General features: G+C 38.6%; 2 protein-coding genes and 2 long non-coding RNA genes across 7 annotated transcripts; 2 read left to right on the top strand and 2 right to left on the bottom strand.

Annotated features, from left to right (window-relative positions):
* Positions 1–28,947: 28,947 nt before the first annotated feature.
* LOC123645633 (cyclin-dependent kinase inhibitor 2A-like) lies at positions 28,948–35,583 on the bottom strand. Its single transcript, XM_045562088.1, has 3 exons — positions 35,394–35,583; positions 31,822–32,116; positions 28,948–29,084 (listed from the first exon to the last, which is right to left on the bottom strand). The coding sequence occupies exons 1-3, from the start codon at positions 35,517–35,519 to the stop codon at positions 29,059–29,061; spliced, it is 447 nt and encodes a 148-aa protein (XP_045418044.1). The 5' UTR covers positions 35,520–35,583; the 3' UTR covers positions 28,948–29,058.
* Positions 35,584–53,701: 18,118 nt separating this feature from the next.
* Positions 53,702–98,724, top strand: LOC123646045. Its single transcript, XR_006737772.1, has 5 exons — positions 53,702–53,994; positions 54,402–55,052; positions 84,007–84,060; positions 90,873–90,940; positions 98,584–98,724. It is a non-coding gene; the product is annotated as an uncharacterized LOC123646045 (long non-coding RNA).
* CDKN2B (cyclin dependent kinase inhibitor 2B) lies at positions 59,543–68,960 on the bottom strand. 4 transcript variants are annotated; one of them, XR_006737770.1, is made up of 4 exons: positions 68,454–68,960; positions 65,914–66,146; positions 65,442–65,840; positions 59,543–59,624 (listed from the first exon to the last, which is right to left on the bottom strand). XR_006737770.1 is itself a non-coding variant. In XM_045562666.1 (3 exons), the coding sequence occupies exons 1-3, from the start codon at positions 68,607–68,609 to the stop codon at positions 59,573–59,575; spliced, it is 441 nt and encodes a 146-aa protein (XP_045418622.1). In that variant the 5' UTR covers positions 68,610–68,960; the 3' UTR covers positions 59,554–59,572. The 4 variants fall into 4 exon arrangements, 3 of the variants coding, with proteins under 3 accessions (XP_045418622.1, XP_045418621.1, XP_045418623.1); XM_045562666.1 differs by lacking the exon at positions 65,442–65,840 and having other exon boundaries at positions 59,554–59,624; XM_045562665.1 differs by lacking the exon at positions 59,543–59,624 and having other exon boundaries at positions 64,523–65,840.
* On the top strand, positions 98,720–106,090 carry LOC123646046. The gene is made up of 3 exons (XR_006737773.1): positions 98,720–98,749; positions 99,237–99,367; positions 105,922–106,090. It is a non-coding gene; the product is annotated as an uncharacterized LOC123646046 (long non-coding RNA).
* Positions 106,091–144,179: the final 38,089 nt, after the last annotated feature.

Below are 144,179 nucleotides of genomic sequence, written 5' to 3'. Positions count from 1 at the left end.
TGGCTAACTAGAGACAGATCATCTCACTTTGCCCAGAAAGGCAGCAAGTAGAATGATAATAAAACTCCAGCTCTCTGTGACCAATTCTGAGCAAAATTACCAAGGGAAAATTTTCTTTTTTATTTTCTATCATATTTGTATTCCTCTTTCACCTTCTCTCTCTCTCTCTCTCTCTCTCTCTCTCTCTCTCTCCCCCTTTATCTATCTCTGTCTCTATCTCTATCTCTATCTCTGACTTCAGGCTTAATTATCTGGTCTCCCTTTCATGTCCCCACAAAGAATTACTCAAATTATGCCAAATTTTTCCAGTGTCCTAGTCTATGCCAAGATGTCCCAGCAAATCTCACAAAAGCAGGAAGTCAGCAAAGGAAAGGTCCGATGAAGGGTGAACTTCCTTAGGATGTTCCATGAGAGATTGTGTCTCCCTTCCAGAGAGCTTAAACCTTGGTCTAATTAAATTACCATGGTATAGGCATGATGACCAAAGCTAAGAACCAGTATGTGCCAAAAGAAAGGAAATACTTTATCTGAATGTACAAGCTCAACACATTTATAAAGTCGATGATATACACTGTTGGAAAGTGATTTGATGGAAGAATAAATCAGTAATCTTTAGAGGACAATTAACATCCCTTATCAAAATTTAAATGCATGTACCCTTTGACCCAGCAATTTTACTGGGTCACAGCCCAGTTAACACCTTGATTGCCGTCTGTGAGACTGAGAAGAAAACCCAGAAAAGCTGAGCCAGGATTCCTGATCCACAGACACTGTGAGATAATAAATATGAGTGGTTGTCTTAAGCTGCTACATTTGTGGTAGTTATACAGCATAGTGGTGATGGTTGAGTTGTATACAGAATTTGAGCAAACTAAATTAATAAATGATGTATTTCATGCTAAGTCATAGTCTGGGACATTACCAGAAATGATTCTTGTTAGGATTAATGTTATAATAGTGCAGATTACATTTGTGCCCAAAGAGCTCTTAGCTGAAAATTGACAAGGAGCAAAATTATCCTGATTATTTTTGTACCATATTTGTCCTAGATATGTTATTATTTGAAATTATTCTGGGAAAGAGATCCAAAGGCTGTCTTAGGTAAATTGTGAGCAGAAATGACCCCGTGTAGTTTTATCCTGAACCAGAGCTATATGTTATATATGTGTGTATATATACAGACACATATATTAAAATATATTTACATTTAAATTAGGCAATCATCCTGTAGGATAAATGAATACATTATATTTGTTTGTTTGTTTAATATAATAAGTGAAGCCCAAGAGGGGAAGATAATACTTAGAAGAAAACTTCTAGTGAAAAGTGAAGGGGTCTCAGGAGCAAGGCAAGGATGTTCCCTCCCACGACTCCTTTTGAACATCACACTGAAAGTCTTGGCTAATGCAATAATAAAGGAAAAAGAAATAAAAGGTATACAGATTGGAAAGGAAGAAATAAAGCTGTCTTTGTTTGCAGATGACATAACCATCTATGTAGAAAATTCGAAAGAGTGAACAAAAAATAATTATTGGAACTAATAAATGACAATAGCAAGGTTGCAGGACACAAGGTTAATATGCCAAGGTAATTACCAACAATTAACAAGTGGAATCTGAAATAAAAATACATTACCATTTACATTAGCACCCCTCAAAAAAATAAAATACTTATGTATAAATCTAACAAAATATGTACTAAGATCTATATAAGGTAAGCTACAAAACTCTGATGAAAGATATGAAAAGATAACCTCTTTAATGGAGAGATATTCTGTGTTCATGGATGGGAAGTCTCCATATGGTCAAGATGTTGGTTTTTCCCAGCTTGACCTATAGATTTAATGCAATCCCAATCAAAATCCCAGTGGGTTATTTTGTGATATTGACAAACTGATTCTAAAGTTTATGTGGAGAGACAAAAGACCCAGAATAGCCAACTCGATACTGAAAGAGAAGAACAAAGTTGGAGGACTGACATAATCCAACTTTAAGACTTACTGTAAAGCTGCAGTAATCAAGACAGTGATGTATTGGCAAAAGAATAGACAAATAGATCAATGGAATATAATAAAAGCCCAGAAATAGACCCACATAAACATGACCAACTGATCTCTGACAAAAGAACAATGACAATACAATGGAGCAAAGATAATCTTTTCAACAAAAGGTGCTGGAACAACTGGACATTCATGTACAAAAAAATTAAATCTAGACATAGACCTTATACCTTTCATAAAAATTAACTCAAAATGGATCATAAACCTAAATGTAAAACACAAAACTATTAAACTCCTGGAAAATCACATAGGAGAAAACCTAGATGACCTTAGGTAATGACTGTTTAGATGTAACACCAAAGGCACAATTCATGAAAGAAATAATTGACAACTTGGACTTGATTAAAATAAAAACTTAAGCCCTGCAAAAGTCACTATCAATAGAATAAGAAGACAAGCCACAGCCTGGGACAAAATACTGGAAAAAGATCTGATAAAGGACTGTTCTCTAAAGTATTCAAAGAACACTTAAAACTCAACAATAAGAAATGAACAACCTGATTAAAAAATGAACAAAAGGCCGGAATAGACACCTCCCCAAAGAAGATATACAGATTGGCAAGTAAGCATGTGAAAAGATGCTCAACATCATGTGCTATGAGAGAATTGCAAATTAAAACTATGAGATACCATTACACACCTAACAGGATTGCAAAAATCCAAAACAATTACAACACAAATGATAGTGAAGATGTGGAGGAACAGGAACTCTCACTCATTGCTGAACTGCATTTGAGCCTGGGCAACATAGTGAGAATCCATCTCTAAAAAAAAAGCCAAGGAAAGTCACTGTTTAAAAACAACTTTCATCTAGTTCTTACTAAAGGCCAGATACAAAAAGCATTAAATAATTTTATCATCTCATTACAAACATAATGTTGACTCTATCACTATCCTCAATTTTCAGATGAAGAAACAGAGCCTTAAAGAGATTGAGAGGCTTTCACGCAGCTGATCAGGTGGGGAAATAAGGAACTAAACCTATGTCTTAGGACGCCAAAGGCCAGATACTTTGTATCTATGTGCTTTCCATGTCTCACATCTATGCTTTTATTTTTAAGAAAGTAGGTTGAAGATACAGGAGAGAGGGGAGATAATTAGTGGAACACATTTTCAAAGTAATGGAAGAATCTAGCCTTGGGTAAGAAAAGGAGTTGGAAACATAGATTAAAAGATTAAAATAGCTCTATTAAATTATCAAGTCTAAAAAGAGACTTGGTACAATCTTTGGGAAATACAGCTAAGATAAAGAATACTAGAAAACTCCAATGCAGGGTAACTTCATAATATCTATGAAAATTACAAAAATATATATAGTTGATGTAATAATTCCACTTCTAGGACTTTATCCTATGGATAAAATTACATATATGCTAAAAGATACACCTATAATTTTTTCCATTTCACATTTCTATTAGAATGGAAACAAAATGTTCATCAATAGGGTATTTTATAATAAGTCATAATAAATTGAAAAATGGAATACTATGCAACTGTATAAAATAATGGCATGGAAAATTTTACTAGCAAAATTACTCAAAAGTTCAGAATGTTGCATATAGTTTTATAGATGCACATACATATATTTGTGAGAAAAGGAGGAATTAAAAATGTATATTAGAATGTACTTGTATATATATGAAATATATCTAAAGCATACAGTACAGGCTCAGAATTTGGTGGCAAGCCCTCTCTGAGCCAGCCAGTGTAAATAAACCTGTTTCTCTCCACAAAAATAAATAAATAAAGCATACAGTACAAACTATTGACTTCTAGTTTCCAGTCTGATATGAAAAAGGCTTGGACTTCATCAGACCCATACTCACAACAAGAAAAAAACTGAAAAAACTGAATATCAAAAATGCTTCTTCAATCCACCAGGGAACTGATGTCACAGAGGAAACTTCTTCCTTTAAAACTAGAGAGACAGGGCTAGGCGAGGTGGCTCATGCCTGTAATGCTAGCACTCTGGGAGGCCGAGGCAGGTGGATCGTTTGAGCTCAGGAGTTCAAGACCAACCTGAACAAGAGTGAGACCCTGTCTCCACTAAAAACATTGAAAGAAATTAGCTGAACAACTAAAAATATATAGAAAAAAGTTAGCTGGGCATGATGGTGCCACATGCCTGTGGTCCCAGCTACTTGGGAGGCTGAGGCAGTAGGATCGCTTGAGCCCAGGAGTTTGAGGTTGCTGTGAGCTAGGCTGATGCCATGGCACTCTAGCCTGGGTAACAGAGTGAGACTCTGTCTAAAAAAAAAAACAAAAAACTGGAGGGACAGATAGGCAGATACAGATAATCATAGTTTATCAGAAGCAGAAACCCCTAGCTTAAGCAAGTATAAGCAGAAACACTTTAAACTGCAATTGCGGAATTGCTGGGGACTCAGGGGAAACTATCATGAGAATTAAAATTTTCAAGGGGGTCCAGTCATGGGGGCCCACACTTTTGTGAGTTTTACCTCTGGGAGCCCTACAAAGTTCTCACTGTGAAAATTTGAGAAAACTCTCCTCATGTTTCTGAGACAGAGAACTGGCAGGCACTGCTTCAGGCATTGCTTAATTGTGCAGGCATCCCTTAACGGAGTCAGGAAGTCTCAAAACATGGTTTTGAACTACCCTGATCAAAACAGGATGGGACAAGACAATTTCCAACCACTTAGAACCAAGAAAGTGGGGGAATTGAACACTTCTTGGCCATGTGGCTTCATTTTACACCTCATTACCATAAACATTTCTAAGGGAACCTCCCACTCCCATCATGCACCTGATGCCATGACACTTCCTGAAGGAGGGGTGTCACTCTAATTCCAGGAAAATACTGCCCCTTTCTAAGAAATAATATGAATATTTCTCCCCTTGTTTAGCCTATAATTAAGCTGTTGCTTAAATAGAGGGGCCTAAGGAACCATGGGAACTGGTTCTACTCTCCAGGGAGAACTAGCCTTCACTCTGTCTGTGGAGTAGATTTTCTATACTTCTTGAATAAATCTCACTTTCACTTTCCACTGTTGGCTTGCTACTGAATTCTCACTTGCGTGAAGCCAAAGACCCACTTGGACTTCAAGTGATCCCCAGCATTGGGAGTTACTTTCCTGTGTCATGTTCATGGCAATCCAGATGGGACAAAGGGAGACCCCCACCTGGACCCCAAATTGAAACCACATGGCACTATTCAAAGCCTAAAGGATGGCTAAGTCTCCCTTTATCTAGTTTGCTTTCTTTTCGGTTTTCTTGTCTTCTAAAGTTCCATCTTCTCTTTCTGTTCCATCTCTCTTTCCAACTCTGTTCTGGAGATTTTCTTTCTGAATTAAAGGATATAAACTCACTCCATCCAACTAACTACGGCTCCCCCAGTAATGGGATGACAGCAGTTTTAATCTCTGTGTCATGTAGATTTAAGTAACTGACAGACATTGGGTGACCCTGGCCTTGGGAGTTGGTGGGGACTTGTTCCTTTACCAAGAAGGAGTCAAACAATTCATTGTCTCCTTTTGCCTTTCTTCTTCAATCTCTTCTGTGTTTTGGATGTCGCTCACTGACCTGTTTTAGTCTTAGTGCATAAATGAATGCCTGTCATTATTTCATAGCTGCATATATACATTTTGCTTTAGCTATTCGGGTGATTGTTTCCATTCTTTGTAAAGTAGATCATTTTCCCTGTCTATTTTGAATTTTTTTTTCTTTTGTTAAATAGAGATCTCTTATTATGGTGACTCTGGGATGCCAGGGCCACATTGTTTCAGTGACACCAAGTTAAAAGGCTGAAGTTGCTATACATCAACTGAAATAGGCCAGGGTGCTTTGGGGTTTTTGGCAATTGGGAAAGGCATTCTCTTTGTTTCAGATATTCCCAAATTAAAGGGCTGAAGTGGGCCCCTTGGGGACATTGAAAGGCTGAAATAGGCCATAAATCTTGGATTCAGGGCAGGTAATTGCATTAGCCACTGGTCCCAAATTTGTTTCATTTTTCCTGAAAACTGAACCACCTTGTGCCCTCTGCGAATGTTTTTTTCTACTGTCTTTGTCACACTTCTTAGTTCTGATAACCCGTCTTTGCTTGCCTTAAAACTAAGATACATCATTTTCCCAGCAGTTGGCTGACTGTTGCTTTGCCATTCTGAAGGATGCCATTGGGAAGAATGAGAGCAAAAGGATTTACTTTTACTATATTACCATCATTACATAGGTCAATGGCATACTTCCAAAACTCTTAAGTTCCAGCTTCATTGTTGGTATCTTAAACGAGTCACATTTATAATTCGTCTAGGCCACTTGAGATCTCAAAAACCTATTCTTCTGTCTGAAGTCTCTTCTTGCTGGCATTCAGGCAGCTACTCAAGCTGTCAACTTTCTTTCCTTTACCCAAACCTTAAGCAGATTTTCCAAGTCAGATTATAATTGTCCTTTTGGACCTCAGTGTTACATTTGTTTTCAAACTGAAGCCTGTTCTGGCTACCCTACTTTTACCCCTAGTTCTGTAATTTGTTTGTTGCAACATGTGTTTTATACTGAAGGACATAGCCCCCATTCTTCTGCACAGATCTACCTTGTATCCTCTAGCCTTCATGCTTTCTCAACTGTGCCAACCTTGACCTTGCAAGGTTTGGCCAGTATTGCCTTGTTCATTTTCTTAATTGAAACGGGGAGATGGGAATCTAAGAGACAAGACAATTGGTTCTTTGCCAGGCTTAGGGAAGCCCCTGTGTCTAACAGAAATCCTGTTCAGAAATGGAGGTGACAACAAGCTTCCCAAAGGATTCCCTGCTAGCACGCCTCCTCAACAACTGATAAATTTAAGTTAAAAGGACTAAAAATAAAGCAGCTTATTTTCTATTGCAACACTGCCTGGCCCCAATACCAACTTGGACACCAGAAAATTTGGCCTGAAAATGGTTCTTTGAACACAATTTTACAATTGGATTTATTCTGTAAAAAGGAATGAAGATGGGGAGAAACCCCTATGTACAGGCTTTATGGTCCTCTATCTTTTGTGGCCCTCTATCAAGATCCAAATTTAAGAAACAACTGTAGGATGTGTCTGGCTCATGTTACTCCCAGGCACCAAAAACTGTACTGGACATCCTACATAATCCCCCTTTAGCTCTGCCCACAGGAGGCCTGCACCCCACCCTGGAGCCCTCTCAGTCCCCTGACTCTGAGGGGGATTCCACCAGCTGTCCGGCACAGGGTTTCAGTCACCTTTTGCAAACTAGTGAGTTTATATTGTTATTGATAAAGTAAAAATAAAAATGTCTCACCTCTGTTAGATACTTTAAGGTGTCAGGATTTAACATAGGAGTTATAGAATTATGAACCAGCCAAAATCAAAGTGATCTGTGTTTGTGTGATTTTTGATAAGTAAGACCAATTTGGTATTGTTGGTTTGGTGAGAATAGCTGAATCTTCTGGGTTGTCAACCAAAGTGCCCATGTGTTTAAGTGTCTTACTACGGTGAATATCTAATATTCACAGGCTATAAAAATGGTTAACAGAAAATAATAACTAAGATCCAAGTAAACTGCTAAAATAATAAACTGGAGAAATATAAATAAAATAGATGCTTATAACAGATAATTGAAAATTTCCTACTTGTTAGGTTTTCACTAAAATATAAAGTTACTAAAAATAGGAATTTTGGTTGATACAGATGATTCTATATATGGGGTTACCAAGGAATAGGATGTATTGTGAAAGAGGCATAAAGTGTGTTCTTATTGAAAAAAATATATATATATAGAATTTTGTCTAATTCAGAGGTTATTTGGAGGTTGATTCAAAGTATGGATTTGGAAGGTAACTAGTAAGGTGGGAGAAAGAGATGCAGAAAGGTTACGAGCATGGAAATGTATTTTTGGTAAGAAAGATTGATCAGAGAGGGAATGGTTTTGTGTGGGAAAAGATCTTGTGTCATAAATTTTTATCTGGTATGGAATGGCTGGTTATTTGGGAAAGGGGAAAATTAGGACCATAAAGAAAAAGAAAGTCCAAGCATGTCGTAGATGGTCTATGTAGGTTGTGATGAGGTTATGGGGGGGAAAGTCATGAAAAACATTTTTGTTTTGAAAAAGTCTCACTCTGTCACACAGGCTAGAGTGCTGTGGCATCAACCTAGCTCACAGCAACCTCAAACTCCTGGGCTCAAGTGATCCTCCTGCCTCAGCCTCCAAGTAGCTGGGTCTGCAGGCATGCACCACCACACCTGGCTAATTTTTTTATTTTTAGTAGAGACGGGGTCTTGCTCTTGCTCAGGCTGGTCTTGAACTCCTGACCTGAAGCAATCCTCCTGCCTTAGCCTCCCAGAGTATAAGGATTACAGGCATGAGCCACCTTGCCCAGCCTTATGAAAAAATTTTGTATGTGGTTGAGTTGGCTATAATTAAAAGAGAAAAGTTTTGGTTAGAAATCACGAGGTTTTCTTAAAATATTGATTTGATCTTAATGAAACTGCAAAAAGCTTTGACTTTAATTCTATAATCAGCTTCCTGTGAAACTTCTTAGATTTATATCTCGAAAGTTCAACTTTTGCTATGTCTAGCTGCTTTTAGCTTTTTCTTCCCTTGAAAAGGCTGGAATGGTGACTCTCTCCTTCAACCTTTTTTGCCAGCTCCTGTAACTTTTCCCCCTCTGGTTCTAAGTCTGTTGTTATGGCCTCACAGTAAAATTCATCATAAAAGCAATGTTTTCCTCCAGTATAACTTAATTCTATTCTCAGCTTTTCTTGATATATCTGAGTTGTTTAATGTGGCCAGAATACTTCTCAGGCTGTTATTAAGAGTCATTTGCTCCCCTACTCAAGGTAGTAATTTTTCTTATTCATATTCCTCTATAATCTACTGTATACTCATGATCCTGGACACTCTTCCTGTGTCTGATTCAGCTGGGTACCCCTTTCATCAGGTTTGACTTCAAAGTTGTCTAACTGGGTTTCCCATAAGAAAAAAATCAGTCACACTACAGAAGGTTTTTCTTTACTTTTTGGTAGCTGGCCTAAGAAACAGATACTGTGTTTTATCAGGATAGTTCCTATGTTGTCTTTGTTAGGTTTTTTTTTGTTTTTATTTCAGCATATTATGGAGGTACATGGGGGCTGAACTTTGAAAGGTTGAGGTTTTTGCATGCATGTATCTTTATGTATTGCCTTTAAAGTCTTTTGATTATCACTCTTAGTTAAGTGAATTATTATTATTTTACAGTGATATGTGATTCTATTTTGATCAGGTGTTTTGGGCCTTTTGACATCTTTGATGGGCATCCTCAAATCAGTTCAAGGCTGTGTCAAATATTGTTGACTAACCCTTGTGCTGTTAAGTTACAGTGCCTCGACTCACGAGTATCTAATACCAAACCCCAGTTAACCAAAGTCCTGTTTTCAAACCTAGGAAAAGACAACAATCAAAATAAACTGCTTTTACGAAACAAAGAACTAGGCCTGTATTCAGAGAAATTAAAACTCATTTAATAATTTTGCTTGTATCTAAATTAATATAAATTTATTATTAGATAACTTAAACATTTAGCTAACCATAAGCTTCCTTTTCCTGTCATTATCAGAACTAGACATGATTTATAAGATTTTTGTTCAAAACATTGTTGATTCTTTGAAGAGACCACAGGAAACATTCTGACACAAAAGACTCTAAATCCTTAGGCTCAAATGGTTATGTTTTGTATAAGTTTCTCAATGCTTTATAGATAAGTTAATTTTGCAAACTTGGCTTTGGTATTTTTGTTTCTGTTCTTATGTTATCTAAAGGGTTTTAAGGGATTGATAGTGATTGAGGTTCCCATTTCACAAGACATGACATTCAGCAATGGGCAACAGAACAAAATATAGATTGGAGATTTCACCTGCATATAATACAACAGGGACAGGTCTAATAATAAATAAAAGTGTTGTGACCCCTACAGCTGTTAATTTATAAGGAATTGCTAGTTGGGAACATTTGCTTAGGATTAAATCTGTTCCTGACGAGCCCCCATAGGTTGGCACAAGGAGCTAGCGCACTCCTGTGAGCCCACAGAGGATCTCAAGTACCTGTACCAAAGGCTGCCTCCCAAAGACAGCAAGAAAGCTGACTAACACTCTCATTCAAATGACTAACACGAATGTGCTTACTTTTCTTTTCTTAATCTTTGTTGGCATTTTCCTAATAATCTACTGGTTATGGTTACTTTGCTTGCTTCCTAGTGGCTGGAATCAAGTCACTTGCTGAAGCATAGTTATTAATTAAACTTGCATTTAGCCTTACTTGTTCAGCATGTTTACATCATACTCCCTCCTCCCCCTGGAAAAGACCTTTTCTGTCCATCTTGGATCTAAGAGAATAACAATGTTGCATTTTAGCTAAAGACGGAAGGGTATGTGCTGTTGCAAACACATCTTGTTGCGTTTACATTAATGTTTCAGGGGAGGTATAGCAAAAGACAAACATCATCCTTCAACAGGCTACTTGGCCACATAACATCAATAACCCCACTGCCCAGATCATCTGGGATTCTATTAAGGGATATTTGTCCAGCATCATTTTGTCCTTTCCCTTCTTAGGGACCTTATTAGCTCCTCTTGTCTGATTGCTCTGGCTAGGATTTCTGGTATTATATTGAATAAAAGTGGGCATCCTTGTCTTGTTCCAGATCTTACAGGAAAGGCTTTCAATTGTTCCCTATTCAGTATGATGTTAGCTGTGGGTTTGTCATATATGGCCTTTATTTTTTTGAAATATGTTCCTTCTGCATCAATGTTGTTGAGTATTTTTTTTAATAGAGGGATGGTGAATTTTATCAAATGTTTTTTCAGTATCTACTGAAATGATCATATTGTTTTTGTCCTTGTTTTTATTTATGTGATGTACCATATTTATTGATTTGCATATGTTGAAACCACCCTTGAATCCCTGTGATGAATCCCACTTGATCATGGTAAATGCTTTTTTAAATTTGTTGAATTTTGTTTGGCAGGGTTTTTTTTTTTTTTTTTTTGAAGTCTTTTATAACAATGTTCATTGAGGATATTATCCTGAAGTTGTCTTTTTTTGTTGTGTCCTTGTGCAGTTTTTGTATCAAGATAATGCTGGCCTTATAGAATGAGTTTGGAAATATTCCCTCCTCTTCAATTTTTTTGAAGAGTTTGAGTAGAACTAGTATTAGTTCTTCTTTAAAAGTTTGGCAGAATTCAGCAGCAAAACCATCAGATCCTAGGCTTTTCTCTGATGGGACACTTTTTAGTACAGCTTCTATCTTATTACTGTTATTGGTTTGTTCAGGTTTTCTCTTTCTTCATGATTCAATTTTGGTAAGTTGTATGTGTCCAGGAATTTATCTATTTCTTACAGGTTTTCCAACTTGCTGGCATATTGTTGTTCGTAATGGTATCAAATGATTCTTTGTATTTCTGTGGTCTCAGTTGTTATGTCTCCTTTGTTTGTTTCTGATTTTATTTATTTGGATCTTCTCCCTTTCTTTCTTAGTCAGCTAAAGGTTTGGTGATTTGTTTTTCTTTTCAAAAAACAACTTTTTGTTTTGTTGATCATTTGTACTTTTTTCTATCTCAACTTCATTTATTTCTGTTCTGATCTTTATTATATCTTTTCTTCTACTAAATTTGGGTTTGGGTTGTTCTTGATTTTCTAGTTCCTTGAGGTGCATTGTTAGGTTGTTTATTTGAAGTCCAAAGATAATTGAGAATTAGACTGGCCATAATGGGGAAGTTTTAACCTAGACAAAGTTGTTCACTTATGAAGTGCATTGGAAAATAAGGGATTCTGAATGTCTCAGGAATAATGGAGTGGAGTTTTGATTGTCATGGAGAACCTTCTAAAAGACTGAATGAATCAAAACTTGCCTCTCTAAAAGACTTCTTACAAAAGGCAAATGAAATGCTTAAGCAACTGACTGATGATGAAACAAAAAAGTACATTGGCTGACCTAACTCCAGCTGCTCCTTTTCTATATCATTCTCTCTGTCCTCCTCTGCCTAATAACTCTATATCTACTAACCATTTCACTGAGAAACCTCCTACTCTGAAGACCAAAAACAAAAGTTAGGCAAATGCCTTATAAAGTCAGACCCTCAGATGAACTAGGCCTGCTTTCTTTAACTACTTTAATGTACTAGTCAAAAATCTAAGCTCAGAGGCCAGGCGCGGTGGCTCATGCCTGTAATCCTAGCACTCTGGGAGTCTGAGGCAGGAGGAACGCTCCAGGTCAGGAGTTTGAGACCAGCCTGAGCAAGAGCAAGACCCCACCTCTTCTAAAAATATAAAGAAATTAGCTGGACAACTAAAAAATATATAGATAACAATTAGCCGGGCATGGTGGTGCATGCCTGTAGTCCCAGCTACTCGGGAGGCTGAGGCAGAAAGATTGCTTAAGCCCAGGGGTTTGAGGTTGCTGTGAGCTAGCCTGACTGATGCCACTGCACTCTACCTGGAGCAACAGAGTGAGATTCTTTCTCAAAAAAAAAAAAAATCTAAACTCAGAAACAATAATAAAAGACTTCCCTAACCCTAAGGAAAACATTCACAAACCTGCTGAAGTTTTCCATGATGAGTCCAGGCATAGAAAATACTTTATCTGCCCTATTTATCCATGGACTCCATTCTGAACTCATTAATATAGTTTAAAAAAATAAACTGAAGGGGGAGCCACTGATCTAGCTCAATTAGTCCCCCAAATATGCCTATCTGGTCTAAGAATTATTTTGAGGTAGTTATTTTGATGCTTTTTTGTAAGAGAAATTTACATCTATAAAAGTCTGTATATGTAAGGGTGTCCTCCTCTCTACATTAGGAAGAAAAGGAGGACTAAATCACTAGAGACTCTTAATCAATGCAGAAGGTGTGGACTTCTGAAGGCATTGATGATCAATACTATAGATGTAAATTTGTCCCACATCACTGGGAAGGCTCATTCCTCAGCAATCTCATCCCACATCAAAGAGAAAGAAGAGAGGTACTATGGCTTAAGAACTTACTGAGGTCCAAAGGCTGAACTGATTGGTAACACAAGAGGACAGGCAACAGGATCTCAGTCAGGCCATCTACTGACAAAAGAGCAGTGGTATGCTGGATCATTTCTAAGCGTCTAGCGCTCATGATTTTAGTTTTCTGTTGCTAACTTTAGACATTTAGAAATACAAAGCATAATCAATTTAAGCATTAAAAATATGATACAAATAAAGACAATTATTAACAAACAATTTGAAATCCAGATTTGAAAAGTGTTCCTATTCTCAAAGATAACCCAAATAAATATTTCATCTACTTCTTGTCCTGTTCTAAAAAACAAGGTGTTGAAGACTTCTGGTGATGAAGATGTCCACTCAAACAGAGCTGCCTTTTTGAAATAAAAAAAGTGAATCCGTAGGTCACTGCTTTTGAGTTTATCTGCACAAGGACTGATTAACAATACCTGACATGGTCCCTTCCAAAGTGGTGACAGGAAGTTTTTTATTTGATGGCATTTCAAATAAACAAAATTTCCAAGTAGGAGGCCACAATCTTTGATGTCTTTGTGTCCTGAGAACTCACTGTTAAAGGAATGCCTATTAATTTAGAACTTTATTCTAGTTGGAATCATTTTTAATATTTGAATACAAAAAGTGAGCACTGGCCTTTTTTTTTTACACACACAGTTACTATCTAAAGTGTGCAGAGGAAATGAGCTCCTTCTCTGTCCTCCACAGTTCTCATCCTGTGGCTGAAGCTGCAGCCATCCACCTTCCTCATCAACATACATAGGGATTCATGGTGACCACTTTACACTATAGTTGTAATGCATTCTGTCTGTTTCATATTGTGTGCCTGTCCCTCCTGAACATCTCCATTCTTTCAAAAAATAACAATTCTGGAGTCATTCTAATTTTATTTTACCAACAATTTAAAAACTAGTTTTATTTACCAAAGATTAATAAAGTCATGTGAACTTGAAAAGCACTTGAGCTTATGAATTTATGAGCAGGAGCACGAGCCTGGTCAAGTTGGTACCATGTAGACAATACGCAAACACAGACATATACCCATGTATACAAAAAATACACATAGATAGAAATAAAAAATTTTATATCTTTGATTTTAAAATTTTAGCCATGAGAAAGGTAAAATTCACTAGCTTAAAAGGTCAATTGAATTAAACTGTGCCTCTGTAAAAAGAACAAGTTAAAATTTATCTGTCCTACATGGCCAAAGCCTTTACAGAGTTTTAAAGAAAACAGTGTGGCAAATTTACATCTTAAAGCACACAGAGAGAATTTAAAAATTTTCAAAAAGGAGTTTAGGTGTGTTAGAGGAAGATTAAAAATGGATGCCAAGGAAAGCCAAAGTCATAAAACTTCACCACAGGATTTTATAAGGAAACAAAGAGATGAGCCTAGAGAAAATTCAGAAACCTTTTCAAAATAACCAGCTGAATTCCAGAAAGTCCTATTTTGGAAACCAGTCCAGTTATATAGATGGCTTTTTAATTTATTAATAGTTTCCACCCATGTTCCCGGAATTTGTGATACAAAGAACAATGTATGGCCAATGAATTGCTTATGTTCAATTTAGGAATTGACCCTTCTTTTTTCCTTCTAAAAACCTGTGTATAACTGCTGCTAATTTAGACATATATTCAGGACAACTTGAATCTGTGTGTCCAGGGTTGCAGTTCTCAAATTTGGCCCAAATAAACTCTCTACTTATATTAATTTTGCCTCAGTTTCTTTTTTTAGGTCAACATATCTGGTACAAGTTAGCAGGATTCAGCATGATCTCCCCTTTAAAACTTTAATGTGCCAAAGTTTACCTTTTAACATCTGACACCAACTGGGTATTCAATAACTTAATTCATTTCTGACACTAATTGCTCAGAGCTAGCACAGACCTCCATGGGTCAAGGACTCAGTTTCACAAGACTTCCCCAACTTCAGATGGTCATGGATGGCTACTTATACTTCTGCCCAGCTGACTATAAATTTGAGGGCTCCTCCAACCCCTCCCTCGCTCAACAATTCACTAGGATGATTCACAGAACTCAGGAAAACCCTGTACTTATGTTTGCCAGGTTATTATAAAAGAAACAACTCAGGAACAGCCAAATGGAAGAGATTCATAGAGCAAAGCATGGGGGGTGGTGTGGAGCTTCCATGCCCTCTCCAGGTGCACCACCTTCCTAGCACCTCAATGTGTTCATAAATCCTGAAGTTCTCTGAACCCCAAAGTTGAGAGGTTTGTATGGATGTTTCATTACATGGGCATGATTGATTAAATCACTAGCCATTGGTGATTGAACCTTATTTCTACCTCCTACCCTCCATCCCCAGAGGTGAGGAGGGGAGCTGAAAGTTCCAACCCTCTTATGTTGGCTTTCTGGTGAGCCCCCAATTTTAATCTATCTAAGAGACCCTGCCATGAGTCATCTCATTAGCATACAAAAGATACTCTTATCATTCAGGAAATTCTAAGGGTTTTAGAAGCTCTGTACCAGGAAGCTGGCCAAAGACCAAATATATTTTTTATTAAACAAAAATCACCTATAGTAATATTTGATTTTCAAACCTTGCAAATATGATGGCTACTTAAAATTTAAATAAAATTTTAAAATGTACCAGTTATGTAGTCAAATTCTGACACTTTTCCTCTTATTTTTTCTGATATCTTAATCTATCATCATTTCTAAAATCCCTGTACAATGTCTACTATTGGTGCTCCAACTGGGAAGATACACATTTAAAGAAAAAAAATCCAAGAAGTATCTCACAGGTTGAGGTTCCCTTATATACACACTTATCACCAAGACATTATCTGCCCCATAGCTAGCCATAGTACACCCCTGACTAATTTCAAAATAGCACTAGCTATCTGTGGCTACCATTTGGAAAAAAGCAATAATTTCCTCTACTTGGGGCTAAAATTAATGGCAGGCTATCTGCAATGCTCTAAAATCAGACTAGAAAACAAACATGGTCAAAAGGTAGGAGTGTAGCCAACATGCCAGGGAATGGCTACAACAAATTAAAATCTGACAACTGCTGCCAAGACACCCATAAAAGTATCAGAGGCAACTTCTGCTAAAAGACCATAAAGATGATTCTGGAGACCACAGGTCTGTGGAATTCAATAAAATAATAGTCAAAGTGGACAAGATCAAGAAATACGACTCAGTAAGAAGCCAACTGTCATTTAGAATGCAATTATCTGATAATACAAAGCTCAGTGCCCTCCTATGCCTGACATTCATGTATATATTAAATATTATATGACTGATAAGATTTGGATTATTTGCCAAAGGTTATTTGTATTTCAAAAAGGAATTAACTTTCAAAACAATAGAAAGCTTTAATTCATCCAACAAATATTTGCTGAGCACCTACTCTGGGGACCTGATGGTACATAAAACAGAAACTTTTGCTGCTCTGATAGAATTTAGGGTCTAGAAGTGAGACCAAATGTTAATCAAACACCAACTAGCACTTGTGTAATTGCAAACTGAGGTAAGTGTGTGCTCCAGGAAAAAAAAAAAAGGAAAATAGTTCTGTGAGAGTTTATAATCAAAGATCCTGATCAAGGAAGTATCCATACGAAATAATCATTAAACTGAGATCTGAAGAAAGAGTTGGGTTGATTAACTGGAGCCTTAAAATGAAACCAGTTTTTTGCCAGAGGGTTGGTATGTATCACTTTGCCAGGGCTTCCATCAAAGTATCACAAACCGAGTGGCTTAAATAACAAAAATGTGCTGTCTCTAAGTTCTGGAAGCTAGACATCTGAGATAAAGATGTTGGTAAGGTTGTTTCCTTCTGAGAATGCTGAGGAAGAATCTGTTCCATGCCTCTCCACTAGATTCTGGTGGTTTGCTGGAAATCTTTGGTGTTCCTTGGCTTGTATAAATAGATTTCTGCCTTTGTTATGGACTGAATGTTAAGTCCCCCCAAGATTCATGCATTGAAGTCTTGCCCCCCAATGTGATGGTTTTGGAAGGTGGGGCTTTTGAGAAGTAATTATATTATGATAATGAAGCCCTCATAAGTGGGACTAGAGCTGTTATAAAAGAGACTCCAGAGAGCACTCTTGCCTCTTCTGTCATGTGAGGACACAGCAGTATAGGGGCCATCTATAAAGCAGGAAGTGAGCCCTCACTGTAGATACACTAAATCTGGCAGTGCCTTCATCTTGGACTTCCTAGCCTCCAGAACTGTGAGGACTAGTTTAACAAATTCTTTTAATACGGGATTTGTTCTGTGAAGTTTGGATTCAGTTGAGGGGCCATACTTGGGGATCTGGAGTGCCACATGTGGCCTTGAGACTGCAAGTTCCCCACCCTTGAATGATATTTTTGTTCTACCAGCCCAAACAGACTGAGACAATCTTCATCTTCATCTGGTGTTCTTCCTGTGTGTGTATCTGTGTCTAAATTTCCTCTTTATATAAGGACGCCACTCATATTTGATTAGGGGTCCACCCTATACCAGTATGACCTTATCTTAACCAATTGTGTTAGCAATAACCCTATTTCCCAACAAGATCACATTTTGAAGTACGGAAGGCTTGAACTTAAACTTATGTATTAAGTTTAACTTGAACTTATGTATTGTGTGGGGACACAGTTCAACCCATACCTGTTGGGGAAGAGACAATGGGAAATGGGGGCTGTGGGGGTGTCTCAAATTCACCTCTTGACCTTTAGCTGCGTTGGTCATGAGAGAGAATAATAAACTTCCCCTTGAGAGGGATGCAGGAAATTCAATGTCCTCAAAGGAGAGTTGGATTGTCTTTATATCAAGAAGAGGGCAGAAACTGAGAAGAGGTCGAGGCCATGGGGGCTTTAAGTGATTATGGAGTAGAAGTACCAGGGAGCACAGTGGAAAGTTTGGGAGGTGAGAGAGATTTGAGTTAAGAACAAGGAAGTATAGAGCATTATGGAGATGATGGAGAGGTATAGGAAATTGATCATGATAGCTTTAAGCTCAAATGTCTTCTTGAGAAAGGCCAAAGGATCTAGACCAGTCAGTCCAGAGCAATGCCAGGCCCAATGGGCATAGTCTGTATTCTCCTGACCAGAACTGAAATAAAATACTGGCTCCAACATTCACCAGTTGTATGTGTTTGGGCCAGTTATAGCACCTCCCTAAACCTCAGCTTCCTCATTTCTAAAATAGGTATAGTAATAGCCCTTAGTTAAGGAAGCTTGTGTAGATCTCAGTATCACTATTGAAGGCCTGGTAGGTTCTCATGCCCTCAATGAATTATGTGATCTCTCAGATATTCTATTTTCTGATTTTAAAACTGGCACAGTAATTTTGTAGGAGGTTATAGCAACAATTTATGAAGATCTTATTTATGAAAGCATTTGAGAAATAGAAAAGTGACACTAATTTTCTCTAGTTACGTTGAACCAAGATTTTGTTCTGTGACTGTGTGTGAATGTATCATGGGAGGATTCATGAGGAAGGCAGCCCCACTCCATTCTATCTCTCTCCTCTTCCCCAGAGTCAGTTCATCCTGTGTGCTGATTTATCTTTCTTAATCCACCTGGTCCTATTAAGAGGTCATTTCTGTTAGTATCCCCACCCCATTTTATGGAAGAGAAATCTTGTCTGGATTTTCCTAATGGCCACAAAAGTCAGATTCTTACCCTCTTTGGGTTTATGGAAAAATTCATATCCAGTTATGCGGCTCCAGTTTTATTGCTCAGAAATTACAGATGTTTTAGACTGATCTTTCAAGAGCTTTTATCTTTAGGGCAGATCTCTAGAAAATCAATCTCTGATCCTGTGTACCTTTTTTCCCCCTATATCCTAGAAGAAAAAGCAATGTATTAGGCAATGTAGTGGGTTTAATAGACTCTCTGACAAAGATATGTTCAATTCTTAACCCCGAGTATCTGTGAATATTGACAGTAAAATGATCAGTGGCGGCTAAAGGTTTGGGAGGAGGAGGGAAAGACTGAATAGGTGAAGCACTGGGCATACTTTAGAGCAGTAAAATTATTCTGTATACTGTAATTGTATGTACATGACACTATGCATTTTTCAAAGCCTATTGAAATTTACACTACAAAAGTGAACTTTAACGTATGCAAAATTTAGAAATCATTTAGGAGGTCAGGAAATTCCAGGATGAAGTGCAGAATGTGATAAGATATTCTAACTGTATTACAAATGTATGAGACAATCTCACCCTTGGTGGTGGCAGAAGTGCTGACCTCAGTAACTTCTGGAAATGAGTGGAGTCTGTAAGACTAAAGGAAAAGAAGCTGCTCATAAGCACCATACTCTAGTTTTTCATTGAGATGCAGATTAATATTTCTAATGCTTCTATAAAAGTATACTGAAATTGAGCAATGAAATAAATTATGGTAAATTGTGGATAGCAGGGGGCTGTTTCTCACTGTTGGAGTTTACAGCTAAGCAAGCAGAGGAGGCTAAAAAGACCCATGTGGTAATGGGTTACAGTTGGATACATTAATATTAAATCATGTTCAGCTTAACATAGCTACAGATGGCTACATGTAGAAAGATTTATAGATATATGCATATACACGGATGAGTATACATACATATTTTTCTTGAACTGACAGCTGAGAAGGCCTAGAAGCAGAAATATCCGTATAGTAACAAGCACATCTGGCAACCAGTTCTTGGTTTATAATACCATTCTCTAACAAACGGAAACAGGGCTTCTTAGAAAAATTGCTGGTTCTCAGATTGGGGCAGAAACTATACATGATGAGCCTGTAGTATCTTGTAGTGTTGAAAGTAAAGAAGTGGTGAAACAATAACAACAACAAATACATAAAGATGGGGCTATATCAAAGGGATGTACTGAAAGATCAAATTGAAAGGGCTCCTCATGGCCAAATCTGAAACAATTTGAGCAATAAAAGAAAACAGTATTGAATTATAACCCAAGATATAAAATAAACACCCACGAGTCCATATAGATACAAATAAATAATTGAATAAATAAATAAACTGGGGAGAAGAGACAATCTTCCATGCAGAAAAATTCCAATTAATTTATGTAGATACGCTACCTGAAAGGAGGTGAAGCGTAACTCCCCATTCTTTCAGTATGGGCCGTACAAAGCAACTTTCTTACAAAGAATACAGTATGGAAAGGGGAAAGAAAAGAGTAACTTATGATGGAAGAACCTGACAAGCACTATCTCAGCAAGGTGATCAAAGCCAACATCAACAGTAATAAGTCATGTTGATAGTATGTACTCTTAATATGATACAGTGAAAATGGCTTTTAATCTCTGTAGTACTCCTTCCAAAAACCCATTATCCCAGTCTAAAAATGAGAAAAACATTTGACTAATTCCAAAAGATTGACATTAACAAAAAACCTAACCCATTCTCCTTAAAGCTGTCAAGGTTACCGAAGCAAGAAAAAAACTAAAAACTGTCACAGCTAAGAAGGGCCTAAGGAAACATTATGACTAAATGTTATATGATATCCTACATGGGACCATGGTACACAAAAGGGAATTTATGTAAAAACTAAGGAAATTTGATTAAAGCAGGAACTTTAGATAATAATACAAATATCAGATTGGAAGAAAACATTTTTAATGTATATAACCAAGGATTAATAATTGCCTTGGAGGAAAAAAGAAAAAAAAAGAAATATTTGACTATATGAAAAGCATGTAGATGATATTATTTAGAGAATTTTATACTGCAAAAATTGAGAACAACTTAAATGTCCATCAACAGGGGAAAGACTAAATAAATGGAACATTGATTCATATAATAGGCTACCTGCACCAGTTTAAAAGATGAGGAAGAATTTTTCTGACTTGCAAAAATCTCTAAGACATATTGATGTTTTAGCCACTTACAAAACAATACATATTGTATGATGCTATTTAAGGGGAAACAACATGCACCAAAGCCATGAGTCATTAAGGACTCCCCCACTTTACTGATACCACCAGTTACCTCTGGGGAGAGGAGCAGCAGTGAAGAGAAACATTAATTTTATTCTGTATTGTTTGAATGTAAATACATTCATGTATAAACTGTATATTATTTTTTAAAACATCCGAGTTTTGTTTGCTCACCATTATATCCAATCATCCAGCATAGCACCTGACAGGTAATGTTTGCGTAGTAAATGAAGTTGAAGGGGATGGTCTTACTGTTAATGTTAAATCTTGTGCGGGTGAGACGATGCTCTGGTTATGCCTAAATTCTTCCTGCTTCAAGCCCAGCTTGGTTTGGGAATTGCTTGATGAAACTGGAAGGCTGAGCCAGAGGAGTGTGGAGAAGGAATGTATTAGTATGTAATGAATAACTACTGTGTGTCTGACAATGCAGTAATTTATATTTTTTATGTCTGGTCTAAACAAAAACTTTGCAAAGTAGTTACCCTTGTATCCATTTTACAAAGGAGGAAACTAAGGCGTAGATAAGGGACTGACTCACTTACCCTGGTGTGTTCTTTTTTCTTTTCCTGTTAGTGTAATTTGACAGTTGCACAAGTCTTACCAAACAGAAAGTAGTCAGTTCTAGAAAAACTTCCTTCTACCGGAGCTTCACTTACTTTATCATTTATTTTTATTAGATAATTCATATAGTTAATTTAAAAACTGGCAGCAAATTGTATTCAGTACAAAGTAAATCTTCCTTCACACACTCCCCTGAGGCAACAGTCAACAACTTCTTGTGTCTTTCCAGAAATATTTTATGTATATACAAGCACATATGCAAATATTTCTAAAATTTAATTTTAAGTATTTTGCACACATTGTCCTGTAGCTTTTTTATTCATGCAACAATATATATATCTTGGAAATCATTACCTATTTCCTAAATCTACCAAATTCTTTTCAATATTAATAGCTCTATATTATTAGTTGTAGGAAAGCCTCATAATTTATTTAAATCTCTCCTCATCTGTAGGCATTGAAATTATTTCATATTTTTGTTACTACAAAGCTACAGTGACTGTTTTATAAATGGGCCATTTTGTACATGTGCAAGTATATCTGTAGAATAAATTTCTAGAGGTGGAATTTCTGAATCAAAGGCATATCCCTTTACATTTTTCATAGATACTGGTAATTTTCATCCATAGATGTGATACAAATTTACTTCCCCTCAGCAATGTTTATCCACATCTTTTCAACACCATGAGAACAGTTTCTTAAACAAGAAGAAAAAAGAAAGAAAGAGAGAAAGAAAGATAATTTAATTTGCCTGTAAGCACCCAAAGGAAGTTCTTTTTTAGCCTTGCCCAGAAGTTCTGCAGCTCAATCACCCACCCAACCCCATTTACTTGAATACTAATTTCCAACTAAAACTATGAAATCTCTTTCTTTCTGTTTTACTTTATACATGACTGATCTACTTAATATAGGACTGGATATGGGAATTATTAATTCTGCTCTTCTATATAAAAGAAAAACCTGCCTTTGATCACATTGGCCGCTCACAACCCTGGATCACTTTCTCACCACACTTTCCTGAAATATCCATTTCTGGTGGGTGGTGGTATGCAGATAGGTTGACTACCTCACCTTCCTGAGAACTACTTACTTGAGGTACTTTTCCTAACAAAGAGAAACGCACTCAGTTCATTTTTGTCCTTGCTCCTTTCATCATTTGCATCCCAATGGTGACTAGGAAAACACTTAGATTATTATTTGGCTTTGTAAAAACTTATCTTCTCAGTTCCTCATTCTATAAAGTCCTTGAGTTCTAAGGCCAAATCTATTTTGACTTACTATTCATATCTATCTAAAACTTGAAAGTATGGCAATTAATAAAAACTTTTTACATGTTAAAATAGCTTTAAAACTGTACAGCAGTTAATCAGCCTTGGTGACTTAGAAGTTGACAGGTAGAAGGATCCTAAGACTGACTTCCTTGGTTGCTAACTTCAAATCTCATCTTTAACAAGTTTTCTCACCCGAGTCTTTAACAACAGTGAGTATCACTTTATTAAATAACTTATAATGAAGGGAGTACTACTCTCTCTCTCTCCCCACATCAATAAAGAAAAAATACTTAACACTAGGGTCCTCTGGGGAGAGCCATTTTTTTTTTCTCTCAATAGTTTGGGCAATGCTTATCCAATGAAGAAGGTTCACCTTAGTTACAGAGGAGGGAGGATTTAATTTGTTAATAAATTTTTCTCCATGCCATGGGGAAGACTCTCCCAGAAGGTAGCAGCTAGAACAAAACATTAAAAGATTTACGAACAACACCGCTATTTTCTACTTCTGTTTTTATATATCTCTCCTTTGAGATAGTTGGTGAGTCCTTTACTCTCATTGCCTGGTACACAGTAGGTGCTCAGTGACTATATCTTGAATGTCTTCAGGACTGAGAAGATTACTTACAGAGTTAGAACTCTTCACATTACTTCCCTCCAGATTTCACATATCTTTTTCTAATAATGAGTGCAAACAGGCTCTGGGGCAGCGACATTGTCCCTCTGAATGGAGACAGAGCTTATTTTCAGTTTGTTCAGAAATGCCTTAAAGATATTAACAGAGGCAATAACTTAAACAGTCTCAAATAGTAATCCATAGGCAGAAAATGTAAGCGCAATGTCCTCAGACTTGTTCTTTGGCTTCTATTCCACTAGAGAAACAATTTTCTAAAACCAAATAGTCTACAGATAGAACTGTGGCAACACTCAATTATGATGTTAGCTATTTGAGGAAGATACAGTTAAGAATTCAGAAAACTACTTAAGCGTTTTAAGACAATTCACGCAAAGTTCAAATAGAAAAAAAAAGGAAATAATAACGTATTCATTTAAAAATGCTTATTTGCTTATTACTTGAACTTGATTACTTGAACAAGGCATGCGAGAGCGAAAGGAAGGGAGGGGCGTGATGCGGGAGCCTCCCCGCCCGCCGCGCCCCGGGTCTGCGGCACCGGCGTGGGGACAACGGAGGGTCCCGGCTGGTCTTGGGGACGCGGGCGGGGAAGGGCTGCTCTCCGGCCCCGCAGGCTCCGCGGTCGCCGCCCCCGGGCGCGCCTGCGCCCCGCCGCCCTCCGGTGCTCACTCCCGCAGAAACTTGCAGACGTTTCAGTTGCAAGTTCGGAGGTTTCGTCCGTGACAGCAAAGCCCCCCCTCGGAACGGCAGTCCCGCCGCGCCTCCTCCAGCCTCAGGGCCCTGTGCAGCCGCGCTTGGAACCACGCCCCTTTTCTGTCCCTCTCCGCTTTTCTCTCCCTCTTTTTTTTTTTTTTTTTTTTTTACCCGTGAAAGCCGGCCATAGTTTCTCACCCCGTGTCCTGTGTCGGGTGTCCGGTGTCCGAGGGCTGCTGCGACCTGCTCCGCCAGCACTCCCGGGACCCGGGCCTAGTCCCGGTGTGGCCCTTGCAGGCCCGTCCCGCAGCCGCCTGGCGCAGCGTGCGTGTGCTCCGCGGGCTCCGCGGGCTCGGGAACGCAGGCGTGGGGCGCCGCACGCCGACCTCCAAGAAAGGGCCCCGGGGATAAGCTCTGCCTGGCCCCGCGGCCCAGTGGCCTTAAAGTAGGCGCCTGGACGCTCGCCGAGGTGCCCACACCAAGGCTGAGCCTGCTGGCCAGGGGGAGGGGAAAACCGGGAAGCCTCCGTCTCTCAAGCAGAAGTCCAGTGCGGGTGGCGTGGGGGCGGGGAGAGGGTGAGAACAGAGGAGAGTGGGCGTCCCGCAGCTGCGGGGTGGGGGTGAGGAGGAGAAAATTTGGAGGGAGACGGCTGAGGGCTCAGTGTTAGAGCTAGAGACGTTCAGAGAAATGGTGGGGGACAGATATCCAGAAAGTGAGAAGGCCAGGCACGGGAAATAAATGGAAGAAGGAACTTGGCACATCAGAGGCATTTGGTCATCCTGCTCTAAAACATAACAAACTAAACAAAAAACAGGTAACGTAAGAGAAAGTGGCAGAGTAGGTAGCTCCAAGGCCCCTCCCCTTCACAGGAACTTAGAAGAATAAGCAAAAACCATCGGAACTGACTTTTGGGAACTCTGAAAAACAGTCAAAAATTTACAGCAATCAAGCAAACGCTGAGTCAAGAAGAAGATGACTTTAAGATAAATTATTGGTGGTGGGGGGAGGAGGACGATGACTTCAATGCAGCATAATGAGGATATCATTAGCGATCTTACAGAAATTAAAAAGGATTATAAAATAATACAACGAACAATTACAATCCAAAAAATTAGATAACCTAGATGAAATGGACATATTTCTAGAAACACACAACTACAAAAACTGATAAGGAAAAATAGAAAATCTTAACAGACTTATAACAAAGAAATTGAATCAGTAGTCAAAAACCTCCCCAAGGAAAAGCCCAGGACCACTAGTGACTTATATCAAATGCTTAAAGAACAATTAACACCTGTCCTTCTCAAACTCCTCCAAAAAATAGAAGAGTAGGGAATACTTCCTAACTCATTTTGTGAGGCCACCATTACCTTGATAGCAAAATCAAAGACATTACTAGAAAAGGAAACTATAGATCAATATCCCTTATAAATATAGATGCAAAAATCCTCAACAAAATACTAGCAAACCAAATCCAGCAGCATATGGAAAAGATTACACACTGTGTTCAAGTGAGATTTATCTCAGGAATGCTAGGAGTTCAATATATGAAAATCAATCAGTGTAATACACATATTAATAAAATGAATGAAGAAACATATGATCATCTCAATTGATGCAGAAAAGAAATTTGACAAAATCTGGCACTCTTTCACTATAAAAACATTCAAGAAACTATAAGTAGAGGGGAACTTCCTCAGCCTAATTATGGGGATTAAAAATTACAGCCAACATCATACTCAATGGTAAAAGACTGAAAGATTTCTCCTAGGATCAGGAACAAGAAAAGGATGCCTGCTTTTGCTGCTTCTATTCAAAATTGTACAAGCAACATTGTACTGGAAGTTCTAACCAGAGCAATTAGGCAAGAATAAGCAAATAAGAGGGATCCAAGCAGGAAAAGAGCAAGTGATACTATCCCTCTTCACAGATGACATGATCTTATACATAGAAAATCTTAAAGAATACACACACACACACATACACAGGCTAATAAACAAAATCAGTGACTACATTTCAGAATAGAAGATCAACACATAAAAGTCAGTTGTATTTGTATACACTTGCAATGAACAATCCAAAAAGAAAATTATGAAAACAACTTCATTTACAATAGCATCAAAGAGAATATATTACTTGGGAGTAAATTTAATGAATTAGGTGTAATATTTTCACACTGAAAACTACAAAGCATTACTGGAATTAGAGAAGGTGTAAGTGAATAAAAAGACAACCTGTACTTGTGGATTGAAAGGCTTAATATTGTCAAGATGGCAATAGTGTCTAAAGCTATCTATGTACATGTTCAATGCAATCCTTATCAAAATCCCAATGGCCTTTAAAAAATAGATTGTAAAAGCTGACTCTAAAATTTATATGGAGTTGTAAGAGAGTCCAAATACAATCTTGAAAACAGATCAAAACTATCTTGAAAAAAAATTGAGGACTCATACTTCTCAATTTCAAAACATACTACAAAGATAGAGTAATGAAAACAGTGTGAAACTGACATAAAGATAGACATATTTCCCAGTGGAATAGAATTGAGAGTCCAGAAATAAGTTAATACGTCTATGATCAACTGATTTTTGACAAGGGTCTCAAGACCATTCAATTAGCAAAGAATACTCTCTTCAACAAATCATGCTGGGACAACTATCGATATGCAAAAGAATGAAGTTACACCCCTATCTTATGCTATATCCACAAAATAACTCAAAATAGATCAGCAATTTAAGTGCAAGAGCTCAAAGTGTAAAAATCATAGAAGAAAATAGGGGAAAATTGTTATGGCATTAGATTTGGCAATGGATTCTTAGATGAAAGAAAAACTAGATAAATTGGACTTTAAAATCTTTTATGCATCAAAAGATACTACGAAGGTGAAAAAACAACACACAGAATGAGAAAAAATATTTTGTAAATCATATAGCTGATAAGGGCCTAGCATCCAGAATATACAAATAACTCTTACAACTTAACAAAAAGAAAAACAAACTAATTTTAAACTGGGCAAAGGACTTGAATAGACATTTCTCCTAAAAACATATACAAATGGCCAGTAGACACATGAAAAGATACTTAATATCAGTAGAAAGATTTGAATCAAAACCACAGAGAGATAGAGCTTTATACCCACTAGGATGGCTTTAAACAGCAACAACAAAATAGCAAGTGTGAGAATGTAGAGGTATTGGAACCTTTGTGCATTGCTCTTGGGAATGTTTAATGATGTGGCTGCTGTGGAAAAAAGTTTGGTAGTTCCTCAAAAAGTTAAACATAGAATTATAATATTTTATAACCCAACAATTCTACTCATAACTCTATATAAAAATTAAAAACAGATATTCAAACAAATATTTGCCCATGAATGTTCATAACAGCACTATTCATAGTAGCCAAAGGTATAAACAATTCAATGTTCATCACCAAATGAATAACTTGCAGTATATGCATACAATGGAATATGATTCAGCAATAAAAAGGGATGAAGTATTGATATATGCTTCAACACAGAATAAGCCAGACATAAAAGGTCCTATATTGTATGATTCAATTTATAAGAAATATCCAGAATAAGTAGATCCATAGAGACAAACGGGGATTCGTAGCTGCCAGGAGGTAGGGGCAAGGAGGATTTGATAGATATGCTTAATGGGGCCTCCTTTGGAGTTGAAAATGTTTTGGATTAGTTAAGAGTGATGGTTGCACAACATTGTGAGTGTACTAAATGCCATTGCATTGCACATTTAAAAATTGGTAATTTTATGTTATGTGGATTGCATCTCCATAAAAAATAAATAATAAAGGCATGGTGTTCCAGCCTGTGATGAAGCAGCATGGATAGGAGAATCTCCCCACCCCAGCTGAAGTTTCAGCCACAGCCCTTGCAGCAATCCTATTCTGGCAGACAAGCGCAGTTACCTTTGGTTTGGGTGGTGGTCAGTGGCAACCTCACAACCCTCTGGAGCCCTCAGCCTGAGCGTGCCAGAGTGCAGAGGCCAGGATGGGGAGCCAGCCTATGCAAGGCCCACAGAGGGTTGCAGAGCCATACCCTGAGGCTGTGGGCCACGTTTGGTGTGTCTCCGACATCTACCAACTGTGGCACCATTGGCAAAATGCCCCCAACTCTCCGGGTTAGAGACCGGAGCCAGGTAATAAAGGAACGCCAGGTGTGTGAAAGAGGCCTTCAATCCGAGCTCTCCTTGGAGTTATTCATCGTTTTAACCGCATTTCATCGTTTTAACCGCCTGGCTTTTGATATTTTATCATCTTTGAGATTGGGATGTGTTTTACAATCCTGATGGTGTGTCATACTCCAACTGCAGCATTTTTCTCTCTAAGAGAGACATGAAACCACGGTGAGTCTTGGAAACAATGTTGTCTTCCAGTCAATGAAATTGGTGTTAATTATATGTTTTGTGTGATCATTAGTTGATATGATATCCTCTCTCTGGCCACCACACACACACTATACCCCTAGCACAGTGCCCTAACAGGTGCTCCAAAAATGTTGCCTGAATAAATGTGAGAATGAATGAAAACTATTTTTTCATTCCAGCCTTGGCTCTGCCATTTGCCAGCAGCTTGACTCAAGAAAAGCCAAGTAACTCCTCTGAGCTTTCCTAGTTCACAAAATGGCTGTAATAAGGCCTCAACAGCTCCGGGAGCGTGGGAGGCTCCCAAGAGGAAGTGTCCACATACATGTGGTTTAGGACGCGAGCACACACTCCCCAGAAATTCAGCCCAATGAAAGGTAGAAACAATGTTTTTTTTTCATCTTTTATAACAATGTATAAATGGAAATAGAAATAGGAATTTAGGGGAGGGGGAATGCAGGTAAATGTAAAAAAGCAGTTCAAAATTTTTAAAAAACATTTCTATTTTGTAATGTAAGTTGCAACTAAGAAAGCAGGGAAGAATCAGGTGGGCGCAGATCTTTTAAGTCGAGAGTCTGCAAGTGTCTCACGGTCTCAAAGATTCTTTAAGTCGGGGCTGTCTGCAGAGAGCAGAAAGAAAATAGACATTAGAAATCAGAAGCCAAAGGTCCATCCCCACCTTCCTGTTTTGCAGTTCCCGCTGCGTATTCAAGCGCTTATGGATAAAGTGCTTGCGATGGCTTCGCCCGCCTACGTAAATATCCATCAACCCTCGCTATACAGTCTGTTCATCGGCTCCAGAACCTGCCAGGCGCCACCGCATTCCCGAGCCTCGCTGATCCACGGCCTGCCAGGCTGCTCCCAGCCCACCCCGGCGAGCGCAGAGAGCGCGCGACTGCGTAACCCGCGGCGTTGCAAGAGCAAAACAGGTATTATATAACGAATGCCGGTGCTTGCCCGACACAATGCAGGCTCGAGGGCATGAAGATGTGTCCTCGCCCTTCCCGTGTCCCCAGGCATTTCTTGCACCTGGTGCGGAGTGAGCCAGCGAATTATGAGTTCGCGGTAAACAAAGGGCGCGTCAGGCTTTGGCGCGTCCCCACCGCGTGGGAAAGTTTGGTTCCAGTCCCATCGCCTCCCTCCCAAGGCCTCCTCCTCCAAACCCGGCTAATAACGGCTTCCTGTCATTTCTAGAACAAAATGGATGCTCCTTTCTTAAACCTACAAGACCCCTACAGGATCTGGCTTGCGCTCTCTTCCTTAATCTCGTCCCATACAGGCTCCAGCTCGCGGTTCGGTCCTCCCAACCCTCCGTGTTCGTTCCTGACTCAGCCTTTACACTTGAGAGTCTCTCTTCCTCTCGTAGCTTTCTTTTCTTCAGTCAGGTTCTCTGACCACTCTTTAGTGTTTCCTCCTATTCACACTTCACTCTTACCCATTGCGTTGGTTTTACAAACTCATTCTCTGAAAATACATTGTTAATCTTGTTTAATCCATTTCCTAGAATGTAAGCTCTGTGAGGGCAGGATCCTGTTTTGTCTCATTCATCTCTGTGTTCTCAGCACCTAGAACGGGGCTGATCACTGTAATAGCATCTTAAAGAGTTCATTGTGCTTGGAGAGGAGGTGTTGGGGGAAGGAGGAAAGATGGGAATGAGGGAAGGAAGGAAGAAAAAAGAATGCAAGGAAGGGAAGAGAAGAAAGAAAAAGAAAGGAAAGAAGGAAAGAAGAAAGGAAGGAAGGAAGGAAAGAAGGAAGGAAGGAAGGAAGGAAGGAAGGAAGGAAGGAAGGAAGGAAGGAAGAAAGTGAGTGCTTGAGTTAAACATCTTCGGTTTGGTTATTAAGAGTCGCTCATTTTTACTCATTTGCCAGTGACCGGATTCAATCGTTTACTCCCTCTTCTACCTTAAGCGCCTCCAGTTTCTGGCTGCGCTCCGCAACAGCGTTGTGACTGGCCTCTCGTCCTACACTGCTTCCCGGATACAAGCTGTAATTGGTGGAGGACAGAGGGTGGGTAAAGGAGCTCTTCGCGCCTCTCACTTTGAAGGTGCAAGGGTTTTGCATTGTTTTACAGCACCTCCCAGCAGAGGGCCTAGAGGTAGACTCTATACCCTGTTCTCTCCGGCTCCCCTAAGGCCCAGGGACCCCAATGCCCAAGTTCTGAGCCAAAATAGAATAGATTTCAGTATCCTCAAAGTCATATTTTACCTTAAATATTCGTGTTCATTTTATGTATTGCTTCGTATAGCTATTTTGTTAAAACAAACGTTCCCTAGCCAGAAAAATAATCAGAGTAAAGTTGGCACTTAAGACAGACAGACGTGGGAGTAGGGGAAAAGAAAGGCTGGACGTGGTGGCTCACACCTGTAATCCCAGCACTTTGGGAGGCTGAGGCAGGGGGATTGCTTGAGTTCATGAGTTCAAGACCAGCCTGACCAACATGGCGAGACCCCGTCTCTACAAAAAATAGAAAAATTAGCCGGGTGTGATGGCCTGCTCCTATAGTCCCAGCTACTTAGGAGACTGAGGAGAAAGGATCTCTTGAGCCCAGGAATTCGGTGACAGTGAGCTATGATGGCGCCACTGCACTCTAGCTCGGGCAACAGAGCAAGACCCTGTCAAAAAAAAAAAAAATGGCTTTGAGGTTTCATAGAGGGAAGGTTGGGAGGACCACGATTCCATATTCCTTGTTCAGTGATTGCTTGCAGAAACGGAAAGTTTAAATGAAGAAGAGGTAAAAGAGAGAGTCTCTGTTTCCCTTAGAGTGCTGCAAATTCAGGTGTGCAGACTGCGAGGACTGGCGAGCTCTCCATCCAGATGCTCTCAGAAGCTCTGGAAAACTCCACCACATAAAGCAGAAGATCACATTAGTGGGGTGTGCAAAACAGCAGAGAATGACAGATCTCCAGATGATGCCACTGCACAACTGTGTTTGGAAGTCGTGGGGTTGGTCCAGCCACTTACGTATGCGAATGAGGAAACTGAGACCTGATGAGTGGATGTGGCTGGCCGCTAGTCTGGAGGAAGAGGGGCACTAGACCTCTAGCCTCTGAGTCTTCAATGCTCCACAGCCTAGGCCCAGAGCTGCGGGGAGGATGGGTGTTTGGGTTGTTCTAGGTTGGGTAGGGCTTACAGGATGAGCTTTCACGTGCGCAAGTCCATTTCCCGCTATTTTCCATCTGTAGCCCTGGCTACGCAGCGCGATCGGGAGACTCAGGCTGTCCCCAGGTTGGCACGTGAGCTGAGGCAGACCTGAGATCCAGCTCTCCCGACTCAACTTTTTTTTTTTTTCTGGAAAATGAATGCCCTGAGCTTCGGAAGCATTCGAGGTTCAAATTCTTAGATCATCAGTCCTCACCTGGGGGACCTTCTGCAGCTTGGTTGCCGCCTTCTGTGTCCCCCGCGGCCGCACGCAGGTACCGTGCGACATCGCTGTGGCCTCGCTCCTCAGCCAGGTCCACGGGCAGGCGGCCCCAGGCGTCGCGCACATCCAGCCGCGCTCCGGCCCGGTGCAGCGCCACCAGCGTGTCCAGGAAACCCTCCCGGGCGGCGTCGTGCACCGGTCGGGTGAGAGTGGCGGGGTCTGCGCGGTTGGGCTCGGCGCCGTGGAGGAGCAGCAGCTGGGCCACACGGGCGTTGCCCATCATCATGACCTGCGGGAGAGAGCAGAGTGGTCAGGGCGAGGATGGTGGCAGAACTGTTTGCCAGAAATCTTGTCGGTGAAGTTGCCCCACCCCAAGCAGATGCCTGTACTAGCCACAGGTGTCTAATTACCCTTCCTTTGTTTCCAGTTACCAACTCCCTTCTCCAGTTCTCCTATCCATCCCATTTTCCAGTACACATTGAATTCCATCATGTAGTCAAACTTTTGCGGAGCTTTAGCCACAGGCAGAACGCTGCCAGAGTCACAGGCAACAGCAAAAGGGGGGAGGAACAAACCAGCTTTTACTACAGCCTAACTTGCTGTATTTCCTCCCTCATTTTGAGATGAAATTATGTTGGTCTGGAGATTTTGTTTAGTTCACTGCTGTATATCCAAGCCCAGAACATGGTAATTGTTAAAAAGAGAAAAAAAAATTTAAAATATCCCTCAATTTTCAAGCTAATTAACTTATCACCTCAAATATTTGACTTTTTGTCAAATGAACATGTGACATTTACTCTTAGAGATGTTGAAATGTTTAGTACTCAGTTATTAGTTATATTCACCACACTGTGCAATAGATCTTAAAAAAAAATCAAACTTATTCCTCCTATCTAACTGAGGTGTTGTACCCTTTGATTATCATCTCCCCAATCCCCCCCACCCCTTAGCCTCTGGTAAACATCATTCTACACTTTGCTTTTATGAATAAAGTTGTTTTGGATTCCACATATGAGAACAGGCAATATTTGTCTTTCTGTGTTTGGCTTATTTCACTTAGCATAATGTTTTCCAATTCAAAAACTTTAATTTCTTTGTGTATAAAATGGGAAGGCTTATCTAATTAGCCCTAAAATTCCTTCCTGTGGCAGGCTGAATAATGCCCCCTAAAGATGTCAACTTCCTAATTCCCAAAATCTGTGAATATAATGGCAAAACATACATTACAGGATATGATTAAATTTAGGGTCTTGAGGGAAATTATCCTGGATTTTCAAGGTGGGCCCAACATAATCACAAGTGTTCTCATAAGAGGGTCATAGAGAGAAGAATGAAGAGTGGAAACAGAGACCAGACAGAAGATACAGAGACCATGAGCCAAGAAATTTGATAGTCACTAGAAGCTGGAAAAGGCAAGAAAACAGCTTCTCCCTTAGAGTTTCCAAAAGGAAAAGAGCCCTGTGGACCCATTTTAGACTTCTGACCTTCAGAACTCTAAAATAATAATTTTGTGTTTGTGTTAGCCATTAAATTTGCAATAATTTGTTACAACAGCTATAGGAAAATAAAACACTTCCCAAGCTTATGATTTGAGAGTTCATTAAATGGGATATGGTCACCTCTTTGGTTCCTAAATTACCTTTGAAACAAAGCCCTTCCCAAACAGGAATTTTTAAAATGGTGCCTATAATCACAGCAATTTTACAATGTGAGTGCTGCATGATGAGTGGTGGTGGTAGTTGACAATTCCTTTTAGGATAAGGTTATATCCTATATCCTTTTAGGATTTGGTTATATTAGCTCAGGGATATTGACATTATAAAAAGGAATTACTTATTTTTAGTTACATTCTGTATCAATTAAACACAAATTACTTAATTTGTCTAAATCAAGGAACCATAATAAATTATATTATGGTTGAATCCTGCCCTGAGAAAGTGAAACTGACTTAGTTTTCAAAAACACAAGGAGAAAATACAAGCGAACCAAATTATACCTACAAAAAGAAAAAAAAAATTGCAGTGTGCTGTTCTGCGCCTCTAAGGAAGTCCTTCATCTTGGTCATAAAACTGGCCTTAAATGTTTTTCTTATATTTCATGGCATGAAAAAGCTGACAAGTAACCCACATATAAATATTTAAATCATGATAGCAATCCAAAGCAAAAAGAAACTGAATCAATTAAATGAAAATTTTTAGGGTGCTTAAAACCATTTGATAAAAAATTAATTTGAATTTAGTACTCTAAATTTTTTTTTTATAAACTAAGGTTTCTACATTTCACACCAATTTGATTAGGGTTCTAAACCAAAAGCATACTCCCTTTAAGCCATATTCTCCCCCCATTAAAATAATTATCAAAACTAATTATCCACTTTTTCCATCTTGTATTTAAACAATGAGTCTCCTCTAACACATTTTAGGACTCCTGGTCTCCAGGCTGCTGGCAAAATTTTAGAAATGCCAAAGTATGAATCACGAATGCATTACTTTTAAAGGACCCACAGTTATCTTGTGTAACCACCCAACCTCTCTAGTCTCAAAATTTCTTCACACTTCAGATCTCAAATAATCTCAAATTTTAAGTATTTTGGCTTTTTATATATGTATTTTAAAGTTTAAAAATCAGACCTGTGTAATATAGTTTCAGGAAGGAAGTCATTCGTGAAGTTTGCGAAGTTCCAAGTAATTTTCCTTTGTCTTTTTATGCCATATGTATTTTGTTTTACATAAATTTTCTTTTTCAAAATTAGAATCACTGTCGCCACTGGGAATAAAACGAGGGTGGTGACTCCCAGGAAAAAATGTTTTTTAGTCTGAAATTTAGGAAGTTAGTGAAGGCAAACAAATAAGAAACCCACCGACACTCCTTTCCCCGCCCCTCACAAAACCGAAGTCTGAAGGAGAAATACACTTGTCAGCAATGAGGAATTGAAAACTCTATCCCAAGTAAGTTAAACTGTACCAAGTAAGTTAACAACAGCAAAAATATTAGGTATGCCCCAAATAGTAACTAAATTCACAACTTTATCTCAGGAGAGATCACACTAATGTTTTTCTTCATAAATGTTCATTTTTATTTCCTAAGTTCTTAGTTAAAATAAAAATAAACACAGTATGTAGTTTCTTCTGAATAATTTTAATTGATATTTATTCCAGCGTACCAGGCAGTAGATTTCCACTGAAATTCCTCCCACCAAGGAAGATGATAAACTCCCTTCGGGGGTCTGTGAGTTAGAGGCTAAGTTGTCCCAACAAATCTTACATTGCCTTAAAACTCGCCTTTTATCCCAAACGTTCGTAAGTTTTATATCTGATAAAGAGCATACCTCGACCTAATATAAATATGCTCCCCTCTCCAGATCTCTGCAGCACCGAGTCTCCTCACTTCTTGGGTGGCTTCCCTCGCCAGGAGGAGGTCTGTGAGTACAAACCCCTTCTGAAAACTCCCCGGGAAGTCTCCCCTTTTCCCAGAATCGAAGCGGGACCTGGTTCCCATGCAGCTGCAAACTTTGTCCTCTAGAGTTGCCCGCCCGCCCCTCGTCGCGCGGCGGACCCTCTGTCTACCTGAATCGGGGTCCGACCGTAACGGTTCGGCGCGTTGGGAGGCGCCCCAGCCTCTAGCAGCGCCCGCACCTCCTCAGAATGACCCCGGGCCGCGGCCGCGGCCAGCCAGTCGGCGGTGGGCTCCATGCTGCTGCCCGGGCGCCCGCTCGCGCTCTCCCCTCCCCGGCCGCGGTGGAGCGCCTGCAGCCCGCCCCACGCTCTCGTGACCAGCCCGCCCCTCCTCTCTCTTCCTCCCGGGCTAGCGGAAGAGGCCCCCAGACTCTGCCCCTCGACTCCTCCCGCGGGACCGCGGCGTCTCTCCCTTGCAGGAGGGCGCTGTTCACGTGTTCTCCGAGAAAGTGCCATTGTCTCCAAACACGCTGCGAAAGTGACACCCTGAAGTCGGCCCACTCGGGGCTCTCCTGGGGGCACCGGCCGGAAGCGGTCCTCGCCCAGAGCCGACCAAGCGGCGGGAGGAGGGCACCCCGGGCTCCTCGCCACCTGCCCCCAACTCTGCGCCCGGGCTGCCCTCCTCACTGCTGCACCCCACCACCCCGTTCCCGACCCCAGCCAAGGCGCACGTGGGTCTCCGAGAGCGTTCATTGTGTTCAAGCGAAATTTCCCCCACGTTTCCTTCCTTCCCGGTACAACCTCCTGGCATTAGAAAGCCGCGCGAGGTTCCTAACTGCCACATTTGAACCAGGGTGTTCGAGGTCATAGGCAAAGTATTGCTTCCTGTTTTAATCATAAGAAATTTCAAAGCTATCCCCTCCTGGTGGTAAGAGCCCCACCGAGGATCTTTATCGCCGGTACGACTGGGAAGCGTTCCATTTTTCCAATGACACACTCTCACCCTCCCCCGCTCAACTCAGGTTTTCCAGCGCGATTTACTATGTCAGAGTCCTGGCACAAAGGATTCATTTTGGAGTTAGCATGCACGCCGCTCTGCTCCTCCCTCGCCCCTGCCCCCTCCCACGTTTAAAACGGATGTCTGGAGCGAGGGGGTCTCGGGCGTGTGCACCACCTGGTATAAGGGCTGGCTACGAAAATATGAAGTCTATTTAATATGGATAGGGAAGAATTCTGCCTGTAAGCAGCCAAGACAGTGGGAAGGGAATCATTGGAAGGACAGACTCTGTTCTTAATGAGTAATTATTCTTACACCAGAAGTGCTCAGTGTTCTAGAGGCAGAGTTGTACAGAGATTCAGAGACCAGGCTCACATGCTGTCCTGGGTCTCCTTGCAACCCTCATTTCTCCTTCCTACTGAAAATATCTTGCGTTTTTCTTAGTTACAAAGGCGGGTGGTAGGTAAGGGTGGTCCCTGCCTTACTGGATGGTTGTGAGTTTAAATGAATTGATGTATATATAAACATTAAGAACAGTGCCATACATCCTAAACTAATACCTGTTAGCTATTAAATTATCCATTTTGAGAATTCTCTTGCAATCTTTTTGTGAGACACAGAAAGAAAATGCTTTCGATAGCATTATCACTATTATATAAAAAGAAAGACCAAGAAGTCCTTAACCACTGAAAGGATGATGGGCACCCTCTACCACCCTTTCATATAATGAAATGTTAAACAAAACTAAAGGGTATATAACAAGAAATGAAATACAACATAGTTGTACTATTTCCTGTGACCATTACTTTCTATGCTTTTAAATATATATATATATATACACATTTATATATTACATTTTTAAATATTGGGTCGCTCAGACTTTGCTGATGCCTTAGGTGCATGTTTAATCTGCCTACTGGATAATCCAGCACTGTTTAGAAGTTATGTTTCAATCCCTGGCTGATTTATCTTGCGGACCCAGAATACCTTATTGTACTTTCAGTTGCTGTTCCATCATCAAAACATGCAATTTTAAAGTGATGCCAGTGAAAACACCTTGGGGATGTTACATCTATTATACAAATCCACAAGACATCACTGTGCCACCTATATTTTCCTTCAGGCATCCCTCAATTATCTGGGTAGCAATGGTGTGGAAATTTCAAACTGTGGATAAAGAATATAAAATTCTTTTAATTTAGTTTAAGGTATTTTATGATGGGAAAGGGGGAAATAGTAGTCGTGATGATGAGAGGGAGGGCACAGACTTCTTTTGTAACATGTCTGGCTTTTAGACCAATATCAATATTAGTTTCCACCACTAAAATAATGGTTCTTAATCTTGGGGATGGGGGTAGGGAGGTGGGAAGAGTAGGGTCATTCAAGAACCTGTTGAAAGCTACAGACCCTGTCCTCAAAAAAAAAAAAAAGTATGTAATGATTTTTTTTTAAAAGGTGTGTTCACCATGCACATGCATTTCTGAATAAAACTTTCAGGGACTTCAAGGATAGCTTTGAAATTCAGTTATGGATTCCTACATCAAGAATTCTAGCTCACACTTGTTATTCTAGCGCTTTGGGAGGCCAAGACAGGAGTGAGCGCTTGAGCCCAGGATTTTGAAATTTGAGGTTGCTGTGAGCTATGATCACTGCACCCTAGCTGGGGCAATAGAGTGAGACCCTGTCTAAAGAAAAATCAATCAATCAATCAATAAACCAAAACCAAAATCTCTGAGCTTTTCTGTAATATTTTGGGCTATTGGGAGATAGAACCCTACAAAAACAATCTTTGGATGCATTGTATACAGACATGGAAGCTGACTGCTTCGCAAATATCAAGAACAGAGAATAGGTTTTAGACATGCATACACTAGCTCAGGCATTTGCAGTAGAGCTCCAGAAGGATTATCTCATCCTTGGGTGGGGTCCCTTTGTTCTAGAAATTGGCTCCATTATCAATTATAAATCTTGTGTAAATAAATAGTTAATAATAGTGTGAAAACTTTCCCAGTTCTTCTTTTAAAGAACCTACCACACTTCCACTTTACTTATACATATCAGCTCGGATCTGGGGGGCAAAACCCCAGAAGAATTAAAATGTAAAGCCCAGGATCCCGTGGCTCATTACGCCAACCTCAGATTTCCCATGTGTAAAATGGGATCATAATATGTTTCATGGGTTTATAAAAATAAGATAATGTGTGTCAAAAAGTTTTCTATATTCTAAAGTTTGTTGGTTGCTGTTATTATCATCCCCATACTTAATTTTCCTCTTCCCTGAGAATGCCATGATCTTTTTTAGGTCTGTGCTGCCTTGGCAGTTTTGAAAATCTATACAGTTAAATTTAAATGTCTCAATTCTGATCAGTCTTTAAAAAAAATATAGTACCACTTATTCATTCATTTAACAAACTCAGAGGCTAAGGGTAGGCATGGGGTGAGGGTAGGTTAAAGGTAACAGTTCTAGAGCCAGACCGCCTGGGTTTAGACCTGGGCTTTTCCACTTACTGCTCTCTAGCTTTGAACAAAGTTACTTAATGTTTCTGGGCATCTATTTTCTCATTTGCATGATTGGGATAACAATAGTACTCACTTCAAACAGTTGTTTGGGGTTTCAATTATGAGGCATTGCATGTAATGCTTTTAGAAGAGCAAAAGGAAGGAGAAGATAACACAAGAAAATGAAAATGGAACCAGAGCAATTCTAGTAGCTTAGCTGAAGGCTTCCTGGATGCTGAGAGCTGGCCCCAGTCTTGAAGAAAGATGAAAGTGTATAAACATGGAAAAGAAGAAGAAAGATGGTCCAGGAAGAGGTGAGAACATGTGCAGATGCATAGAAGTTTACGAAAACTGAAAGTAATTCACTGGAACATCTGGAGAGAACCTGGAAAATAACTTCTGAAAGAAGAGGCTGAAAAAGAGCCTGTGAAGGACTGCTTAGAGAGCCAGAAGGAAAACCAGGAGTGAGTGGGATGGCAAGGAAGTGGGGACACCATGTGTGAACTATCCTTTCACAGCTTGGCTACAATAGTTCAAGGACAACTATGGTGAAGCAAGGCAGATGGAAGGTGGAAGAGACCTGAGCACATATATACCTTGAAGGGAAAGTGCCAGGTGAAAAGAAGGGACAATTAGAAGAGAATAAATAAATAAATAAAAGTTAAGCACACAGCAAGATAGGGTATTTCTGAGAACCCGTAGTTCCTAAAAGGTCAGGAGGAAATGGAACTCAAGGCACAAGGGGTAGTCATATATTTGGACACAGGAGATACAGGTAGATTTGAGGAGAAAGAAAATGTCAGAGCAGGAAGGAAGTTTAGGCACTTCCTTCCATGACTTCACAGGCCAGCTTCTTGCAGAGTGAGGATGAGCTGGTGGGTTAGGAAGTTTAAGAATGATAAAAGTTCAGAATGGTAAGAATAGTAAAGGTTTCCTCTTGTAAGGAAAGATGGACCTGAGTAGGACTCAGAGAAGCCTTTTTTTTTTTTTTTTTATCAGACTGGAGGGTCCAGCTGAGAGTGGAGATCACGACACTATAGGGACACCTGACTGTTTTCTTTAAACTAAGGAGAACCTTGCAATGGTTCTATTACTTCAGAAACCCTACAAATCAAGTAATAATAATACTGATGTAGATATTAACACATCACCAGAGACAAATATATTAATATTTGAGAAGGTGGTGTTCTGAAATTAGATATTGCAGGATTGGCAAGGTATGATATGCATGATCTGCAAGTATTTCATGTGATAAGCAAGATGATTTTGCTAGGAAAATAAAAGGAGTTGGAGCAATAGCTCTAGACTGGGACTGAGTGACGAAGTGACCTGATTTATCTAATGAGCTGGTTTTTTGACTGTAAAATCCTTTGTGACTATTTTTAGCTTCAATGTCCATAATTTTAAAAAATGATCTATATCTTGTTCTATCCTTTATGCTTAATGAGATTATTACATCAAGTGAGATAGTACACACATAGTAAAACAAAAGCTGTTTTAAAAGCATACACATATATTTATTTATCATTTTCAATACTGACATTGTTATTAAAAACAATTGTTTAAAATATATTTTGAGGTTAAATATAAAACATACATAGAATATCTCTGGAAAGATACAGAAAAAGCTGTTAACTGGGGGGCAAGGACACAAAGAACTGGGAGGGATACCAGACTTACTTTTCACATTCTGTAATTTGTATTGTTTGAATTTTGTACTATGTGCATAGCCTTTCTAATGAATTAAATAAACATAACAAAATTAATAGACAAATGAGTTAACTATTTTTAGAATCATCACTCCTAACTTTATTGACAAAGAGTAACTAAGTACCTACTATATGTCAGGCACTTGGCTTAAAGTTGTGGATATTAAGAAAGAAGAGTTTCTTAATCAAGAGCATGTATTGGTAATAACCATCAAGATATTTGCTTCTCTGGAGAAGGAAGGTAGTTTTGAACTGGGATGAGCTCTTGAGGGCAGCCTACATTAACAGCGTAGGGAAGGAAGACTGGGGTGATGTATTCTGATAACTGAGACCTCACATCTGTGTTACTAGGAAAAAGATGTATTTCCAAGTCTGGAAGGGATCCCATAATTAAAGAGAGCTCCTTAGGAAATAGCCTGTGAGAGCAAGATATACACCCTGTACTGGAGCTTCTAGACATAGCTATGTTAAGCCTGTCTAGATGAGTGGAAATAGCACAGAATCTAGGATAGGAAGCTGGGTGCAGTAGAGAATTATTTGAAGACAAAGGCCACAGAAGAATAATTCCATGCACTTCCTTTAACTTAGAAAACCAATAATATAAGGAAGGGAAATTAGGGTCTCAGGCCTACTACCTACTTTGTTACCTTAAATAAGTGATACTTTTTCCTGGCTGCAATGTCCTCATCTACAAAGTAGGCATAATAACAGATGTGTAAGAAGAGATTGTTCAGCCCTCAAGCTGCTCCTGGATAAGAAATCTGAGAGTTCAATGTCTAAAGTGGGTCATGAAAGTATGAGTAAAAAGCATTTTGTTAGGTAAAAGACAACAAGGAATTTATGTATTTTCCACAAGGAGGAAACGTAGCTTCAGCATGAAGGGGAGACCTCTGAGAAAGTAGAGTAGACCTCCAAATAGGTTTGCTAAGAAAAGGCAATGTGTCCCAGAAACAGATGTCTAGAAGTTTCAAGATGGAAAATGTTTCTTTCTCCCTTTAACTATTCTCTATTTAAGTAAATTCAACATAGCACAATTATTGAGTATTTGCTGTGAGTAAGATACTCTTTTTAGGGATTCTGTGCTATTTGCACTCAGAATTATTGTAAAATTTCTTTTCATGCTCAAGCAGGATCTTAGCAAGGAGTACAAAACTCAAAATGCCTTCATTTATTATAGACTTAATGCATAATTATAGTGAAGTCACAATTTTTCAAGCTTGGTTTCCAAAATGTTAACTGGGTATAGAATCTGCAGTATCTATTATCATCTTCCCAAGAACAGTTTGAAGATAACTTAAAAGTATATTACTTATTATACAGAAGACATCTTTTCTAAATTGTGTGTAAAACAAATGTGATTTTTAAATCTGTATAAGGAAAATACTATTAAAAATGTTCCTAGAATGGGGTCTTGTAAAATGAGGAACATTTGCAGCTCATGAAAACAATCAGTCCCTAACTTAACTATTTTGCAAATATACCTTTTGTATGTTGATAAATTTCTTATGGTGCATTACTTAACTCTATTTATAGCTATTTGGTCAGCTGGGGTAACTAAAAGATTAGCACAGTTCGTGTGTATATACATATAGATGCACATATATTGTATATATGGTGTGTATTTTGCATAGCACAGATGTTGAGAATTAGCCTCATCCAGAGGAACAAAATAAGTAATAAGGAATATAATTAGAGAAGACAAGCAGACACATAGAAAGAAAGATGATAAGAAATTCATTGAAAGTTGCCAAGAAAATCACAATGGCTATTATTTATTGAACCCAACTATTTGACAAGCATTAGGCAGTTTTACATATATCATTTCTAATTCCACAGCTGTCCTATGGGATACAGAGTATTATTAATAGCTTTTTTTTCATAAAGGAAAAAAAGAGCTTCAGCATGCTTAATAATGCACAAGAAGATAAGAATACAAACTCAAGGTTCCCATTTCTGTTTGAGAGGTCCACATTCTCCCCACTATGATATCTTTTATCCTGTTGATTAATTTATACAGTACATGGTGGACAACTTGGTAATGCTTCCTTTCCTTTGAAGATGGTGCCTGCCATCAAGCAAGTTGTGAAACCTAGAACAAGGTGACTGGATCCCCGCTTTTGGGAACCATGTGTTTCTGTGATTATTCTTTGGTAGTAATAGTGATAGAAATTGGGACCACAAAGTCACTCAAAGTCTCCTCAAAGTCACGTAATCCAGTCCCTCATTTTTGAATGATTTTTTTCTCTGATTATAGCTCACACATATAAAAATAATTAAGGAATGAGCTACATAAACAAAAAATTACTCTATGCAAAAGCAATAATTATTAACATTTTGAAATATTTCCTTCCTTTTTCTTTGCTCAGTCTTTATATTGTGAATATTACATAATTTTGAAATGAGCTTTTCTTCTGACTTATCATTAGAGCATTTTCCAAACTTCTCCAAAAACATGTCATATACATTACTTTTAACAGCTGCAGCATATTCCACTAAAAAAATTATCATTCACTTAATGATGCCTCTGTTGTCAGATATTTAAGGTGTTTCTAATTGCCACTAACATAGTAGTTTTTCAAAGAGTATACGGTCTTGAAACATATTGCAAAATTGCTTTTCAAAAAGCCACCCTTCTGATTTATACATAACCAAATGGAGGGGTGGTACATGGCCATGGTTACCCAGTTAATAAATGTTTGGGCAGATCTTGAACTCAGTTCCTCTTTCTAGTCTCTATCCTTTGTGTGGCCACAGCTACTTACTTTGACTTGACGTGGGTGGTGGAAATGCCAATCATATCCTTAATCATAATTTTGGAGGTGGCATAAATGCAATGTAGGATAATGGGTCAATCCTACTCTTTAGACTACCTGACCCCTCTTTTTCCAGCTCTTCAGGCTTGAATAAATTATGGTAAACTTTCTGAGCCTCTGTTTCCTCATCTTGCAAAGTAGGGAAAATAAAACTTAACTCATAAGGTTATTATAAGGAATAAAGAATAGCAGATATATAAAAATTCAGGTATACAGTAGGTGCTCAATAAATGGAACTTACTTTTTTTATTTTTGAGAATACATATGACATTTACTATCATGTTATTCACTTAGACCATCAAATTCAATTTCCCCTTGGGTATTTTTTGCTCATTACTGTGCATTCTGGCAGGTATCTGTGGTTTCAACAAGAAAATACCTTCTAAAAGGTATAATTAATTCTGCCTTCTGTGAATTCTAACCCCCTGAAAACAGAGCTTCTTTGTAACAAAGTTGTCCATGGTATAACAAAAGATCTTCCACAAAAATCCTTACTAGATCATGGATCCCTGAGTTCAAAGTTTTCATTCATTGCCACTCACCACCACCACTCCTTGGAGTGCATTTAAGTGGAAGGTAGAATGGGGAAACTATAGGCACAACTGAGGAATTGCAATGTTTACTTTCTCTAAATCTCTATTCCCAACCTCTCTCTTTCCTCCTTGATGGGATATTTTCTCCTTTCAAATATGTGTTGGCTTTTTAATTGCTAACCATAAACATACACAATATCCCATTTCTGCTTATTCTGCTGATGCATGTAAGTGCTATCAGAATGCAGAGATACTGTTGAAACTCATAGAGGAATAATATTGTATTCAGTTTTCACTCTTGGGGGTGGAGTTTGAGTATTCATGGTTGATAGATGGATTTAACAATGATTTAGGATACTCTAATTTCAGGGGCACCATCTATATTGAAGCTTGCCTCATCAAATGGAGAATGGTTGTTCCCCAAAATCTCCACTATCCCCAAAAACTTTCCTTTAAAAGTAGCCTGCTTTCTTGGGACTCAATAATTTTACTGTTGTATTCAATTTTCTATGGCCTTTCCTGAACTTTTGAGAGTTCTGAAGCCAAACTCTCCTATAATATTAATACTATAAAAGATAATAAGAAAATTTTCTTGTGTTGGACAACTTTTCCTCAAATCACATTCTTTACCTGAAATGTGATTAAACTTCCCTCAAGGGAATCAACTTCATGAGGAATGTAATCAACCCTAATTAAATTAAAAATGCTTCCTAATCATGTTTTAGCACAATTCATGTACAGATTTAAAATTTCTACTCATGTTTTTCTTTGAGTCTATGGGTTGAGGATGTAGTTTTACCTTTTTTTCTTTCTTATGGTTAAGGTTGTAACTTCCATACTTTATTTTTCAAAAAGACAATGATAACAGAATATGCTTTATGATAAGTCTGCACCAATTTTAAACCCCTAAGTCAATTTAGCTTTAAGGAAGTATAATATTTAGTGTATTTTGTCTCTTTGCTATCCCACTTCTAAATAACTTCTTCAAGTATACATAGGAATAATTGAAGTTCATCTTTTAAGGTAGATATTTCAAAGGTTTCCAGGATGACGTTAATGTTTCTGCCCATCATTCCTTCCATTATACACACACACAAGAACACACACAATTTTTTATACTAAAAAACTTTTAGAAAATTGTTCCGGACAAAACTAGTGATTCAAATATTCAGACTGTGACAACCATTCTGAAGGAATTAAAAATCCTTTAGTGTTCCCTCCAGAAATTATTATTCTGAGGTATTGAATTTTTTGATAAATTGGAGACAGGTTAATAACTTTTTTCTTTCAGTTTTCTAAAACTAGCTTGATTTCCTACCTTAGAAAACAGAGCATTGTTTAATATCTATTTAACGATACTAGAAGAATTTAGAGTCACATCCTAAAGGCCATCATAGAAGAGCTTATGTAGAGGTGTGAATAAAAAGTATTCAAATTTATACTGGTTTTATGTAACACCTTGGAGTGTACCAGGAATTTGAATAAATAAATATATTTTTATTATGATATGCATATTCTTTAAAATGGGAGTTTGGGGATTTCTAGCTACTCAATAATTAAATACTAATGAAGTAGGCATTTACTGTAAAAGTAAACTAATGTACTTTCTTTTTTTTTTTTCTAATGTACTTTCTTAACGGCATAGTTTAATTAGGCACTTTAACAATAACTGACAAATATATGCTGTTTGAAAATTTACAATGAATCTTTACATATACTATTTTATTTAATTCTTATTACATGAAAACTGTAAGGTACTGTCTGAGGTTTACAGATGAGAAAATGCAAACACTTAGAGTTTTAACTATTTAGTCCCAGTATCACAACAGCTAATAAGTAAAGGAAATGGAATATGATCACAGGTCATATGAATGCCAAAAAAATAATCTTTCTATTGCATGCTTCGAGTGGTTCTATGCTGGTTCCTGTGCTGGTTTCCCATTTATTACTTTTAAATAGAAGTAGGAATAAGTCATTTATATTTATATTCACAGGGAGTTTTCAATTAGTTTTATTCTGGGCAAAAAATAAATTTTTGAAAAGTGTTAACCTCCTTGTTTTATTATGAGATTCAATGACTTTTAGAGCCCCTAAGAACTTTATTTATTATTATATTGCCTTATTGTTCAGAACTTTTTCACTCACTCAATCAAATATTTACTGGGATATATGTGGCTGATGCTGAGTACAACAGAGGCCCCAAAGGGTTAAGCAACTTACAAAAAAACAATTAACTAGAAAAGATGGAACTGAAACTATATATATTTATATATTTGTATCACTCAAAAGGCAACTAAATTCAACTGTACAGACATTACTAGTTAATGACTTTTGGCAGGCCATGAAACCTACTTGAGCCTCAGTCTATAGATCTACGAAATGAAAAAGTCAAATATCTAAAAAATAAGGATACTATGATAATTAAATGAGATCATTTAAATTGAAGTGTTTTATTATCGTTAAGCTATTCATAATTATTTTTAAGGGAAAAGAGAACTTAACCATATGCTTTAGGAAGAAAGTTTCAATAAGCTTCTTTTAAAAATCAAATGTTACATAAAATGTATTCAACTTCAACTATTCAGCATATAAACTACATGGAGCAAACTTCGAACCGTCCCATGTTGTATGGACATTTAACAATTAGATTTTTAATTAGAGGGAGATATTTTTCTGTAGATAGCTGCTGTTTCTTTAAATTCGGTGAGTTTTACAATTGCTGAGTCAGATGATCTGGCAGCCTGAGAGAATCAGAGCAAGAAAATGGTGGCACTCGAGAAAAGAAAGCAAAACATGAGCTTTTTCCTAATACATCAGCAAAGTTGTTGATGTAATATTAGACAAATTATAGATTAAAAGCAGAGAAATAATAGTTATAATTTGGAAGGCATCATATTTTAGTTTTTCTTATGATTGTTAATCTCTTGTTTAAATTATTCATCTATATTTTCCCCCTTGTCACTGTGCTTTTACAGAGACACAGAGAACCGTCATTTTGTCCACAAGTGATTTATTCTGTTATGGCTACATTTTATTGCAATCTTGTCTTAATCTCAAAATAAACACAATTTAAACCTGTGCTTTGCTTTTTTTCCCTTACATAATTTGAGGTTGTCATGTTTATTATGAGCCTGGTTTGTATAATAAAGTGAAATGAAAGAAACCCCTTAGATAGATAGACATCCATTCATCCTGTGTAAATAGAGGTGAGTGTATACAGTGTTTTAAAAAGATAAGATGCCATATTTGTCTTATGTGGAAATTTTCTGTTTGGTGCTGAGAGCTTTGAAACACAAATCTATCCTGATATGTTTTCCCCCTAAATATGTTCTGATTGTAAAAATGTGGCATCTATGAGACAATCTTTTCCAATTCAGATGAAGGATCACATAAAAATAAAGAGTTTCCTTCATTTGGTATAATAGCTCCTCCATTGATCACTCAGACTCTCCTTTCTGGCATCTAAAGGGTGATCAACTGACTCTAAAATTTAAAATCTTTAAAATTTTAAAAGCCTAGACCTCAATTTAAAAATAAATAAGCAAAACTAAGGTTAAAAAAAGCAATATTGGTAATATTTGTCAAATTGTGTCCCAATGGACCACTCGTAACAGAATCCCCTTCAAGTGTTTATTTAAAATGCAGATTTCTAGAACCCACAGCAAATCTGCTGAATCAGATTTTCTGGTGGTGAGCTCCAGAAATATGTATTTTTAATACAGCCCAGGTAATGATGCTGCTGATAACTTTTGCCATATCTTTAATTTCTGGTTACTTGCATACTTCAATTAAGGAAGTAAAGGCATTTAGTTTACATTACTCTGTACAATTTTATTAGCTTCCAATTTGCTTAAGAGATCACATATCTTTTTTCACATAATTCTTCTAAAGAACCTCTCTCTTTAAAAAAAAAATCCTACTGGCTTTGAAGCCATTTAAATAATTTATGAGATTTTGTCTTGAAGGTGAAGGAGAAAACTGAGAGCTAGCCAAAGAATTTAAAAATCTTTTGTGATAAAATGTATACATTTTCACGAACAAAGCCAATATGTTACTCATATAAAAAAATAAAAGTCAACTCATTCTTTTTAAAAGGACCTCTGATGCTTTGGAAATTTAAATCTTGTAGATGATGGTTTCAATTTTCCCCCCTTTTATTACTTCTTTCTGATTATATTGTTCTGCTGAAATGCAACCATCATACCAGGGCTCATGAAATAAATAAATGCACTGAGAGACACTGACAAGCACTTCAGATTTTCTTCACTTCTCCTTTCTTTTAAAAAACAAATGCTATTGTCCTTTGCTAACTTCAACAATTGTAAATACACATGGGTTTGCTGAATACACATTGAAATACCGTGAATTAGGAAATGGTGAATCTGTTGAGGTCCCAAGTTGGTAGGTATTTTCTGGGAAGGGCCAAAATCTTTAAAGGGACCCTTTTTCATATAATGAACAAAGTCTTCATTTATTCCCAAAGTTTTCTCCACGGGTTAGCTTACTGTCGTGGAAATGGGTCTTGTTTTAATAGCTACTAACGTCTTCTTTATAATCACGATTTCATCTGAATGTTTTAACTGAGGAAGAAAATTTTCAAACATGGGGAAAGCTGCAACATAAGAAGAAAACAGTTGAGAGACATCATCACTGGAAAAATAACTACGGGCCATTCTCCGTATCATCCTGAAACCCCACACAGAGAAACAGACAGAGGGCTAGGCCTTTCAGCACTCTTTGGTCTCCACCTGGCTTGGAAGGGAACCAAATAGCCCCCAAGTCTTGGAAGTGCACTTTCCCTGTAATTCCTCCGTGTGACCCTGACTCACTCCCCACCCACCCACTCAGTCACCCCCCCCCCCAGGAGAAGAGGCCTGGCCACCAGTATCAAGGTGGGTAGAAGACCTAGAGATGCCTCTGGGCATACCCTGCCTTCCGCCTCCCCCACCTCCGCCCTAGTCCACAAGGCCCACTCAGACTCTACCTGCTCCCACCCCTTCCCCGCCCGGTGAATCCCCAATCCCTTTCTTCCTCTAATCTGGGGATCTGCAGTTACGGCAAAGCAACCACGATCTTTCCCCCTGCGGAAATACTTGGTGGAGGGCGAGGCGCAAAGGAGGCTGAAAATACAAGGGATGAATGCTCCGGGTGGAGAGATAAGTGGGCCAAACGTCTAAATTTTAGCCAGAAGGTCCTGCTCCTGCTGCCAATTAGATCTCACGCATTGCACCGCGCGTCTCTAGGAATTGAGTGGGGAGGTTAGGGGTTGGGGTGGAGGAAGGGGAGTGTACGGGGGTGAGGTCCGAGCAGCGGGGTCTCACCTCCTACCCTCCGGCTCTCTTTGGGGTCCTGGCAGTCAGCCCCCAGCATCTCTAGCCTAGCCCGGGGCGGTAGGCGAGCCCCAGCTAGACGTCCCCCAGAGATGGCAAGTTGTGCTTAAGGGGTGGGGTGAAGGTGGGTGCGGAGAGAAGGGATCTCACGGAGAGCGCAGGTTCTGTGACCAGAGGCCTAACATCGTGGAGCCTTGGGAGCAGGTATAGCTATGGCTTTAAGGTTTATTTAAAAACCGAACTTCGAACTTCGTGGTGAACAAGCACAGCATCCACGCGTTAGAATCTGAAGTCACAGACCTTAAAGCCACTTTCTTCTGTATGGTACTTACACGACTCAGTTCCCTCGCCTTTCCTCCTCCCTACCCATCTAAGGCTAAGGAAGCTTTTAGTTTATCTGCAATGTGCGGTTGGTACAGTGTCGAAGACTTTGAAAATAATGCATATTTTACTAGCGATGGTCATAGCATTTTGGAAAACTCGAAAGTGTAACGACAAAAATTAATATCACCAATCCTCCCCAACCCCTCTCATCTTGAGGAAACCATTGTAAATATTTTGGTACATAAAGAATGTGTGTGTGTGTGTGTGTGTGTGTGTGTGTGTGTGTGTGTGTGTGAGACGTAGAAAGGAAAGAGTAAGAATTGTACACTGTTTTGAACCTTGCTTTTTAAAAAATCATCTAACTTTACACTGTAATCATTTTACAGTCTATTAAATATTCTTCAAAAAATGATCCTCTAATATTCCAGTGTATAGTTATACCATAATTTAACACTTTATTGCTAGTTTTAGGCAATTTTAAATTTCTTGCTATTTATCTATATTTATTAATCTTTGTCAGAATCTTTTTTTCCTTAGGATGATGCCTAGATAAAGAATAGCTGAATTAAAATGTATGGACATTTTTAACATTTTTGGTACATAATACAAAATTGTTTTTCTTGCTGGTGAGGCATTTAAAATGTGCGTTAATCTCATTAGGCAATAAATAGAGGCAATATTAGTTACTAGGTATGGGAGAATCAGAATTCAGAGAATTGTTTTTAAAAATTCATATTCAATATTATAATTTTATATTTAGAAAATAAAATAGTCCCCTTACTTTTGTAATTTACATTGCAGAAATAAAGCACTACAAAAACGTTTTATTATGCTGAGTTTTGCAGCAGATAGAGGGTCTAGGGTGTTTTCATCCTATAAGTTTCAGTTTTAGTTTGGCCTACCTAGGGCGTTTTAGTGGGGGGGGGGAAGTGAGATTTTTAGTGTGTATTTCTCAAAAAGTACTAAAGATTTTAAAAGTATAGAAACACTGGGCCCAATGTTGAGCCTTCCTACAAGAACGTATTTTTGAGATGATTTGTATCACTTTACTAACAACTCTACCTTGGTAATTACTAGTGATGAACTAACATATAATAGTATAATATGGACATAAACAGCAATAGGCTATGTTATTGCTACCTTAGGATGACAATGGACTTTTTAAAATTCAAGAGTCCTAAAAGAAGTAAAATTAATATTAAGTCGATTTCTGAAAGAGTTATTGCTTATTTAGAACACAATATACAGAGTATGAGCTATTCATTTATAGAGCACAATACAAACTGGGGATGGTGTACACATTGGGAGTAATGGTTTATACTAACTGCACAGTGCTTACCTTGAGAAGACTCTATGCTGTTAAAGAAAAAAAAAAACCCTGCACATTCCCAGCTAGCTATAAACAAATGAATACTTAACTTCATGATAAAAATATAACTATTTTGTAAACACAACAAGGTAGAAGTAAAGTATTAAATAATACAATTCATCAGGTATGTATGGTTAAGAAACTAGTAATGAGTAATTTTATTATACACATTTCCAGTCATATAAAAAGTCATAATAAACATAACTGCAGAAACATTTTTTAAAAGCTAAAATAATAACATCTTACTTATTTACATTAATATTAAATAATTAATTCAAGTAATTTTTCAACACTTGTGCCTCTTAAGGAATTAATTAGTTCCCACATAATTAGCCTCTATGTATTCCTAAATCAATATAAGCATAGGCATAATAGAAACAAATGTGAAATATATAATTACATATCATTTATAATTAACCCCTCCAGATGTTTATAGTATGTGTAAAATTTCACATATGAAATTGGAAAATTGCTTATATTGCTTATATTTTCAAGATATATATTCTATTCTTTCTAAGCCATATGTTCTGTCTTCAGGTACTTCCTGAAAATTGGGCTTTTCATGTAGTGAATGCACGTTTAAGTAACTTTACACTTAAATTTTGAAAATTGATTTATACCTAAATAACAAAAAATGGTTACTTTCAATGAACCTATCATAGTAATAGTTTTAACATTTTATACAACAAATAAGCTATAGAATGAATATTTCTCTAACTTAAAGTAATCACAATGTTATGTTTTATATTCCTAAAATGTAAAATACATAATTATAGCATTTACATACATTGGCATTTTCTATTTTATTACTGTAGATTTCCAGAAGCAACTTCACAATTTAAATAAAATAATTTTATAGAGAGTAATATTAACTATGGTAATAAAAAGCTATTTTTATATAGAGATTAATATTAACAACCATATTCAAACACATGTATCACAGCGTCTAAATCGTTTGCTGTTACAGATAAACCACCATTTTAAAAAAGTAGCGTTTTGTTAAAGTAGCAAAATGAACTAAAATCAAATCCTGCAACAGGCCATGAAATCCTTTATGAGCTTCTTTGACTCTTTTTAAAAAGTCAACTTCATAATATGAAAATAAAAGTTAAAGTGTGTATTTATCCTATAGATTGTAAATTTTTGCTAATAGAAATCGAGGCACCAAATTAGACACTGTTGGCTTTAACAGGTTTTACATTTCCATGTAAAAAAGACACTTAACTTTGCAATTAAAAAAAATAATTTCCCCTCTGCCGGCCTTTGCTTCTTGAAGCTATATATTCCCTGGGAAGTGATGCCACAAGGAAGGTCATAAAAATGAAGCCTCATTAAATTACTTTTAGACTTACTATCCAAGTTCTCACTAGCATTCTGCATATTGTAGCTAAATATATTTTTTCAATTTTCCTGGCTGTAGTAAATTACACCAACTGTGTAAAGATTTATCCGGTGTGAGGACAAAATTACCTCAATTTCTGTTTTTCAAGAAGTAGGCCTCATTTTTAAATTGTGTTAACTACAGTCTGAGATGATTAAAATATGATCAGTTGTGATTCCTCAGGGTCATCACTGCAGTTCCATCATCTGATAAACATATGAGCACTGTCCTGAGCAGTTTCAATCACTCAGCCCCTCACAAAGAAAGCCCATCTCCTCCCTATGGGCTGTAAATGCCCAAGAAGCAAGTGTTTGCTTCTCGTGGCAGTTACCAATCCTTTGATCACTGTAAGTATTTCAGGAAGTCAAACTACGTTCGTACCCTTACTCTAGCGTGTCCTCCTGAAAGGTGAGAGGGGTGACTCGGCCCGGGAGGCTGGGGAGAAAAAAGGCGGCCTCTAGAAAACTAAGACCATTAGCAATAATTCCCCCCAGGGCGAAATAAACTGCACTAGAAATACACCTTACTTAGGGGTGTGTGTGTGTGTGTGTGTGTGTGTGTTTGCAGTCTACTGACGCCCACCCAGGAAATTCAAGAGTCACTCACTTCTAATGACTTGTAAGGTGGATACAGAAGCTCTCCGTTCACCTCAGAGTTTCGCAGGATCGAGGAGGTGTGTAAAGGGGGCTCCAGGCTCAATGCACTGGGAGAACTGCATGCCTAACTAACTGAAACCCGAAGAGGGAAAGAGCCTCCATCCCCCGTAACCACCTCCTCCTCGCCTAGTCCAGAGATGATTTATCTGGGTATGAAATCACGCCAAACAATATCATCCAAGCGCCGATTGCGCCCGGGACTTTTCGAGGGCCTTTCCTACCTGGTCTTCTAGGATGCGGCTGCTGCCCTCTGCGCTGGCTCCTCAATAGCATCAGCACGAGGGCCGCAGCGGCCCGCACACCAGGCGCTGCCCACTCCCCCGCGGGCCGCGAGATGTGCACCACGAAAGCCCTCACTCGCGGCGGGCCGTGCGTGCGCCGGATCCTGACGGTCACCAAGAACCTGCGCACCATGCTCTCGCAGCCACCACCGCCGAGCTCCGCAGCCTCTGCGCCGCCCTTTGGCACTAGAGGTAAGCAGCGCCGCCCTGCCCCCCCGACTGCAGACTGGGACCCACGCGCCGCCCCCTGCCCATCTCCGCCCCGCAGGCGCGCGCACCCGCGTCCCCTGCGCGCGCACGCCCCCTACCCCCACCCCGACCTCCCAAGATCTCGAAACCATTCTGTGCCCTGCCCGCGCCGGAAAGGCAGTCTGAGGCGCCCGAGGAGAGGCGCGCGCGCGGGCGGCCCGCGGCCCGCGTTCCTCTGCCTCCCGCCTACAGCCACTTTCCCGCCCTCTCGCGCCCCCCTCCGCCCCACCACCTTCCCACCATCAGCGCCGGCGCCCCATGCGGTGACAGCCCCGGCGCCTGACGCGGGAACGCATCTCCAGGCAGCCCGCCCCCTTGCTACATCCGTCACCTGACACGGCCCTACCAGGAACCGCCGCGCTCCCCTCTTCGAAAGTCTATCTCTCCAGAATGGATTTATTTAAAAGAGAAAAAAAAAAAAAAAAAGAAGAAAGAAAAGCAAGGTCATCTCATTACTCTATCCGCCAATCAGGAGGCTGAATGTCAGTTTTGAACGAAAAGGCCGCTCCGCTCCGCTTCTAGATTTGGGAAACAAACAAAATTAAACAAAACCGCTGCACGCAGCGGACGCGACATCTGGACACTGCGTGGCGCTGGCGCCGTTGGAGCTGCGGGCCGGGCGCCGGACCAGGTAGGCGGAGCCGAGCCCGGGGGTCCCAGCTGACTCTCCGCGCTCCTTCCCCCCCCAGCTCCCCACGCCGCCGGACGCCGTAGTCCGCTTCATCTAGGCCATTTTTATTTTCGGTTTGAACCTTCGCCGCACAGCCGAGCATCAGAGCTCTTCTTCCTCTTTCTCCCGCCCGCGGCGCTCCCCTCCCCCACGGCCGCTCCCCGCCTCTCCCGGCCTCCCGGCGGTGGCGGGTTCTCGCGCCGGCCCTGGTCCGCGGCCGCCTGCTCTCGGGCCCCGCGCCCGACACCCGGCGCTGCCGCTGCCGGAGACTCCGCGTGTTCTCCCCCCCGCCCCCCTCCTGCTTCCCCTTCTTTTCTTCCACATCACTGAGCCTTTCCTTCTGGACACCCTGCCTGCCTTCTCTCCAGCTCGGAGACAGTAAAAGCGGTCCTGTCTCAGCAGAGCAGGACAGCGGGGAAGGAAAAGAAGGAGCAGAAAGGAGGGGCGAGTCGAAGACACGGAGGCGGCCGGAGCACACAGAGACGCCGGGTCCCGGAGCACAGGCTGGCGAGTCTCGGCTCTCCGCCGGGAGCGCGGACGCGGGCTTGCCGGTACTCCGACAGCGAAAAGTCGAGCCCGGGACGCCACTTTGAGGCCAGCCGCGCTGACCGGCTGCCCGACCCTGGAGTGCGCGCTCCGTCTGGATCTGTCCAGAGCCTTGCGGACTGGAGCCGCGGCCTGAGCGGCGGGGCGCGTGCAAGAGGATGTGGGACTAGGCCCAGCTCGCGGAGCCTGGAAATGTGGCCCGCTTCTCAGTGGCTTCTCGCTCAGGTGCTTGGGCTTAGTGGCCCAGCTGAAGAAGTGGAACCTCGGCGTGAGCCGGCAGGGCCTGGTAGATGGCACGCTGCCCTCCTTCCACTTTACGGAGGAAGAAGGTGAGGCCTGGGTTGGCCAAGCTCCGGGGCTGTAACTGAGGAGCCGCAAGGCTGCTGCTCCTTCACCATCCGCCACCCCGCCACGTGACCTTGCTGCCGAACCTCTGTCCAAATCCAAGACTGAACAAGGGCTGGTTGGATGAGGTGAGATTTAGCTATGAGTCTTAAGTAGCCACTCGAAGTATCTATCTATATCTTTACAAATGCACTTCTCCAGTAGGATTCGCTCAGAATTTACTGAATACCCGTGCTGTGTGCAGGGGCTATTTGCCACCTCTCGGTCTAGACTGAATGCTCTTTCTCGCTCTTCTCAAGGCTAGCTCCTTCTCCTTCAGATCTCTTCTCAAGTACCCCCTCACCCTCAGAAATGCTTCTCTTTTCAGGCTCCATCATACCTCCGTGTTTTTTTTTTTTTTCTCCTGGCACTTAGCATACAGAAATTACCTTAAGTATATATTTGTGTACATGTTTGTTGTGTGTCTCTCTCACAGTTGAATGTAAGTTCTGTGGGAACTAGACCCTTCTCTGTCTTGGTCTGCACCTCCCCACCTCCCACCCACCCATGTCACGAACCTCATGGGAGAGAGGGGTCTGGTAAAAACCTAGGGGTATAATGAGAGCATTTGGTTTTATAGCTTACAGAGGAAGGGCACTCTAGGGGGGTTAGTTCAAAGAAAGCATCCTGGAAAAAAAAAATGATGCCTGATGCCAGCATAGTCTCATTTAAAGATTTTGCAGGAATGGCGAGGTGAAAGGTTTCTTGGGCCTAGACAGTGTGATTAGCTGTGGCAATAAACCATGGTGGAGAGGGGAGAAAAGTCCCTTATTACACATCTCTTGAAATTGTTATCTATATTAGTCAGTTCTCCAGGGAAACAGAACCAACTGTGTGTGCGTATATACAATATGTATGTGTATATTTACAAACACACACAGTCATAGGTTGCTTAATGATGGGGTATGTTCTGAGAAATGCATTGCTAGGTGATTTTGTCCTCATGGGAACATTATAGAGTGTACTTACACAAACCTAAATGGTGTGGTCTACCACACACCTAGGCTGTATGGTATAGCCTAATGCTCCTAGACTTCAAACCTTTACAACATGTTATTGTACTGAATACTGTAGGCAATTATAACACAACGGTAAGTATTTGTTTATCTAAATATATCTAAACATAGAAAAGGTAATACGTTGTGCTATGTTAGGATGGCTACAATGTCACTAGGTGACAAGAATTTTTCAGCTCCATTATAATCCTGTGTGACCACTGTTGTATATGTGGTCCATCACTGACTGAAGCATCGTTATGCAGTACCTGTGTGTGTGTATAAACACACACATATGCTGCATGACTCTGTATATATACACACCCACACACGTATATATGCTGCATAATGGAAAAAGAGACTTGACTGACTGACTTATTCTAAGGAATTGGCTCAGGAGATGTGGGGGGGGGCGGGCAAGTTGCTAATTTGCAAGTTAGGACAGCAGGCTGGAGACCCAGGAAATATTTGATACTGCAGTCTTGAATCCAAGGAAACAGAATTTCTTGAGAGACCTTACTCTTTTCCCTTAAGCCCTTCAACGATTGAATGAGGCCCACTCACATTATTGAGGGCAATCTGCATTACTCAAAGTCTACTGACTTAAATGTTAATCTCACCCCAAAAATACATCCATAGCAACATTTAGAATTTGTTTTTTGACCAAAAACTAGATACCCCAGCCTAGCCAAGTTGATACATAAAATTAATCATCACATTATTTCCATTATGCCTGAGAGGTCCTCTAACCCTCAGTTTTCTGAGGGCCAAATTTGAATTCAGGGATCTGTCTTTATTTATTAGAACTTTATATCTTAAACTGTAATAATTTTCTCTGCATGGGAACTTGTTCTGAAGATAAGGGTAGTTGCTCACTTCAGAGGAATGCCCTTTGAGTAAGCGGATAATTACATAGTAAACTCTCTGTTCAAAAAATGTAGTTTATAAAATTTGAACTTTTAAATTCCGTCTTGGTTTTCCCCTTCTGCTTAATACCTGGTTCTCTGTCAGTTATGGTATGCAGGGGAATTCTAATTTTAATATTAGTCTAAGCAAAATATAATTATGAAGGTGATTCTCTGGCATAACGTTTAATATGTGGTATTCTAAAGACTTTTGGAATTCCAAATGACTTTTGGCTATGTGCTTTTCAAAAGATTAATAAATAATGAAAAATTGAGCAGTACTATGTTTATGTACTTTCAGTTTTATTACTTATTTTATCATCACAGTGGCCCTTTGAATTTGGGATTATTTCCCCTATTTTACAGGTGAAAAGACTGAAGCCCAGAGAGGCTCAAATTTTGGAACTTCATGGCCAGCGGGTACCAGGGCTGGGATCTTCAGGGAAGTCTTTGGACTATAAGCCTTGTGGTCTTTCTGTTGTCCCAAAGGCCAGAGTCAGTAGGGAGTGAGTTATCTGTGGGTCACTTATGCAGACAGAATCACTGAATATTGGAGCTTTCTTGCACTCTCTTCCATTGGCCTAAAAAACTGACAGTCAATTCTCTCATTTTTTAATAGAAGAAAAAAAAATTTCTGTTTTGGATCAGCAAATTCATTGCATTGGTAGAGATAGGAGAGAAAATCTTACTGAATGTTCCTTGTCTTATCCTCTTCCTCCTACTTAATATCCTGGGACATTAGCTTTATCCTTTAGGTAACTCTTGATTATCAAAATTCCATGAGAAACTTTCCTAATATTGCATATGCTCAGACTCCAAATCCCAAAGGCACAACACAAAAGACACCATAAGTAAGATTCAAAAATAATTATTTAAGGCCAGGAGTGGTGGCTCACGCCTGTAATACTAGCATTCTGGGAGGCTGAGGTGGGAGGAGTTCAAGACCAGCCTGAGCAAGAGCGAGACCCCATCTCTACTTAAAAAAAAAAAAAAAGAGAAAAAGAAAAAATTAGCTGGGCATAGTGTTGTGTGTCTGTAGTCCCAGCTACTTGGAAGGCTGAGGCAGGAGGATTGCTTGAGCCCAGGAGTTTGAGGTTGAAGTGAGCATCATGCCACTGCACTCTAACTGGGGCTATAGAGCAAGACTCTATCTCGAAAAAAAAAATTTTGATCACATGTAACAAAAATTAATTTCTAGAATACATAAATATATAAAGCAGTAAAACAACAATCCAGTAGAAAAATATACAAAGAATAGGCAGTTTTTAGTAGAGTATATACAAATGGTCAAAAAATAAATGAAAAGATAATCTCACTCATTAATTAAAAAAGTAAACAGAAACAATGGCATATAACTGTAAGTGTGGCAAAAGGAAAAAGGAGTGGTAACATTAGCAAAGTTTTCTGAAGACAATCACTCTCACACACTATTATCACTTGGTGTAATTCTTTTGGAAGGCAACTTTACAATATCTATCAAAATTGTATGTGTATGTATGTACCCTTTGGACTCAGCTATTCCACTTATAAGTATGCAAAGATACACACACAAATAATGTATAAAATACATATATACTATATATAATATGATACATAAATATGAAAAATGTTTGTATATATGTATATGTATAAAATGTGCATACACCCATTGACTCAGCAATTCTACTCCTATAACTCATATAAGTATGAAAAATATGTATGACATATATGCATGTATATACATACATACACATATTTTTTTTTTTTTTTGAGACAGAGTGTCACTTTGTTGCCCGGGCTAGAGTGAGTGCCGTGGCGTCAGCCTCGCTCACAGCAACCTCAAACTCCTGGGCTTAAGCGATCCTACTGCCTCAGCCTCCCGAGTAGCTGGGACTACAGGCGTGTGCCACCATGCCCGGCTAATTTTTTCTATGTATATTTTTAGTTGTCCAGATAGTTTATTTCTATTTTTAGTAGAGACGGGGTCTCGCTCAGGCTGGTCTCGAACTCCTGACCTCGAGCGATCCACCCGCCTCGGCCTCCCAGAGGGCTAGGATTACAGGCGTGAGCCACCGCGCCCGGCCTACATACACATATTTATAAGTATGGAAAGATATATACACAAATATATATATACACACATATAAGTATGGATAGATTTTATACACACACACATACACAGATATACTTTAACTGCAGCAGTTTCACTTTTATAAATTGCTACAAATAGCTTGTATAAGTATGCAAAAATGGTTCTTTATAGCAGTATGTAGTAGCAAAAAAATGCAAAAGAGAAAACAATTGACATGTTTGTGATAAGAGACTAGTTTTTTAAAAAAATTATGGTTAATCTATAAAATATGAAACTATGCAGCCATAAAAAAGTGAAGTATATCTATATGCACTAATAACGAAAGTTGTCAAAGATCTATTGCTAATTAAAGAAGGCAAGTAATAGCATAATATGGTCCCATTTATCTTTTCTAAATGTGCATGCTGAGGGAGGGATGTTTACAATTATATGTACCTATATTTCTGGAAGGATAATTAAACTGTTTTTGATAATGGCTACCCATGTGTAGCGAGAATTTGGTGTGGGGAGGTTTTAGAAGATTTTTACTTGCTTAGTTTTTCCTTTCTGGGCTGTTTGAAAGTTTACTGTGAGCAAGAATTATTAAAGTAACAACCACAGAAATTTGGGGAGCTATTCTATATAAATCTTTCCAGTACTTACCCTTCAGAAGAAAACTCCATGTCATGTGTTAATATTCTGCTGATCTGTCTGTGGGTTTATGAACAGAATAAACTTTTTATTGTTTTATGTTTGTGTATTATCTCTTATAATTATAAAATATGTAGTAACATACAATGACATTATTCCCAGCTCAATTAGATAAAGAAAACAAAATGCAATTACCATATTTATACTAAGAGAGAAACCTGAAGAACTATAGATAATCCTTAAATATTTGGTTTTGGATTATGTTGAAAGCTACCTAAACACCAGACATTCATTCCTGGTCTTAACTCCTTCTCTGTTATCCATAGCTCAGTACCTAGTATGTAGTGTGGAAGAAAGTAGAATTGAATTCTGAGGAAGATACAGTTTTCAGCCAAGGCAATGGAAATGGAGAAATTTTTCAACAGATATAAGGTAGATGAGAGTTTGTTTAAAATGGAATGGAGAGTCAGAGATCACATAAGATATGTTTCAGAGGACGTAGCCCCAACCACACAATAATAGAATTATGATAATGGGAGGATAGATAAATAGAAGATTATGCCTTGGGAGAGGAGGCCAAATATGAAAGGGAAATGAGGCATGGTTTAATTACTGTAATTGGCCTTAAAGTTTTGACTTGAACTCTGTTGTAAAATATTTTCTGTGCCAGCACTGACTCTGTATACTGGAAGCTACTGGAAGTTTAATCCCAGGGCTTCTGAGTGGGAAATGGATTAATAGGTGTTTGGGATTCCTTTGTAAACTTCTAGTATAATGTGAATAGCTGTGAGTTAGTAAGCATGTCATATTAATACATTGTTCATAGTTCTTTTTCCAGCAAACTATTTGGTTTATATTTAATTCTAACTCAAATTAGTAAGTCAGAGTTGGGGCTTGTTTTTGACCCATGCATTAATTTAGATTACTGTGCTTAATATGTAATCCATGTCAGTCACATATTATTTCATTAGCAGCACTAGTATTAGAGCAAATTTTCATTTATGTAATTAATACAGCTGTATATGAAAGTTACTGAGTTTCTGTAAAATGAAGTATTTTTTTCCTTGTGCAAGGAATGATACTAAAATCTTTGAGTAGGGGGTTCAAGAGGCAAGAAAGGAGTAAGGAATTCCATCTGGACAGCTGAAATTGAGAAAAGTTTTATGGAAAATCAGGATAGTAGTAGAGAATGAACCCATTACCATTATTTTAGGCCTGGAAATATTTCACAAATCTCATCAGCATGTACCAGACACAGTTTGTGTTGTTTTGATTAATTCTGTTGGACTGTTGATCCATCTTCCACAAAACACCACCATGCTGCTTCTCCTTCCACTCCTTTTGTTGCTTTTTAAAAATCTCATTCTCTGCCCTCCTGAAATGGCTGATGTGTACATATTGAAGTGATACAGACCTCTTCCCTAACTAGCTAGTTCCTACTATCAGCCAGGCAAGATTTAAGAATCTAAAGTTTCAAGAAATCTCATGGAAACAAATCAGAAAGTACTATACCCTTAATAATGGGTCTGTAAAATTCATGACATATGTTCACAGAGAGTTACTCAGCCTCTGATTTCTTCTATATTTTAGCTTCTCTTACCTTTGCACTTTTTGTCCCTGCCAAAATTCTCACCTTTTTCTCTTGGTCCTAACTCCCTACACTAACCTGTTAGGTCAGAAACTCTTACTATATGCTTATATAAAAACGACCCTTTTCTCTCTTCAGAGCACTTGCATTAGTTTGTAAATACCTACTTCAGTGATATTTTATAAATTTATTGAACCTACTTAGCTCACTTTAGGAAGCCAATTATTCTAGTGGTTCTATGTGGCATGAGGAAATGCAAAAGGCAACAGGAAAAATCAGAAGATGAAGTGAGAAAGATCTTAAAAATTAAACTAAGTATTTATTTTGCATGGACACCTTTCTGTCTTAGTTCTCTGAAACACGTCTGTAATTTTTCAATGAACTGGTAGAGGTGATACATATACAGATTTTTTCCCCCCTAGGGCTCCAGAATTTTAAAATAAGTTTCTTTTCTCTTCTCCCCCCTCCGCATTCCTCTCTATACATCTTTCTTTCACTCATACTATGGCAAAATTGTAACTAATAAAATATAAGACCACAGCACACTCATGTATGCAACAAATTTGTAAAGGTATAGAACTTCAGTGGTGTTAGGGAACTTAGAAATAATCTAGCCCAACTCCTACTTTTACAGATGAGGAAAATAGAGGCTAATCAAAGTCACATGACTTAACAGTGATATACTGAATTAGCTAAAAAACCAATATAGAAACTCAGGTCTTCTATCTTCCAATCAAGTCCTAGTTTCTCTTTCCTCCATTCCCTCTTTCCTGGGGTTATAAATATAACAAGAGAATATACTGAAAATATCTTCAATATATTAAACTTTGTTACTCCTTCAATTAATTCCTAAAATTTTCTTATTTTCTTTTATATGTGACAATGTATTTATTTATCTGTTTGTAGCTTAGTAATTGAACACTGTGAAATTACACCAAACTAAGAATTATTTGAGTTTTCACCAAATAACTAGACAGTTAGTTTCTGTTTAATAATGAAAATCTATGAAGCATGTCAAAATTTGGTTATGATTAGTTGCTGAGAACACTGACTTTTGCATTTGCCCCAGAAAGCAGTCCCCAAGAGGGCTTCTTCAGATGATTCCTATAAGTTTTGCAGATCATTAATTCTACTTGCTCTGCTTTTAGTAGAATCTCAGTGTATTGAACATTGTAAAAATTATGCCCCATTATAAAAATAATCAGGCTCTGGTAACATACAGGGAAAATGAGCGTATCTTTCACTTTTGGAAATAATTGAGAAGTAATTATAAAAGCAGTAAAAAAAATCCCTGTTGACTATTATATGCTAATGCACAGTTGGTTTTTAACATATTAGATAAAGGAAGGGTACTATAGAATCTCAATGTAAGTGTGAAATTAGTTGTAGGTGTTTGCTGAAGGTCAGTTACCTACCTTCCTATGATAATTATTTGGTCCTGGACACTACATCGTGTTTGCCATAACAGAGAAATAAAATATCATAAAAGCGTTCCTAAGTATACACGTTCCCAAAGGTGTTTGGGGTTTTATGAATCTTTAGCTCCACTTTTGAATTGTTTCATTCTTTAATTCTGAAATTACTAATTTTAATCATTAGAGCATAGGAAATTTTAAATAGATTTTGCTTTCATAACTAATCAACCTTTAAAAAATCCACCCACTTAGCTGAGAAAGGAGATATAAAAATGAGGCAAAATGAATGGTATTAAGTTTCTAAATTTATTTAAATTTCAGATCTTCCTGGAATAAAGGTTAGGTAGTAGAATTTGTATAACTTTGGTAATGTTTTAGACTTTGATACAGAAATTAACAGGCATATTTAATTTTCTGTGATTCCACAAGGGAGCCAGAATATGTTAATAGTAACTATATATTTTCTTGCATGTATCCCTCAAAGTGAAATCCTTAACAAATTTAACAGTATATATTTCCTTGTGCTGTTAATAAAACACAGTAGCCAAACCCATCTGCCAGGTGGCTTTGAAAACTTAACTTTTACATGTCATTAGTGAGTTACTATTTCAGTACCACCAGGTGGTAATTAATTTGAGTAATTTTTGGTTTTACTTTATACCAAACAAAAAGCCTAAAAACCAATGTAATATAGTACTGTGGAATTCACAATCACAATTTCTTGTTTTAGTTTCCTTTGATATCAGGTTGTCATTAGTAGAGATTCCACAATTTCTTTAAATTAGGAATGAAATAACAGGTTTCATATGTATTTCAAAAAAATTATCATTTTTCATGACTCAGTCTCATGCAGCTAGCAAATTTAAACATCTTGGAACTTAAGAAATAGAGGACAAATTAAATGATTTTCTAAATCAAATGGGAGATTTGAAATTATCAATTGACTTCTTTTATACAGAATGTTTCTTGGTAATTGTAATATAAACTCTAAAAGTATTCTTGTAGCCAATAATGAATCGTTTGCTTAAATGATAACTAGAATTGTACTTTCTGTCTTTTGTGGCTTAATTTGAAAATGAGGGTTCCATTATCTTTGCTCCAAAAGTTTTGGTTTTTATAGGTGTTTCTTTTGGGGGCTATTCTCCCATTGTTGACATTTTAAAATAGATTTAAAACAATATTTATATTTACTAGATGTTAAAGAAAGAAAAGCCATGCTAGGAACTTATAAGGGAGACCATTGTGTATTTCTGTTTTTTTTTTTAAATTGGTTGTCTTCCTATGTATCATTAATGATTTTGGAGGATAAGATGGTGCAGTGGGAAGAAAAATCAAAACTAAACTACAAGCTTTGGAGCCAGATGAATGAACTTTACAAATCCATGGAATGAATATCTTGTGACCTTTGGCAAGTTACTCAGTATTTCTCTGCTTCATCGTCCTTATCTGGGAAACAATACCTATCTCTCAGGTTTGTTTTAAGTGTTAAATGAATAAATATATTTTAAAGTATACCTGGTACAAATTATGTGTAAATAAATGTATCTCTTCCCCAATACGATAGGCTCTGATTCTGAACTAACCTTCCCTAGTAATACATTAATTTGAGGAATAGGAATTGATAGATAAGTAAAGATTTGTGTATTTAGCTCAAAGGCATCACTTCCTATAAGTCTCTACTCTCAAATTACTTCTTTTTTTAGTTCCCTCTTCTGTCTTTTAAATGTATACGTATACAGTAGAATGGACACTTAGGAGCGTAAAAGATGGATAAATCTTATGTTTAACTTTCTATGACATATCTATGCAGTTTTTATAAATTGTTGGTATTGCTTATCAATAGTTATTAGAGGGGGTGAGAGAAGGGAAGCCTTTCTGAACTCTTAAGATTTCTCTTAAGTTAGTGGTACAACCATGAATATACCTTTTTAAACCAAATTATCCACACCTTGGAGTTCAATCTCTACTGTTAATTCTTTATTAAAGTAGTGAAGGATGAGTTGTTCCAATGAAATAATGAATCAAGTAATACTGGAAATTAAATCCCAAAGCAGTGCAACTTCAGTTTGTTCAGCAGATATTAAGGTACTCCACAAGCCTTCATCATATATTTTCCACAGTTTTATACTCAATCTACTTTTTTAGCAACCCTTGGGAAATATTCCAAGATAATTTATGGAATAAGTGTATCTATCTTCTAAAAGACATTTGGAATATTTCATAGTTTGACCCCCTGAGACACTCTATAAAGAAACAACCAGAAGAATTTAACAAAGAAATAAATAGGTTAAGGATGAAAGCAATGTAGGGGTTTGCACTGAGTTTGCCACTGTCATAGCTTCCTTTAAGAGTCCTTCCTCACCTCTTTACTGAAGGACATGAGTTATTTTGTTATTTAAAGTCTTCCAATTAAATAAGACTGTTGCTGAAGAACAACTCAAAAGTACAAAATATCACGAAATCTTTTCAAGTAGCAATTCATAGGGGGATTTCTGTATCTTATCGTTAATAGATGAAGCAAAATGTTACAGTTAACCGTTACAATTGCTCTCACTGCAATCCACCACTTCGTCCTGTGCACTGTTACACTCCGCTGGCATCCAGAACTCCTGGGAATCTCTTCTCAGCGGAATAAGAGCCATAGCCTGCACCTTTCCCAGAGCTGCCCTGCAACACCGTGATCCAGGGATTTTAGGATATGAGGCAGATCTGTCGTTGCTTCCACGTCCTCTCTCTCTTCCCCCTCTGCTATCTGGTGGAGCTGGGTAGAGTCCCTAGGGCTTCCGGAGAGTATCATTTTACTGGTGACTTACCGAGCACCGAGCACCACACAGGGAATAAAGAGTAAAGCCTTGGGCACCTACTGAAGCCCACCTCAACCATCATCCGTCTTGGCCTCAGTCTTCAGGTTTTCCTCTTGCTCCCAGGGCCGAATGCCCGAAGAGTGGGTTCACTCGGAGCTCTCCTGCAGTGGGTGGAGGGAGCATACCGACGACCCCAACGCCTCCTCCCACTCTGCCCCGGCATCGTGCGTCAGAAAACTCTGGAACCCTGGAACTTCACACACTCCTCAACATCGCTGGAAATCCACCTCTCTGCGTTTGGCCTCACGGTGAGTGTTGAGGGCTAGATCCAGATTAAGAAAAAACGTATATAAACTTGTTCCCGGTTGGCTCCTCCTTCCTCCAGAGAGTGGAGTTGCTTAGCAAGGCGTGCAGGCTTTCCGCCGCTCCACGTTTCGTAGCCTTCATTGAACTAGGTGGGGGTGGGGAACTGGGGAGGGAAAAAGTGGTCGTGGGCGGCTGGGAGAACCCTCTGTCAGTCCCCCGCGGCCGCGCGCAGGTACCTTGCAACGTCGCGGTGGCCCTGCTCCTCAGCCAGGTCCACGGGCAGGCGGCCCCGGGCGTCGCGCACATCCAGCCGCGCCCCGGCCCGGTGCAGCGCCACCAGCGTGTCCAGGAAACCCTCCCGGGCGGCGTCGTGCACCGGTCGGGTGAGGGTGGCGGGGTCCGCACAGTTGGGCTCGGCGCCGTGGAGCAGCAGCAGCTCGGCTACGCGGACGCTGCCCATCATCATGACCTGAGGGAAAGAGACAGCACAGTGGTCAGGGCGAGGGTGCAGGGCGGAGCACGTAGGGCCCTTCAACGAAATAGCTGTCTGTGAAGACCCAGTGCAGAGGCGCACAAGTATCCGGGGCTGGTTTCTCTTCATTTGCTGACACAATCTCCCCGCCCCGCCCCCACCAAGTTACTGTACTCTTTACCCAGCACAAATTAAAATTTCATTTTATTGTCCAAATGTGCAGAGACAAGAACCAGTTCTGATGGTAGAGTAATTATCGTCATTGTTGGAAAAAAGTTATTGATTTCCGTTGGCTCATGGGAATCTCTTTTGTTAATTTATGGGGTGGAGTGAAGTTTAAGTGGCGTTTAAAGCTTTTTCTTCCTGCTTCCTCCCCCCCCCCGCCCCCCCCCCCCGTATAATCCAGGTCTAAAAATATTAGGTAGTCAACTGGTAATTTTTTCTTAGAAGTGGGGAGTAATGCTTTAGGGGAAAAAACAAGAAACAAGTAAGTTTCTTAAAAAGGTTTACTTTGTTTAGTTCTAGCAAATCCCTTGTGGAAGGCTTTTGTTTTTAATTGTCATATGTGTCTGTGCTCATGAAAGTATTGTAGTCTGATGATTTGAGCCAAAATTGGAGATCAGAAGGGAAAAACTAAACCAAGTCACATGTAATCTTATAAAATGATGAAAACGAATGATTTGTTTTAAATAGTTCACCATTTTTAATATTTCAGGTTAATGTTATACCAAAATATTTAATTTTACACGTTACATTAAATATATTAGTAGTGCCATATATTTAATGTGACATGTAAAATTAACACTATATTGATATTGTATAGGATTTTATAATCACTAAGATTTTACGTTAAATAGCAAATATTTTCTATATAAAAAGAGCTTAGATTCTAGCATTCAAGTCAGAATGGTGTTTAACTAAGTAAATCGATGTTTTAGAGGAGTAATACTATAGCAGCCATATGTGTACATGTACATCATGCAAGCATTTGCTTTTATATTTTAAGTTAATGATAAAATAATTTTTGATAACTAAATGTTCAAAATGGAGTTATTTGTTCTTGTGGGTTTATGTCCTTTAAGATGTACCATGTAATTTAAAGGCATTATACCCCTAGTGTTTTATAGTTTATTTGCTTGTTTCATGAATATCAGAAACATTCATTTCCTCCCTTAAAAACCATGATAACCATAAGTTATCATTTCTACTAGTGATGTAAAGGATATTTTACATACACAAAAGACAGGAATAAAGTGGTTCTTAGTATTTCAAAAAATGGTGAATCAAAATTATAAGAAAACTTGTTTTCATAATAATAGAGTTTTGTCTTTAAGTACCACTTTACAATATTTTTGCTACTTTAAAATATCCCTTATTTGTTATACCACTTTTCTAATAATTCAAAAGGAACGGACACTTATTTTCTTAAAAATCTACACTGTTAACAAGATTCCTTAATATTAGCTTAGTTATGGAGGGTGATGATGAGGTGAACACTGAATATAACCATAATAGTAAACTGTAAAGTACAAAGCCATTATCTTAGATTTTAAGGAATTTTAAAATTCAATACTAATTAAAATAGGATTAGGATTAGTAGTTAAACATTTAAGAAGTATATTTTAACAATGAAGAGACATTATTTATGAAGACCCTCTGCCATTCAAAGAGGACCTAATAGCATTGAGTATGATAATTAAACATAAAAAAATCTACAGAAGCATTTAAAAAAATCTTATGCATCACTCAAGGGAAGCTGCTAAGATACAATAAAAGGAATTAAGTACTGTGGTTGAGGAATCCTGTCGCATTCCTTTGAACTCAATTCGCCTCTCTGAGAAAAGAATACAAAAGATCTCAAACAGCGGCTTAAAAGTTCACCTTGAAGTGTTTTCATGGTACTATGAGTTTGTAGAATTCCTTAAATCCAATCCAGATTGTGTAGATTTTAATTTACTTATCTTTATCGTTGAAAGTAGACAGACAAAATAGTCCTCCTTTCCAAATAACCTGTCCTTTCCTCCCTAATTGAATCTATTCTTTAAATCTCTGATCATGAGATGGCAGGAAAATATTTATATTTTCCCACCATTAAAAAGAAAACCAAACTGAAGCAGCAGGTTTTGCAATTTCTTTCTTTAAGATTTTTGCTGAGTAAAAACCTGCTTTACTCCTGGGCTCCACACCTCCAGCAAGAGAGGCTGCCGCGCAAGTCACGTCGGTGATCTCAGTCCCAGCCCGGACCGCGGCGGCGCGCCCGCGTTCGCGCGCCCCCTGCCGGCCGGGCGCAGGGGCCCCACCTACCTGGATCGCTCGCCTCCCGAAGCGGTTGACTCCGTTGGGATCCGCGCCCGCTTCCAGGAGCTGCTGCACTTTCTCCACTTGCCCCCGCGCTGCGGCGTTGGCCAGGCCCGCGTCGCTGCCGTCACCACTGAGCATGCCCTTGTCCTCCTCGCGCATTTCGCGGCCCCCAGGCACGGAGCGGCCCGGATAATCCACTGCGGGCCGTGAGCTCCGCGACCCTCCTCCCTCCTTCCGCACCCGGCTCCGGCGCACGCTCCCCTCCCCAGGAGGGCTCGGCTCGCTTCAGTCCCCCCTCGCCGTCCCTCTGCGGCTTGGGGGCCCGTGCAGTGGCTGAGCGGCCCGTGGGTAGCTCTGGGCTTTTCCTGTCGCCTGGGAAGCTGAGGACTCGCTTGGCTCGCTCCTGGGAAAAAGCGTCTCGCGCGGCCACAGCCAAGCGCAAAGCCGCTCTGAGTGCGGACGCGTCGCGGCGTCCTTGCCGCCCGGCCTGCTCTGGCAGAGTGGGGAGCCGGCCGGGGAAGAATTCCGTTTTCAGCTGGCCTGCCAGCCGGGCTCGCCCCACCCCCTTATGTCCCGCCCCTTGTCGGCGGGCCGCGGCGGGCGCTGCCCACTGAACTCGCGGGGAGGCCAGGCCCGCGGCCGCTTCCGTCACAGACGCCAGGGGGCGGGGGCGCCCGCCCAGAGGGTGCTGCGGCGCATGCGCCACAGACTGGGCGCCCGCGTTGCCCGGAACGCCGCGGGGGCTGCTCGCTGGGCGTCGGCAAAGCCAGGGCTAAGATTTGGAAATGCTGACCCACTGCCCTCAGCTCCTAACCCCCGGCAGGCGGAGCAGAGGACTTCTGTTCCTTCAGCCTGGGGCCAGCTGGAGACGTTAGTCGCTCCCTGTGTAATCGAGTGGAACTCCGTGTCTGAAATGTGACAGGTCTGCTTCTGTCATGCGAGTAAAATTCATCCCCAAGCAGCGCTAGAACTTCCCAACTTTCACATCTTGTATCAACCTTAGCAATTTTCTTTTGCGTGTGTCTTCCTATTCGAATCAACCATAAAAATAGTGAAAAATCCCGAGAATCCTGTTTTACGTGTGCTTTATTATTATTGTTGTTGTTTTTAATTTTGAAGATGTGGGGGTTTTGAAGAGGGGTGTTCAGTTGCCTTGTTTTTTTTGTTGAGACAGAGTCTCACTCTGTCACCCTGGGTAGAGTCCAGTGGCGTCATTGTAGCTCACTGCAACCTTCAACTCCTGGGCTCTAAGCGATCCTTCTGCCTCAGCCTTCCAGGTAGTTGCGAGTATAGGCGCGCACCGCAATGCCTGGCTACGGTTTTTTTTTTCCTTTCTTTTTGGCAGAGACGCTAGTCTCAAACTCCTGAATTCAAGCAATCCTCCCGCTTCGGCCTCCCAGAGTGCCAGGATTACAGGCTTGAGCCACTGCACCCGGCCTACATGTGTTTTTTAATTCTGTTTTCATCTTTGAATTATGGATACAATCCTAAAGGAAAACAAAAACAAAAACTAGTTTGAGACTGAGAATGAAAATCTGACACACATAAGACAAAAAAATGTATATTTTAAGAATCTGAGATCCTAGCTTCATATTTGTACAGTATATCTTTGTTTGCACTTTTACCTATTTAAACCCACCTTGGCAAGTATTTGATTTTTGTTTATCATGAGTAATAAAGGAAAGTTATGCAGTAATAAAGAAACATAATAAAACAGAGGTGTGGTACTGGGCCTGTCATTAAACAGGCTGAACCTGTCATTAAATTCTCTTCTGAAGATTTGAAGGCCAAGTGCTTTTTTTTTCCTTCCTAATCTTTCTAGGTGAGTTTGAATCAACATATTTAGTGCTTTAAGGATTTAGAAAATTCCAGCTGATGCTACATTGAATAGAAAGACAAACACAAATTGTGTATCTGTTGACTAAAAACTTTGGTGAGGAACTACATGAGAGTGAACCTGTCCTAACACTGAACAATTTTTATTTACCAAATCATTTTGGTTCAGAGTGCTGAGGAAGACAAACTCTTGAAAGGAGGCCAATTGCTTGATTATTCAAAAATGAAGGAAGAAAAGCTTTTTCCTTTAAAGACAGTGGGGCCCATGGAAGTGGTGGTTAGGGCTGAAGATATACTAACTGAGCCTCAACAGTCCTAAAATCTAGCTGGACAGAGGAGAAAAGGAGATAGCATTAACAACAACTTCTTTTTCTTTCCCACCCCACCCCCATTTCTTAGTTTCAGGTTAATTCAGTCTTATTTAAATTAATTTATTATTTATTTGGAAAAATGTTGTTGTTTAAAAATTTGTTGAGGGTCACTCCATTCTTAGGTTCAACTAGAAGAATAGAAGTCTACTTCTGGATGAAAAGCATTGATGAGCGTTTTTTATCTAGAGAACCAGTCCCCATGCACAGTGTATTGGGGATTACAGGTATGTACATGAAATGGGAGGAGGAAAGATGGGCAGTGGGAAGCTGGAGCCTTTGAAATAAATGACATCGGTTCTTTACCAGTCAGTCACCTTGAGAGACTGATGTTGGTGGATGTGGTGGCAAATGGGCTCAGTACAGAATATCTTTACCGGAAAAGCCTAGCTACTGTAATATCTGTCAATGCAACAAGGAAGGTTGCCTTTCAAGGAGTATTGTTGGGACCTTCTCTCTCATGGATCCAGTAATTCAATTTAGTTGGACAAAACTTAATTCAGCATGTCCTATATTCCAGGAATCCACAGTTAAATAAAATATGGGCTCTCACTTTTAAGAAACTCTCTCTAGTGGCACTCTAATAAATAGAGTTTCAATTTAATATGATAACTTTGCTGAGAGATATATCTACAGGGTACTTTGGGAGTAAGGAAGGGAGGGACTTAATTCAGGGTGGAAGTACAGGGAAAGTTTCTTAGAGAAAGTGCCAACTGAAGAATGTTTTAAAAGGATGCATCAGAAATGAACTGTTTCCTGTGTTCTTGCCTTGAGCTTTGGATTTCTCTGAAACTTACCAAAAAATTAGGAAAAGAGGCTGGGCACGGTGGCTCATACTTGTAATCCTAGTACTTTGGGAGACTGAGGTATAAGGAGACCAGCAATAGTGACACCCTGTTGCTACAAAAAATAAAAAAATAAGCTGGGCATGGTGGCACACACCTGAAGTTCCAGCTAGTTGGGAGGCTGAGGCAGGAGGATCGCTTGAGCTCGGGGTTTGAGGTTGCAGTGAACTTGATGACATCACTGCACTCTAGCCCAAGCAACCGCGCTAGACCCTGTCCCTCTCCCCCCAAAAAAAGGTTAGGAAAAGAGTCTGATCCAATTTCTGGGCCACTTTCTTAGGTGGTAGTCATGGCCGACACATCTGAAAAATAAAGACTGGATTGGATTTGATAAGGAAATGGAAGAGAATTGTTTTTATTTGAGGGGGGCATAGATAAAGTGTGGTAAGAAGGAAAAAGGCAATGAACGGAATGACTGAGAATCTTTCACGAGACAGATATGTGAGCTTCGCTAAGCAAGTTGAATGGAGAACTTTACGCAGGGAGAAGGTTGCCAGAGGCATTCGCGCTTACTAGCACCACGGACAGCGCTTCGCTAACCCGCATGTCTGGGTGGTCCTAACCTGCTCCAGACTGAGAATTCTAAAATAAGCTTCAAACTTGATCTTCCAAAGTCTTTTTCTCTCCTGAAATAAAAAGTATCCCATGGAAACTCAATGGACTTCTTTGCAAAATTGACCAGCTCAACCTAGTTTTCAAATATTGGATTTTATCTAATATTTACTCTCTATAAAAATATTAAATATTCTCTATATTTAAGAGAAGAGAAATCAAACTTATTGTCTACTCTGTCCTGAGTGCTTGAAGACTATTATTTAATTTAATTCTCATAAAAATTCTATGTGGCATGCATCAATATCTCAATTTTACAGACAAGACAAAAAGATCAGAGAAGTTAAGTAACTTGTATATTATCTAACCATTCTTGGAGGTGGAGTATAAATTGTGTGACTTCAGAGTCTCTACTGTTTACACTATATAGTGTTTTCAGCAGGTGTCATGGTAGGCTTAACAGGAAAAAAAAGCAATAAAGTGGCTTACGGTTATTTTTCAGTCTACACTGTATTTTCCGGATGGCTCACCTCACAGCACATCCTTAATAAACTTCAAAGATGATATTTCACACATAATACAATAGCACATTTGTCTTGGACAATAGAGTGAGACAATGAAACATTTACGTCTGTCTGAAATCTAGCTGTCTCTAGGATGAAGCACAAGCTGTTGTTAATGCTTTAAACACATTTAAGAGATGAAGTGGATGGGAATACAGTGGGCAGCTGAAACTTGGAATTGTCACAGCCATGTCTTTTAATAGCATGGAGAATTTATAAGTGAGAACAAAGAATCTCGCGGAATATTCTCAGTTATTCTGCTCATTGCCTTTTTCCCTATCTTACCATTCTTTATCCATGCCCCTTCAAAGAAAAACAATTCTCTTCCATTTCCTTATAAACTCCAATATAAATGGTAAATTGGCATAGAATTTTGGATGAAAATGGAAGGGAATTAGTATCATCAGTCCCAATATTGTACATAATGCAAATCACTAGTGATAATGTTTATATTCTAGTTGGTGAAATTGTATATGATCTCACTATAAAAGTGTAAATAGAATTAGTTGAGTGGCCAAGAGAAGTAGTGATATAACCTTGCCCTCATTTATGTCCTCTGTTGCAGTGTTGGGTCTAAGATATTGTTTCTAAGTGGGAAGTGAAGGAAATTCAGAATCATTTTGGGGGATTTTTCAAATTATATATGACCCACATTCTCTCCAGGAGGTTTGACTGTCTACATCTCATCAGTTGAGAATTATTGCTCCAGGATCCGCAGTGTATTCACTTCTATATCCCCATATGCATTTTCAAGTTTAATTGAATGGGGGACATATTTATCATTTTAGCATCTGCATTAGTTTGCTAGGGCTGCCATAACAAAATACCAGATGCTGGGTGGCTTAAACAATAGAAATTTATTTTCTCACAATTTTGGCTTCTCTTTATGGTTTGTAGATGGCCACCATCCTGCTGCCTCTTCAAATGGTCATCCCTCTGTGCACACATGCCCCAGGTGTCTCTTTTGTGTGTCCCAATTCCTCCCTCTTGTAAAGGCACTGGTCAGAGTGGATTGGAGTCTACCTCAATAACCTCATTTTAACTTAATCACCCCTTTAAAGGCTATATCTCCAAATACAGTCACATTCTGAGGTACTGGGGGTTAGGACTTTAACATATGAATTTTGACATGACACAATTAAGCCCATAAGAACACCTCTTCCAGTTTTTACACATTTCACTTTTTGTTTCTTTTAAAACTGTTATTAATTATTTATTTTGAATAAAAATGAAAACAAGGTTAACACATTGCAATTGGTTGCAATTCCTTCCACTCTCTTGTGTCTCTTAATGTACACTTTCTTCCTTTCTCTTTCTAGTTTGACAAGATATTCCAGTTTTAAGTTGTCCTATACAAGTTAAACTTCATGTCCTATACATAATATTAACACTTTTTAAAGAAGTGCTGGTTCTTTTTCGTGGGAAATGGTACTTAAAATCAAGAAATCTCTGCCTCTGCCTCTGCCTCTATGGGTCATATGCTTCCTTTTTTAGGGCTCAGGCTACCCCTTCCATACAAACCCAACTGAATTTAGACTCTACAAGTGATAGACAAGTTTGAACATTTTCAGTATTCATTCTAAAACATGGTGAATCCCATGAAATACATGTCCTGGATGCTACATGAAGGCATAGTGAGAGAGTTGATCTAGTCTTGTGGTCAAAGAGATCAAAGGATATTTGAGTTCTGCAGGATTATAGAGGAATTAACTAATCAAAGGAAAGGTACTAATTGCAAAGAGGAACATTGTAGGCAGAAGAATTGCATGTGGCAGGCTCTGAGGTGGGAGAAAGCATGGGCACATTGAAGGAATTGTGGTTGAAGTGTAGGAATGCAGAAAGAGTGTGGGTAGCTGTGGTTGGAAAAAATAAGCGTAGGAAAATCTTATAGGGCTGTATAGGGCATGTTAGGGATTTTTGTCCTTATCTTAAAAGGAGAAGACATTGATGTGTTTAAGAAGATAAGTGATGTGATCAGATTTTCAGTGAAATTAAAAAAAATAGTTTGAATGAATTTTGGAGAATGGTTTGGAGGAGAGGGAAGAGTGGGCCAGTAGTTCAGAAGATAGATTATGGTAACTTGGACTAACGTGTTTGCACCATGATGGAGAGAAGTATACTGCTTTAAGACATATGTAAGGGGTAACATCAAGAAAGCATAGCAATGAACTGGGGATAGTTCATGAGGGAAAAGAAGGTATTAGGTAGGTTTGTATGATGGGAGAGATTGGTGACCACGGTTATCAAGATAGGGAACACTGAATGAGGTTTGGTTTGAGGGGAAGATTCTGAGTTCAAGTTCAGTGAGGATGAGCTTGAGACATGGTGAAATATCCAGGTGGAGATGTCCAATGGAAGTTAGAAAGAGGGATCTAGAGCCCAGAGAGGGGTGTGGGAGTGTGTATTTCTAATTTAGACTAATTTATACTAGCAAATTTTCTCTATACTCAAATGCAGAAATTTTAGTGTAGAAGATTAGTTTATTTTTTTTCAGAAAAAGAATAGGACAGTGTAAGCACCAGTATTTAATCCTAGGAATTAATTCCAAGACCTTTATGGCAAAACAATAATGATAACATATGTTGATGCCATCTCTTTTCTCTCTTTCAATTTACTTAACCATTCTGAAAACAATTTTCATGTTTATTTACATTGTTATGCTTTTTTATTTTAAAAATTGTAGGCCCAATTTTTCTGGGATTACTTATATGTAGGGAACAGTTCTGAAGACTTAAATACAATTCACATTCAAACTTAGAAGAATCTATTAAAAAAATCAGATGACTGGATAAAAACACTCAGAGACAATGCCAGGGGGGCATTTACCACATAGCTGATAAGCTAGTGAGAGTCTCTTGAAAATTTCTCTTTCTATTCATTCTTACCAAATGAAAAAAGTGAGCAAAACAATATTAGCATTAAAAATAATGCCTTTTCTGACTGAGGAATCCTTTCTTCATGGTTGCTCTTTTTGAGGTACAGGTCTATGTTGATTTATTCAATTTATCTAATAGCCATCCACCAAATATTTATTGAGTTTCGATCATGTTACAGGCATTTTTTTTTTAGGCATTAAAATATATCAATGACAAAACAGTAAAAGACCCCTGTCCTCATGATTCTTACATTCTAGCAGGGATGACAATTTTTGTTGTAAACTTAATCACATTACAGAAATGCGAAATAACATTTAAAATAAAAGGGGTTATTTTTAAAAACCATATACAACAAATCCACAGCCAACATCATACTGAATGGGGAAAAATTGAAAGCATTTCCACTTAGAATTGGAATTAGACACGGTTGCCTACTCTCAACACTTCTATTCAATGTAGTGCTGGAAGTCCTAGCCAGAGCAATCAGACAAAAGAAGGAAACCAAGGGTATCCAAATGGGGGCAGAAGAGGTCAAATGATCACTCTTTGCTGATGATATGATCTTATATCTGGAAAACCCCAAAGATTCTGCCAAGAGACTACTATAATTAATAAATAAATCCAGCAAAGTCTCAGGTTACAAAAATCAATGTACACAAATCAATAGCATTCATATATGCCAACAGTCAAGCTGAGAACCAAATCGAAGACTCAATAACTTTCACAATAGAAACAAAGAAAATAAAATATATAGGAATATATTTAACTAAGGAGATGAAAAACCTCTACAGGGTGAATTATGAAACACTGAGGAATGAAATAGCAGAGGACATAAACAGATGGAAAAACATATCATGCTCATGTTTCGGCAGAATCAACACTGGTAAAATGTCTATACCTGCCATCTCCAACTCCCAGACCAAGGCCTGTTACTGGTCTGTGGCTTGTTAGGAAAGGGGCTGTGCATCAGTGCTGGAGCTTTGCACCGTCCCCCCCGGATGATGACACCCCTCCCATTCCCAGTCTGTGGAAAAATTGTCTCCCGTGAAACTAGCCCCTGGTGCCAAAAAAGTTGAGAACCACTGGTCTATACTACCCGAAGTGATCCACAGAGTCAATGCAATCCCTATTAAAATACCAACATCATTTTTTGCAGTTATAGAAAAAAAAATTTATGTTTCATATGGAACCAGAGAAGACCCCATATGGCAAAAGCAACCTTAAGCAAAAAGAACAAATTGGGAAGCATCAATTTATCAGACTTCAAGCTATACTACAAGGCTATAATAACCAAAACAGCATGGTACTGGCACAAGAACAGAGACATAAACCAATGAAACAGAACTGAGAACCCAGATATAAAACCATCCTCATATAGCCATCTAACCTTTGACAAAACAGACAAAAACATACGCTGGGGAAAAGCATCCTTATTCAATAAATGGTTCTAGGAAATTTGGATAGCCACATGTAGAAGACTGAAACAGGATCTACACCTCTCACCTCTCACAAAAATCAACTCATAGTGAATAAAAGACTTAAACCCAAGGCATGAAACTGTAAGAATTCTAGAAGAAAATGTTGGAAAAACTTTTACAGACATCAGCCTAGGCAAAGAATTTGTGAAGAAGATCCCAAAGGCAATCACACCAATAGCAAAAATAAATAAATAAATAAATAAATAAATAAATAAATAAATAAATAAATGGGACATGATTAAATTAAAAAGCTCCTGCACAGCCAAGGAAACAATCATTAGAGTGAATAGACAACCTGCAGAATGGGAGAAAATATTTGCATGTTATACATCCGATAAAGGGCAGATAACTAGAATCTATAAAGAAATCAAGCAAATCAGCAAGAAAAAAATCAAACACCCCCCTTAAAAGTGGGCAAAAGATATGAAAAGAAACTTTTCAAAAGAAGATAGACTAATGACTAACAAACATATGAAAAAATGCTCAATATCTCTAATCATCAGGGAAATACAAATCAAAACCACAATGAGATATCACTTAATTTCAGTGAGAATGGCTTTTGTCGAAAAGTCCCAAAACAATAGATGCTGGCAAGTATGTGGAGAGACAGGAACGCTCCTACACTGTTGATTGGACTGCAAACTAGTACAACATCTACAGAAAGTAGTATGGAGATACCTCAAAGAGCTAAAAGTAGAAATACCATTTGATCAAGCAATCCCACTACTGGGTATTTACCCAAAGAAAAAAAGACATTATATAAAAAAGACATCTACACTTGAATGTTTATAGCAGCACAATTCACAATTGCAATGATGTGGAAACAACCCAAGTGCCCATCAATACATGAGTGGATTAGTAAAATGTGGTATATGTATACCATGGAGTACTACTCAGCCATTAAAAAGTGGTGAACTAATACCTCTTGTATTAACCTAGATGGAACTGGAGGCCATTCTTCTAAGTGAAGTATCACAAGAATGGGGAGAAAAAAACACTGCATGTACTCACCATTAAATTGGAACTAATTGATCAACACTTATGTGCACATATGGAAATAACATTCATTTGAAATCAAGCAGGTGGGGGGGGGGGGGGAGGAGGGGATGGGTAAATTCACACCTAACGGGTATAATACACACTATCTGGATGATGGGCACACTTATAACTTTGACTGAAATGGTACAAAAGCAATTTATGTAAACAAAACCTTTGTACCCCCATAAAATTCTGAAATTAAAAAAAGAAAAAAAGAAATGAAGTATTAATGCATGCTACAACATGGATTGTAAACCATTATGCAAAGTTAAAGAAGCCAGTCACAGAAAACACATATAGTAGGATCTGATTTATATGAAATGTCCAAAATAGTCAAATCCACAGACAGACTGTGGATTAGTGTTTGCCTAGAGCTGGGGGTGATGAAGGGCCTGAGAGATAACAGCTGAGAGGTGAAGAAATTTTTTTTAGGGTAATGCAAATGTCCTAAAATTGATTGTTGTGCTGGGTACACAGCTCTGTGAATATACTAAAAGTCATTGAATCGTATACTTTAAAAGGGTCTCAGTAAGGCTATTTTTATATTTTTTAGTTTTTAAGGCTATTTTTAAAAGAGAAAAAAAGAGGTTTTTTTTTTATTGAACAAGCTTGATATTTTATATTACATCATAAAAGACATAAGGGGGCCGGGCGCGATGGCTCACGCCTGTAATCCTAGCACTCTGGGAGGCTGAGGTGGGTGGATCGTTTGAGCTCAGGAGTTTGAGACCAGCCTGAGCAAGAGCGAGACCCCATCTCTACTAAAAAATAGAAAGAAATTATCTGGACAAGTAAAATATACACAAAAAATTAGCCGGGCATGGTGGTGCATGCCTGTAGTCCCAGCTACTTAGGAGGCTGAAGCAGAAGGATCACTTGAGCCCAGGAATTTGAGGTTGCTGTGAGCTAGGCTGATGCCACGGCACTCACTCTAGCTCGGGCAACAGAATGAGACTCTGTCTCAAAAAAAATAAAATAAATAAATAAATAAATAAAAGATATAAGACTTGGCTTATGAGAAGTCAATATCCATGGCATTTAAAATAATTTTTTGTTATATGAAATCAATCAATAATAAAGCTATTATCTCAATAATCATAAGCTGATTGGAAAATGATTGTTCATCTCAGAAAAATCTTGGCAGAGTTAAAACAAAAGTTTCAAAAAATAAAACTTAGGGCCAAAATGAAGACAGTGTTAGGTTTTTAAACTTTGCTATTTGCATATTATTTTTTCCTTTTTTATTTATTTATTTTTATTTAATTTGTGATATTATGGGGGTACAACATTTTGGTTACATGTAATGCGTTTGCCTCACCCAAGCCAGGGCTATAAGCGTGTCCTTTCCCCATATAGTGTGCTCCACTTCCATTAGCTGTGGGTTTGCCCCCTCAAGTGAATACTCAAAATTCAGTAGTGAAATATTAATAGTAGGTATGGTTATAAACAAGACATAGTTAAAATGAAAGTTTTAAAATATCCTAAGCCAAATTTCAGTATCATCATGATGATAGTTTTAGGATTTTAATTTTGACACCCTAGTCTCAAATTGGTATTTGATGTGGTTATAAACCTAGGCAGTAATGAAGTAAAAGTTTCGAAACAAATTAAAATCAAGAGTTAACAAAAAAATTATATGAAGGCAATTTTAGAGTTTTAAATTTGGCACTCTAGTTTCAAATTAGTTCTTGAAATTTAACAGTGAAATATTAGATAGATTTATAAAACACTGTGATTGATTTTAATGTATGGTTTGTGAAGCACTTTGTAATCACATGCAGTTTCACTTTAGAAAACTGTACCATGATAAACTTGGACGGATTAAAGATACTCACTTCTTTCCTTGGGATGATACAAATAAATTACTAAAGTATCATAATAACAATGATAAATATAAATAACAATACTACCATATACCTATGAACCTCTTACAGATTGTTTAATTATGACCTAATAAAATTTAACATTTCCATATTTTTAAAAATGAACTTTTTTCTCTAACTGTCGTAATTTGGAGACAACTTGAACATCAAAAGGAATGATGATGCAATTTAAACTACACTAAATTTTAAAAATAATCCAGGGGTGGTTGTTGTGAAGGTTTTCTTTCTAGAAGAATGGAACTAATAAATACAGAGTGAATCTTAGAATTAGAAAATCACCATATTATGACCTCCCAAGGGGTGACAAAAACATTGGTGGACTGTGATTGGGAAACAGAATAGTCTTAGGATATCCCGCAGATTTATTTATTAATTAAAAAGGGAAAAGGTGTTGGGGGGAGAGAGAGAGAGAATGTTCTTACCACCTTACCCAAATAGGAGAGGTTGACCCATGTGTAGTTTGAAGTTCATCTAAGTGGAGTTCTTGATGGAATGTTTTATCTTGATCTAATCACAGATAAATGGTCGGACAAATTCAGATTTCCAGATATTTGCAGGACTATTGGCCAGGGCACTTCAAAGGATTCAAAGAAGAGAGAATATTGGTGTCCATGCTATGATGATTCCTCAGGTCTCTGGCCTGCATGACTTTCTTTGTGGTAGTCAGGGAGGTATGTACCACTGAGGTGCACACCTACTGCTGCCTGTGCTCTTTGGGAAATGGCCATTTTCTAGGTCTGTGTGAGAAGAGAAATGGATAATTTAAGTATAGAAAGTAATATTTCCTATATGGGACCATTTCATTCTCTGCAATCTACTGAATTCTAATTTCCACTAGGTAGTGAGCTATAACTTTAGTAATCAGTTTTTTTGAAATAGATTTTTAAGTCTATTTTTCTAGATCTAAAGACATAAAGCTCAAAGTTCTTCTTGAAGGAGAATTAAGCACATTTCAGTTATGCCTACCCCTTGGAATACCTGGTTGTAGTCAAAACTCACATGTCATACTGAAAAACACAAAAGGAGGATGTCATCTTTTTTTTCTGAGGAGAGACTTCTTTGCAGTTAAACAGTTCACCAAGTGTTTGGAGCCCATGGATAATGCACTTCTCCTTTGCTTCTAGAATTATCCTTGGCAGGGATATCATATAGGGGAAGTAGTGAAAAATGTAGCCCACACCCCAGCCTGGGAAGAACCCGAAGTAGTGTCTGAACTTCATCTTTCTGTTTGCTCCTCTGCCTTTGGGGGTGAGTGGGGTGGACGAGTTTGAGCTAAGAAACAATTGCTTCTCTTGGTAGAAGAGTTTGCACTTCCTGTATGGGCATTTGGCAATAAATGACTCATTCTCTGACTTTGTTTTTAATGCCCTGGTGTTGTTATATTTTCCTACATGCCAGAGAAAAAAATCTTACAATGCCATGTGGAAAAGGTAGAAAAAGATGGGATATAGGCATAGGGAATGGAAGTTCAATTCTTTAAAACTTTATTGGCAGAGTAGAATTTACACAGGCTTTGGAACCAGGTAGCCCTGAATTTAAATTCTAGCTCTATTACTTACTAGCTGAACAACTTTAGCCAAGTGGTTTAACCTCTTTAAGATTCAGTTCCCCCATTATAAGATAAAATAATACAATCTTGCTTTATAGGGTAAGTGTTAATTAAAATAGTATATGCACACACAGTAAGCTGCTAATAAAGAAAAGTTATTAGTGCATTGCTAGGGAAGGAAAAGTCACCAGAAGACAAATGATATGGTTATCTTATTAATAATACAGGGAGGATTCTTGTGGACAAAATTTAGAGTTACATTTTAAGTGGTCATCTGTTTCAACAAAGGCAGTTGGGGTTTGCTACGTGGGTAATAGAGAACATATCAAATTAACTTCTTAAACCATCATCATGGAAGATAAACTAATATACAGAATTCAATGTATTTGTGGAGCATTTTATATTTTATGCAATCATTTGTGCATCACCTTCACAATGCTTGCCACATTTGCAGACCACCTAGCATATTATTTTCTTAATATTTTCCTTCAAATTGACTCACCTTTAAAAAAACTTCATTTAAGCAATATAATCTGTAAAATCGTGGGTTTGCTGTACAAGTTATGTTTTTCTAATGAGCTCTAAAACAAAGACCTTAAAAATTCCACCTACAATCTATGTACCACTCCTAATCATCTCAAGTACTCCAGTGTTATGTTATTGCTCTTTGGAAAACACTGACATACATTATCCTCCTTGGTCCTCATAATAGTTATGTGAGGTACACAGGAAAGGCATAATTATCCCCATTTCAAAGATGAGAAAATGGTTTCATGAATAAAATCTCATAGTCATTAAATTGCCAGAATTGGTCATGGTACTCATGTTTTTTAAAATATCAACCTAATGTTCCTACTATAACACCAACCCCTTTAAAAAATGCAAACTTAGAGCTAAAAGTAAAATTTTATATATTTAGACCTATTTTGGAATTTTGTGGTCATTTGAATGTAGGCCACTCAGAAAAAAATGAGCAAGCAAAGAAACTGAGAGCAGATTGCCAAGTTGTGTTACACAGCCTAAGATAGCTTCCAGTTATCTTAGCCTCCTCGTTTCCATGGCTTTGAGTAATTCCCTCCACTTGAGTAACTTAATTCTACCAAAAGAATATGGCAACGTTGAGAAGATGTCATTTTCCTGATAAGTTTGCAAAAGATTGTGACTTCTATCTTGCTAGAAGACTTTCTTTCCTGCTGGCTTTGATGAAGCAAGCTGCCATAGAAGAGAGGCTCACGTGGCAGGGACCTGAGGGCAACCTCTGGCCAACAGCAAGCAGCCAGCAAACTGATGTCCTCAGTTCAATATCCCTCAGGGAAATGAATCCTGCCAGCCATGGTGGAGTTGCTTCATTGTAGTAGACACTATTTTGAGTTTTCATTTTTCTATTTTTAGGAGCATCTTTATTCTTTTAAAGACCTTTGTGTACTCATTTTCTTGCTCTCTTTTCCTCTGTAGGAAATTTATAGTACTGAGCTATCTATACCACTTGCTGGCTTGGATGTGAAGATGATTTTTCCTGCAGGTATTCCCTCTACAAAATTCACAAATCTGAATCATACATCCCTCACTGTATGCCAGCAAAATTAAAAATGGCACTTAAACACACACAGACATATGTAAATGAATCACACTATAAAAACTTTTAACAAGTGCTGGCAAGTCAGATGGCAGACTTACCCCGAAACCTGTGTTTCCAATAAAACATCATAATTAAACACAAGGCTGACCATAAAGCATAACATATAATAACAATTAGTTGCAACTTTGCAACTGGTACAAGACTCGAGTAGAAAGTTAAAAGTTAGTTTTCTCAGGTAGAAATTCTTTACCTATGTGGTAGGCAGCCAGCAGATTATCATCTCTGCTTGAGTGGTGAGATGCTACTTGCTCCAACAATCAACACCTGCTGACTTTGGCCCAAGACGAGACTGAGGTGATGCAGTTTTACCTGTCTTGTAAGAACAACATTAGTGTTTGCCATGTATTAACAGAGTGCCTCCTATGTACCAGATCCTTTGTTAGGCACCGAATGTGTGTTTCTTTACACTCAACCGACAATTGTCTCTATTTTCCTTATATTAAACTCAGGCTTAAAGTGGTTTACTGACTTTCCTAACAAGCTGTAAGTGGCCAAATCAGGGTTTGAACCCAAGTATGCTTGCTTCATCAATCTGTGCTTTTTCTGTCAAAGTTAAAGCCTTGATAAAATACATGAAATTAATGGATATGTGGAAGCTGGTGAATAGGATACAGTTGTGGCCTTAAAGCAGATCCTATTGAACATGAGTTACTATAGAATAAGCAAGAGAAGCTTCTTCTCTGTTGCTACCTCATTCTTGATTGGTTGTAACTTGATATTAAAATCCTGCTATTCTAGTTTATAGAATATTGATGCACTGAGGCTTGCATCAATCTGACAAGCCTAAACGAATTAAATCCTGAGCTTGAGCATGTTGTTTCTTCAGAGTGACTCTATGACAGGTGGTCAAAGTCTGAAAATGGAATAAAAGTTCCATGAAGCTATAGCATTACTTTTTCATTGTGTTACTCTCTGACTTTCTCTCTTAGATGCCTGCTTTGGTGAGACATCATAGAAGAAACTGAGATGAGAAGAACCTGGAGGTAGGATGGAGGAGGTGAAGGAATTAGTCAATAAAATTCAAATTCTTCTATTCTGAAACAAAAATGTTCTTTTTACAGCTCAGTTTTTAAGGGGTGAAAGAAGGCTTTATACATGGGCAAAATGTCTTAGGGTAGCCGTTAATGAAGACATTGATTGCAATGAACTTCTATTTCCTATAATTTCAAAATTCTGTGAAAATATTTATTATACTCAACCTTTAAAAAATCCTTAATGGCATACTGCAGGGCAGAGGTTGGCAAACTTTTTCTCTAGGGGGCCAGATAGTATGTTGCTTTGCCTTTGTGGGCCATGTGGTTTCCACAACTACTCAACTTTGCTGTTGTAGCACAGAAGCAGCCATAGATAATGCATGAGTCAACATCTGTGTTCCCATGTAATATTTTAGAATAAAAATCAGACAGCAGGACAGATTTGACACAAGGGTCATAGTTTGCTATGGCATAGTGGAAGGGATTCAACTGGAGTTTGATTATGGCTCTGCTATTCTAGCTAGGTATTCTCGGGGATGCAATTTAATTTAGGTTTGGTGCAGTTTCCTTATATGTATAATGGGGATAATAAAATTTACTTCACAAGAATGTTATGAAAATTAAGCTATGTAGCTAAATATAGCAAACTGGCCCTATAGTTTGGTATAGGTACCTAACAAATATAACTATAATAATTATCATTGCCATATTATTTAAAATTTCTCTGAGGTTTTTTAGGTTGTTTGTTGTCTAACTAATGTATTAATATTTACAGTAAACCAATAAGTGCTGTCGAGGGCAGCTGGAACTGTTTTGGTGATTCATCATTGAAGTTCTAGCTCTACTGGAAATGGAAAATTGCTTAGAGATTGTTGGTGCTTGTTTCATACTTATTGAATTAATACTATTCCCTCTCAGTTCTTATTTCTCTACTTTGAGTACTTGTCAAGGAAATTATATAGATAAGGGTGCATATGTTTGCTTTACTTCTTTATTTTCCTTGTTGGGTAATTGTGAATATGTTGATTGGCATCAAACATGGTTCTCATCTATCCCCACAGCAATAAGATTCTATTGACTTGAATTCAGACCAGCCCTGGTGGCCTTGTGAGTGGGAAAGTCTGGGTGTGTCTAGTGTGGTCTGTGGCACCAGGAGGGGCTGGATGCACCTGTTCTACTTGTAGAGTGTTAGCACCAAACTAGTGGCTGCTTTTCTATGTATTTGTCTTTGCCTTCTTTGTGAAAGGTCACTGGCTGATTTGAGCTGCTGAGCTGAGCCCCACGTGCTGTATAGGTCACACTGACTTTCCCTCTGTGGCATTCTGCCTCATTTCTAGAGATGAGTTTGGCTCACAGAAGTGAGACTCTGGCTTTTTATCATTACAGATTTCCCTAGAAGGAGAGAAGGCCATGATCAGATCAGAGTGTTCTGAGTCATTGTAGACAAGGACTTACTTAAAGAGAATTTTTTGACTGGAGGAGGAAATTGTGCCAATTGCAATGAAGAAGTCCTAGAACAAAGCCTGGGGTGTTGACTTAACCATAAATATAAGGGCTACAGTTAACAGACAACTTTCCGTTCCTGCTATTGGAGGGGAGGGTCAGTCCTTTCTCCTCTGTCTTCTTGAGCCCCTTCCCCACTCTTCTTTTTCCCTCTCTCTCCTTTCTTATAATGAAGAGTAAAGACAAATATGATAACAGACCTGCCTTGGGCTGGTGTGAGGCAGGAAAGTCATTTAATAACAAAAGTTGGGTCAAAATTCACTTTTCTCTTTTTGTATTGAAATTATAGTGTGCAAGGGCTAATTAGATTGAAGGCTTTAAGACATGAAGATAATGCAAAGAGGCTACTGAGAAAAAGCCTAAAACAGTCAATAATACTTAGGGATAACATTAAAAGTCTTCACACACTGCACATTTGGATAATACTACAGGACAAAATTTTTTTTTTGGTAAGTAAAATAGCCAATCCAAGCACCCCCCAAAATAATAAAATATTCACTTTAAATCATTATAATTCTGGAGACATAATAGTGTTTTAAGTTGCATCAAATAACAAGGTTAATCTATAGCCTACATTGTTTCTTCTTGGCTATCTTTTTTCCCATTTACATGCATGTGGAGATGTTTCTATGCTAGAGCTACCTCATTCTTTTAAAATTATGAGATATTCTATAATTTAATGCATATTTAGTTTGTTTCTTAGTTTACTTAAAAGAGTTTGTATAATAGTTGCCTCATCATGACAAAGTTAGGAGTCATGTGTCCTTTTAATGAGTGATGTTTTCTTTCTTCCTTTCTTTCTTTCTTTCTCTTTCTTTCTTTCTTTCTTTCTTTTTTTTTTTTTTTTGAGACAGATTCTCACTCTGTTGTCTGGGGTAGAGTGCAGTGGCATCATCACAGCTCATAGCAACCTCAAACTCCTGGGCTCAAGTGATCCTCTTGCCTCAGCCTCCCGAGTAGCTGGGATTACAGGTGCGTGCCATGGCGCCCAGCTAATTTTTCTATTTTTATTAGAGTCAGGGTCTCGCGCTTGCCCATGCTGGTCTCCAACTCCTGAGCTCAAGCAGTCTTCCCACCTTAGCCTCCCAGAGTGCTAGGATTATAGGCATGAGCCACTGCACCCAAAGGGTTGTGTTTTTTACTGTAACTCCTCTGGATTCATGCATACCTTTGAGAATGATCTTTTGAAACAGCCTAAAATACCTCTGGAGAGGTATTATAGATGTTCATATATACCTCAGTGTCTATTTTCATGGCTCACCTGCATTAGAGATCCAGTTGTGTAGGTTTGATTTGAAATCCAGCAAAAATCAATACCATGGTTGGATTCTGGTTGAACAAGTTGCCAGTAATCCAACTGTGGGATGGGATTGAAAGGTGGCTCCTCCACACCCTCACAGCAGTGTACCAATTTGGCTTTGTGCCTCCCCCCCCCCTTTTATTACTTGCATGTAATTATTTGTGTGCATGTCTGGTTTCCTCACTCTTTTAAGGGCAGGGGCCATGCCTTACTCTTCTTGGTATTATTCAGTGCTTCTAGTACAGGGCCTGGCCTAGAGGGGTTGCTCAAGAAATGTGTGTTAGGGAAATAATTGTACGTAAGCTAGAAATTCTAATTTGGATTCCTGTGTCTGAACAATTTACTTTCAGCTTTTTGGGTGGGATAAAGAAGAAATATGGGATTTAGGTATATATTATACAGTACTTTAGGTACATTTGTTGAGTAGTAGAATTTAGTAGCTGCCACGCAAGTTCAGAATCCTTTGTGGTTTTCCTGTGTGAACTTCACCTCCATCACTAGCCATGCCTCAGTGCTGGTGACTCTCATCCTGGCATGTTTTGGCAGGACTCTACCTGGTTTGCGTAATCTACGTTGGCTTCTAGTTTCAACAAGAATTGTTTACATGCATTTAATTTTAGCTCTTGGGCTACAACATGTCATTGTTCTTTTTACTTATCTCCTTCCCTTACTTTTGGAAACAGGACAGACATCTTCAATTCTTGCTGTTCCTGTTTGGTGTGCTCTTAGATTAATTTTAGCTTTGCTCTTCAGCTTTCATGACACTTCAAGACATTTTCCAGTCGTATTTCCTGTATAAGAAAATGTAGACTATGTCACCACAAAGGGAAGTGGAGATTGGGGGGCATTATTTAAATCATTCAGGGAACTTATCTCCTGGTTTGAAGGGAAATTAAAGCAAAGTATTTGGAATAATTTATCTCATTTGATTGTTCTATATTCAATTCAAAATATATTCAACTCTTATTCAATTTTATCTGTTGCTATCACAACGAATCTGGAAAAAATATACCTGGGGCTTAGTTTAAATAAATAAATAATTTAAAAAATGCATAGTAGAATTTTTTTTCATATTTAGGGAAAAATGAACACCCTAGGAGCATAATAATGAACTTTGGGCAAAACACTATTTTCCTAAGAGTAGGCCGTGAAAAACTGAAAGTACTTGAAGCAGTCTTGCACAAGTGCTTTGAAAAGTCTCTTGCACAATTCTATTTCTTTGTAGTACTTACCCAATCATATTTCATAATGACTTTCTATAAACAATTTTCTTGACAAAAAGCTTAAAGATGCAAAAATAAAGGGAGCATTTTTGGGAGGAAATGTTGTTATAGTTGCTTACTTCTACACTATAACAGACATAAAACTATGGATTTTCTTTAGTGCAATTTTTGTGTGTCAATTCTCAAGGAGACAGGAAATTCAATACACTGTAGGAAGTATGAGTTTGCCACCTAGAGGAGAAATGTGAAATTCAACTTTTCTCCAAGTTACTTTAGTAGAATTCATTAATTCATTCTTTCATTTAATTATTTACTCATTTAATTATTCAAAAAATGATTAACTATCTACTAGGCTTAATTATTGTGCTAGTGCAGGTTGGATAAATCTGTTCAAGAGCTATGAGCTCGAAGAAACCACAAAGTATATCTTACTTTAATTCCTCAGCTGCCTCTCTTTAAAATCTTTTATTTTTAAGAGAGTATAACCCAAATATCTGGATAATTCTAAATATCCATATTTGGCATAGAGACTACTTTTACCTCTTGGGCTATAATAAAACTATTCTTTTTTATTCATCCTGTCTCTTTAATTTTTCTTCTTTGATCTTTAAGAAACAAATTGGATATGGACAAGATATAATTCCTTCTATCAAGGAACTCACAAGATAATGGATTAGTGGTGGAGGCCAACAATTCTGTCATTAAAAATGTGACAGAGATAATTTCTCGAATAAATCCACCATTTGGTAAAGACAATATATATATATATATTTTTGAACCATTTATTATATTTCAGTTATTTTTAAAGTTAAAAAATTATTTCCCTCTTTTTGTATTACAAGCAGTATCTGGCACAGTTTATGCATAGTAAGTATTTGAGAAATAGTGATTTTATGGCTGACTTGAACATTTTGGAGTGGAACTTACTCTGGAAAGAAATGCTGACATTCATTCGTCTGAGAAAATTTCCAATAATGACATGGATTCTTTCCCTTATCAATATTTATTCTCAATTAAATTTAGACATTTTTTTGCCAAATGATTCTAGGAAACAATGCATCAACAATATTTAAAATAACAAAACTTAAAACCACACATAATTTTCCAAGGCTAAGTATCATTAAAAGGGGATCTAAAGCTTTAGACTTTGTTACTCAGTGGAACTAGAATCATTAATATCTCACTCAGAGAAGGCCAGGTCATCTTAGCAGTTTAACCTCCTCTGAGCTTCCCATGTTCTCTCCCTGAAAGGACCACCTCAAATCCCTTCAGGAGGCTTGCCATTATGAAACTAGTATGATTTTTCTTTTGGCTCTTGTCCTATTTACCTTCATGTGGCAACAAGAGTCAACTCTCCATATTTACCAATATTCTGTCACTGTTTTGGCTGTATCTTAATTGCACAACATTTGTTTAATTTGTATTTTAACATTAATGTGAATGGTAGTGTTGGTGTAATCTTTTGATTACACCAAGTTTCTAGGGGCTAGAGGCCAGCACTATTTTCTACATTTTTTGAATGAGGAAATATAGGTTACCACAATCAAAGTGGAATGGGAGGTTATGGTAGATATTTGGGTAATTCATATAGTCTCTTAAAAAACCAGACTGTAGAAAGAGGTGAGTTAACGATTAGGTATGGCACACTGCATGGTTTTTCTGACCTCTTAGCTCCTGAATGAACTTTACCAAATCTTCAGGCCCTCAAAATTTTCCCACTTCATTTGTTATGGGCCAAACATGTCCCCTCAAAATTCACATGTTGAAGTCCAAACTCTTATTACCTCAGAATGTGACCTTATTTGGAAATATAGTTCTTGCAGATATAATTAGTTAAGATGAGGTCTTACTGGAGTAGAATTAGCCCCTAATCCAATATGACTGGTGTCCTTATAAAAAGGAGAATTTTGGCCATAGAGACATGCACAGGAAAAACTCTATCTGAAGGTTGGAGTTATGCTACCATAAGCCATGAAATTACCAGAAGCTAGGGGAGAGATCTTCAGTAGATCTTTCCCTAGAGCCTTGAGGGAGAGCATGGCCCTGCCAACTCCTCCATCTCAGACTTGTACACTCGGGGACTGTGAGACAATAAACTTCTGTTTTTAAGCCTCTCAGTTTGTGGTACTTTGTACAGCAGCCCTAGCAAACTAATATACCATTCTAACTGTAATGATCAGCCAAGATTCTATGATCATGTGTCATCTATCATATTCCTCATTAGCATCCTATACTGTAGATACTAGTGCCTTCTCAATATAAATTTGGAAATGAGGCCTCAGAGAAATTAAATGACAAGTTCAAGGTGTCACAGAAATTTCACTATAGTGCCAGTGTTTGAACCCAAGTCAATCTGACTCCAAAGTATACTCACTCCACTCAATTCTAGTCCAATCCAGATGTTCACAGACAACCAGACAACAGCTGGAGATGTGGGTGGTGATTTTGGGTTGAGAAGGAGATCACGGCCAACATCAGACTGTCAATAAAACAGGCTGGGAGAAGTTTTATGAAGCCAAGCAACTATGCAGGGCACACTAGAAATGGCAGGATTGTTCTTATGTGTGGATTCTGTGTTCTGGTAAGTGAAATCCCTAATATCCCTGAGTTAGTCCAGTTCAGGCAAGAGTAAACAGAAAGCTGGAGACAGTGGGTGTATGTGAATGTCTCCTTTGCAGCTGGGTGTCTATTGTCAACCACTGCAATCACATGAATACTGAGATATACAATTTATAAACTAATGCAACACAAATCTCTTGTGCACACTGATTTGATCTTATCAATGTTTCTCGCAGGTAGACACAATCAGTGGTCAAGCAGAAAACTTAAATACTCAAGATATTCCCTGACACCAGGCCACAAGGTAAGCTTTGGCGTCAGAATGGACCTCCAGGTTTTCTGATTTCAATCCAGCATTCTTTCGGTCATTTCTCACTGCCTGTAGACTCAGCTTTGATTTCTCTGATTTTTCTTAATCACTCCTGTGGTTTCATACCACTCCCTCTCTTTCACTAAATCACTACCAAAGCAAAAATTCCCATGAAAACAGAAAGCAAATGCACCAGAGAGGTTGATGGATGGCATAAAGAGAAGTTATGTTGCAAAGTGGTGTCCTTCGATGCAACAGAGAAAAGAGATATGTTGGGAGGAAAAGAAAAGAGAGAAAATTAAAGACAATCTGAGGTGATGAGGAGAGCAAATGCTGCACATGTGCCTGAACCTCTTCAATAGATGTGATCTTTAAGAGTCGTGTATAAGGTGAGCAGAAACGAAATGCGCTGTGGAAATTGTCTAGCTGTTGAGATCCTACTATGAGCCACTACTTCACTCAGAGTCGCTATTCTGAGTGAAGAAAACTCCAGTTAAACCCTAGGATTGTGCCCCACTTCATCCAGAAAGCTTCTTGATGATATCACACAAACATAATAACCCCAAGACAATTTTTGTTTACTGGGAAAATTTGCTTAAAAGGGAACATTAAACTTTGTGTAGTTCTACTACATGAACATATGATAATGTTCATGGTGACCTCCAACTGTAATGTAAAGAGTTAACTTCTCTGAATCTATTGCAGAAAGATGAAAAGTAACACTTTCTTAGGGCTTTGGACTTCCTTATTTGATATCTGACTGAAAAATCACTAGAAACCATATCTTATTTATTTTGTATCTTTATTGGCACCTACCTTGTTTTTTTTTTTTTTTTGAGACAGAGTGTTGCTCTGTTGCCCAGGCTGAAGTGCAGTGGCCTCATCATAGCTCACTGCAGCCTTGAACTCTGGGACTCAAGCTATCCTTCTGCCTCAGCCTCCCGAATAGCTGGGACTACAGGTGTTTGCTACTATACCTAGCTAATTCTTTTCATTTTTTGTAGAGACAGGGTCTCGCTCTTGCTCAGGCTGGTCTCAAACTCCTGGCCTTAAGCGATCCTCCTGCCTTGGCCTCCCAAAGTGCTAGGATTACAGGTGTGAGCCACCTTCCCTGCCTGAACATATTTTTTGATGATTAATAAAGTGGGCTGTATTTTATTTAGATTCTAGATATTATTTTGCTATAAACTTAAATTATTTTAATAAATACCTTTGAAGACACTTTACACTAAAAAACTGAATCAATTTGACTTGCATTTCCTTCTGTTTGAGAAGAAAACTCACAAACTCCAGAGCAACTGTTTTCGTTTTGAAAAAAATTTAGAAATCACTCAGAAGCAATAGGGAGTGGCTCTGATCCTTGTGCTTTTATTTGTGGGCAGGTAAACTTCATATTTCCCAACATACCATAATCTCAGTATAATTGGCCTAATTCCATGGTGAATAATTAGATGTAGCTTACCAGGGCAGGTTTGGATGGAGAAAGCAGTCACACCGTGCTGGGAATCTATTAGCCAAGTTTACTGTGTTTTATATAAGTTGACAGACTCACCTCACTTGTTGATGGACTAGCCCAGCAGGTTCTGCAGGTGAGATCACTGCTGGCTCATTCATTGCTGGGCTTGGTAGACAGAAGAGGCCATGAAATAAACGGCCTGACTTTGGGTTTCAGAAATTCTCTTTCTTATTTCCTTTCTCAAACCCCTTCTTCTACCAAGTCCTTAGGGGCTGAAATATTTATTCAAAAATTCATTAATTCATTCAACAAATATTTATCAAATACCAACAACGTTTCAGGCACTGACCCAGGGATTAGAAATATAATAGTGAACTAGACACTTCCTGACTTCAAGGGCCTATAAACAAATAACTATAGTACTCATTGGAAAATGTTACAATTCACAGAGCTCAGTAGTTCTAATTCTTACTATTTCTGTCTTTGAAAAGCAGACAGTGCACAAATGCTCTTTACAAGGGGATGGCATAGAAATGTATTTATGCATTTCAACACATAAAATTAATGAATGCATGCAGACAGTTTGTCTGTTTCACTGTGAGGTTGTAAGTACCCAGACTTCACCTTGCCCCAGGGCCACCACTGAGGCACTATGGAAGCGCCTCTCCAGGGGGTCTCTATTCATAGCGTCTTTGGGCATCTTCAGATTGTTGTCTCCCAAGTTCTCAGACTCAGTAGTAAGATAAAAAAAAAAATTGATCATAATACTAATCTTGGCCTTATTATGTTAAAAAAGCAAAACAGATATTATTGAATTTACTTCTCAGAAAGCCCTTTTGCTTCTGCAAAAGTCTCTCTTTTTTTTTTTTTTAGCTAGTTCCTTTTTATTATTTTGTAAAGATGCAGCAGCAAGTTACACTCATGATGATAACGAGCTATCCCTCCATCACTAACTCATTAAACCAACTCTGAATTCACTCATTAACAAAGTTACACCAGCTAGCATCAGTTTAAGACCTGGAGGCTAGCCTTTTTATAGCAGATGTTGTACAATGAATTGCACTTCCCACTATATTCTTTTTTTCTTTTTTTTCTTATTTCAGCATATTGTGGGGGTACAAAAGTTTAGGCTACATATATTGGGCAACTTGAATTCTTTCGTCACACAATCATACAGGAACGACTATGCTTAAATTCTCCTCGTCAATTAATGTACATGACTGAGTTATGTGTTGCCACAGCCATGAAAAGTACCATGTTTTGAAAATCTAGTCACAAGTTTTATGACATTCCTATTAATAGGCTGTCACTGTAACACTGCTGTAACACTGTCTATACAGGAATTGTAATTCCATCTGTTTGTTTTTATTTTTAGCTCCTCTTCCCCACTGCTAGAATTGTAAGGGGATATCAGGTCTATATTTTATTTGGTTATGAAGCTTTGGTTTATTTCTAGGAATAATATCCATATCAATTACTAATTTAACAAAAATGTATTGAGTGCTACTAGGTGCTTAAACTTTTCTGATGTTATGAGAGTGATTGGCTAAAATTTTCCCACATTTATTAGTAATTTGAGAGGTTTTCTTCTCCATGAATTTTAAGCACTGATAAAACCTGTCTCATTCTCATAGATTTTTCTCTACAGTAAGAAATCTATGATGTTGAATAAAGTATGAATTATAGTTTAAGGCTTTTTCACTTTTACTGCATTTATAAGGTATTTCTTCTCCATCAAAAACTATTCACAAACACATACACACACACACACACACACACACACACACACACACATGCTATTTTGATTTTCCTCAGATCTATGCAGGTTTCCATTGTTGGGCACATATTAATATATTGACCTAGGTGGAGACTGTGTTTGCCCTCAAGGAATTTATAATCTAGTAGGTGAGAAATTTGCCTCTTTCAAAATGTCACACTACTTCCCCACTCCTTAGGTTGTGAAAGCAGGTTTTTATGCTTTATTTCATTGTTTCCCAATCTTCAGTTATTCATGTACCATCTTCATGATTTTTGCTATTCGCGTAACACCTGTACTGTTATCTTTCTGAAAATATGCTATCTTTACCTTAATTAAATTTGTCTAATAATAACAATATTTGTTAAATCACTAGGTTGATGTGCTAGTTATAAAATTTTCAGATACAATTTAATATTTAAATATATGACTAATAAATTAAATATATGTTTTTTTGTCTGTATATATCCCAAATCTTGCCCTCAGTACTATACATATCATACCTTGGGAAGCTCTACCTGTAAGAACCCCCCTTTGAGAGTGAGGAATGGCAGAAGAAAATAAATGCAGAAATAATGACACTATAGTAATGGCAAGAGAGCTATTAGTTATTGAGGACCTTACATGTGTCATTTAACTTTATCTTATCTTCACAACTCTCACAGGCATGCATATCACAGGAATATGAGGCAAAAGGACAGGAAAGAAAGGACAGTGGAAGTAAAACTTCATTTTGCTGGGGCAGCTATAACTAACACATGATAGGTTTTAGTATTGTTCTTTAGTTAGCTGAAATTTCACACCTGATTATTTTATAAAAATTGGAGTATGATGGTGGCAGATTAACATTTCAACATCATATATACTGTTAGTCAAACAATATAATAATCCAAGAAAAATGATGTTAGTGCCAATTGCAACCATTCCAGGAATACTGAATCTTCTTTTACCAGGATCAAGCACGAGAAATCAGATGAAAATACATTTTCTTTTCTTTTTTTTTAAGCAAATAATTTTCTGTTTCCACAGTTACTAATCAGTGAGAATATCTTTGTCCCCTTGAGCCAAGGTATTTGCTCAAAAGCCGTTGCATTGTCTGGCACAAGTGCCTAACTTATTAAGGGTGAAAATCTTCCAGCTCTCTGCTAAGAAAATGGTGAAATAAATATTTTATAAACATTATCATAAAATATTAGCGTTAGAAGGGAACTGAAGGACCTACGACAGCTTCCTCACTTTACAGAGGAAAAAAATTGAAGCCTAGCAATAATTAAGAAAAGTTTTCCTGTGTTTCTATAATTGGTGTCTCTGTCATGAGGTTTGTGACATGCACTTGTTTTTATTTATGTACCTGAGTATCACTTCCAGTATATGGGGAACTCCAAGTACAACCAAGCTTCATTTGTTTTTCACCCTACATTCTTGGCAATGTCTTATACTTAGTTGATGCTGAATAATTGCTTTTTGACTAACTAAATGATATAATATAACCCATAAACCTACCTTTTAATTCTTAGTTGGCATGGACTTTCCAGATCCTTAAGCCTCATTTAGCATCCATTATTCACCTTCCCTATAAAAGTGCTAAAGACAGTGTATTTGAGAGATACTTTGGTGAGTAATAAAGACTTAGACAACTGGAACTATAGTCTATCCCTTGTCACTTTTACGTATTCTTGGCATAGACAATATATTTCAGAATGGTCAAAATAAGAAAGATGACAAATCTAAAAGTGTCTATATTATGTTGATTAAATATTTTCATTGGACATTTACATAAATGAGAAGAGCTGTAGGAGATAATGAATTTATCTTTAGCAATTATTATGGAAAAAATTAGCTAAAGATTGTAAAATGCTTAGAAGAAGATTAAAATGTGCTAAGTACTTTCTATAATTAAATTATCAGACAATTACTCTGATTATTTTTCCCAGTAATCTGATGAAAGTGTAGCTTGGGATCTGTTAGTATACTTGAGTGTGAATGCTTTGGAAGTTTCACTCTTGGCTTTCCTGTATAAGTTGATATAGATTTTTTCTTATTATCCTGTAAATAATTGAATTATATTTTGTAAAAAATATTAGTTATTAATACTGTTTGGTGTGAAGCTCACTTTAAGAAGTGTTATCTTTTAAGAGCCTGGTTTTTACCTATGAAGGCCAATACATCCTCCTTTTAATCCTCCGGATTGGTTTTTTATAGCTTGATGAAATATGACATGCTTCTCTTACCTCCCCCTCCTTCCTGTGTCTCTTTCCCCACCAGTTTTTTTCTATTCCTCTTGGCATCTGGACTTCTTTTTCTGCCAAATGAGTCAGTTAGAGAGGAAATGTTTAACCCACATTTTTCATCTTGGCTGGGAAAAGAGGTTTGAAGGCAAAGAGTGCCTGAGTATGTTTCCTAGGATTCCTGATCCTGTCCTGAGAACAGGGACACCACTCTGTATTCAAGTTAGAAAGTGCTAAATGATCCGTTTTCACCAGAAATACATTTCATAAGATCAATACTTATTTTAGAACTTTTTTTTTGTTTGAGGAGAATATTTTTCTTTTATTTGAGTATGTGTGTATTTTTCTTAATATCTAGTCTCCTTCCACAAAGGATTTGGTTTTACAAACACAATACAGTAGGAATAAGAGTAAAAAGGAAAAATAGGTAAATTTTTTTCAAAATAGGACAAGGGGAAATATGAGTAGGATTTTAAGGTAGAAATTAATTGCTTGTGTTCTAGCATAGACTAGGTGCTCTCTGTTGAGAGCTTCTTATACATAAGACATTTAACACTAACCACGATATCTAATCTAATCTACTGATATAGCCTTTGTTTTGAATTTGTTTAGATTTTGTAGATGTAGAAATTGAAACATAGAGAAATTACTTGACTCAACTTCACACTGCTAATTGGTGGTGGAAATGGGATGGAATTCTCTGGTAGTCTTATCCAGAGTACCATCACTATAATCCTTATAACTTGCTTTTTGGCACAGGCATTTATTATTAATGATAATGTACGATATTATCTCAGAAAATGTACGAATAGCTTAGCTTCACTAAATTAGTCAAGTTTTTTCAACCATCATTGCTTAGGAAACAGAATAGGTTGGGGGAATAGTAATTGTTGGGTATTGGTGGTAGTCGTGGTGCTGCTGGGGGAAGTGGGGGAATACATAGGCTGCCCATGCTTTTTGCCGCAATGCAGGTCAAAAAGTAGATCATGTAAAGTCTAAAGTTAGTCAGGCATGGTGGTGCATGCCTGTAGTCCCAGCTATTTGGCAGGCTGAGGCAGAAGGATTGCTTGAGCCAAGGAGTTCAAGGCCAGGCTGCACAACATAGCGAGACCCCATCTTTAAAAACAAAAAAGAGAATAAAAAGTCTAAAGTTATCCTTGGGGGTTGTATTCTTTACCAAAAACTTGGTGTTAGATAAACCGTATAGACTTAGCAATATGTTATAAAAGTGAAGATGTATTACTCTAAGATTCTACTATGATGTAAATTGCTCAAGATTGTGACCCAAGCTCTTTAAATGCTCATAAATCAGCATGCACATTCATTAAACAATATTTTATATATACATACAATAATATCATGCTACATATTACAAATTGGATCTAAAACAAGTTCATTGGCTATTTTAGATATTAAACATCAAATAGGTAGCAGTTTTGTTTGCACTGGACTTAGAACATAAGAACAAAATTCAGGACAACCTGAATAGCTCAGATTTTTTGAAAAACCTCTCATCTTCTTTGAACAGCTTCTTTTCCTCCAACTAAACTTCCCTATAGCAACTGGAAGCCATCAGAATGATTCCCTAGACCTTAAAGCTATGTCAAAGTACTGTAATTTGTCTACTTGACAGTTTATCAGCTAGATCATAGCAATAATTCAAGAAAGACACACTGACTTCCATTGTTTTAGGCACTATGCTAGGAACTTTATGCATATCGTTTTGTTTGATTTTAACAGCAACTCCATGAAATAAGTTATAATAATAAATCATCATTTTAGATATTGAGAAACCACAGAAAGAAAAGTAAAATAATTTGCTTTTCCAAGGCCACATCAACGGTGAAACCAGAATTTGAACCCGTGTACTTAACCATTGAGCTTCCCACCTGTCCCCTAAGAAACTGCTAAGGCTGTTATAGAGACTTGACTGTGTATAGATAGCTGCTTCAAGAGAGGAAAAAGGCAGAAAGATGTGGTACAGAGGTTTTAAACCAGACATCTGTACGAGAATTGAAAGGTGGAATTATTGCATTCTATTTATTGAGTATGGGTATATGACATTCAATCTCTCTGCTCCACACACTAGCCAAGGTGATAAAAGGGTCTATGACGAGGGATTAGGAAATATCTGCTATGTTTATTTCCTAGCCAAATCACAAGATTAACATCTGCCTCTTCTTTCTCCTACATCTAGTCTTCCTTTGGATGAGAAGAATGAGCCTCATTCTGATTCAACGGCAGAGATCAAATAAAAAACTTCTGTTTTTTGTTTTGTTTTGTTTTGTTTGCCACCAGATATGTTATCTGTGCTTACAGAACTGAAAAACACACATCAAAGGAGCATTCCCTTGAAGAGAGAGGTAATGAGATACAATGAAAGAGAATAGGGATTTTTAAAATCACAGAGATCTAGGATCATATCCTGTGATCGACACTTTTTAGTAATATAGCCTGCTTCATTTCTTTGATCCCTTGTTTATTTTTCTGAAAAATAGAGGTGGTCTACATTATTTCCAGAGTTATAATAAACATGTAATCATGTAATGCAGGTAAATTCATCACACCAATAAACACAAAACAAATGGAGTCTTTTCATCTCCTGTCTTTGCCCAAGCTCTGCTCTGTTCTTCTTACTCTCCCTTTTCCTTTTCCTCTATTTTCTTTATTTTTTCTGTACCCAATAGTTTTTCCCAAGCTCCAAAGCTATGTATATGTATATTGTTGCAGCAACATCTATAAAGGAGACACTGATTCTTTGCATCCATTTATATGCTGATATAAATATCTCATCCTTACAAGTTTTAGAGGGAAAGACTAGATGCTGGTAAACTGGTGAGAAAGAAGCAGTTATCTCTGGGATTTAATTTCAGCCTGGGCATTGTACCCCTTTCACTACTGTTGGCAACTCCATGCTTCCAAGAACTAGTGAGCTGAAGAATTTAGCACTTCTAATAGATTCATCAAGCAAAGAGTATGAAGTAAGTAATCTATAACACTATACTACATTACAAATGCTAAAATACATTATGATTACTATGATAATTTTTTGTTTCTTTTCTTTTTTATTATTTTTTATAGATTTATGGGGTATAAGTGCAGTTTTGTTACCTGGATATATTGTGTAGTGGTGAAGTCTGGGTTTTTTGTGTAACCATCACCCGATTAGTGAATATAAAGCCCATTAGGTAATTTCTCATTCCACACCCCCCTCCAGCCCTTCTGAGTCTCCAGTGTCTATTATTCCATTCTCAGTGTCCATGTGTACACATTATTTAAGTGGGAACGTGTAATCTTTGACTTTCTGTTTCTGAGCTATTTGACTTAAGATGATGGCCTCCAGTTCCATCTGTGTTGCTACAAAAGACATGATGCCATTCTTTTTTATGGCTGAGTAGTATTCCATGGTATGTATGTCACATTTTCTTTATCCAGTCATCCACTGATGAACTTTTAGATTGATTCCATATCTTTGCTATTGTGAATAGTGCTGCAGTAAACATACAAGTGCAGGTATCTTTTTCATATGGTATTATTGTGATTCTTATAGCTCAAGTTCATATTGCCGTACAAAATTCCTTACATCATTGTGTGAATATGTTATACATATAGTGAAACAGCGAATTAATAACAAAGAATATAGAACTATCTAACTCTTTCCTAAATATCTTCTCTTTAAGGAGATTTTGCAATCCAACTGTGGCTAGACACTGGATGAGAAAACATTGAGTTGGAAACCCTAAGGATGACTTAAGTAATCGAGTATATTTTAGAACTGAATTTTGTCAACAACTAGCTTGTCACTGTCATTCTGTAAATGTCCTTCTGTCCTGATCCCACTGCCCAGGCAGTCAGCAGCAGCAGTGTATGTCTCTAGGGTTGATGCTGGTATGAAACCTCTCAACTAGGGGAGGCTCTAGAGAGAGCCAGCCAAAGTGCTCATACTGGCCAGAGCTCCTCGTCATGCTGACCTCTCTCTCCTGATCCTGCCTTTCTCAACAAAATCTCACTTTCTCTTTCCCATAATTCCAGTGGAATAAATTTCCACTGAATTGCGTGGAATAGTCTGTTCATGAGGTTAGTTTGGTAGTTAAGGCTTTCCATTAGATTTTTGTGTTTTGCAGTCAATTTTAAACATTTGCATATACACTTTTCTTGGAGTTATAGCTCATTCTTAGGTCCTTTTAAGTTAAATATCTTTAATTCCTTCTTTTAAGGTCTTTCTTTTTCTTTTTGATAATTGCGTGAGATATAAGGAGTCACCAATCCATGTCAGAGGGGAAGTAAGTCAAATGAACAGAATTTGGAACCACCCTGGGTGATAGAATAAGATATTTGGGAGAGAGAACACTGAAGAAGTGGGGAGGCTAAAGAGGGTGGATATATAAAAATTTTCCATGACTTTTGCCTTAGGTCTACTCTACTTTGTCCTTTTGTTGGCTATTTTGACAATAAGAACTATTTGATGACTAACTTAGTCTTCTAATTTGAAAATGGAAAACACAATAGGAATTATCTCATAGAGATATTATAACATTGAAAAGGAATAATTCATATGAGAGGTGTAGCACCCTGCTTGTCATTCTGTAAGGGCTTAACAAACATTAGCTAATCACCTATTAGTACTAATCTCAATTATAAAATTTTATCATTTAAATCTTTTCTAGTGGTGTTTCTAAATAATATCTAATGACTAGGCTAATATGCTATGTGACTCTTAAGGTTTAAGCATTATGGTTGAGCATATTTGAAACCTTTCCCAAGTCAGTACTGCTTTCCAGAACAAAACTAGAGAGATCTGTTTGGAATGTATCTAATGCCAAAGAAACCATCTGAGGCAACAGGTGGAGGATCGGGAACAACAACCTTTTAGACATGAACCCTAATTGAATAAAAGTTCCCAAGCACTTCATCGCCACATCTAAAGAATAGTTTTAGTCTAAACAGAATGTCTGGAGAGTGTAGGAAAAGTTCTTCCTGTTCTGCCTGAAAACAAACCTCTGTGGCATTTACCAAAGAAATGCAGTCCTTTGAAACTGAGTATAAGTCCCGAAGATGCTTTTCTCATGAAGCTTCTTTTGCCCTCTGCTTTTAGACTCTTTCCTCACATTGCTTCCTCTATGTCAGCCCTCAGTAATCACCTGCTCTTACACAAGGGGCCACACAGGGACTGGCCCACACACCAGCCAGATCACAGGAGCCAACTTTTAACAGTAAAGCAAGATGCTACAGCCTAGGGTAGAAGCAGAAGGGAAACATGACTTTCTTCAGAGAGCTAGTATGGCTCTGACTAAGATCAAACACCCTGAACTGAGAAAGACCTGAGTTTGAATCTCAGCTCCAACAATAAGTTTGTTTATACACTTAAGGCATCACATACAATGTTGTTACATAATACATATTTCACAGGATTGTAATGTAGAGGACACAAAATAATGTCTGTAAAGTGCTTCATAAATGGGCCAGCACATAATACACATTTAATGATCAGTGGCTATTAATTCTCTTTTCCTCAAAATATTTTCTCCGGCCTCCTAGCTATCATAAAAGTCAGTCTCGTTTGCACTCCATGACTAGGACGTGAAGAAGAAAAATAGTCTGAACAATTTATATGATGTCTTTTCCCTTCAAACCAAAGGATGCATTCTTGTTCTAAAATATCCAGATTGTCCGTATCATGTAATCAGGTAATTGCCAAATCTACATTTCATTTTTAGACAGTTAGAAAACATTAAAAAATTATATGTATGTACTGTACACATACATATCTTCTATAGCATTTAGCTCATCTCTTCTGTCCTATGGCTTTCTCTATAACTCTATGAGCTAGCTTTTACATCATCTTATTTTACAATTGAAGGAAAAGGGAACACAGAGAAGCAACCTAGCTTGGTCAAAGGCCTTGCAGTTGGTTAGGGATAGAACTGGGGTGTTCTGACCCCTTCCCAGTTTTCATCCTCTGTACTGCGCTGATAACTGTGGAAGTGAAACATACTATAACTTGGCTGCCAAAGAAATCCCAGCTGAAAGGTAACCAAAGGAGAGGAGTATTTTGAAGCAGCATGGCTGAAATCCAGTTAAGAGTTAAAATCTTGCTGGGCAATTTCTTCTTAATTGACGACAGGAATTGCTGTCACTGCCCTGTCTAGCCACTTTGCAAACAGTAGGGATGTTAGCAAGAGCTCCCGGTGAATGCTTCCTATGGGAGCAATGATTGCTTTGGCTAGATTCTGCTGTAGCAGTGTTCTGGCGGTGAAGAGTCTAGTAAGACAATCGGCGGCGGTAACCATTTTCTAACAAACACCTCAGGTGGTTTTGGCACCTAATTCTTTGGCACTGTCTGGGGAAGCTCTTTATGCAAGTTCATGCTCCTTGTCAAGTCTACCTGCTTATCTCATTTTGCTGGGGAATCTGATACTGCCCTTCAAATATTATAGTTCTCCTCAGTGGAACCCAGTGTGTGCCCTGCACAGTGCTCAAGGAGTCTGATCGTCTCTGACAAGCAAACGGCAAAGACAGGTTTTAAAAAACGGCCTCTGTTTTTGCAGCTTTTCCATCGTGGTTCCTTGGTGTTTGAAATCCGAATGTGGTCTTGAGTGAATGACACTAGGAAACACTTGGATGCTCGTGTCGTCCACTTGGTTTTCTTGAACCTCACATGGACTGGCTTTATCCTGTTTCAGAGTCCACAGCTCTGTATTTTCCTCTCCACTTCCTGTGCAGGCCTTCCTCTGGTTTGTGGGCTGTGCACTTCATCTTGCTCCTGTAAGGGGCACACCCAGCCAAGGGTGAAAGAGACTTTTTATGGCTTCTGCTACCTTCTTATCATCCAAACCCAATCTCACATTTTCTTTCCCTATTTTAAAAACCTGAAGAGCTCTTTTCCAGCTTGTCTATAACTTTTTCTTTCAATTCTCTGCTCTTCATAGTAATTAAGCTGGACGTAAGCTCCTTTTCCAAGCCTTGCTTTTGTAATACTTTTATTTATGCTTTCAGGAATCACATAAATATGTTAAAGTCAGCATTTATTTGATGATTTAATAAACTCCAGATTCCTTGACAGTTTACAGGTTTTTTGCAAGGGCTTTCTTAAAATCTCTGCTAATCTACCTGAATTTCCCTCTTAAGGCAGTTATTAATACATACAATGCCTCTTAAAACTAATTCTCTGTATTTGCAGTTTGGCAGCCTCCTCCTACTGGACTCATGACTTACTCTGGAGGGTTAATAAGTCGTGAAGATCAGGTCTTCATATGGGAAGTATGAAAGCTTTGTGCAGATAAATACTAAAGAAGACCCTAAATTTCAAGGAAGGTTGGAGATTTCTGCGGAAACCTATAAAATGCTTCCTTTATGTCAGTTATTACAGCGAAGTTTCTCCCTCTAGATTATATTGTACTCATATTGAAACACTCCAGGGCTTTTGTTTTCAGCCTACATATACTATATATGTTTTCACCTGGGTAGATAAGGCAACCTTTAAAGGAGATTGCACCAGCTGCTGCTGGGAAGTTTTTCTTGAGTGAGTGAAGATCCTGTGAAATAGCCCTTAACATTTCACTAGCTGAAGTTTGTAATAAAATCCACATTAGTCTGGGGTTAAATGATAGCTGTGGTCCTCACAACATGGTAGGGGACCCTGGTGGCCAGGTAAAGAGAAATCCCTTATTCTTATTTCTGACTTCCTTACAAACTTATATTGTGACCTTAATTGAAAGACTTGTTGCCTCTCCTACCAAAAAATTGCAAATTTTAATAGTTTCCCCAGACCAAGAAATAAAGTTATAAACATTTTGTTAGTTTGTTCAGTGCCCTTGAAATTATTAAGTCTGGCCTGGGGGTTTCCTGAGGGAATGAACTCTGTTTGACTTAGTCATTGTTTTATCCACACGGCCCTACCTGGTCCCTAGAGTACAGTAGGCATTTAATAAATGAAATGAAATGAATGAATGGGAAGAGTCACATTTTAGTAGCCTAACTGTATATTTTCAGGGTAATTAGTATTTTAAAAAGGACACTGATAATATGACGTTTTTTCTTTTGAGACAGAGTCTCACTCTGTTGCCCCAGGTAGAGTGTAGTGGCATCACGATAGCTCACTGCAACCTCCAACTCCTGGGCTCAAGTGATCCCCCTGCCTCAGCCTCCTGAGTAGCTAGGACTACAGGCGTGCACCACCACACCCGGCTAATTTTTCTATTTTTAGTAGAGACTGGGTCTCACTCTGGCTCAGACTGGTCTTGAACTGCACTCAAGCAATTCTTCTGCCTTGGCCTCCCAGAGTGCTAGGATTACAGGCGTGAGCCACCCTCGCCTGGCTGATAATATATTTCTAAAAGGAGATTGATGACAAATATATCTAACACTTCTCAAGAAGAAGGAATTCAACTTCTATCACTTGATCTAGGTTTTCAATTACAGAAGCATTGAGAATTCCCGGAGGCTGAATAAGTGTGAATCTTTAAGGCAAGTTGAGGGCTCAGGCTGCCCTTGTGGACATCAATACTCCCATCGAGCACTTTCCATGAAGGAAAGTGTGGAATTGCTGTCTTTTCATCAAAACTCCCAGAATTTGGCTGACTGCCTGGTTTATCCCAGGACATTAGTCAGCCCACAAATCCCTCATTTGTTTATTCAGTCCAGAGCAAGTGAATGCTGCCATTCTCCCATCTCCTTTGTTGGCAAATGCTTTGTTAACCTAAATTTAGTTCTGTTACACAAAATGAAGTGACTAATCTTGCGGGGGTTTCCCTCTCCTAGGTTCTTGTGTGAGCAACTAAATCCATAGACCACAAGGACCCATGCTGTCGTGTTCCCTCATGCTGCCCTTTTATTCTGATCCTCCACATTGTACTGCATGAAACCAATACCTTCCAGATTGTGGCTGAACTGGCGCCACCATTAAGAAAAGAAGGTTCCTGGACTCTTTAGTGTTGTGAGAAAATGTTAGAGGCAAAGGGAGGTTAGGTTGATTATTTACACTTATGTAGTTTTCTGCTACACATTTGCAGTAGTCATCACCTTGCACTCTCAGGAAGTTTTCTAGCTCTGAATATGTGGTTCTGTGCGGAAAGTGAGAATCTTAACACAAAACAGCTTGGATTATCACATAGATTAATATGTGGTGGATCTGGAATATGAGCCTAAACAGAGTGCATATTCTTTATCGTAGGCTATTTGTCTATCTACAAATATCTAGAAAGACCTGGACTTTTTAGCAAAAGTTTGCGAATCTGTGTCTCTAACGTGTCTAAATTTCCATTGACCATGAAAGTGCTTAGTTTTGGAAGACAATTGGGATGTAACATAGTGCAAGACAGAAGAGGGGAAAAATAAAATCACAAAACCTACCATTTTTGCCAGAAACCCCAGCCCGCTTTTATGGCACAGTGCACCTAGTAGCTTGGCAAATAATTCTCATTGATCATTAGGCCTGTGGAAATTCTATTTGGCTCATAAAGTTTTGACTCTCACTATGTTTACCATTGGTAACCTGTTTTTTTCTCTCCTTCTTCCCTTTTCCTCCAACTCTTAGCCAGAACTACCTTCCAGATGACTTCTTCCTACCACTCTCCTCCTTCCCAGTGTAAGAGAATGCAAGTATGTGCTGATGTTTGAAGCAAGAACATTCAAGAATTTCCCTATTAATATAACTTCTAATGGAAATACAGTATACTGGGATGGAGACTATAAAGAAGAAATAAAGCAACACATATTCATTTTAGAGCTGATAGCTGTCTTTTATTCTTTAGGCCCTCCTTGACGTCTTGTAGACAATTAGTCATAAGCTAATTGTCATAGTGACCAAAAGAAAAAACAAGGATTTTTACCTAGTACATACATAACAGAAGAGGAGATGGTTTGGTAAACAAGCACAGGCTTTGGAATCAGGCAGCCCTGGATTTGAAAAGAAAGTTAAAGCATGACTAGCTATGTGACCTAGGATAAGTTACTTACCTTCTTTGAAGCTGAGGTTCCTAATTTGTAAAATGGAAATAATAATCATTAGCTAACATTCATTGTGAGCACCTTCACTGACATCAGAAATGAAAGAGAGAAACCAGAGAAAACCATGGGACAAATAGAATTATTAGAAACATTTTCCAGGAGAAGAGCACTACTTTGTGGCCATTTGAATCTTTATGTCTTTCTGAATTTGACAGTGAGGGTATCACACAAGCCCAAATATAAACAGAAAGAAAGAGGTTGAACTGGTCAGGATAAACTGAGTTATGCTGTGATACCAAACAACCTCAAAATCTCAGTGACTTCAAAAGCAAAGAATTATTCTCACTCATTGCACATGCGTGTCCGTGGTCTGCAGGTGGCCCTGGCTCACTGAAGTCACTTAGGAATCTGAATGGTTATAACAATTTACTTAGGGAAGTTCAGCCTTCTAGGTGCCAAGATAGCACTGATCCTGTACTGGGGGTTTGCCAGGTGAGTGCAATATAGAGAGAGACATGAATGGATTTGAGGGTGCTGGTGAGCTACTAGTTCAGATGTCAACTACTTATAGTCTGTTTTGAGAAAGGCTGATGGCCTGTGAGAAAATGAAGACCCAGGAGCTGGAGGATTCAAAGAGTTTGAAGAGCAGGTGTGTACAAGTGAGGATCCTGAGAGCACAGGAAAGAAGGCAGCTGAGGCAGAAAATGGGATATTTGCAGTTACGGTATTGGGTGTGGAGCCATTCTTGGTGGTGATAAGGTTCAGGATGTATCCCTGGAAGTGGGGAGGGAGGAGTATAAGTTGAGTGGAGGCAAGATCTGTCATTGTGTATTTGCTACCAAGGATAGTATATTGAGGGTGTTAGATAGATTGCTCATAAAGACACTGAGGTTTTCTAGGATGATGGTAGAAGTTGAAGTTGAGGGAAGAAGAGGATTGTTTTGTCTTGAAGAATGTGACCAGGAGGTATTTCTGATGACAGAAGCATAGAAGTGTACACTGTGGTATAGTCAGCTGGCATGAATACCAAGGTGGAAGTGTGGTGGTTCCAAAGTGGCATTAAGGAGCCAACAAATTGTCATCCCCACTCTTATGTCTATGGTAGATGAAATACACAAATACACAGCATAATGTGGGGAGGAAATGTTGAACTTATTGGGGAGGGGGCCTTTTACATAAGGCAAGAAGATTTCAGAAGATGTAGTGGTTAGAAGAGAGGAGAAGCCGAACAAAGGAAGGACAGAATAATAAGGAGTTAAGAACAGGGGAGGTGAATTGACTTTCTTTTGGCATATGCGATTATAACAATGGAAGCCTTAATTGGAATTAATTGACCACAAATATTCCAAAGATGGAGTGAGTCATTCAGTGACAAAGATGTCTGAAGGTCTGAGGTGGGGTCTGGCTCCGACGTGTGGGTGGGCTCACTCTGTGGGGACTGGGTCGTGAAGGGTCTGGACACAGGCTGCCTCCTGTGTGCACAGTGGAGGGGTCAGGCTTGCTCTCCCTAGGGTGGTCTCATGATGTGCTGAGTGGCCACACACAGGATAGTTTTCATTTAGCATCCTTTTTCCAGCCTAACAATAAACCTAAGAGGTGGGCTGAGCGATAATGTTAATAAAATATCTGCCTTTTTTCCATCCTTGGAGTTGTGAAGATTCAATGCAATCATTTCTGGGAAAGCACTTTAACAACTGTAAATTACTATATATCTGCGCAAGTTTCATTGTTTCCCACACCTTTGATGTACTTCTCTTTGTGCTCTCACTGTATCTGTAACACATCCCCTAGGATAATTAGGGCTTCCCCTTAACACAGCCAAGATTCCTTATTTACAGTATTAAGCTGGCACCTGGGCCAATTCTCCGCAGTGATTATGTAGTCTTGATGTGGGCTGGCATCTTTCCCTGCAGTGTGAGTACTTCCCTCAGCAGCTTCTCCTGGCCAGAAACTCCATCTCTGTGTTTTTCTATCACAGAGTCCAGACTCCCATCTAGGCCACCCACCAGGTTCCTCTTCCTAGTCTTCAGCTCCTGGCTCAGTTGTGAAGTTGAGCTCACTGACATGCCCTGAGCAAAGATTGCCAACGTGGTCTAGTTTTCTAAGTTCTCCTTGATGATTCGACAAGACGGTAACCACTAGACTCTGAGAATTGCAGTTTTATAATATCCACAGTTGTTTAGATTTTCATGAAGAGAGGCAGATACGGTTCTAACCAAGAAAAAGGCATTCCTTTATTAATACTGCTGATCTTCTTTGAAATTGAACAGACTTTTCTGGAGTTTTTAGACGTTAGATTTTCTTGGAAAGGGAAAGGAAACTTCTGTGATGGAATAAACTTTTTGTTAAGGTAGTTCCCAAGTAGATTCCATAGCTTCGATCTACCATCACTTTTCTACTGACATTGATTTTTTTTTTTCCCTTTCATGGTCTGGGATATGGAGACTGTCTTTTTGCAGAAACTACATCCCTTGGAGTGATGGGGAGCACCTACCTCAATTGTTCAGTGCCGTACAACACCCCTGGTCAGCTATTATGAAGTGTGTATGTTATTTTTAGAAAATGTAATTCAGTCTTGGGAGGAAAAAACTACGCTATATGTTCTCTTTACACATTTGGTTTATAACACATTGTGATGTATTCTCCTATTCAGCATTTGTTTGTACCTCATGCCCCCCATTTCTTTATTCTGAACATGAATACTACTTTTTGGCTTCAGATAGACACTCTGCTTAAGGAGCACCCCCTGGACACAGAAATTCTTTGAACTATGGTGGCTTATGTTTGAGGCTTTACATGTTTCCCTGGAAGCCTGATTAACCCCAGTGCCTACTTTCTCTAATAGCTCATATTGAATTCTCTCCATTTCTCTGATTTAATCCTTTTGAATCACATGCTAGCTTTCTTTACATGTCTAGAATTAGCACCATCTGGGTGATGAAGAGCTGAAATCTACTATATAAACATTATCTTGTTTAAAATACTCATTCAACTTACATTTTATGCTTTAGTAATGCTGCTTTTCTGGCTTCTTGAGAATTTCCAAAACTCTATGCTAGTCCTTTATCTTGTCATTCCAAACTCCATGGGGCATCCTATAAAAGCATAAAGATTTAGGAGGAGAAAATTTTTGTTATAGCCCCTCTCTCCAGAACCAGCTTCTGTTAGCAAAATTCCAGTCATCAAGAATGAACAACTTTTTGATCATCGTCTTTTTCTTTTTCTTGGCCAGTGAAAACTTGAAATATGAGTGTTCTTTGTAGAACTGCACAGTCTGTAATATTCAGGTGGAGACTAACATGGTTTTTCTTGCCATAAGAAAAAAAGATCTAGAATGTTGTATCTTTTATTCAGGAGACTGGACTTGATCATTCTCATCTTTAGTACTTAGTAGTACTGCCAAGGTAATGTGGTCAGAATGAGGATAGGATGTTAAAATAAATGAAGCTTCATAGAACATGAGTAGGGCTGAGTCATATAAGCAAATATCTCAGCTTTCTCACCTAACTAAGCACTAAAATGTTATTATGATTACAGAGTGCTGATTTAAAGGAAAATAAAAAGGATAAACACACACACACCAGCAACTATGTGTCTAGGAAGGATGTGGAGAGCTGAGATATGAAGGCAGGATAAAGCATTTCTTACAGCCTTTAGTGGTTAGCATGGTGGTGGCCACGTAGCATGGGTTTCATAAACATTTATTGATTGAACTCTTTTTAGAAAGAATACGATGATGTACAAAGCAAAGAGCCCAAAATGTTTTCATAAACCTTAAGAAGTAGGCTTGTATATTCCAATTCAGCTACAAAACACAAATCCCAAAGTAGACTGTACATTAGGGTTCAGGTGAAGAAGACATAAGGAATCAATGAAATTGACAAAGTGTTGAAAGTCTGTCTTTTCTCTCCAATTTGTCTTTCTCTCATTCCTTTCTCCCATTTCAGGAGTACAACTATCTTGTTTCATCAACCTTTTGTTTTCTGGCTCAAATAAGATAACAACAATAATTTATTGAGAAAGTATCATGACTTCTTGGTCTTTGCAGCTCTTAAGCATCATAGTCCAGTATCTGACACATAAGAGGGGCTTATATATAATTTAAATGTTAGTTTTATCCTCACTTCTCCTTCCTTTTCTAGACATCTCCCTTTCCCCCTATTTGTATAGGCATAAGGAAAACTTTCTCTTCTTTTCCTCCAAGTTTAATCGGGCTACTCCACATTCCTGCTTCCTTGTTCATAACTGTGAACAAGATAGGATCCTGAACCTCATGGGCTTTTCAGTCAATCTGGGAAGGCAAACATTGAACAAATGTCTTCCAACGTGATGAGTGTTAGAGAAGGAAAAATTCAGAATGCAAGGGGGTATAATCTAATCCAGGAGATCATGAGGAGTGTCACTGGGAATTGGAAGTCAAAGGGAAAGTAAGATTTGACTAGGGGAAATTGAAGGATCAGGGAGCCAGTGGGTGGGAGAAGGGTATTTCAGGCAGATGGGACAGTATGCACCAAGCCTGGGTTTGAGAGAGAGAACATGGTTCACTGAAGGAATCTAAAAGGTGTAGTTTCCATAGAAGGAGTATAAGGTTGTTACTTTTAAGAGGCTTCTATTGGACTCTTTTCCAGTGGCGTAGTGTGTGGTCTCTAAGTGGCTTTGCAATGATAATAGCATCAGTATTGCAGTACTGAATGGGCTCTTTTAGTAAACATGGATACATGCTTTCTGAATCTATTTGTTTGTTTGTTTTTCCCAAGTCATGGCTTGGGTAGTATCTTCTACTAAGTTCCTTGGTCTTAAGCAAGACTGGCAATAAACTGCAGTCAACCTATTAAATGAGCTTTTACAAGTAGTAGCTGCCATATCCAAGTCAGCAATGCAGCTTATCAGGGCCCCTGGGCTACAGTGAATCATGGGAATTCTCCCAGGGACCCACGTTCTGGGTGCTTTTCCTTGCTGGCAGCTGTAGATGTTTATCAGTAGTTCATTTGCACACTCCCGTAAAAAAGACAAGGGCAATGGTTGGCCTCTTGTCATTGTATGTTACCTTTCTTTTCCTTTTCGAGGCTTTTTCAGATGCCTCTTTTAAATTTTATTTTTCCTGTGTGAAAATAACGAGGTAGGAGACAGGCAGGGCACACAGAGTGATAATCCCACCTGAGCCTCTGTCTTGCAGCTCCCTAAATAAAGTTTTGTACCTTGTATTCTTCTAGCATAACCTCTGGCAAACCATAAACTAGCAGGAATATTATGATTAGCTGATACCTTCAAAAAGTTCATAGATTTTTTTTTTCTCAAATTAACCACCATAGCTGAGGAATGTAGATTAGTGAAAAAATTGTACACTCAACAAACTCTATTAAAAATATTCCAGTATTCTCATCAAAGAACTCTTAAGAAAATGATTCATTTATACATATATATATTAAAATACACAAATATATGATTGTATAGGTATTGGGAAGCACATCTTTCTTTTTCCTTCTTTTTATTTATTTAATTGACACATTGTAGTTACACATATTTATGGGGTACAATTTGATGTTTTGATACATTGCTATGTTGTATAATGATTCCCAGTCAGGGTGATTCGTGTACTCATCACCTCATGCGTTTATCATTTCTTTGTGGTGACAATATTCAAAAGCCTCTCTTCTAGCTATTTTGTAATATACAACAGCTTACTGTTAACCATAGTAACCCTACTGTGCAATAGAACACCAGAATTTATTCCTCCTATTTAACTGTAACTTTGTACCTACTGACCAACCTCTCCCCATCCTCCCCGCTCTTCTCCCCTCCCCAGTCTCTGGTCACCACTGTTCTACTCTCTGGGGAAGCATATTCTCCAAGGCCTCAGATTTAATGGTGGTGAAGCTCACTCATTTTATGAAAACCGAATGAACACCTTGTCCAGACAATTGTTGAAAGGAATATCACCTCTACTTCACGATAAGACCATAAACCATTCATTATTGCCAGGTGGTTGGAGTGGAGTGTGAGAGACAGATGCATTATTTTAAATTGTATTTTAGATGTCACAATGGGAGTCAGTAATATTCCAGCTCAGAGGAACTAGAGTTCATTGGGTAATTCATTTAAATTTATTGAATGACTGCTGTTGTAGACACTGTATTTGGCCCTGGGTACACAAAGATGAATTAGACATGGTTCCTGCCCTCCAAAAGTCAGTAGTCCTTGGAGAAGACACGTAGACAAATGAATATTATATGATAGTGTATGTAGTCTAGTTGATGTAGGTAGGAAGGTGTAAGTACAATTGGGTGGTCAATTTCACTAGAGGGGGAGGGCTCTAATGGGGAAGTTTTCCCAGGGAAGGTAATGCTCGGGTAAATTAGTAAGCATTTTCCAGAGAGACATGGAAGGATAAGGGCATCCCAGACAGAGGAGAGAGTGTGGACAAAGGCAAAATGACATGTGATGACAGAGTACATGAAGGAAACTACAATAAGGCAGATCTGAAGCATCAGGCACATCGTGAGGTGCTATTACTATTCCCAGCCATGGCAGTTGTGATGTAACAAATACCTGCTCTCTGGTGCACAGAAAGATACTAAGATTCCTCAAAACAGTTCACATGTTTTTATGAGCTGGGTAGGACATTCATAGGAGCTCACAGAATCAATCAATGCATATTAAGTTACCTGAGAGGCATTTTGTCCAGCAAAAGTATTGACTTTGCTTGACTCAAAGAACTTGAATTTGGGAGGATGTAGGCCTAGAATGGCTGGCAGCCATTTTGTGACACATGGGCCCTGAAAGCACAGCCAAGGTAGAGAGAGGAACACAGCAGACAGATGGGAGGAGATTGGGTCCTGGTGACATGGTTCTGGCCACTGGATTAAGCTACATCTATTTCAGGACTCTTTAGTTACAAGAGATAAGTCAGTTTGAATTGTTTTTGCTTAAATCAGTTTAATTTTTTGGGGTCAGTTATAACCTAGTAGATATATCTGACCTTTTCATTTTACGGTTTAGGAGACTAACACCCAGCATGGCAAAGTGACCTGACACTAAATGGCTAGTTAAAAACTGAGACTAGAACTCAGGTCTCTTGATTCAGAGCCCAGGCCTAGAAATATCCAGCATTTTTTAAAGTATCTGCATGTGAGGGCTTAAGCATATAAGTACTTAGAAATCTATTTTGCAATAACCACATATTTAGGAGTGTGATTAAGTTTAGTATAAAAAATTGTATTTCTAAGTGATAACATTGTAGGAAGAGCATTGAATCAGGAATCTGGCATTTTGGGCTCACGTCCCAATTTTGCCACTAACTATCTTTGTGACCTTGGGCATTTCTCTCTGGGACTCAGTCTGTTCTTTGGATGTGAGTATTTCTAAATCCTCAGCTTCTATGATTCTAAATGTAAGTATACTCAATTTTAAGTTATCCATTGTGGATTTTACATACTGCTACATATCCTGAGGAAATCTTCCCTTTGAATTTTTTTTTATATTATTGTGTTGGACTCCAAAATATTTACTGAATACCAGTTATGGACTAGGTGTTGCAAAAGTGAATAGTTATTTCTAGTTGGTATGGCTTACTTTTGTAGTCTACAATGCAGTTTGATACTGTTTGCAACTTCGAAGCATTAAACGATGCCTTCTAATCCAGGTAATGTGTGATCCCAAATAAGAACAGAATTAGAGAGGGGGTTAGACCATTACTTTACGTCAGTATGAGAGGCAATACCACAAGTGCCCAGCAGTCAGAGGCAGGGATAGAGCCAAGTCCTGAGAAGTACAGGTGGATTAAGAACCAAACGTGTGTACAAAAAGCACATTCCTGTCTAAATAGAATTGGTTTGGGATCTTAAGTCTTTAGCAGATCTGCACCATCACTGTGGATAACTTCGGACTCATTCAGAGTGGTTGCCTCTGAGACTCATAACCACCTGCTAACAATTTTCTCTACATGACATTATAAGCACTTAATTGCTTGATGGGTTCTTTTGAATAATCTTTTTGTAATGTTGCAATTAATTTGATTCACCAAAGTAATTTTCTAGTTTATATAAAGACCAGCCCTGGTCTATTCCTTAGCCTGTCCGTGTTTGAATAGTTCCATTGCTGAAAAATGACCCTGGAGCTCCACATTCTCACTTGAAGAGTCTAGGGGAGGGGCAAAGATGCTAGTTCTGCAGTTTATTAGAACCAAGTTTCATTTCCTCTCTAAACATTTTGCCTGTGTGAGCCTGCACACATAAGCTCTTTAAGCCTTAGTTTTGTCATCAATAAAAAGGGAGTAATAATATCTCCCTCTAAGGATTGCCCAACATGGTGATTATTTACAGCATAGCCTAAATAAGTGTTATTAGGTAATATAGTCTCATTAAAGTTTTCCTTGGGGTGTGTTCAAGTGATATATTAGGTTCCAAAGAAGCAAAATGGCAGGACCACAAGATAGCCTAACTTGTAAGGCTAGTATACCGTATGAAGATGTACCACAGATTTATAATTTCAGTTTAACAGAAGTGGTAGAATTTGTCCCTGGTGGACTACTATCTTGCTTTGTAACTCTGGGAAACTTATTTAACTTCTCTAGACTTCTATTTCCTCATGGTTAAGAATAAAATTTCTATCATATTTCATATAAACTAAAAGGAGATAACAAATATGAACGTCTTTATGAGAGTAGAAAACATGAGTGTGAAAGTTCATGCTGATACGGTACAGTTGACATTGAAAGTTAATATTGCAGTTAATAATAATTCCTTATTTCCACAGTACAAATTGTTTTATATATCCCTATTGACCCTGTCAGTTATTTAAACATTATTTTTTCTGCTTATTAATTTCTGTGAGACTAATATTGCCTTCATACTTTATAAAGGGACCTAGGAAACCAATGTTTGTCTGATGTTTCAGGTAAAAGAGTAAAAAGGAATAGTTACATTGTGGAAAATAGATGGCTATTGTCAGTATTTTTTTCTACCAAGAAAATGATCCCTTCTCTATAAAGAACTATAAATATTACTTTTTAGAGCAATATTTTCACTATTCAAAAAGATCATGAGTCCAACAATTACTTACCTCTGCAAAATATTTCTAAAAGCATCTGTACATCTAGGCTGGGAAATTAGCAAAAATCCCCTAGCATTTTCGCATCAAGCCACGTATATTTGATATACACCACCTCAAAGGGGAACATTACCACCCTAGCACTGTGCAGTGTGGAGAGAACAGAGAGATTTCTAAGAATATATGGGTGTAATTTTCTGTTAACTGAAAGTAATTGACAATTCTTAGAAATCTGCCTCCAAAATAACCTGCTTAAAACACCCTTAGTTTTACCTGGTATGAAGAAACTGCTTGTTTTTGACCCGTTTAATTACCAGAAACTCTATATTTATCCTGTCTAATTCCCTATAGTCCTATCCTTGGGCAATAACATAGAAGGTGGAACACCTAAGGGACCACCACCCAGCTTAAATAAAGGAGCAGGAATGAGAAGGAATTTCTCTTTGTACTTAGAACATTCCAGGAATGCTCCCATTTTATTGTCTTGGAGTGTTAGATCAGGAAAACTTTGCATTTCTAAGACTCGGACTCTGTTCAAATCCTGCAACACAGTACTTCAAGTTGGGAGGGCAGGGAGCAGTGCAGATCCTGTTCTTCTTGGCAGAGTTTGCATCTTTCCTTCTAAAGTTAGGCTGTTTGATAGAAATGTCAAGTACTGGCAGCCTTGGAGTGTAGAGGTCTGAGTTCCTTTTTAACATAAACAAAAAACCAAAAATAATATACTATCTCAAAATAGTATAGAATAGGGTTGTCTAATAGAAATATAATGTTAGCCACATATGTAACTAAAAAAAAACTTAATAGCCACCTTACAAAAGTAAAAAGAAACAGATGGAATTAATTTAATTTTTAAAATAAATTTTATTGTGTATATTTATGGTATACAACATGGGCTGGAGCAGTGGTTCACGCCTGTAAACCCAGTACTTTGGGAGGCTGAGGCAGGAGGAGTTCAGGCCAGCAGTTGAGGCCAGAGCAGTTCGAGACCAGCCTGGGCAACATAGTGAGACCTCATTTCTATAAAAAAAAAATTATCCAGGTGGTGGTGGTGCATACCCGTAGTCCTGTAGTCCCAGCTACTTGGGAGGCTGAGGCAGGAGGATTGCTGGAGCCCAGGAACTCAAGGTTATAGTGAGCTATGATTGAGATTGGGCCACTGCATTCTGGCCTGGGTGACAGAGCAAGACTCCAGTCTGACCCACAAAAAAACAAAAACAAGAAAAACAAGGTATACAACATGATGTTATGAGATATATATATATAGAGAGAGTAAAATGGTTGTTATAGTGGAACAAATTGACATCTCCATCATCTTACATAGTTAACCCATTCCCCACTCCCCCTTAAGTTGGAAAGAGCAGCTATAATCTACTCATATGGCAAAAATCAAAAATATAATACACTGCTATTAACTTTAGTCCTCCTATATATCTGCTACTTTGTATCCTTTGACCTATGTCTCCCCATTTTCTCCCCCCACCCTGCCTTTGGTAACCATTATTTTATTCTCTATTTCTGTATTATTTGACTTCTTTTAAAAAGATCCTATATATAAGTGAGATAATGCAATATTTTTCTTTTTGTGTCTGGTTTATTTTACTGAGCATAATTTTAATAATGTTTCATTTAGCTCAATATATTTCAAATATCATTTTACATGTAATGAATATAAAATATTGAAATATTTTGCCCTCTTTTTTCACACAAATATTAATATTTGATATTTGAGTTGCATTTTCCACTTACAGCACATGTCCATCAGGATGTTAACTTGTCATTGGAAATATTTAGATTTTATAACATTTGCAGTTGAAAAAGCAGATTCATATATCCAAGTTGTTCTCAACATACTCAAAGTTTTCCAATAACTGAATGAAATATCAGTTTAATATAATTAATTAAGTTAAATGAAAATAAAAACTCAGTTTCTGAAGTCCACTTGCCAAGTTTCAGGTGTAGAAAGTCACACGAGGCTAATAGCAGCCATATTGGATCATAAGGATAGAAAAAAAGAATCAAAATCATTTTTCTGGGTCGCTTTTAACCCCTTTTCTTCTGAGATGATTACGAAGGTAGGAATTTCATATAGGAAGTCAGGTGATAAAAGCATGTTGCAAAAGGCACAGACAGCTTCATTCTACACTAGGCTCCATCACTGATAAGCTATATGATATTTTTCTCTATTGTAATTTGAGGAGAATGATACCTGCTTCTCTGCCTTGTTGGTTTTTGCAGAAGATGCTTTGAAGATCCAGTAAAATCTATAAACAATGGATCTTTGGAGTTTGAATGGTCCTCAAATATCTTGACCAATGGTTCTCAAATGCTTGTCCACAGATTTTTTTTCCCTACATGACACTCCTCTATATTTTTAAGCTTTTATCACCAAATCTATTTTTTTAAATGGGTTTAACATCTTCAAGTCCTTCAAAAAAATTTTTTTTCCCCCTAAAACACGATTTCAGTTTTACTTTCCTGGCTTCTTCCACTGAGCATGTTCTTGTTTGCCTCTATACTTCTTGTCATGTCTTGAACTGATTGTAGTTACAATATCACTTGACCAACGTACCGTAGGGTAGGGCAGTCATCTTTCTTGATCTAGACACCATGCTTCTATAAGGCAGTCTCTAGCTCTTGTATTTGCTTGCTTTCAGTTTTTTTTTTTTTTTGGTAGCCACAGTCACTTGACTCATATCAAACTTATCAGAAACTACCACCCCCGTTTTCCCTCTTCCTGTACTTATTTGACTAGTTTTGTTGCCCTTTTTGAAATGCTTCACTTTTTTTTGACCAAAAAAAAAAAAAAAGAAAAAGAAATAGTTGATTCTGTCTCTGTACTGTTTGAGGCAGTTAGGGCTTTTCTTAACCCCTCCAACATTTTAAGCAGTATTGCATTCAGTTTGAACCGGCTGAGTAAAGGGACTTGGGGACTCTTAGGGGAGTGCAGTCTCAGGCTTTAGCAAACAAATCTACAGGGGATGTCATTAAAATGCAAATTTTCATTCAGCAGGTTAAGGGTAGGATCTATGAGTTTACATTTCTAACAAGCTTCCATGAATTATATTTTGAGTAGCAAATTATTAGAGAATCTGAAAGGTTTCTTTTTTGTTTGTTTGTTTGTTTGAGACTGAGTCTCATTCTGTCGCCCAGGCTAGAGTGCAATGTTGTCATAATAGCTCACTGCAACCTCAATCTTCTGGGCTCAAGCGATCCTCCTACCTTACCCTCCTGAGTAGCTGGGACTATAGGCAGGCACCACCATGCCCAGCTAATTTTTTCTATTTTTAGTAGAGACAGGGGTCTTGCTCTTGTTCAGGGTGGTCTTGAACTCCTGAGCTCAAGGGATCCTCCCACCTGGGCCTCCTTGAGTGCCCTGGGTGCCAGGATCACAGGCATGAGCCACCGCACCCAGCCTTTTTTTTTTTAATAACTGATCTCCCTTCCACATTTTGTTCTTTATCAGTCGAATATAAATTTTCTCATTTTGTAAACCAGCTCTGAGATCTTTTAAAATCTTAGCTTGGCTTAGGTATGCAGAGTTTTTTTTTTTAATTTTTTAATTTAATTTATTTATTATTTCAGGATATTATGGAGGTACGCACATTTTGGTTTTATGCAGAGTTTTGAGACTTTCATCTTCTTAAGGGAAGAAGCCATTCATAATCTTCTTTTGGGTTTCCCCTTGGCCTGGTAAAATGAAGAGTGTTAATAAATGACACTGATTTTTACTGAGTTTGTTTGGATTCCCTGTGAGAACTGAAAAAGGCCACAATGATGGAGGCTTTATCAAGAAGACAGAGGCAACTAACACCATAACAGTTGTCAATCTCTGGAAAATATTTGTCCATTTGGCCTTATATCTAATTTCATCTTTATCTTCCTCAGTTCTGATTCATTTTGTCAAAGCTAAAAAGAAGTCAATGAAAAACATAAAACATAAAAACATAAATATTAGACATCATTTAATTTCATTGGAGGGTGGAAGGGAGAGGAAGGCTGAAAGAAAGGTCCTGTCCTAAGTGAGGGAACAGTTTGTGGAAAAGTGGATTTTGCCCTATCAGAACATCTGGGGCTCCTCAGTACTGTCTACACTCTCAGATGCAGACCCAAACTGAGGTAAAAAGGAAGTGTTTTCTTTTTTTCAGAAGAGAAATTTACTCTAGGTTTTCTTACTCTTCTCTTGATGTCTTTACCATCCCTTGATCTACATTCCCCTTGGATGCTTCTGTCCCTCCTCCACTGTCATAGCTGGTTTCCTTAATCTTCCTGTGTTCCTCTAGCCTCAATTGTCACATTTCTTTGAAAACCTATCCTTTGTCAAAGTGTCTTTCTAGGAATCCAGATACCCCCTCCCCCGATGCCTTTGATGTGGTTTGGGTAGAGTCATATAGAGCAGCACTGCTTTATGAAAATGAATTTGACCGAATCTGCCGTTCACCAAAGGAGGGATGAGAGGAGGTGGGAAAAGCCAGCTGTGCCCCACGCTTACAGGTCTCCAAGGAGCCCTTTGGGGTGTCTTGTGTTCTCAACGAAATCTCAGAGGTGGTACTGAGAGAATAATTGCTTGGAGGCGTGAGACGTTAAGGAATCCCAGTTTGACTGGCTGTGTGCAGTCAGACGTAGCCAGCCCTGTTTGTATGTGAAAGGATTGGGTTTTCCCCAAGCTGTTTGGTAATGTTGCAAGAACAGACTTTCCCCTCCCTGGCTCCCTGGAGTAACATGGCTGCCAAAGTATTTTGGAACAGAGACTTAAAAATGTACCGACCACTGGAAGAGAGTAACAAGGGTCCTTTGATATTTTCCATGTTCACTATGATCAAGCTGGCATCTGTTTCCTTCTGAGGTAAGGATTCTGGACTGTCATTGGCTGTTGCAAGCTTGCGACCTGGCTACTTCTGTTCAGAATACGCTGTAGGGGGGCAGCCGTATTTGGATTGCGAGTCCTTAAGGAGCCCTTTACAAGATGAGTTCTAGTGGAGCCCATCAGGGAGAAGAAGGAAACCAAACACAACGGGAAATGCTTAAGGATTAAAACCAGCCCTTGCCTGTGTGGTCCTGTTTCACCACATCACTCCGTGGAAATCGACTGCTGGGAGGAAGACTGGGTTTCTGACAGCCTATGAAGCCAAAGAGCTTGTTGAAAGCTCTTTATAAGCTGGTGAAGAAAATGGCAAAACCCTCAAAACTTCAGGGAAGTTACTTAATAGTTCTGATGACCACAGGCCACCGCACTGCTGGGTCTTGGGATCATAGCTCCATGACAAAGGAAACAGGAGGGTGGGCTGAGCCAGACTCAGAAACAGTTCCTAAAATGTATTAATGCTATGACTTCCCAGGAAGCCAGTTCTTTCTATTTAATTTTTTTTTTGTATTGAGAATTAACCTATGCTCATGGAGAATATCATAAAATTCCAATAAGCAGAAAGATAAGCAGTTTAACCTCTGCTCCCACTATCTAGGGTCAACTTCTGTTCATATCGTAGCATATTTTTTTCTTTCAATTTTTTTCTATGCTTTAAATAAAAACATAGGTATGTCCATATAGTAGATATAATTTTGACCCCTTTTTAAACTTTAGCTTCTGTCATAAGTCTATTTTATGTTGTTTCAAAGTTGTCATGTACATTGTGTCATGTAAGTTTTAATAGCTGCTTTTGTCGGGCTGTGCCCAAAGTTGCTTATTCATTCCCATGTTGTTAGATATTTTGTTGTTTAGTGCACACATGTGTGTATGTGTGTGTGTGTGTGTGTGTGTGTATTATAACTAATGAGTAACATGTCTTGAATATTTTGTTGGATTAAGTCTAGAATTGATTCTAAGGGAGATTATTCACTTTAAGTGATGGGCAGAGTCTAGTGGACTTATGAGCTAATTCGTGTGTAATTTGAAAGGATAGGGTTGTCTAGGTCAGTATCTAAACTGTCTTGCCAACCAAAGTTGACACTTGAGTCACTGAAGTCCCTTTCTACTCCAGCCCCACCTGCACCCAGCAGGCTTGGTCCTGCCTGGCCTGATCCGAGGAAAAGGGATTTTAAGGATTAGAGAAAGGGCAAATGGTTGCTGCTCTGAGCACTGTAGGCATATTGATTCAAAAGAGCCCCTGGGGCAGGTCCATAATCAGTGAGCTGAAACTCCCTCTTCAAGTGCTCTTATGATTGGATTCTGGCCTGGGGAGCTTGTTTACTTACTAGCTGTGCAATCTTGGGCAAGTCCCTTAACCCCTCCCTCCCCAAGACTCAGTTTCCCCATCTGGCACCCAACCTCTTATAGGGTTGTTGTGACAATTAGACAAAATGTAAGAGGATTAATGTAACACCTAATCTATAATGGATACTCAATAAAAGTTAGCTATCATCATCATTATTGCTGCTCTTGTTGCGTCCTGCTAATTTATTTTCCCAGGAGTTTTACTCTGCCTCTTTCTGTCCTCCAAATACTGCCCACCACGGGCTGGGGTCCTGCTTCAACCACAATGTACCTTTCTGGAATCAAAAGGTTTCATCTACTGTTAAAGATATTGACCTCTTGATGATCTGATTCTCCAGATTCACCTACCCCCAGAAAATGATCTTTCTTCCAGACTGGTCCCTAGTTAGCTTTTTCCCCTGAACATTTCAATTTACATGATCAATCACCTTCCTTACAGGCCAGCTTTACTGCAGGGTTGATTTTTAGAGTTCTAATCGTATTGCTTTGGTTGTACCTTTCTCTTCCTGCTGGTCTTCTAGGTATAGCATGCCTTGAAAGCAGTGATACGTTGTGACATTGTCATGACCATCATTATTGTTTTTTATATAACAACAGTAGTACAACTGTTTGTTGAACATTTCTTGTGTGCCAGGCACACAAATGTGCTAGGGGCTCACCATTAACAGTAATCCTACGAAGAAATATTATTTCCTCCTTTTATTGGTAGTGATATGAAGGCTCAGAGACATCAAGTAACTTGCCAAAGATCACACATGTGGAAAGCTGCAGAGCCAGAGTTGGAACTGCTGAGTCCATTATATCTAAATCCTACTGTACTCCGAAATTTGTTTAATGAAGGAATGGATAAACATATCATCATTTTGACTTATAGTCCTTATTTCTATCCAAGCTTAACCTTTAGGTATTGGTTAAGAATCACTCAGAACTTTATTTGTAGGGAGGAGCTTATAATTATGTATATCATATACCTGTGGGCACTATAAAAATGTAGTAGGATCGTGTAGAGGATTGTGTTTCTTAACTTCATTTAGAGTCAAGACACCTGACTCTAGTTACAGTGATCATCAGAGGTCCAGGCTGGAGAAAAGCAATTGAAATCAAAAAGGCCTAACCTTGGGATTTGCTCACTGTAAAGGAGGCTGGTAGCAGGAGGAGGACATGAAACATAGGAATCACATGATTAGATTTGTGTCACCGTGACAAAAACAACAATGACAATAATACTAGTAGCTTACTATATACCAGGCCCTGTACTAAGATCTTTACATATATTATCCCATCTAAACCTCATTTAATAGGCTTTCGTTTTCCTGATGAAAAATTGCATCTTACAGAGATGAAGTAACTTGCTCCAGGTTATAGACCTGGTCATTAGCAAAACAGAGATTTGGATTTAGATCTGTTTTTCTCTAAAGCCTGGTTCAGATAAATGGATCTGGAGGCACCGGCAAGGATAAATTAATGGGGTGTATGGGGGCAGTGGGTGCAGACTGCCCACTGGTGGCGTGATTTCAGCATTCTAGAGAGGCAGGAGGGCTGAGGTAAGGGTGCTGCAGCAGGGACAGAGTGGAAGGTACAGATGTAAGATATGGCAAGAAGGTGCACCACAACAGCAGCTCCCACATCTTGGTGAGTATCCAATTCTCATGGAAATTTTGTTTATTTATTTTTAAAGATTCTCAAGGCACACCTTGGCCCTTCTGAATTACAATCTCTGGGATGCAACTTGGTATTTTTACAAAGCATCCTAGGTGACACTGAAGCTCTGCCAGGTTCAAGAACCACAGCTCTGTTGGCCTTGACTTAGATGTTTCGGGTGGAGCATGAGAGTGAGGGAGGAATGGGAAAAAATTCACATGCTACACATCCAATAAAGGGCTGTTAACTAGAATCTATAAACTCAGGAAAATCAGCAAGAAAAAAATCAAACAACCCCATCAAAAAGTAGGTAAAGGACATGAATAGAAACTTTTCAAAAGAAGACAGACTAATGGCCAAGAAACATATGAAAAAGTGCTCAACATCTCTAATCCTCAGGGAAAGGCAAATCAAGATCACAGTGAGATGTCACTTAACTCCAGTGAGAATGGCTTTTATCAAAAAGTCCCAAACAATAAATGTGGGGAGATAGGAACACTCATAGGCTGCTGGTGGGACGGCAAACTAGTACAACCTTATGGAAAGTAATATGGACATACCTCAAAGAGCTGAACCTAGAACTACCATTTGATCCAGCAATCCCATTACTTGACATCTACCCAAAGGAAAAAAATACATTCTATAAAAAGACACCTGCACTAGAATGTTTATAGCAGCACAATTCACAATTGCAAAGATGTGGAAACAACCCAAGTGCCCATCAATACATGAGTGGATTAATAAAATGTGATATATGTATACCATGGAGTACTAGTGAGCTACAAAAGACAATGGTGATCTAGCACCTGTTGTATTATCCTGGATGGAGCTGGAGCCCATTCTATTAGGTGAAGTATCGCAAGAATGGGAAAACAAGCACCACAGGTACTCACCATCAAAGTGGGATTAACTGATCAACACTTATGTGCATATGTGGTAGTAACATTCATAGGGTATGAGACTGGTGATTGTCTCCGAAGTTCTGTTGGACTGTTTGGCCTCCCAACTTGTTTTGCAGGGTGTATCCGACTTTCAGTTGAAACTAAAATGGGCTCTTCTTGGTAAGCCCAGTTTGAAAATATGTCTCAGCACTAACATTGCTTCTCTCAGGTTTGGATAAATGCAGCCATCTGCTATGTCTTCTTGATAGTACTGGTAAGAATGAGAAAGGCTGGTGAAAAATATGCAGACCATTATGAAGATTGGCAGGTTAAAATTGATACACTCAAAGAAATTGCATTCTTTTCCACAAGATGAGTCATATAGCTGAAACTGTGTGGTATCATTTGGACCAACAACCATAATAATGACACTTAATCTCCATAAGTGACAGATATCTAAGCTAGCAATGACACCCAGATGACAGCTCAGGGCACCACTTTTGGGCATGAGAACAGGAGAAATGCTAATAGAGTGATCATTTCTTGAGGGGGACCTCAAATATGGTAACACTGTCATAGCTTTAATAATCCCCAATAAATTGTGGTCACTAAAATTCATGAATAAAAAGAACTTCTATCTATGTATAAAACATGGAAATATTCGGGCTATGATGGATGAGAAGAGAGTTAGTTAATTAAGAGTTAGGTAGCTAGTTTGCCCCCAGTCCATCTGTGTTAGTTAGGCAGGGAAATTTCACCTAACTGGGAAAAGGCAACCTTACCATAAAGGTATGCTTTCCCCAACTCCACCCTGCCTGCATTCCTTATTCCTTATTCCTCAGGTGTGCCTGTTTATCCCCAACTCCCAGCCACACCTGCTCCCTGTTTTGGCCCCATACCAAGGAACATATAAAAAGCCCCTCCCTTTAGATCTCAGGGTATCTTGGAATCACTATTGGTTTTGACCTCCCTCCCTTCCCCCACCATGTCTAGACGGGTATCTCAGGCTTTTGTCTGTTCTATGCCTGATACGTGATAGGTGCTAAATGTGTATTTGTTCACCCGAATTTGGTTTTGACTCTTGTTTTTCTATTCCTTCATCTCTCTTAGGCCATTCCTTTGATTCCATTTCACAACCCCTTGATTTTGCCCTTCAATATTGGACTGCACAAATCCTCAGGAAAGAACATGGGCCTTGGAGGTCAGAAAGGCCTGAGTTCAAATATTTGTTCTACTATTTATAAACTTTGTAAACTCTAGCAATTCACTCTCTTTAGCCTTTAATTCTAAATCTTTAAAATTGGAATAAAGATGTCCATATGGTAGAGTTGTGGTTGTGATGAAAATCAGAATAGATACAAAGAAGTTGGCTCCCCTTAGGAGCTCAATCAACTGTTGCTGAATGGCCTTTCTTGTCTCCTCATGTATCATCCAGATCCTTCTCAGCCATTTATTTAATTCCATTTATTCTGGAATAGGCAATAAAGCCAAAATTGTGCTTGGAAAGCATTTAAAACACAAATAACCTGAGAGAGGTAAATTGGAGGTTATATCTGATCTCATTTTTTGGAGCTAAATTTACCTGTCAGAGCCAGATTTACAAGTTATATGCACAGGTGAGATAAAGATGCCATAGCTCTGCATATTCCACATGTAAGCTAAAATAAAATAGTGAAAATGTCTAATAAAGTCCAATAATGTTCTTATTTTTTTCCCATAACTACTCTGAAGCTTTTAGAAAATGTGAAATTCTTAAAAAGAATAACAACTACCCTCTTTTTTATTACCCTGGTTTGCCCTATCATATATTTCCTCCACTCACAGGATCTGAAAAGGCTGGGGTAGAGGAGAAGGATTGTCAGCCAATCAGTGTTTTCTGAACCCCAGAGACTATTGATTTATTTATTTAAGGTTCCAAACTACATCTTCTGTGTGTATTTTATCCATATGGCCTAGGTTTGCATTATTTATTTGTGACACTGAAATACTATTTTTCTCTAACATTATTTCTTAGCCTTGCTGAATTCCCCAGAATTGTCAAGACCTATGTTAATGCATACTTATGGCAAACAATGTGGATTGCCTCCCCAACCACCATTTCTGTCATCTTTACTTGCCAAGAGAACCCCAATATTGGTCAGTTGGTCTCATGATCTTCACTGGCCCCTCCTTAGCCCCAGTAGGTGAATCAGGATTAAGCCAAGGCAATCCTGGCAATTCTTTTTTCTTGGCAATGTTTGACTTAGATATGGGCATGAAATGCAACTTTGCTTATGAAATGAGAGGGCAAATATGGGAAACTTTTGGGTAAATTTCCTTTGCTTTTATAAGGGGTAAAAGACAGTGGTTCACATTTTCCTGAATCTGGTTACTGTTGGGTGAGGAACTGGTGCCATGAAAGCCATCTTAAGACCGTAAGGGGATAAGTCTGAGGACAAGACTGACAGGCTATGGATGACAGAGGAAACTATCAAGAACCTGCGTCCCTGATCATGTCATTGAACCACTCACTGAATCTACACTGGGACCATCAGGACATAGTCCTTATTGTTTAAGATGCTTTCAGTTGTGTTTTCTACTACAAGTAAATGGATCTCTCATCACTTGCATAATAATTATATTTCAGAGATGCTTAGGAGAAATTTCTATTGCTGATTATATTTGTCCTAAATAGATTAAATTTTCCAAAAGACTATCAATCTCTTTAAAAATGAAAGCATGACTTGATTAGCAATTGTTTCATGTAGTGTTTTCCAAATTTCTGTTATTTACATATCACTTTTATGATTTTGTCATATCCTTGTATCACCTGTACTAATAGAAATATTTTTCCTTAGGTTGTGTCTCCTTTTAAAAATTAAATCCATGTATTTTAAAGAGAAAATTTATCACTAACTATACATTGAGAACCAATATCATTTGCTTTAAATAAAAGATTATCATAAAAAGAAATATGGTGAACAAAATAATGTCATTAAATTCTTGCCAGATACAACTTCTTGTCAAGAGTCTGAGCTCCAGACTTCCTCTCTCTGTTGAAAGGGGAGATGAGGGACTGTTATAGAAATGGTAAAATAATCCCACCACTAACTGAGACTATTTCCTTGCCATATGCAGAACTAAAAGAAAGGTGGATATCTGTTACTATATGAATTTATCTAAATGTCATACTATATCATCTAAAATCACCTGGTGTGCTCTGCTTGCCCCTGGAGCTGGCTTAGGCAGAAAGTCCTCTCAAGGGCCTGGCATCCCAAGCCATATGTACTGGAGTGAAGCTCTGGGTAACCCTGAGAAGAGGAGAAAGGCCCAAGAATCCCAAGATTGCTGGGATTATGAAAAGTCATAAGAAGTGAACATTGCAATGTTTTATTACACTTGCTATTAAAGCAAGGACAAATAATCATTTATTATTCTCTTTATGTTAGTGGTGTTTACCTTTTTCCAATCATATGCCCCACTGAGAATTTCTAGAATGCTATGGTTCCTCTACTCAGGAGAATGCACAATTGCACACATGCATAAGTGCACACACACACACACACACAGTTTTCCCAGAAGTTCAGAAGGTCCACGGGCGGCTAAGAACCAGCATTCTATCTATTTTGCATGTGTTCCATTACGACTCACCATGGGATTCAGTTCACTGCAAACTGCGGTTGAGTGTGAAACATGGTTTGTTTTTTTGTTTTTAAATATGTCTGTCAATGAGTAAGAATTGTGTGTTAATTTAAATGCACTAAATTGGAGAATTACTCTGCCCTCAACAGCTCCTTTAAATAGACATAAGTTACACTGATGTTACTCCTGAAGCCTTTCAGGAGGCTTCAAGAGATGAGGTCAGTCTCTATAAAAGAAAATCAACCAACCCTATAAAATCATTCTTGTGAACTTTGAAACACCACTGAATGTACCTAGTAAAATTGTCCCTGGGTAGGCAGACTCCCAGGCCTGGGTGGAGTTCACATGGGTTCCTTAGCTAAAATAAACAAAAATGACTGGGAACTTTGGATTGCCTTTGTCTGAGCTTGAGTGTCTGGATGGATTAGCAATAGCAGCATGCCACACACCTGCTTGTCAAGCCGAAGAGAAACACAACTAGGCATTTGTTTTTTACATTGTCAACTGAGCAAAAATATCACATGATTCTCATTTTTGATGGCCCATTAGTTTTTAAAAACACGCCCACGCATTTTTCTAGCGAAACAATTCTTCCTTTAAAAGGCACAAGATGAGTAACAAGATGAAGTAGGCCGTGTTAGTCTCTAATTTAAAAAGATAATATTTAAAAATTCAACTGTAGGACTAACACATTAAATATGTAATTAAGACCCAGAATAGTTTTCAGGACAAATTTCAATGGGCTATGAAATTAAGAAAATCATAAACTTACTAAACTTTTTAAGTTGTTTTTCCCCTTTAAGTTTGGTATTAGATTGAGCCAGTGGTAATTTTAAACATTTATAAATGACTAAATTCAAACATGTTGCTTCCAAACATTGAAAGGAATGTTTGAATTAAAAGTACTTGATCAAAGTAATGTTGAAGAGAAAATCTTGAATTGGTTACATTCATCTGATATAATTTTGTATGTGAAAAATGTCAGAAAAATATTAGAAAAATTTTATAGAAGATTAGATGTTCATTATCTTCAAGTGATGTTACTTGTTTTACATTAAGACCCACCCACCATTTTACTTCAGTTTTTAATTTACTTGTAGCTTGGCCAGAGACATCTAAAAACTATCAGATGTCTGAAATATCAAATGTCTTTTTTTTAAGGTCAGCAAAGATGAAGTTATTTACCTCATTGGATTATGAGCTTAAATATGTCTCTGCAAGGATTTGACATTTAATTTCTTAATAGTACCATGGAGTCATAATAGTAGCCACAAGTGAAATAGGAAAATTTAATTTTTTATCTTTGAAAATTCTTTTCTCCAAAGCAAACACAGATTGACTAAATTTGGTTGATGATGGACATGTTCCAGGGAATTGGGCACAGAATCAGTTTAATGACAATTAAATTATAATGTTGCCTTTCTTTGTGACCTGTGAAAATATAAACTCTTTTTCCTCAGCTTCTTAATCTATGAAATGGTGCTAGCCATATATAAATTTTCTTTACCAATATTAAAGGTGTTTACTGGGTGAGTTTTGTGAAGTGTAGGAAAACATTCCTGATAAATGTGTGAGAAATATAGTTTGAATAAAGCAAGGTTAGCATTCTCTGGGTTATAGAAAACATCAATTCATTATCTTTTATGTAAAAATGTGTATATATTTAATGTGACTATGTACAGTCCAACAGGGGCTGAAATTTAAGATGAGGCTGTATGAGATAACAAAAATAGACTAAAAGTTCATTTAAGAAAACTTCAAACTGCTGAGACGAATGCTCTCATGTGCATATATACCACATATCTATATCTACATCTATATCTATACACACATACATATACTTTTCAAAGGAGTGTCTATTTGGTTATTGATTTTACTCTCAATAATTAAACTGTGTGATATTTGCACAAATGCTTTGAGTTGATGAGCAATGATAAATATTTCCTAATAAATAAGCCCCTTAAAGCAAAAGTCAATCTTAAATCTTACTAAAAATCCCATTTAGATTCTTAGAAATAATGTTGGTTTAAAGCAATAAATATATTAATTTAATCCCAGGGCAGTGTTTTTCAGTGTGGTCTTGGGGTTACCAACTCAAAATCACCTGAGAGCTGGTTCAAAGTCTAGATCTCTGTTTCTCTGGGCCACATGACTTTTCTACTGGCCAGAATTTCTGAGTGGTTCCCTGCTGACATCTTAATAAATAAATACCCCAGGTTGTTTAATGCACTAGAACATTGAAACTGTTGGCCTAGAGGGTTAGTCACTAGGGATTCAAGTCATTTCCTTCCCTCAGCTTTTCCATATCTTACAGCCCTGGAAGGCAGATGGTAGTTTTTTTAGGTGAGAAGGGAGAACTGAGCTGAAAATATTATTGCAATGCTTCTTAATCCCCTCCTCTTCCTTATCATCACCATTGCCATAGTTGCTGCCATTATCGAGCATTTACCATATGCCAGACACTGTGCTAATTGCTTTTCAAACATGATGTCATTTAATCCTCATATTGGGTTTTATGATTGCCAGGTTACACAGGAAACAGGAGTTTCAGTTCATGCAGCTGGTACAGGACAGGGCTGGGAAGGAAACCTTATGGTTTTCAATGATGGCTCTTAAGTTATTGTGATGACCTAAAAATAGCTCGACAACTAACTGGAGGAGAGACAGAAGCAACATTTGTTATGTGAACACAGAATTATTTGCCAACTAACTCCAAGGACCCAAGCTAAAGGCAGCCTGAGATGATTTTAGGATACAAAAGGAAGAACTGCTTTGTAGATGATTAGTTAACCATGAAACTAATCAACTTCAGAAGTGATGAAATATAAATAGCTTCAATAAACAATTAAGTTACACAAAGACATGTGAATGTCTGTTATGATTGAGGCCTAGGCTGGGATGTGTGTTGAGGAAGCAAAAGGGAACAGTCCCGGCCCTCTAGAAGCTGAAAATCTATATGCACAAAAAAATTATAATGCAAAATACCATGAATGCAATAAAAAACATATGAACAAGAAGGTCCATGATTAGAATCAAGGAGCAAACAGGTGAAGAGAAGGCTTTTGTGGGTCAGCAGGGTGGCGGGAGGCATGGGGATTACAAAAGGTGTCCTCCCCAGGGTAAAATCTGAGCAGAGTGTTGAGACATAATTGAAACTCACAAGATAGGAGATAGGGGAAGGGAATTCTAATCAGAGAGGACAGCATATGAAAGGCAAACAATACAGTGCATTTGGGGAAACTATACAATTTTATTGTTATAGGACAGGTCTTGGGGAATGTTGGGAGGTGAGAGTGGAGCATGAGGCAGAAGTCAGAATTCATTCCTTTATTCACCTACATTGGGCTAAGTACAGCATAAACACTAGAGACAAAAAAATGAATGAGACTGAATACCATTCCTTCATTCATGACTGTCTATTGGGCATTGGACTGGGTGCCAGAAATATAATAATGAGAAAGCAGAATAACCTCACTGAGGTTACCAGTTTGGTGTGTAGACAGACAAATGCCTAATGTACTGTAAGGGAGGTGCTAGGGACACAGTGCTCAAATCCACAACCTACGTGGCTATGAGAATGACTCTTCTACAACTTAATCTGATCTTGTTATTCCCTGCTTAAAATCCTGTGGTAGCTCCCAGTCATGCTTTTATGCTAAAATTCAATCTATAGCATGAGCTCACAAGGTCCTTTGTCATCTGGTTCTGGCCACTTCTCTAGTCTCTCACTATGGTCCTGGTCCTGTCCCACTGGTATTCCATCTCTAGTCACACTCAGCTATCTGGAGTTATTGAAACGCTCTGTGTTATTTTGAGACACAGGGATTTAGTGCTCCAGCATGTCTTGTTCCCTCTCCCTTCTCCAGCTCGCCATCATCTCCAGCTCACTCATCCCTCTACCAGACTCAGGCATCACCCAGTTGTCCTTTAACCCTGCCCACTCCCCTTCGCCTTGCTGGATCCCGTGCCTTTGCTTGCCAGCTCCCAGAGCGCCCTGCACTCATTTCCTTTGCCTGCTGGCTTAGCAGTGTCTGTGGCCTGTGCAGTGTGGAAAGCTGACTCAGGCTACTACTTCTCTGGGCTGATGTGGTCATCCTGTCTTCCATTCCTATCTAAGACCATCAGGAAGTTTCTGTCCTCTTCTCCAGCCTATTCTTAATCTTCCTGATTAAATTTTCTTCAGTGTGCATACAGGACAAATTGGGTCAGGGTGACAGTAATTTACTGGGCACATGATAGGTGAACTTGCTGCCTATGCTGACTGAGCCACTGGATTTCCCCTAACCAGTCTGTCCCCCTGCCCCCCCCCCCATGCAGAACTTCAGTAAAGGCAGTAGCAGTCAGGGATTTGGGAGTGACATGCATAGTGGCTAAACCGGGGCCCTTCGTATGAGAGTGTAAGGACTTCATGTGCCAGAGTCAGGAGATGTCTGAGAAAAAAATCAGAGAAAGGGAGAGAGGATATGAGCAATTTGGGCCATAATTAAACTTGCCAATGAAATGAAGGTCCATTATTCTAATATCCACATTTTGCCAAACATTTAATAACTTTGTACGTGTAACTTTATCATTTGCTGTGTGTGATCAACAAAATTAAAAGAATAATAACAATTTATAAAGCCCAAAACACCTCCTTACACTACCAGGTCTTGCTTTCTATACAGACATAGCCTTAAAAAAACGCAGATCTTGTTCTGTACCTGAGCCACAGCCCTAAAATGGAACTTGTTTACAATTCTAAAAAAAAAATATTTTCTTTTAAAGGTGAAGGCTCGCTGGAGAGCATGTCATTCATAGGATGAAAACAGGTAGGAAATGGTAGTGCTAAAGACTTAACTAGATAAGATCTAGTAAGATCTTACTGAGATGAGATCTTTGCAGCCCTCTCAGCCTGGTTGCTATTTCTTTGACCGTGGTCTGATATAACAGGCAGACTTAATCTTTCACTGTTTTAGTCATGCAGTTTCTTTGTGGTTCCCTTGAGAAAGAGTTGAGGCTCTGAGTCAAAGCTTTTACCTCCTGCTTATAGTTCAGAGTTGTGATGCGAAGCAATAAATAAAATCCTTCTTTCCAAGCACTTGTGTCCTTGACTGGAATCATTCTGGGCAAACTTAAAGGGTCACAAAGTCTATTTAGACATTAAATAAAAAAAACAGCATCCAGAAGAGTATATGGATAGATAATAGAATATATGTATGTGTATATATATATTTTCTGTATAAAAGAGGCTAATATAATATGTCTTTATATGGGTTTGTATTTATTTTAAATATAAAATATGAGAAGGATCTAAAATCAACTATTACCTACTGGGGTTCAGGGTAATGGTATGGGAAAGAATTGGGTATAAGTGTTTTTTTTTATTACCTTGATTTCTGAAACATGATATGTATCACCTTTTCGAAAATAAAATAAAAACAGAAAAACAAAGTCCACTCAGTAAACACAGGTCAGTGGCATGTTTGCTTTCAGGGAACATAAAATTCATACTGTGGCATAGGATGTTCCAGTCAATCTAATAAAAGCTGTCCTGTTTCAAGCACCAACTCTGTGCCATCTATTTCAGACGCTTTCTCTCATTTAGTCCCCTTAGCAACCCTTCTAGACAGGTACTATTGTTCATGCTCTTAGATGAGGAAACCAAGTCTGGGAAGCAAAACTGACCAAACTAAGATCAGAGAGTTAGAAATGTCAGAGTCTATAACCGGCATCTTCTGACTTCAGATCCAGCGTACTTTCCCCTATACTGTGCTGATTGTGCCACCATTACTGCAGATGTGTTGATTATATCTAGGGACCAAAGTATACACTCATTTGATAAATGCTTACTGCATGCTTACCATGTTCTGGGTACTGTGGTGATCCTTTGCAATGCAAGAAAAATAAGGGTAGTGAAGACAGTCAAGGAAACAAAGACTAATACTAGGCCACAAGTGCTTTTGAAGGAGTTAAGCACAACGAGGGTGGCAGTACAGAAAGGACATTTAATTGAACTGGGAAAGTTCATGGCAGTTTTCCCAGATATGAGTCTTGGAGGACAAATGGTATTTAGCTAGGAGGAAAGGGGGTCAAGTGTATTCCAAGGAGAGGGAACAACATGACCAAAAGCACAGAGTTTTGAAAGAGCACTCCATTTTTGAGGAATAGCCAATAGTTGGGGATGTCTAGAGCATAGGGTAGGGAAAGGAGGCCAGAAATGGGAGGGGTCTTACATGCCAAACTCAGTTATTTGGAGTTCATCCTGTAGCAATGGGAGATCATAAAAGATTTTAAGTAGAGGAATGAAATGATTACATCTAAAACTTAAAAAATTACTTTAGCAGGATAAGAGACTGTGAATTGAAAGGGAGCTGGGGTTGATGTTGGGAAACTGGTTGGGAGAGTAGAAATAACATATTTTATTATTTCCAGATGCACATAGATGTACCTTTTTAACATTTTAATTTTTCTGAAATTGGGATGCATCTTACAATCAAGAGTATGTCATAATTTAATTGGCAGCATTATTTTGTCCCTTAATTGGCCCCTGATAACAGTGTGTCACATAACTGACGGCATTCTCAAATTAGACAAAATACAGTGGTCCAGGCAAGAGATACGGAGGGTCTCATCCAGTGCCCTGGCAGTAGGGCAGTAAAGCAGGAAAAGATTTGAGCCACATCCTGATATAGTTTTAATTATTAAGTAAAAAGAGAAATGTGCAGACTACTGTGTATAGTATGCCGCAAGTTGTGAAGAAAAAGCATGTGTGTGTAGAATATTCATGTATATATTAATGAAATTTATGTTGCTGCATAAAATGTCTCTAGAATGATATACAAGAAACTCATAACACTTGTTGCTTCTAGAGAGGGGTATTGGGTGGCTGAGGAGAGCAGTGGTAGGAAAATTTTTCATTGTGTTCTATTTTGTACATTTTCTATTTTGAGCTATATATTATGCACTTGAAATATGTAAAAAGATAAACAATAAGGCAATATTTGGTAGGGACAATTGGCAAATTTGTTGGCAGATTGGTTATGGGATAAAGGAGAAAAAGCATTTTATGGGTCATGTTTTATTCTTTTAATGATTCTGCTAATTTCTTGAAACAACTTTATGGAGGTATAACTTACATTCTACAATTTCAGCCATTTTAAGTGCACAATCCAGTAATTTTTAGTAAATTTATGGAGTAGTGTAACTATCACCACAATGGTTTTAGTACATTTTCATCATTCCTACAGGATCCCTCATACTCATTTAGTTAATCTTAATTCCTACCTCTAGCCCCTCTAGACCATAATCTGCTGTCTTTTTTTTATGGCTTTGCCTTTTTTAAATGGATTCATACAATAAGTGATGTCCTGTGTCCAGCTTCTTTCCCTTAGTATAACGTTTTTTAGGTTTATAAATGTTGTGGCAAGTATCAGTATAGTACTTCATTCTGGTTTTATGGCTGAATAATACTCTACTGTATGGATATAATACATTTTGTTTTTCCATTCACCATTTGAAGGACATTGCAGCTGTTTTTACTTTTTGGCTCTTATGAATAATGCTGTTATAAACATTCATGCTTAAGTCTTTGAGTGGAAGTATTTTTTTCATTTTTCTTGGGTGGACACCTAGGAGTAGAATGTTGTATGGAAAATTAATATTTGACTTTTGAAGAAACTGTCAAACTGTTTTCCAAAGTGGCTGTACTGGTTTACGCTCCCACCAGCAATGTTGGAAGGCTCTTGCTTGGCCACATCCTTGCCAATACGTGTTGTTGTCGGTCTTTTTGACAGCCTTCTGCCTGGTGGCTGTGAAGTACCACACTGTGGGTTTGATTTGCATTCCCCTAATGACTAATGACGTGGAACATCTTTTCAAGTGCTTAGTAACCATTCCTATGTCTTCTTTAATGAGTCTATTCAAATCTTTTGCCCATGTTAAAAATTGGGTTGTTTGCCTTCTTATTATGGAGTTGTTGGAATTCTTTGTATCCTTAATTTTGATTTGACAGGATAATTGTCTATCAGGAAGGAGACTCATTTCTTTCTGTATTCCTAAAAATGTTTAAATTCCTTTACCTTTTAAAGGGATCCTTTAGCACTCTCCCCTACTTATTTTCAGAGTTATTTTCATAAGAACGCAAGGATTTATTGGGAAAATTGATGACAACTTCCCCTCATCACTGCAGACCCAACAGTTGTAATATAAATCTTTGTATTATTTTCATTTTTGTTATATTTTCAATGCTCATAATAATCTTCTTAACCACTTTCATAGAAAGACTGAAAAAGTCAATCTAACTGAGCTGTGTTTTGCTTTATAATGCTCTGTAGGACACTTACCGAAATTGAGAAGTAGGTAGGTGGCTCTAAAAAGGTGATAAATGGCCACAGAAGCAACAACCTTTCATAAATTAAATACAGAGACTGTGTCAATTTTAAGATGTCTCAGTTTTATAGCTTGTTACTGGACCGAAATACCAAACTTTAGTAAAATATCTATGAATGCTTTGTGATAAAATAAGGACAGGAAAAATGGCTTTTGATTTTTAGCTCTCCCTGGTGAATAATTTGTTCTCTTTTATTTTTCCTTTTAAAGTAATCACACATTACATTGCAAAGCCTCCATCTCTAGCCTTCTTCAACACACACGCAGACACACACACACACACACACAGACACACACACACACACACAGAGACACACACACACACCCCTTCTAGATTCTAAATGGATAGAAGGCATATTAAGTTCCATAGAAAAACTAAGAGGAGAGGCCTATGAGGAAGAATTAGATACACTATCTCAGGTTTCAACAAAGTATTTCTGTCTGCCTACATCAAGGATGGGGAAGAGCTTGAATGTAAGTGGCTTGGGCTGGTAGATTGAAGTTTGAAGGAGGACAAGAGGGCCCTGTTCTTGGTCTGTCATGAACCGTGTATGGCAAATGCCTGTGGGAAGGGTCAGTAAGCTCCAAAGGCTGCAACTGACTGCTTATGGCCATAATTCAGCCCTTAAACACATTCAGTTGTGCCCATGGAGTGCTGTTTGCCTGTTCGGTTTTTGAACCAACACTTAAAATGTAGGAGATTTAAAATAAAAGTCTGATAAAAATGGGAAGATTTGACCATATTAGACTTACGTTTTCACATGTAACAGTGAGATGGATCTGAATGACAGGTACTTCCTTTCGAGAGCACATTTGTTCTCACTTTTACCGTAGACCACTTTCACTTTCTGTTCTTTCCCTGCCTTTGAAACTACCAGTGTTAGTACTGAAAAATTATCTAGAATGCTAAAACCAGAATATCCCCACTAGACTGCTTGCTCATTGCATTGCATTACTTTCATGATTCCTTATAAAGCATTTGAATTTGTGACTGTATTAGTTTTCTAAGGCTATCATAACAAATTATCACAGTCGATGGCTTTAAAACAACAGAAATATATTTACAGTTAGCACCAGGTATTTCTTGGCTGTGGCTGGATCACTCCAACATCTGGTCTTCATAATGTGGCCTTTTTCTCTCCCTCAGTCTCTCCTCTGTATGTTTCTTATAAGAACACTTGTTATTGGGATTAGGGCCCACCCAATCATCTAGATAATCTCATCTTCAAATCCTTAACTTTTTCCAAATAAGGTTACGTTCACTTCTGGGGATTGCATACGGACATAACTTTTCTTTTTGTGGGTGGGGTGCAACATTTAGTCCACTACAGCAACCAAACTGGAGAATCCTGGAGGACATTCTACCAGAATGAGAAGTTGAGGTCGGTGCCATTCATCAAGGTAAAGAAATAGAATGAGGACAAGATTGTAGAGAATAATTTTATCTCAAATCTTAGTGCACCAAGGGAATCAAACAGCCTTAAACTCTGGGATTTCCACGCTTTAGCAAGTTGAATGAGGGACAACTTAACTTTTGTGATTCATTGATTCTACCTTGGCTTAATGTACTGGTGTCATTGCTTATTCAACCTTGGCTATGCTCCCTAACTGGCTATACTGTTTACCATCCACTTACTGTTTTCAGTTGCCTAAAACCACAAGAGCCATGTAAAAGTTTCTGCAAATATGAACATTTTAATGAACTTAGAGCTAAGATTCTTTTTCTGCTAAATGAGGGTGCAGAGAATAGGAGAAATGTGAAACTAGGTAGTTAGTAAAACAGGTATTTGCAGAACTCAGCCTAGCCTTGGTGTGGCAGGCAGCTCTCCCCTGCCAGTTCTCTCAGAAAGCTCCCAGTTCTCTCAGAAAGCTTCCAGTTGTCTGAATCCATGGAGTCATAGATTATTAGGGTAGAAAGGATCTCAGAGATAGTCCTAGCTCTCACCTGAGGCTTTAGTTGAAGCAGTCAGAAATATGGGGAAATTGAGGCAGATCAAACAACCAGGAGTACAAATAGCACGCAGTCCATCCAGAATCTAGAAATCTTGCTAGTGCCTGTTTATAGACTCCTTTCTGCATTCTGATGTTTTCCTTCTAGAAAAGACTTCTATGTGTGTGTTGAAAGGGGCATCCAGAAAACCATACCCAGTCTCCCACATATCCCAACCAAAACTGGGCACTTATATTGCTATCACCACTGACATATGGCTGAAATAATTTAGTGTTGCCCTGCTAAGACCTAGATTTTCTTTGCTGGAGCACCGTGTCCAGGGCATTGAGAAGCCCAGCCAGGAGGCTGGTCACAGACTAACCCCAAATAGCTTGGCTTAACTCTAGGCTACAGCTGGGGGTTGCCAGAGAGAAGTGCCTGACATTCTTGCATGCTGACATCAAGCCTGGAAGCTGCTGCCCTCTGGTGAGTCAACGGCAAAAGGCCCACATCGTTCGAGAGCTGCTGCCCAATCAGAAGATGTGGTGCCACACCTCAGAAATCTTTCTAAACCTCAGCCTTCTGCAGGCTTCAAACAACTCCTTCTAAAAAAGAATGTAGAAATGATTCACGTTATAAGAAGCACAGTAGCTATAATAATAACAATAAGATAAAACTCCACATTTGCTTTTAAAATAATTTATGACAGTAGGTAACCAACTCTCTGGATTTTACTCATTTAAAAAATATTTCAAATGTCTTCTTTTATGCTGAGGGAACATACTAAAGGACTAGCTGGTGCACTGAGGTTTTCTGGGTATTGAAATCAAGATGCACTAGAATGGCATTGATGTACTGGAATGGCATTAACTTCCAATGACAGTTATTGCAACTCAGCTGGCATATTCGTAGATTATTAGCTTTTATCATAAGAATTTTATGTATAAATATGCATAGGTATAAATTCTATCATGAAATTAAATGTTGAATCTTCTCATATTTCTTATGAATCAAGTTTGTGTTGTTGTCTAGTAATTTCTCTCAGTTTCTCCATTGAGCAGAAATCAGTAGGGAAATATCATGCATGAGGCAAGAGGTAAATTATTTGCTTAGTGCAACTCAAACCTGCTTATCAGGTAAGAGCAGAGTCCCTTCCATAGGATTGCCACCATACGGCATCGCCATATCGGGGAGTCCATAAAGAGGAACTGTAAAGATTAACTGGATTTTACTTGGCAAGGTCAGGCACCTAGATGGCATGTTATAAAATGGTTAGAGGTGGAAAGGGACTCTATAGCTGGAGGCCATGTGAGATTCTGGTACTGGCTTTCCCTATAGTGCTACCTTCTGGTTTGTCAGGAACTAAAAGGTTCACTTGCCCAGGTGAAGATGCTCTCTGCATGGTTTTTGGGGATGAGGGAGCCTCAGAAATAATGTCTGTGGCACTGTAGCATCACTCAGAAAAGAGAGAAGAATTGGATCTGACATGAAGAAAAGCATATAGCCAGCACTAAGACTCCTTTCCACAGGACTGGAGATCTCTACCATCTTACCTCTCCTACTTGCTGGGTATAAGAGGTTGAAGGGAAGCCAGGTTATACTTGCCTATTCATTCATTCATTCATCCATCCATTTATCAATTCATCCATTTGTTCATTTATTTGTTCAGTCAAAAAATGTGTTTTCCATATCCTAGGTGCCAGGCATTGAGGATGTACTATTATTATTCTCTAATGACTAGCAGTTTACAGGAGGAAAGAGAGGAATAAATATATATTTGTGATGCAAACTAATTAGTTCCCTAATAAGAGCAACATATATTGGATACTTATTAAATACCAGGAACTTTGCCAGGAGCTATAAATTAATCTCTACTGTACCTCTAAGATGGCATTTTTCTATTACTTCCTTTTGGATGAAACCGAGGTCTGGGGAGATTAAGGCCCATAGCCTGTAAGGTGTGAACAACAAAAACATTAAGCTTAGACACTTACTTGAAGTTTTGGTCCTTAACATCCACTTACCAATTTGTAGAAAGATGATTGAAATTGTAACATCTACAATGACTCTTGAAAGGAAAGTGACACACAAAATGAGGGAATGTGTCTGCTGGCTGGGGTATTGCGGGCTGGTGATGACTTGTAGACAGAGGCAGCCGTACAAGACCATGCAAGGTGTATCATCAGGGGAAATGAAAGTGATTAAATGGTGTTGGAGGTTTCTGCGGGCATTCTGGTTTTCTATTACTGCATAACAAAAATACCAAAATTTAGTGGCCTTAAGTAACCATGATAATTTATTTAGCTCATGGATCTGCAATTTGGACAGGGCTTGGATGGGACAGCTCCTCTCTGTTCCATGTGGTGTCCGCTGGGCCTGCTTGCAGGAGAGCTGAGCAGCTGGGGCTCTTCATGCATCTCCATCTTTATGTGGTCTCTTCACATGATCTCTCAAGCATGGCAGCTTCAGGTAGAAGAACTCTGATGTGGAAGCTTAGGCCTCTAAAAGTGTATGTTTTAAAAGAGAGAGCCAGGCAAAAGCTACATTGTCTTTTGTGGCCAAGTCTCGGAAGTCACAGAACCTCACTTGTGCTGGACTCAATTAGTTGAGGTGATCAAAAGGTCTCGCCCAGGTTCAAAAGAGAACACAGATTCTACCTCTAAATGGAAAAAGGTCAAAATCTTGGAAAAGTTGGCCGGGCGCGGTGGCTCACGCCTGTAATCCTAGCTCTGGGAGGCCGAGGCGGGTGGATCGCTCGAGGTCAGGAGTTCGAGACCAGCCTGAGCAAGAGTGAGACCCCGTCTCTACTAAAAATAGAAAGAAATTATCTGGCCAACTAAAAAATATATATACAAAAAAATTAGCCGGGCATGGTGGCTCATGCCTGTAGTCCCAGCTACTAGGGAGGCTGAGGCAGTAGGATCGCTTAAGCCCAGGAGTTTGAGGTTGCTGTGAGCTAGGCTGATGCCACGGCACTCACTCTAGCCCGGGCAACAAAGTGACACTCTGTCTCAAAAAAAAAAAAAAAAAAAAAAAAAAAAAAAAAAAAATCTTGGAAAAGCATGTGGGACCAGAAATACCATTACAGCAATTTTTTTTGAAAATCAAGTGTGACAAAGGCAGCATAGCATAGTTATAAAAAACAGATTTGGAGTATGATGGGCTTTGATTTCAACTATGGGCTCTACTATCTGGGTTTCTTTGGTCAAGTTGCCTAACTCCTTTGAGTCTCAGTTTTCTTATCTATAAAATGAGGATACTGGTATTCACCTTGGAGAATTGTAAAAGATTAAATAATGTATATAAATCCCTTGGCATTAGAAGCTGGCACAAAGAAGGTACATCATATAAAAGAGCTATAATTATTGGTGGGTCAGTAGCAAGACAATTGGAGAGGGAGAAGAGGCCAGGTTGTGGGAGGGCCTTTGTAGCTATCAACAGTAAGTCTGAAATAATAATAGCAGTAACAGCTGAAAATTACTGAAAACCAGATATAGTGCTAAGTTCTTTAAAAGGAGTATCTCCTTGATTGTTAACAACAAACCTATGAAGAAGGACTATTGTTATCTCATTTTATAGATGAGGAAATTAAGGATCAAAGAGGTCAAGCAACTTTCCCCTTTTGGTAAATAGCAAAGATAGGATTTGAACCTGTTTTTGAAGGGAATGGTTTTATCAGAACCTGTACTAGGATAGCCCGCATTTAACCTGAAGGCTATCAGAGGCCACTAAAAATTTTTAAACAAGGCAGTCCTGAGGTCAAATTGCTTTTTCGAAAGGAGTATGGAGTGTTGATCAGAAGCTGGCAGCAAGGAGAACAGTTAGATGGTTGTTCTAGTTGAAGTGAGAGATACTGAGACATCTGAACTATTGAAGACATCAGTAGTGTGGGGGAAGTGGAGGAGGTCCTAAGAAAGTAGTGGCAGTCATGCTTGATTGTTGATTGGGTGTGGAGAGAGAGAGAGGGAACATCAGTACCCATTAGTCAGCTCTGGGTGCAGGCACTGGCATGTGTCTTATTATCCAGGGCTCTAAGTGGAGAAAGAAAACAACCCCAGGGTGTCTTCTAGCCTAAAGCATATTTCCTAAGCCTTTGCACTCTCAGTCTAGACTAAAAACAAACAAAGCAGACTCTTCTGAAATACTGGAAACCCTCCCCACTTGAAATTCTCAGATCTCTTACCTTGCAATTCTAGCTTTCAAATTCCATGCTGAACTTCCTTTCCCACACCCCATGTCCTTGTACTGGGGATTACAAAGATCATTTGTGTGTACTAGATGATTGTTCCTTCCACATCAGGGGCCTTGGGTGGGGAGGACGACCTAAAGCTACTTTCTCCTGTCTTGACTTCCTCCACCCAGCACTGCAACTACACATGCAATTTGCTGGTTCTTATAGAGGATGACTGAGTGGTCATCCTAGTCTTCCAAAAGGATCAGAGATTGGTGCCATGATGTGGTCTTCAGGCAGCCAGGAGGAACCTCTGGATGAGATATTTACTGACTATGTTATTTAGTTTCACGGTGAACTTCCTCTGGAGGGACCATATGTGCTTAGGACAGAGAACGAACACATGTCATTAGGTAAGGCATTCCATATCTCAGATCAAGAACTTCCATCTATTGCTGGGTCAAGGTCTAAGAAACAAACCAGCCATCAATGGGAGAGTTAATTAAAACAAGCAAAGAACCCATTAAGACAACCCCAAAATCCTAGTTTTTCTGACTATGAAAATATTGGTTTTTACAAATCATTTTCTTAAACTGTAATAATTTCTGAGATTTTAAAAAAGTTGCCATGATCTTGTCTGATAGATCTTGTCTGTTATTTACTTGTTTGGCTCCTCTCTATCTTTCTTACTGTGTTTTCTTTATGTTAGAATTAATCTCTGAAAAGTAATTTTACCTTATTCTGATGCTACATTTTGTCTAAGTCACTGCCTCTCCCAGGGGGCTATGGAAATTGGAGCTTGATTGAACAGCTTTTTCTTTAGGTGTAGTGGGTGCTTCATTTAACTCAGTGTTCCTGACAATAAATCAGTTGAGAAGAGAGCATTACTCTAATTGTTTGAACGCTTGTCTCTGCATGTTGCTTGATCATTCAATAATGGTTATTGACTCTGCCTCTGGCTGTGCCAGTCTCTGAAGTTACAAGGTAGCTAAGCTATACCAGTGCCTACTCACACAGTTTGGTCATAGTGCTACCTGAGGATCTCAAACCCACCTTCTCTTAATAAATAGGGAGGCTTAAATGTGGCTTTGTACACTGCATTATCCCTTTAGAGAAATTATTTACTATATCTCTAGTACGACTCAACATTTTTAGTTAGAAAGAAAGAAAATTGAGCAGTTTTATGATTTAGAAATTCCCCTCAAATGGATATTTAATTGTGCTTTTCTAATGAAACTCACTAAATTGGTGAATGGCAGTGAGTGAATAACTGATGAGATCATACTTTCTTGTTATGGGCTGCTACAAACACTGTGGAGCAGCAACATATGAGAATATAAAACATAGACAAGGTTCTAGTTTTTGTCTAGAGGCCTTTTTTTTTTTTTTTTCTTTTTTTTGAGACAGAGTCTCACTTTGTTGCCTGGGCTAGAGTGAGTGCTGTGGCGTCAGCCTAGCTCACAGCAACCTCAAACTCCTGGGCTCAAGTGATCCTCCTGCCTCAGCCTCCCGAGTAGCTGGGACTACAGGCACGTGCCACCATGCCCGGCTAATTTTTTCTATATATATATTTTAGTTGGCCAGATAATTTCTTTCTATTTTTAGTAGAGACGGGGGGTCTCGCTCAGGCTGGTCTCGAACGCCTGACCTCAAGCGATCCACCCGCCTAGGCCTCTCAGAGGGCTAGGATTACAGGTGTGAGCCACCGCGCCCGGCCTTAGAGGCCTTTTTGCTTGTTAAAGAGGTTCCCAAACCACTGAACATTAGACCAAAAAAAAAAAGAGAAAAAATCTTAAACAAAAGCAGTTTGATAATCTAAGCTACTCTCCCTTTAATTAAATTTTGCATTTAGGGGATTATTTTTCTTTTTTTCCCAGAAGGAAACCTCTTGCTTAAAACAGCTTCAGCAATTTAAGCACATTTTCTGAGCATATAGAGCAAATAAGAGGCAATCATTTGTCAGTCATAAAGATAAGCC

Source organism: Lemur catta, chromosome 10 (genome assembly GCF_020740605.2).
Source record: "Lemur catta isolate mLemCat1 chromosome 10, mLemCat1.pri, whole genome shotgun sequence".
Lineage (NCBI taxonomy): Eukaryota > Metazoa > Chordata > Mammalia > Primates > Lemuridae > Lemur > Lemur catta.
This window is presented reverse-complemented; position numbering and strand designations above follow the sequence as displayed.

Coding starts and splice junctions, on each gene's coding strand:
- LOC123645633 (XM_045562088.1), bottom strand. CDS start 35,519: ATGGAGCCCACCGCCGACTGGCTGGCCGCGGCCGCGGCCCGGGGTCAT. Junction 32,117..35,393: donor ACGGTCGGACCCCGATTCAG/GTAGACAGAGGG, acceptor TCTCTCCCGCAG/GTCATGATGATGGGCAACGC. Junction 29,085..31,821: donor AGCTGCAGAAGGTCCCCCAG/GTGAGGACTGAT, acceptor TGCTCTCTGCAG/ACAGCCCCGACTTAAAGAAT.
- CDKN2B (XM_045562665.1), bottom strand. CDS start 68,609: ATGCGCGAGGAGGACAAGGGCATGCTCAGTGGTGACGGCAGCGACGCG. Junction 66,147..68,453: donor TCGGGAGGCGAGCGATCCAG/GTAGGTGGGGCC, acceptor TCTTTCCCTCAG/GTCATGATGATGGGCAGCGT. Junction 65,841..65,913: donor GGCCACCGCGACGTTGCAAG/GTACCTGCGCGC, acceptor TTCCCTCCCCAG/TTCCCCACCCCCACCTAGTT.